This window comes from Amblyomma maculatum, chromosome 1 (genome assembly GCF_055883805.1).
Source record: "Amblyomma maculatum isolate TAMU_Amacu chromosome 1, ASM5588380v1, whole genome shotgun sequence".
Taxonomy (NCBI): domain Eukaryota; kingdom Metazoa; phylum Arthropoda; class Arachnida; order Ixodida; family Ixodidae; genus Amblyomma; species Amblyomma maculatum.
In genome coordinates, this window is record NC_139344.1 from 27023303 (window position 1) to 27167481 (window position 144179).

The window sequence follows — 144179 nt, forward strand, 5'->3', positions numbered from 1 at the left end:
CAAGGGTTTTTATAATATGCCTTATGGCAAGCTTGCGTAACAAAAAAAAAAATGAAATGCTGGTTGTGTTCGACAAGGGGCGTGCCATATACTGTCACGACAGGTGATGACGTCGCCAGGCGATTTATGCATAGACGAAGCTGACCCCACCGAGCGTCCGATCCAGGCGTCCGTGCGGCTCCTTCCATTTGGCGCTTGCTCGAACGCCGCACCACACAGCAAACATAAGCAGACCCAGATGTTTATGAGGCGTTAGCACAGCAGGCATCAGCAGCGTTTGAAATTGATGTGCAGGATAGGAAAGGCGCGGTATCTGACACAATTATCCGCGGACACGCGTACCACGGCGTGAAGGAAGAGAGGAAGGCGGAAGTGAAAGAACAGAGGGAGATGGAGGTGCCGTAGTGGAGGGCTACGATCCACCGCGCTATAGTGGCTTTCGCCTCATCGCACTTTAGTGGTCCAGAGTGCCCTCTAGATTTTTTCTTTCCTTTTATTTTGATAAGGAGTGAGGGGGATACGATGCGTAATTTAGCGCAGCTGCTTTTGACCTCGTTCGCTTTACGCCGAGACAGATTTACGAAGCGCTACTAGATATCCCCGATTAAGCACCATTAAAGGGAAGGTGCACCGATTGTAGATTTCGATGAGTTTCGAGCGGTTGAATGATTATAACATGCACTTAAAGCATGCGGAATATCTTGGAGCTAGCATTTGAAACAATGGCGCAATTAGCCATTAAAATCGCCACGGCTATCAGGCTTCACCGCACTGCACAGCGACGCGTGATGACGTCATTGACGGTACCGGTACGTTTTCTGCATAGACACACTTGGTTTGAAGAAATGAAAAGAAGGCTGCCGAAAACAAAGCCCTAGAAATGTTGATTAGCACCGTCAGAAAATGTGCAGCAGTACGTGGGCGAAGGCAACGAACATCAGAAATAGTACCGTCCGTGACGTCATCACTAAATTTCTCCGCAGAACTTTAGTGCTGTGAGGAGAAGCTCGAGATGTAATCATCAATTACGCCCCCAGTTTGAATGCTAGCGTAAGAACAGTTTGCGTGCATTGCCTACAGCCTATGTATATTTGAATCCTTGAATATCGCGAAATTCTCGAAAAGTGATGCAGTCCAATCTGTGCTACGCCTAGATTAACCCGCTGCAGGAATGCCTGCACGGTGTTCAAGACTATGAACCCATGGATACTGTATACGAGGAACAGCACAGAGAATATGGTATTAATTAACCACAGTGCCCAAATGAGCCGATGATAATGTTTATTACTACCCTACTATGGGAACTGTCATAACTAAACAAAAAAAATCGTTTACCTTTGAGGTCCGACTGTGCACACCGGAGTATACGCAGGCGCACGCACACTAATGCGCACTTGCTTGAAACATTTAAACGCCATTCACTGCTTCACGCAGAACAGTTTCGAGTGGAGCCTTCATTTCTCACGTGCGAAGCACTGCAGGCAGACAATCGAGAACTGTGCGAAATAAAGATCCAATTCTGTGAAGGACCTCAGAGGTTGGAAAACGAGGAGCGCTGCGGGTGTGGCGGCGCCGTTGACCGCAATTGTGGCTCAGAGTAGACACGCTCAGCGATCGAAAGAAGCGGGCGTGCGTGCTCTTGTACAGCCTTTGTCAAAAGTTTAGAGCCCAGAGGGTTTGCTCTTAAGACATATATTATGAGTTCTTTAACAATCGTGGAAGTCCTAGCCACTGGAGAGGGTAGGACGAAAATTCTTCTTGCCTTCAGCGAGCTTACAAACCTGGGAATGCATTACGAGACACATATAGTACGGCCCAGAAATACACCCCCGGGATCTAAACTTTTGACAAAAGGGTGTACGTGCAGGAATCCACTGTAGATGCCGTACGAACGAACGAACTGCGTAAACTCCTTGCCCGTTCGCTTGTTACTCAAGCCATCGCTCTTCGAGACTCACAGGGGTCTTGGCATATCATCTTTTGAACCCTTGAAGGGACAGTGAAAACAAAAGTCAGCTGTCCTATATATCAATTGATTTCTGAACCATAATAAGATAAGGGCGACATTTCACCCAACGTAGAAACTTCACGAGTTGAAAAATGCTATGAGACACAGAAAAAACAACAACAAAAAAGAATACAGGTCATCCTTATAAACTGCTGCGATGTCAGGGAAGTTTTCGCGCATCTCTGAAGCAGAAAACACCGTTGCCAACTTCCGTCGATGGTCCCAGGGTTCCAGTCTCTCCAACTTCATCATAAATGGGCCGAAATGGGATCGAATTGAGGAAAAAAACAAAACATCACGATTTTAACTCCAAATTTTCAGCAATAAAAGAGTCCTTTGCAGCCAAACGAACTCCGACAGACCCGCGAAACTATCTAACTTTTATGGAAACAAAAAATGTCAACGCATGGGTTCTGGTTGTTCCTTTGAGAGACATGGAAGATCGAGTAGCGTCATAAGCAAATGGAGAAGTATACGCTCCGTACAACGATCTTCATTTTGGCCTAAGACGCAAGATGCGAGTGTACGAATCGACCTTTGACGTAGACCTCCTACAAGAGCATGCTGGACATTTTTTTTTTTTTTTTTGGTATAGCAACCATTGAACAAATTTAGCCGGATTCATTATTACTTTGACTTAGTGTGTTTACTGTGGTTCTCGCAAAAAAAAAAAAAAAAGCTGCAAAATCATCTGGTTCATTGTGGGAGTATCCATTTCAGATTGAAAATGAACTTTGTTGAACGGCCTCTTAAATTATTCGGAATATGAGGCGGTGTCAATTCGAGGAAGGCGCTAAGTGAGCCATTGGTGGGCTTAAAAAAAAACTAGTAAGAAGGCGATCACCCTTTCAGGGGACATCCCCTAGTTGCTCCGCCGGGGGCTTTCTATGGAAAGGCAGTGCGCCCGAAGCTTGCAGCGTTCATCGTCGAGTTCATTCCACTTCGTCGATGTGTTCAAGAGTAATGGCGGCTACCGCGTGATGACACTTGCGATGAGTACGCGGCACCTATTGCGATTTCTTACCGTTCCTTTGCGTCACGAGATAAAGCGCTCATTCCAGAAAGCGAATTTCTCCAGAGCGCGACCTGAGGTCGCTGATATAGGCATCGGCACTCCTTGACGTCGCCATTCGACCCTCGAGCGATAAGTGAGTGCACTATACCAGAGCGGAGTGGTCTGAAGTGACACGTCCTTATCAGTCACACTGACGGCAATCTTGCGCGAGCACAGCTGTACACTACCGTCTGTTCTGCCGACTTTCAGTGCTGCCCTGTCCTAGATATTTGAAGCTGGCGGCAACGGCCTGAGATGTCTGACAGGGGCGACAACCGTAGCTGATGAATGCGCGAAACAGTGGGGACCATTCGAAGAATGTTCGAATATCATCGCGGTTACCTCGCACCACTGGCACTGCGCTCGTTATAACGGTGTACCTGAGATCTGAAGCCAACAGCCTGCCTCGCATACACGTACAGTTGGAGACGAGAGGGCTCGGCGAGCGATTTCCCCGAATCAGCCTTCTAATTTATTTCGTGTGCCATGAGTAATCGTGTAAATGAATTCAAGTATCAAGGCCAAATAATAATAGATAATTGTCTAAGCAACCGTACTCATCTGAGCGGTGCTGGACCTCCAAAGTGACGTCAGGAAAGCAAGCATCTCTCCCGGTGTGAACAAAAGAAAATAATATTTTTTATTCGCTTGCAGAAATTCCTATCCACATTTTTGAGCAGCTGCTCGCACATGCTGTTTGCTTATCGCTTCGAAGCAACATTTTAACCAACTAACCAATGATGAGTGGTAAACGACTCACTGAACGGAGGCAGTGAGGCTTGCGCGGGAAAGACACCTTGAAAGTAAGCACGTGCCGTTGGGTGGAGCGTGTTCGCATGAAGGCGCGAGAGCAGTGCAGTAAACCGGAATTGACACATTGATGTTGCCCCAATCACACTGCCTATTCTGCGTAGCAAGAGCCGTGTGTGCGGTCTTGTACACATTGAGCGAAAAGTCGCAGAACCGACAAAAAGTTTTCTTCGAGTAGCTTCTATGTATATATATATTTTTCACTTCTTTATTATCAACTGTGGGAGTCAGCTAAGAAGTTACCCGCAAACAATGGTGCACATATTGCGTCTCGTTTGTTTGTTTGTTTATTTTCGGTGATGGCTGATGTACTGGAGTGACTTGCGTGATATCGACCGTGTTCATCATTTTTCTGTTGTTCTCGTCCTTTCGTGCTAAAAGAGATGAATGCAATATACTTTCCCCCTCTTTGCATCGGAGACAAAGAAGACGTTTCTACGCTCTTTTTCTTCAACGAAGGAGGGCAAGGCATTTTTACGTTCAAGGGAAATTGAGAGCTGCAGAATTTTCCATATCGATCCATCGGTGCAAACAAGGAAAAAGTGGCGGTCGCATTGACCCTCCATCCCATGCCTGCACCCTTTCAGGGAGCAAAGCTCGCTCTCACCGCAGCGACTGCAGCTACTGCAGATACCGCTACTTCGCCGTCCGCAGCTCCTTTTGAGTGGATGCAAAAAAATAAAAAAAAAAGTTTTGTGTAGGTAGAGGTGGCGGATGGAAGGAGGAGCATTTTGGCCAGGGATGCGCGCCGGTTCACTTGTCTAGTTCTCTCCATGCTCCACAGCATCCGTTATGGCTAGTAAGTTGTGCCGCAGAAAGAGCAATGCTCAGTGTGTGTACCCTGTTTGACAATAGCAGGGAATGGAGCCCGTGGAAAGCTGCTCTTTCAAGTGATTGCAAAATTTCTCGTACCTGAACACAGCCATATAACCACCGTCACAAGTGAGAACTGCGCAGCTGTTCCTTTTTCTTTTCATGAATATAACTGACCTTGCGAAAATACTAACTGAAATATTTCTCTCGTGCGAATTCCGCTCCATCTTGGGCGTACAAAACAGAAACAAGGTCATCAAGTATGGCGGGAGCGTTCCAGCGCATTTTAACTCAGCCCGCGTTCCTGCGTGACGCCCGGCTTTTTCTGGCCGAGTGATCGGCGACGAAATTCCCCAAACATGCCTTACCTAATTGCGTTTCGCGATCGGTCAGCGCTTGTACATCGATGGTTGCGTTCGGGCGAAGGGCGACAGCCCTCTTCGGGCCGTGACCACGTAATGCAAATGCTATGCTGCGGGTAATGAGGGTGTCAGTGATGCTGCGTTCAGCTTTTTATGCTTTTATTTCTGAGAACTGCCTTATGAACCACAGCCAGTGGGCTTGTTTTGTGTCCAGTTTTAGAAATGAGATCCTCACTTTATGCACTGCAAGGTGAAATTGACAGGGACCGAGAGCTGGGAAAGTTGTTATGTATTCATTTTAGAACCGCAGCACGATTGAGATATGTTTGTTTCCCTTCCTCGACTCGTGTGCCACTCGGAAAGTGATTCAGAGCAAACTGGATGAGGCACGCAGTTTCGCTTCGAACCAGCGGCGGACCAGTGTAAACATGAAGTTCGACTAAGGTCAGGCCCAGTATCCCGGAACACATTTGGATTATATGAGCCAACTGTAAGATATTGTAAGATATTTTTATGAGCATATCGATAGAAATAGTCTAAGCGTCTGACGCGTGTGGAAACGTTTCTTGTGAATCTTGTCCTGCGCTCACAACAAATCCATCAGACTGCCGTAGAAAACCAATGAGGCATGTTTTTGAAAGTTAATAGAAAAAAAAGAAATTAGGAGCCTGTCGAGAGAATATCTGCGAATATATTGACCGCTGTCGTTAAGTTAAATCAGTCGTGAAAAAATTGTGTTCAGAAACTTTTCTTTTCTTTTCAGAAAAATGTACAAAATTTCAGGGTATACGATACTTTAACGACCACAAAAAGCATGGTTATCAATATGTTATCGGCGCCGACCAGCGCTTGCTGAAAACAGGCTGATAGAAAAAGCAGCAACCCGAATAGGAGTGTTTCACGCCCGTCCTGTTGCTGCAAAAATTGCATTCTTATAGTTTAAGCTCGTCAGAACGAACTGCGAAAGATAGCACGCGTCATCGAACAGGCAGTATCACAGACTAGAAGGCGCGCTTTATCGCTTGGAATTCTAGCGCCTGCTGTGGCCTGCTCAGAGTTTGGCCTGGCGGCAACATATACGAGTGGTCCGAAGGTGACATGGGTGCCGGAGAAGATAAAAGAAGCGGCCACAGAAGAGGCAAGCTGCGCAATATATATGTTTGGTTCGCTCCGCTTTGTTGACCCAGCGAGTGAGTATAGTGCATAATGTTTGCCGATGGAAGAAGCGAACGTCGTGGGCTCTTCCGGAAGAACAGAAGCGAAAAGCAAGAAAAGTTAAGCTAACGAGCCGGGCAGAACAGAGGCCGAAAGAGCAACTTCCGCGACAATGCGCTCACTTGGTCGCGGGACAGAAACTGAAAATAAAACTCGCCGAAACACCGTCGTGCACGGACGACTACAGGAAGGAAACCAGAGGCCCCGCGCGTCATTTCGCAAGCAGATTTACAGCAGGCAGATAACAAAGACGCAGGGTGAGGCGCTCTGTAGCGGAGATTATCGATTTACAAATGGCGCATTGTAACCAGCGGGCATTGTCAGAAAAGCAGGGACCAAGACGAACAGAATGGATAACCTGAGCGGGGAGCATCCTTTTTCACGTTTCCCTTCTTTTCAGCTTTTGGAATTTATTTCTTCCGTTTTTAGTAAATTTCCCAAGCCTAGGTGTTTAGGCGAAGAACAGAGACAGAAACGCAAAAGCTTGAAGTAAAAAAAGCTCTAGAATATCTGGTTAAATTCTCATTACAGGAAGCAAAAAAGCGGCGGAATAACCGGAGCAAATTAGGCTCAAATTTTGACGGCTGCAATGATTCCAGCGTATGCTTGACCGGATTTCTCAAGGCCAGCTCAAACTTTTTCTTTTTTTTTTCTGCCGCTTCCAAGCTTGCGAGTGAAAACGGCAAGCAACGCTTCGGCGTACGTCAGTTTATTAAAACCAGGGCAACTATGCCACCCGCTCCGCGTGCTCCATTACGATGCTGAGATGAGACAGGCCGGGAGCGCAAGGCCCGAGGACGCGAGCCAAGACGGTGCGGGACGGCGGGGGAAATGTAGGCGCATCAAACGTAGACTTCAGTACACAGGGGCAGATTGAGCGGCCTTTTCCAGTCTTCCGATCTGAGTGCGTCCAAGCGCGACGGGAACATGCAAATCATGCTTGTATTCGTCGGTTCTAAAAAAACAAAAAAGCGACAAAAATGATTTTGTGAAACTATAGACCATTATCAGTTTTACCAGTATTTTCTGAGCCATTTTGAATAATATTAATAATAAATCTCCGCTTTACCAAGCTTGAGAAGAAACATAGCGTAATAAGTGCTTTCAAATAGGAATTCTGCAAGTATCTTTCCGTAGAGATAAAGCGCTGTTGGATGAAAAACATATATACTCTAATAGCCTGACATCAATAAATAGTAAATTAGATCGCTATGGATTCCGTGCTCAAGCAGCGTCGTAAGTAAAATATCTTGCCCATCGGTAGCAGGCAGTCAATAAGCTTTTACGAGAAATGAAACCAGCTCACCAGACAAACCAGACTATGTAATCTAATATGACAAGTTCTTTTTAATGCTTACATTAACGACATACAAATGACTGTTTCCGCTGTGAAATTTACAATATATGCGGACGATACCATCATTTTATTTCTGATGTAACATAATTGACCCCACCGAAAGAGAAAATCGCTCTTCAGTAGAATCCCTAATGAAAAAAAAAAAAACCTTATGAGTCACAATAACCTCGTACAAATTCTCATACTAAACTCATACTAAACTCGTACAAATCACGTATTATTTCATACAAATGTCATTCAACCTATGAGAACTATATGAGGCTGAATGAAATTTCTATGAGTTTAGTATGAGAAATATGTATGAGGTTATTGTGGCTCATACTGCTTTTTTTCACAAGGGATATGTATACACGAATGAACGCAAAAGCTGGTTTGGAAGTGAGCATCGCAAGGACAATTATTGTTGTCTTTAGAGCTACGACCAAGTCAGCAAACCTAACGATATATATATATATATATGAATATGACAACTCCATCCGTTTAGCAATTGCAACAATTAATAAATCACTAGACGTTTTGTTAATAAAAAAATGTTTTCGAATGACCATCTTATTCACTTGGTAATAAAAATACCTGAAATAATTGGTATCCTCATCGAATTCGTCAATTACTGCCTGCTAATGCGTTGCTCATGATGCATTGTATATTTTTTCACTCTCGCCTTCATTGTAGCTAAGTCCGCGCTGCAACGTCTCTAAAAAACCTACCAAGTCTCCATCGCTTACAGAAGAATTTTCTAAGGATAATTCTAAACGTGCCTAGAACATATCGCACCAAGAAACTCTTTTCCAGATACATTATTTTCCCCGTACCTAAAATATATGATTATTGCATATTCCGTACGATTAAATGTGAAATTAGTAACGCGACGTGCTTTCTCCAGGAATTATACCTAACATATGGAAAGCAAGCAAGTGTACGTCGTAAGACGTAGTGGCCCACGAGACATCAAAACATGTGGAACTAATAATGGCTATCAAATACTAAAAAGAATTAAGTTACCGCGGTTGATTAACAATGCTGAAGGACTTCTGAACAGCACAAACAAAAAATCAAAGGTGAAGAACTTCTGAACAGCACAGACAATCCGTGCTTGGGGCTGTGGACGTTTCCGTGTGTACTGAAATTCAATACAAAAAAGCGAAGATGCAAGATTTAAGCACTTTAGAGCTGCTTATAGTGACCACCTACATAGCTCTGTCACTATTCAATGCACGATATCGTCTGCAGGAACCCGAAAAGTACTCTGAATCCGTTCAGAGCTTAATTCAATATGGCCGCCGGCCCTGGAGTTGCATTGGTGGGGGGAGCTTGTGGGCGGCCCGAGAAAAATATAGACTAACGCTTGCTGCAAATGCTTTTGCGAACGCTTTCGTCTGCTTTTTAGCGCAGTGAGCTGTGCCCGCGGAAGGACTTCTCGAGCAGCATTGACAAGCAAGCCCTGCCAGACTGAGTTCTGTAAAACGCTTGGCATCTCACGCTCCGTTTGTGAAAAGCACAGATTGAATCGCGTCTCTGTTAACTATCTAGCATTACACGTGCGCCATCTGAAAAACTCGAGCGCGCGGCGCCAACGCGGAACGTCGTGGTGACTGATGGTTAGCATTGTCTGCTAAAAGCACACGTTCTTACAAGGCCACGTTACCATCGCTTTACTGCCTGTCAGAACAGAAGCTGAGGCCTCTCATAAAGTTGTCCAGGACTAGAAAATCGTATGTACCCAGTGATTCAGTTCCTCCATGACTGACATATGTTAGCGTTGTCTGACACTACGCGCAACACATCTTATCGTTCCGATGACGTACTGGATTCTTTCGGTCACAATTTGTTTGTTCGATATTCGGTCGGTGGTTCGGTAAGCAACCGTTGTGCGAACTGGCTTAATCAAGGTATTCTGTTCAGCGACTTGTCCGCCTACCATTTTCCAGCCACCAGGACACTTGACATAGCACGGCGTACGAAAAGTGCTCGCCGGCCTGGCCTGGGTATGCTCTTGGTTTTTACGGCAAACGGCAAGCAACACAGATACGCATGCAAGCATCACGGCAAGCAAAAACAGTCCACGTTCCTTGGCAAGGACGCCGCCCTTGAAGCCGTTGCTTTCACCGGGCGACAAACTATGCCACAATAATCTACTTTTACCCCCAGTGTCATTTCAAGCCTCGCTTTATCTAAATTCTCCTTACTTTCTAGCTCTCTTTGAAATTTTATTGCAGTAACCCGACAGAACTTGCGATGGAGTGCGACCGCATACGATTTATTCCCGGCTACCGGTATACGGATGGAAATGAGCTATGTGAAGAAGAAATGTGATCTGTTGCCGCACAACTGGGTGAATAAACACTTGATGTGAGGCTCAACGCAAAACAAAACAATTTTAGAGTAACAACTCTTACATTAGAAGCCTGCGCTTTCGTTATTTTAAAACAAAGAGACCAGAATTTGTCTGAGTCACCCGATATGAATTCAGCGGCATGTGCAAAGGAACTATCTTTAGTGTACCAAGAAATTGTGTGCCGGGTTCATTTTCTAAGTGCCCATTTTGCCTTCTGAGCAATATGGAGGGAGAATACGTGCTCGAACTAAATGCGTCGTTAAGATGCTTCGATGGCGGCAACCTCCAAGCACGACGTCGTGTTTCAAAAGTGACCCAGCTCCACCAGCTGGTCGTGACAATGGGCCAACGATTTAAATGAAAATACGGCCGCGCGAACGTTCGAAATTTTTGATCAGCGAATTGGATATCTTCCCATTCGATTCGTCGAAGTAATCAAAAAGTGCATGTTTCAAGCTGTCAGAAATGAATAGGCTTTCAAGTTTTAGGATACTTTTCGAGTGATTGACACGGAATTCGAATAAGGCGCACCGTAGTTTTCTTCGACGACAGGTCTAAAAACGGCCCGCTCCGACGCAGCAAAGCATGTTGGCTCGATCCTTTCTGCACGGAATGGAGTGTTCAGCACCGCGTCGCTGTCTGTTCCGAGTCGTAGCGTTCACAGCACTCGCATGAACCTCACCTTCAGGTTTGGCAAGGGTCTCAAGCCTCAGGCAAGTTCAGCAAACCTTGGTTCGATGGGGCCCGATCTCGGAGGCCATAGCTCATACGTAATGCAAGATTATTGTACTTTTTTTTCCTATGAGTGTACCATTATGGTCGGAGTTAGCATACTGACTTTGTGCAGCACACTGCGTAGAGAGAGTGCTGCGTCTTTTCACATGTGTACTCCAAAAGCTATAATGCTGTATCGCGGCGCCACAGCTAGCACTTCACTATTCTGTACATGACTATTCGTTTTGCATTCACACGCGAGAAGCAACTGCTCTGAAAATATTCGGTTCGGGCTCGATCCGACATTTAGCAAGTCCATTTGTATTCGTTTCGGTAGCAAAGTTACACTACATGTACTCGATTCGGCTTTAAAAAACTACTACTCGCGCGTGCCTAGATTAAATAAGTGTGCGAACGAGCACGGTGAACAACATAACGTTACAATTTTGAGCTCCCTTCAAAGATAAATTCACAGGCTCATCATCATCATCGACGCGATTATGAAGCGACCCAAAGACCCATCCCTCTTAACCATGAACCCTTCTCTCGGTTTTTGTGATAACAGTAGGAGTGAAGAATTCGTCATCGGCATCGTCTTCGTGTCAGCATCATTTAGTCAAAAGTTAATCTCGCCTTAATCAGGCACGCTTTGAGCCTTGTCAACCTGGACGAGGGCGCCACCAATGTCAACTATTGTCAGCTTTATGCTCGGCTTTCCGCTTGTCGTCGTCTATTCTTTTAGTGGGACTTATCCTGTATTATGTTTCAGACCTGGGAATAAGGAAGAGCATTAAGAAAAATAGGCCCGAAGGAGTGCGTGTGCACACTGAGTATAAGAAAGTGTAATGAAGCTTAATTAACTCACCTATTTTTGTAGTTACTTTATTCAGCGATGTTAGTCACGTGCAAGTTGCGAACGATTGTACGCCGATCTATGTGCAAACTCTTCATTCCAACTCCTCAGTCCTTCCTTCTTTCCTTTCGCATAACGGACATGTACTGGTAGGAAGAGTGTAGCCTCCTCCATGCAGTGTGTTTACATTATCTTTAACTATATTGATTTGAATGATGTTAACGAAGTGGCTTATAGATTGTGATGACCAGTTTTTTTTTTTCTTTTTCAATCGGACCAGCCGCTGCGACGCTGATCTATTTTCAATTATCGCCGTAAACCTGGTTGAATCACAAAGTTGGTAAATATATAATATGGAGAGCTACCTCCCCTTTGTCATTACAGCAAAATAGGAAGTTTATACTGTGTGGCATTTGTTTATTATCTTGCATAGGTTATCAATTAAATGCCGTTCCCTCTGTCATCTGTACACGTCTTATGGGATTGGGAAGGCATTACCTGCAGCGTACTACGAGAGAGGAGATGTCCTGGAACGTCGCAATATGTGCACCTGTCAGACATTTGCTTCTTTTTTCACCCTTCGCGTTAACGTTGAGCGCAGCCAAACACATGGCGGAAAACCTGCTCAGCTCTGACCGTTGTTGCAATGAGTGTCATGAGAAGTGATTAATCTCCATTAGCGACTTAGCCTAAACTATAACATTACCGCTGCCGCTTTATCCGTCCGCTAGTGCACCAGGTGTATTCTATGCTTTGTTTTGTATACGCCGTGAATTTTTTGTACGTTCCGTGCGCTCTTTGTGGGTTGAACATGCCTCTTCCTTTTTCGTGTCGGACATTTTGCTTTGTTCTGTGTGCTTTCTTCTCTATAGTTGTATCATTGCGTGGTTTTTCAATTCTCTCTTTTCTTTTCGACGTCGCATTTCTTCCCCTCCTTAGTCTGATGACGGACGACACCACAGTTTTTCTGTCTCTTCTCCATTTTCTGTTTCCCGATGTCTATTCTCATTTCATTGAAGTAATAAGCGAAAAGAAAAAAAAGTGTTAGAGACCTTGCCTTCGAGGTAATTCGAATCGACTCTTCCGCAGTGAGCCCATGTGCAGGAGGTTTGTTTCTCTAGAAAGGGTTTTTTTTTTTTTTCCTTTCCTTCTAGGAAGACGCTCTTGGAAGACCATGCTCCCCGTGCTTCTAGGAAAAAGCACGGGAAGCATGGTCGCACGTTGACCCCTAAGTGCTGCTTAAAAACTATACAGGAACAGAAGCCAGCCAGTAAAGATTAGATGATGGACACACGTGATCAGAAACGTGAAACACGAGGTACAATAAAGTACTCAGATTTCAAGCATACTCGGAGCACGCACGAAAGTCACCGAGACTGTAGAGACGTGCAAGGAAGGAAACAAACAAACAATAGAACCGTAATGAATGGAGCGCAGCTGCTGTGAGCCGGTAGGAACGCATGCGGGTGTGTCTTGGACGTGGCTTGTATTCAGAATGAAAATCCAGTTTTGCGATGACAAATATGAAAACAATATCCCACCATTGTAGAGGCCGGATACGTGCGTCAAAATCTCGCATGCAGTGTGCCCGTATTTCAAACCATTTTATGTCATCCTCGGTTACAAAAACAAAAAAATGCTCCATTTCCTGATTTAAAGTCGAATTCGGAATACGTGACAGGACCGCATTGCATCCCCACATCCACCATTGGACTCTAATGACATGATAGCAGGAAAATGCTATTTTTTTTTCAAGCACAATGTGGGAGCGCCTACCTAGAAATTCTGGACCAATTTTAGGAACGAGCTCTTTAATGTATTTTGTCAAATATTTTATAACTGCACCATAACAATTAACATGCCCGCAGATACTTTCTCGGTAGGCTTGCAGTTTTTTGCTATTTATTTTCAAAAGTAAATTTTCATTTCTTTTTTACGGCCTTTTTAATCACTCGTTGTGGGCGCAGAAGAAACTTCAGGAGCAAACTTTTGCAATGGATCGAAAGTTTAGACGATTTATAATCAGTATGAAGTACGTCACGATGCTCCCCAGTTGCCTCACAATTATTTACAAAAGCACAGCCCATTGGTTTCCTATGACAGTTTCAACTACTTGCTACGAGTGAAGAAAAAACTTTAAGATCAAGTTTTTGCGACGCATTGGAAGCTTACATCATTCCCATCAATGTGTGCATAACAATACCTTATATTATCCTACACTTGCCTCACCATTAAAAGCTGTCCGAGAAACGTAGGCTGTACCGAAAACAACACGACATCCCCTATTGCAAAAACCAGCATCTCCCAGCGTCTTCCAGTGCGAAACCAGTAAGATTTTCGCGCTGGTTTTGCACTGCATCTGCTGAGCACGCTGGAGATCTGCGATATTCACTGGAGCAGTAACGGGAAGACACTGGCTGCACTGGTACGATGGGAGAAAAACGCTGGGATTAGCTTTTTGATGCTGGGTGTGTCGCTGGCATCCGCGATGCACTAGGAGAAGCGCTGTATGTGCGCTGGGGCCGCACTGGTCCCGCGGCGTCGACCGGTTAGCATCCCTCAGGGGCAAACATGGCAACAGGCATATGGAAAACATGGTTCCAGTAAGCACTTTTTGCTGCTAAGTCGTTGCGTACCTGTAAGAAAACAAAGGCAGTATCTTTTTTGTAGAGTTTCCATGTTTCGATAGGTCGTTTCGAGCGTTTCGAGAGAGACCACGATCGCCGCTCCTCTGATATCTCAAGTCATGACACACTATTTCGTACAACTCAAACTGGAATTGAATAATGTGGGCTACCATGCATATCAAACTTTAAACCTGATCTTGAGGGCACTCTAACACAATGATCACTGTCAAAATGTTCAATGCAGGCTCAATCGCAGGCTCCAAACAGGAACTACGCATTAGCGAGCGTAGCTTGCACCGCGGCCCAGTATAAACAGCAGAAAGAAAAAATAAAACAAGGAAGAGAGTAGTTTAGCGAGCGATGGGCCTATGAGAGAAAACAAAACATACAGTGCTTGTAATGCATATTTTGCATGTTTCTCAAGCTTTTGAGCTTCTTCTTGCTCTGCGTATAAACCGCCGAGCCCTCGGTCATCGCTTCGCTTCCCGAAATGCTTACATACAAATAAGATTTAGTTACCAGCAAAATAGTGTCGTCGCTGCCGCGCTTTCCGGTATTGAAGCTTAGTCGCACTTTTTTTCCTTGAAGATTTATTATGCTACAGCTCCGTGTTCAGCGAAAATTACGCCCACAGCAGCAGAGCACCACCGAAGAGCCAGCGCTGGTAAATTTGCCAGCGATGCCAAACTCGACATGTTAAAATGATTCCAGTGCACAAAATAGCGCGCATAGACATCCAGAACATTAGTTGCAAGTCGTGAGAGCAGGCAGCAAGCTCCAATGGTCAAGAAGTTGTAATTGTTAGAGCGGCAGCAATGGCCTGTACACTTCAAAACTTGAAGTTCAACCTTACAAATGCGATCACGACATAACATACAAAAATGTTTCAATGGTTCAGTTCAAACGGGTTCAACAAATGTATATACAATCAGCCGCAAAGACGTTCTTTTTTAAACTTCACACATCAACCTTACCTGTCAAAACGTGGCTTCGTGCAAAACGGACTTTTGTGCCATGGTCAGTAGAATGTCGCCTGTGTCAGCAGCCACAAACTATAGATCATTGCTTTGTGTATTGCCGTGATGCAGTGTTTTTTTGGGACATTATTCAACGGACTCTCAAAAAGGACATTGATATTAAGCCCTATAGTATAAGATTTTTGCCTACAATGAAAACTTCTGAGGCGCCATGTGACCTTTTTGTGCTCGTGGGACTTTCTAACCTGTGGGAGAGCCGCATGACAGATCGCCACGCAGAGCCGCCACGTTCATCGAAGTCTCTGTTCAGAGAACAATGTGCTATGGTGAGGGGTGTATACGCTGCGCAGGATCGACCTCCTGCCTGGTTACCTTTACTTGATCCATGTATATGTCTCCCGGAATTTTGATGTGTGGTCAACGTGAGAGCTCGATGCTGGTGTAACTGCATTGACAGGTTGCGGAATGTGACCTGGTTAAATTGCTCGAAGTATTTTCATGCAATAAAGGAAAAGAAAACATATTTTCAGCCTGGCCGAGTGGTTAGCGTAGAAAGCTACAAAGTCAGAGCTACAGAGTTCGAAGCGTGCTAGTGCTGTAATTTTTTTCGCCTAGTTTTGATTTCTTTTTACTTTTTTGAGCTTTTTTAATGTGGATGAGGTGCTTCGTTACGTTTTAGCTTTTACTTTTTATCTGAGGCGTTTTTTTTTTCCCCCAGGCGACAAGTGCCACCAGTGCGGCGCGTGCCAATATGCCGCGTCCCAGTACGCCCAGTATCCAGCGTCACACTGGCACCATAATCACTGGGGCGGTGGGACCCAGCGGCACTGGTTTTTGCGATAGGGTTGGTAACGTTCACCATTGTTTATTCATATGCAGGTATGCCCGCTCTTCAGCGTCTGTCAAGGTACGCTGCTTGTATTGATCCTTATTTTTTGACAGCCTTGAATATCTGAATAATGCAGCACTTCGTCTTCCCCTGCATAGCTCATGATTGAAAGGGGGAACAGAGATTGAGGTTTTTGTGAAAGTACTCGTCTAAAACCATGAGAAAATTTATCATTGCTGACGATAAAAGTTTATGGTTTAGTTTATTGGTCAGATGGTTCTTTACTGTAAGTATATAGTAGGTATAGCAAATATATAGTAAGTATAGCATGCGGGCTGGCGACGCAACCGCTTATTGAATCATATCTGTTTGTAGACTGTCTAAAATGGCTACCGAGGCACAGTCAAACATAACGATTGCGGTCTTCCATTAGTGCCAAAGCACTATTTCATGGAGTAAAAGGGGGGTATGTGTGAAGCCTCGACCTTCGACTTTGAGGATGCCTCTGGCACGTGACAAGGTCAGACATTGATTGGTCGGCGGTTTCCTTTTCGGGCACAGAGCAGTGGACTTTGCCAGGGCTGCAAAAGAATGTGCGTTGCTGCCTTCTTCATCCAGTAACGGCAGTAGTATTCATTTTTCTTAAGGTCACTTGTCTTTGTGTTTTCTTGCGATAAACGTGTGTGTGTGTTTGTGTGTGTGTGTGTGTGTGAGAGAGAGAAAGAGAGAGAGATGCAGGTCAGCAGTGACGTTTGTGTCATGTGGTTTAATCGTAAAACTCGCGTGATGAGAAGGTGAATTCAGCCTGCTTTGAAAAAGGGTAGCAAGCCTTATCCTTCGCCGCAGTTGTCGGAAGCTGAAAGACGCCACGCGAAGCAGCATGAACAATATCGCCAGAGAGCGCAGCGACAACGTGATCTATCTCCACCATCTACTAAGATAAACTAAGCAAAACTAGGACTTTCTCATATTATGCTATAGGTTAGGCCAGGTCAAACCTCCGCAATTTTTTTTTGTCTTCCTTTACTCTGCATGTTGCATGCAGCCCAGCTTGAAAAACTCCTCCATCGCCACAGTAGCTAGGACGTTAAAACGGTGTGATCATGCAGTATGCATGATTGCGTTGACACCTTATATGCATTTGCAGACTTGGAGGTCTTTTTAGCGATCTGCTAAACGGTAAGCTATAATATTAGCCTTGTATAACGTGGTATATATGTTTCGCAACCTTTTCGGATATGAATTCCCTGCAAGAAATAAACCTTCGTGTAGTGTTGTTGCAGAACTAATCTTGCAAGGCTTTTGCTTCGTCCACTTGATGTTCGGTCTAAATTAATTCACCTATTCCGTTGTCATTTTCATCCTTCTGATCCTTCTGCATGGTCACACGTGCCACTGTTTATTATCTGGTCTGACTTCACTTTCGACTATTATTTGCGTGCACAGCGGGGATTACTGGCGCATCAGTTTATCCATTTTTCATGACGTGGAACGTGGAACTGAACGATCGTGATCCTACCTTTCTTTCTAGTCATGTTTACTTTGTGTAGATACCAGTGTTCTAGACTGCAGACACTTGCGTCCTTTTAGGTGTTTAGCAATTAAAGGTTAGCCGCAACGACTTTGTATTGCCTCTGAACCAGGAGACTTTTGTTTTCCTTTTTTCGTAGCATACTGTGGATCGTCTAGTAATTTGCATCTCGCAAATGGTGCGATCAATAGTCCACCAAACCTTCCAATTTTTTGCTGAACCTATCAGTGGGCAGTGCTGCTGCACCTGCACGGCGCTCGATATTCATACCGTGGGCTGAATGTAAATTTTTTGTGTCGACTCGCATCGCCGGTGATGTGCTGCGACAGACGTGACTCTTCTCGCCGCACAGTTGCTGCTTTCTCTTCGTCAAAGTCGTTGTCGGTCTAGCTAAAATTACTTTCTTTTTAAATTAATACACTAGCAAGTTCACATTATGTTTACTTTGACCTCATCGATTTGCAGTAAGAACGCAGGGTGAGCCTTGAGGCAGCGAACTCTGCTCGCTCTGTTGTTTGGTTCGAGCATTAGGAACGGAGGCAGAGTACAGTGCACGCAGTACCTTGGGATAATCGCTGCACTGTTACTCTGGCACTCAGGCGTAAAGCAAGTAATAGCTAACATTGCAATTCCTTTATTATAGCAGCTACAACGAAAAATATTGTATATGAGCCTAATCTGCAGGCTAGGAAACCTCATTTTACGCAATGAAAAATCGCTGATACACTACACTGCTCTTGCTATTTTCTAACGGCTCCGTGGCACCTTAAGAAGCCCGCGGGGTTCTCTCAATGAAAACAGAGCCAAACTGTGATCCCAAAGTTCACTTAGTGATTTCGGATTGTCCCTTTGCTTTCTATCGCAAAGCTAAGGGGCAACGTGCGAATAAAAGGGCCGTAAGCAACGGGCTCTGTTTTGTATACTGTAAACAACGCCTCTTACGACCTCATTTCAGTCCCCAATCCTCTCGAACGCAGTTACACCGTAGTTGCAACTCAAAACGGTTCCGAGCTCGAAATGCTGTCCCCTTTAATAATCGCAGAAGTAAGTGATTCGCTTGAAGTCACTTCGAACGCATCAGCTATATTCGCATGATAACGTTAAGGAGTTTAGGGACCCCGGGAAATCCGGGTTGCGCTTTCACACTGTGCTCTATCCAAAAACAAATGAAATAAGTAAATTAAGACTGGTTACTACATACCGGCCAATAGCGCTCACAAACGTGGATTAAAAAATGTTTATGAAGGTTCGAGGGCGAAGGTAGCTGTGATGTAAATTATGGGCCCAGGTCCGTTCAGGAGTCCAGGCCAGGTAACAGATCAGGTTCACGGACACACGCACGCTTTTCTTTCCTTGACCATAACGTATCACGGATCACCCACGCATACAGCCTAGCTTAATGTCTAATGGGACATGTCCAAAAAACGTCCTACTTCTGTTTAGTCCGCTCGTGGACGACGCCGGTGCAGGCGAGTACGACGGTGCTCGAAGTCCGGTTGAGGCGAGTCCTACGATGTTCGAAGTCCGGTTGAGGTGACCGGCGGCCGGGGTGTGACGCGGGCCCTGTTCACGCCCAGGCGTCCGAGTACCCGGTCGCGCGGCAGGCCACGCCCGACGTCCCAGTACTCGGAACCAGGTACTGCGGTGGGTCAGGCCGGGTACTGCAACAGCACCAGTGCAGTGGTATAAGTGCGGCGGGCAGGCACGATGGAGCAGTCGAGCTGCCTCCGGGAGTTGTCCGTAGGATGGCAAAGCGCTGTGCGCCACCAGATCCCGGACCACGTGCCCGGCAGGTGCTGGCGAGCCGGCCTTTTACGCCAGGCCCAGGACGATGAACTCAACCACCAGCCACGCTCAGGAACGTCTGTCCCGTTTTCCTGCCCCGAACAAACTCACGCTCACTGGCACGCCCCGCACGCGGCCGCACTTCACTTCTTCTCGAGCAACCCGCGCACTCGCCACGATCACCATCATCACAGTTGCAGACCGTGATTAGAGACATAGTTGGGCCTCATCAGACGTGTGGTATTAAAAGGCGCTCCATTTTCACGAACATCCATAAAGCTCGCAGTGTACTAGAATGCAGTGATGACAGTAAAGGCCAGGTGGCCTTTTTTTCAGATTGACTTAGTAAAGGCATTTTACTGTGCCGCTCACGAACTGTTGTTTGCCATTTTAGACCATGTGAATGTCGGTTCTGTTGTGTTGCAGACCGTGATTAGAGACATGGTTGGACCTCATCAGACGTGTGGGATTGAGAGGCGCTCCATTTTCACCAATATCCATAAAGCTCGCAGTGTACTAGAATACTGTGATCTCAGTAATGGCCGGGCGGCCTTTCTCCAGATTGACTTAGCAAAGGCATTTGGCTGTTCCGCTCACGAACTGTTGTTTGCCATTTTAGACCATGTGAATGTCGGTTCTGCTGTGTTGCAGACCGTGCGTGATTAGAGACATAGTTGGACTTGATCAGACGTGTGGGATTAAAAGGCGCTCCATTTTCACCAATATTCATAAATTTCGCAGCGTACTATAATACTGTGATCACAGTAATAGCCGGGCGGCCTTCCTTCAGATTGACTTAGCAAAGGCATTTGACTGTGTCGCTCAAGAACTGTTGTTTGCCATTTTAGACCATGTGAATGTCGGTTCTGTTGTGTTGCAGACTGTGATTAGAGACATAGTTGGACCTCATCAGACGTGTGAGATTAAAAGGCGCTCCATTTTCACCAATATCCATAAAGCTCGCAGTGTACTAGAATACTGTGATCACAGTAATGCCGGGCGGCCTTTCTCCAGATTGACTTAGCAAAGGCATTTGACTGTGCCGCTCATGAACTGTTGTTTGCCATTTTAGACCATGTGAATGTCGGTTCTGTTGTCCGTGAGGGCGTGGCTCTGGCGTATCGGAGCTGCACGACGAGATTGATTAACAAATGTTTAGGGGCCCAGGAATACACAGAACTGTACAAGAAGGACCCGGATGTGCAAACCCAACATAAGACTGTTGCAATTACTGATCTTGAGCTGGGCATCCTGAAGAGTGAAGTTGAATGGGCTCAGCCAGCCTTGCTAAGAATAAAGCTAGCGGAATTGATGGCATTCCAGCTGATTTGCTTCAAAACCTCAACCATGACGCTGTTAACATTCTGCATACATTATGCCAGACGATTTGGACAACCCTGCAGTGGCCACAGGTTTGGAGGAGGTCAGTTTACATCCCCATTCCAAAGAAAGGCAGTGCCAAATATTGTTCCAACTACCGCACGATCGCGCTCATTTCGCATGCTAGCAAGGTGGTGTTGAAAATCTTCCAAGGTAGGCTGCAGCAGTATGTGGATCGGCAGCTTCCGGACGTGCAAGCTGGGTTTCGCAAGGGCAGAGGAACTAGAGACCAAATTGCCAACCTTCGCTGGATCATAGAAAAAGCAAGAGAGTTCCAGAAACCCATCGTACTTCGGCTTTATTGATTATGCGAAAGCGTTTGACTGCGTAGATCACAGCAGATTGTGGCAAGCTCTCCAAGAGATGGGAGTTCCAATTCACCTCATCTGTCTCCTCAGGAACCTGTATGAAGGACAAGAGGCCACAGTCAGAACTGGGCATGGTCTTACTGATTGGTTTCCGATTGAGAAAAGAGTGAGGCAAGGCTGCATACTGTCGCCCTGCCTATTTAACCTATATGCAGAGTGCATCACGAGGCAGGCCGGTCTGGACGAGTCTTCAGCTGGAGTGAAGATTACTGGAAAACGTATCAACAACCTTAGATATGCGGATGGCAGAAAGTGAAGTGGAGAAAGTGAAGTTAATGGCAGAAAGTGAAGTGGAGCTCAAGAGAGTTCTGATGAGCGTACAAGTAGAGAGTGAGAAGTTTGGGCTTAAACTGAACATTAAAAAGACACAGATCATTGCGTCTTGCCCTACCAAGTCCTGGAGCATCAAGGGACAAGGAGTGGATGTTGTGACAGATTTTCTCTTCTTGGGCTCCAAGATTACCCTGGTAGGAGACTGCAGCCATAAAATTAGGAGACGCCTGCTTCTGGGAAAGAGAGAGATGGTTAGCCTTGACCGCCTAGTAAAGAGCAGAGACATTATTCTGTCAATCAAGATCCGTATAACTCGTGCTATGGTCTTTCCAGTTGTGATGTATGGATGCGAGAGTTGGACTGTGAAGAAGGCTGACCGCCGAAGAACTGACGCGTTTGAATTGTGGTGCTGGCGGAGACTCTTGAGAGTTCCTTGGACGGCCAGAAGATCAAATCAGTCGATATTGTCGACCATAAACCCTGACTGCTCATTGGAGGGTCAAATTCTAAAGTTAAAGCTCAGCTACTTTGGTCATCCGATCAGAAGAGAGGAGTCGCTGGAGAAAGATTTCATGTTGGGAAAGGTTGAGGGTCGCCGGAGAACGGGTAGGCAGCGAACGCGATGGTTAGATGGCATCCTCGAGGCGCTACAGATGAAGTTATGTATGTTAGGAAGATAGGGAGAGACCGGAAAGCGTGGCGTGACATTGTCCATAGGGTCACGAAGAGTTGGACACGACTGAACGACTGAACTGATTAGTGTACAGCGTTCCGTACGCCAGGGCTGTCCCCTCAGCCCTCTTTTATTTTGCATTTTGTTTGAAAATATTCAAGGACAATAGCATTCAGGGATTCAATGTACAAGCAGCCGAAGTAAAGCTGTTAGCGTATGCAGTCGACATCGCTGTTTTTATCTATGATGAGGGGAGCATATGCCAAGCTGTGAAGTGTGTGCGCGAATTCAGTCACGTCACCGGTAATGGAGTTAACTGGTCGAAATGCCTCGGGCTTTGGCATGGAAGGTGGCCATCTACGCCTGAACGGTTTTCCAGTGTGCCTTGGACGACGACGCTAGATAGGGACTTGGGGGTTCAGCTTATGGCTTACCGTGACAGTGAACAGTATTGGAGAGGGCAGGCTAAAGAGATTAAGGACTACGCTGAAAAGTGGAGAGGGACCGACCTATCTATTTTTGCAACGGCCAAAGGTTGCAACTTGTTCTTTATCAGTAAGCTCTGGTATGTTATGCAGGTGTTGCACTGTTCACAGTTAAATATTCAGAAGCTGCACAGGAATCTCGCCGTATTTGTCTGGGCGTCTGAATGGGAGTGCTACAGCCGGACTAACTTGTTCAGACAAGTAAAAAATGGTGGGCTAGGATCGGGCCACCTGAAGTTTGCGACAGCTGGTCAGTCGTTTTTGTTTTTTTTTTGTTTTTTTAGAGACACGACTGACCCTTTCTTACGCACCGTGTGTTAAGTCAGACGAGGCGGCTGCTACCGGGGTATATATATATATATATATATATATATATATATATATATATATATATATATATATATATATATATATATATATATATATATATATATATATATATATATATATATATATATATATATATATATACACAGTAAAATACCACTTGAACGAACGTCACTTAAACGAAGTATTCAGTTGTACGAACTTTATTAATTTCCCCCGCCGAAGCTCCACTGAACGCTATGCAAACGCCCTTCATTTTAACGAAATTCAATTGTTGCTCATTTCAGTTCTACGAACATTTTCTATAACGTCCTCCTGTGTTTCCCACGACATACTGAGTATTTCAATCAGAACAACGTGCACTTTTTACTGAATATTTTGAGAAACATATTTTATTAGCGCGTGACGAAAGCTGGCCGTCATTTAGCTCTAAGCTTAGCTGGCTATCTAAACAATCCTGTATCCAGCGGAATCACAGCTATCTTTGTATGCTTAATTGGATCCACAGTCATAGGCACCCATAGCCACAACTTCAGCCCTACAAAGCTTCTTAGCTCCAAGGAAGGCGTACGTATACATGCTCGTTAATTGTGATCTGCGGAAGGAATGATCTGGTTGGAGGAAATGAATGCCTCTGCTGCCCAGCAGACCGTTCCGCCTGATGAGGTTCACGGGAGCTTGCACACAGTGACTGAGGCCAAGACCACTGCAGTCCTAAGTTCAAAAGTGCTGGAAATTTTCAGTTCAGCGAACGTTCACTTTAACAAACATTTTCCTACGGTCCCTTGAAGTTCGTTCAAGTGAAGCTTCGCTGTATATATATATATATATATATATATATATATATATATATATATATATATATATATATATATATATATATATATATATATATATATATATATATTTCAACTGAAGATTTTTCCGCAGGGATTAAGGGCTTTTATAGAGAAGCCGTAGCAAGAGCTCGGTTCCTTTCAGCGCGGTTTTCAAGGGATTATTTTTCAACAGTAAAACGAAAGAAATTGTACCGTGCATTGTGTGACATTATGCTTCCTGTGCCTTTGTACAGGGCCTTGCACAGTGGAGGCTCTGGTGCAGATGTTTTAAAAAGGGTAAAAAGAATGCAGGTGACGCCAGGAGCAAAAACCTTCTTTCTTAAATTGCACACCGGAACCTTGCCGGTAAAACTAACTTTGGTTGAAAGGGGAATATTTATAAGCTGCGGATCACACTGTTTAATATGCAGGAAGCCAGAAACAAAAAACCATGTTTTTTTTACAATGTTGGGAAGGAGTATATTTTTGGGATGAATTGCAGAGAACGCTAATGAAAGATTTTCCGCTAGACCCGCATGGCATTCGATATACTTACGTGTAGAAAGTGAGGATGGGGGTACCATTTGATTTAATTATGCTCATGGGCCTTCACTGTATATGGCGCTCAAGAATGGCGGGTTACCATTGCGATAAAGATGCACGGCCTGCCAGAATTTATTTTCTGGAAAGCATGGGCAGGTTTTTGGCAAACCAGAAAGCTGCAGCAGAACCACCCAAGTGGCTCTCAAGGCTAGAGCCTTTGTTGTGTATGCGTGAATTTTAGTGTGTCATATGTAAATAGCGTATGTAAATAGCATTTCTGTGATGTTTGTTGATTTTTTTTTCTCGTGAAATGCAATGTGTCAAGACCAGGCAATAAAGGAAAGTAAAAAGCCTCAGTGGCACAGTGGATTAACACTACTTATCCGAGCACTGAGCGAATATAACTTATGTTCGAATCCTGTACGTGCAACTTATGTTTTAGTTTTTTTTTTTTATTGCAACATTAAAATCAAATCAGCTACCAATATCTTTCCTGGGGGGGAGGTGTTTCCTTTTAGGTTGCATCATGTGATGTTTTTAATTTTTAATAGACACAAAAGTGACAGCATGACAACGGTTACACTATTTAATTATTTTCACCGTAATCAGTTCCTGCCTTTAGGGAGTGTATGTTACCTGGATGGATGGATGGATGGATGGAATATAGGAGCGTCCCCTTTGAAACGGGGTGGTAGCAGTTGCTATCATGCTCATTTTTTCTCCCTATATCTTATTTATTATTTTAGATTGGTTAACTATACCATCATTTTGTTTCTCGAATTTTTCTTTCTAAATTAGTAACATTATGTCACTTCACTGCTTTTAAGCCACCAATCTTCTAATCGTTTTTTGCTAGCTTCCACCGCAGGTTCATTCATCCGGTCACTGGTATCTCTAAACCCCAGAGCTTCAGGAAGAGTACTGCGCCTGCATCGACTTCCGGATGGATACCATTACATTCGAGTATAATATGGTTAATTGTTTCTGTGGATTGACCACATACTGCACATGCGTTATCTACCTTGTTTAATTTCTTTTTGTAGCTGCATGTTCTAAGACATCCTGATCTAGCTTCAAAAAGTAGTGCAGTGGCTCTTGAGTTACCAAACAAAGCTTCCTTCCTGATCTGCCTTTTCCACTTTCAGTATAATTCCACAATCTGCTTCTTTTCCATTGAATTTCTCCAATTTTTACCTTCTGTGTTTTTCACCTTTAGAGACACCTGTCGGTAACAATCGCCGTTTAACCCGCTGAGAGGTAACCAGTGAGAAGAAAGAAGTTGCGGGATCCTACCGTTGAAGAGACGGAATTACGCTGCTGGAACATGCAGGCACGTTCGCACGGCTTGGTTAAAGCTGGACTTCACATATATTTCGAATGGCCTTTCATACAATGTGGTATCTTAAGAGTTTATGCTAAGGAATGAGTGTGAGATAATAAAGGGGAAAAGCAAAGAATTAAGGAGCAGAAAAGTGCATGTACTCGGAAGGATCCAGAAGGTAGGCCGCAGACAGGATCCATAAATGCTGTCGCGTCCGTTTATTTATTTTTTTTTACTTCCCTGAGTTTAACTAACAGTTGCGTCGTTTTTGCTCGGTTATTTGACCATAAACAATTATTAAGCATTTCCAAAATTGTAATTCGTCTCATTGTTTTTCGCCTTCGTGCACGGCCGCAAATAATCCCAATTACGCACATATTTGGTGCCATTCGCAAGTCTATAAGTCTATTTCCTTGATGGTGCTATAGTCCCGTTACCGAAAATAAGCATGTTTTAGCATCCCAAAAGGCAAAGCCGCATCTCTGACGTGGAGTGTAGATTGAAAACACGATTTTACGCGCAAATGACACGATGCGTTGTCTTCTGTTTTTGTTACTGCCAGTTGCAAACTTGCCCTCTGAATTTTGGTAAATCGAGTACATGCACCGACTCGCATAGAGGACGTCCACTTCAAGGCCAATTAACTTGCCCGCACGCATGCGATAAAGTTGTGCACGTTTTGAGGCATGAGCTACATTCAAGTGCTCCGCAGTGATGGACAAATAATGAATGAATTTAAGGGTCAGCGATATCAGGCTCCTCCGACCAAGCGATGATTGGTGGCCAAGGGTCTCAAGACGCCGGCGAACAATGGCTGCCACATCTATGTGCCCACTTCCTGTACACACAATGCTCCATTGAGTAAATTGTCTTCATCTCTCCGAGAATATAGTCACTCGCCACGGCTCGCGACAAGTAGGAATATGACAAACTGTATATGTTCCTGGTCGATGCTCTGTGCCGGTTCAGGCTGTCGCACACTCCCGAGCTCTGTGCACATCACCACCTCCAGTTCTACCACCTTATAGTTGCTTAAAACCAAAGGAGATGATATCGGCCGGCGTACAGAGACTCGCAAAGAAAAGCGCCTGCGTTTTTAAAAGCTATTGTAGCCTCGAAACAAGCACACTGTGGAGAGTCGAGCTTAGCTACTTCTATACAGCAGTGGCGACACGGTAAGCACCAATCGAAAATGGGGTTACCTTCCATTTGTAACAGTCACTTATCTTTATCTATTGTACGCATCCTCTCTTTAAAATAGTGTCTTTCGACCGACATGTAAATAATGCAACCTGCGCACTGTGATGTGCAACATGTGCACATCATGCACCGATTCCAAAAGCTATGGAAGAATCAGCCACGTATTTCAGATGTGGCTGATTCTTGGTGTTTGCGCTGCCGTTATCGCAGCCTCCATCACTAGACTGACTGCATGTCCTTAATAGGCTCACTTACAATCTGTCGGAAAATGTAATGAAATATTTTTGGGGCCAGATGCAGCGCCGAAAGGGCATTTAACGCTGAAAACGGAGCACGAATAACAAAAGGAATCATCGCCATTTGCTACATCCAGCAGAGTGAGAGAAGATGGGCTAAACGTTTATCCGGAACGAACTGCAACCTAGCTCGCACCATACTGCGTCAGTCCAGGTTCATGGCAGCGTGCAACTATAGTCTGATACTCAGGCCCCTCAAAAGTGGCCTTTCGGTCAACGGCGTCGACCTAGCGTCATGACGTCACGGCAAATCTAGTTAACCCGTGGTCAATCCCATTGAAACAGCTATTCCCCTTCGATGCCACAATAGCAGGTATTGCGACCTCATGTCAATCGGCCGACGCCATTGGCTGGAGGACCTCCATTGATGCGACTTTTCTGCTGCGTTGCGGAGCTGTATCCGAATACTGACAGTGTTTTGTACTCTAGGGCGTGGACAAGAAGATGTGGAAAAGACGCCGCCAGTGCTAACTTGTCTGAGAACCAACAGTCTGGGTTAGCCAAAGGTTTCTATGCATTTCTGACACTCGAACAGGAAGCGAGACTTTTCAGCAGCGGGAAGATGAATGACCGACTAACAGTCAGCTTTTCGTGGAGCATGTTGAGCAACGTGGTTTTTTTTTTTTTTTATGATGATTTCTTTCTGACAATCCCTTTTCGACACAACAATTAGCTAACCCGGATAAAAAGATATCAGCATGTTTTAAGAATTGTTTCCTAATATTTACATAATGTAGGGGCCCAGCTTGACCAGAGTCCAACTATTCTATCAAATGTCTGAAACAGGGACGATGCGAATTCGTACTGCATTACTAGTCCTTACGATTCACCTTAACAGACCCGCGCAAGCGGCTCAATGGCTATAGGGCACTCGACTGCTGTGCCCGAGGATGTGGGATCGAATCCCTGCCGCGGTGGCCGCTTTTTGTGCGATGACAGTGCACGTTAAAGAACTCCAGGGCCCGTATTCCGAGTTTGCGTCGTTACCGAAAGTGTCTCTATCTCCCTGACCTCGAATCATCTGACTGGTGAAAACGTCGTAACCGGAAGTGGTGGCATCAAAACAGACATCCGATGACTCGAGGTCAGGGAGATAGTGACGCTTTCGATAACGACGAAAACTCGAAATTCCAACCCAGGTGGTCGGTATTCACCGAGCGCTTCACGGCGGCATTCTTCACAACATGAGCAGCTTTTGGACGTTAAACCCTATAAACCAAATCAAATCCCTCTCCTGAATATCATTTTTTCTTTGAAATGGCCGTTCTCGAGCCATTCACACCGAAATTATTCGCCAGACATCGCGGTTCACTTATTTTCACTTCAGTAAATGTCTACAAATATTACGAAGTGCGAGCAGCATGCCGTTTGCGGCACTGACGCTAGAATTTTGGTGCTTGAGAGTGCCTTCAAAAACTGGTGCACGGACGCTCGTTCGAAGAGATGATCATATTTCCTTTTTTCTTTTGTTCGACGTGCGCACGCCACAGTAACTGCGCATATAAATGCATGAAAACTGAAAGTAACCTTATGTAATAAAAATCAAAAAGAAGCCCGCAGAGCTGTAAACGGTCATGAAGACGGCAGCAAGTGACAAGCTTCCACAAGTCCGCTTATACAAATACTCGCCACTTTGACATATCTGGGACGTCTGCGATCACAGGGAAGTTCTCTTGTAGAAATAAAAATAATGTTAACTTTTCTAAACAAAAATTGTAGACCCACCGTAAACAGCCAATGCAAAAGCCCCAAAAAGAGGACCAAAAACCGCTAAACTTCGTGCCTCCCGCAAAAAAAAAAAAAAAAAAAAAAAAAATTTGCCCGCTTAGCAGAGTAAAAACCCACCAAATTTAGTGGGAAACCGCCAACTTGTCAACACTGTGTAAAGTAGTCTAACGCTAGGACGTCTGAACAACCGCGGCAACGAAAAAAAAAAAAAAAAAGATACGAAAATGAAAGGCGCAGAAAACGGGACTATTTTTCAGCAAAAGTGTTACGTTTCTTTAGGTGTTCAAGCATGACACCGGAATTCTCGTCAGTACGTTGGTCTGATAACGGTTCTCCTGCATCGTTCTAGAATGAATTTCTTCGTCTTAGGCAGAATAAGTACACTACGCGCAATCAGGACAGTTTCTTCTGCAAGGACTCCGTCAAAAAGGTATAAAGGGGAGCATCATCATGAAAAAAACATCTTGCGGAATTTAAACTTCGCTGTAAAGGTCTGGTGATTTATGGCGGATAACCTGAACCTAGCCGCGGGCTCGCTGTCGCGTAGGGAGATCTAATGATGAGAAGTTATGCAGAAACGAAAGTTTTCGAAGTCCTGACTTCCCGTCGACAGGGGCAAAGCTATGCTAGGCACTCTTCACTTGATTGAATTGCTTCTATATCGAGGGCTTCCCGAATAATTTTAAATTTCATGACATATTTATATGTGAAACGGAGGTACTATTTTCGGCGGCACAAACCTCCAGTAAAATTCATTATTTCAAAGCTTTGATCATTATCTTTTTTTTTTTTTCGGTGGTTGGAGTACTACTGATCGAAAATAAATATTTCCATCGTACTCAAACGTCCTAGTCTCCTTAGTCGCTAAGTAGAAGTTAGTTGTATCCTTCAAACCTAGTACACACTTTTTTCCCCGTCCGGGGCTGTGGGACGGTAGACAGAACAAAAATTTTGTTTTTAACGAGTTGTCGTAGCACATGCTTTCAAGCACACATCCCTGTTCACAATTGGAATTTACACAAGCTCGCTTAGTTATTATGCTCCTTGGTTAGATAATAGGTATCATTTAGTTGTTATGCACGCCACTTCGGCCCGCATCGAAGTCCTTCATTCTGCGTCGGCGCGCGGCAACTCGATGAGCCCCAGACAGGGCGATGCGGCGCAGCACCATCCGGCGGGCATCCTCGGATCGAGCCGGCTACCGGCGCATGCCCGGACGGTAGCTGCCGGAGGAGGGAGTCCGCGTTGCTCCATTTTTCGCGAGAAAGAGGGAGAGGGGGCCGGCGTTGCCGCCGCCGGGAGCAGGTTGCGCCAGCGGCGGCCGCCAGGGCAGCAGCGGCGTTACGGCGCGAGTCCCACGTGACGAGCAGCCGCCCGCGAGCTCGAACGGCGGCAGGGTAGGAGTCGGCAGGCAGCGGACACCGTGAGCCAGTCGTCGTGAGAAGTCAAGCCCCGAAGGAACCCTGCCGCCCTCGCAATGGCTCCGCAGCTGCAACCCGCGGCCCTGGCCGCCGCCGCCTTCTTCCTGACGCTGGCTACGCTTCCTTCGAGTGAGTGGCGGACCTAAAGGTCGAACAGAGGTCGGCCTTGCACGCGCTGCGCTGCATCGCGCGCCCCGCTCGAAAAGCGGCCGTCCGGGCACACTGCCTCGCCGCCGGGTTCGAATCACCTGGAATAGACTCCGATCTGCTGCTCGCGGCCCGCTCTGACCAGCCCCGGAGGGCGCCCGGTGGCGAGCGCTGATTCACTACGGCTACTGCCCCGCGGGTATTGCCGGCGGCGAAATCCAGACTTCCTGGGCATGCGAAGCCGCATCAGGAAACCTCGTGGATGTAGCGACCCGGACGCACGCTCCTTCTCATCCATGCTGTTCTGACAGGCGCAAGCGTGTGCAAGCGACAGCTTGCTCCTACGGAGTTGTACCTTCCTTTCCTGACCGTGGCCGAGTGTGCTCTCGTCCTTTCCTCGTCCAGATCCATAGTTTCTCGCAATGAACGCGGCCGACGCTGCCTGCACGCCTGGTTGCGGTATTGAACGTAGTGCAGCGGCGCCGGCGCATTTACAGCGCGTAGCGATAACCACTCCTCGGTCGAAGTGCAGTACAGTAGGTAGCTACGTGAAACATTTGTATGTTTTACTTTGCTGCCTATTGCGATCCGTGCGTCGCTTGAGAATCTTGGGCTAACATGAGCGGATAGCTTTTCTAATCTACCATTTGACCATAACTGAAACGACAGCTCGGCCCCAGCTCTGCGAGTGGCTTGTGATATTGTTTTTAACGAGCCTGCGCAATCGAGCAGCGAATGCGGGTGTCTGCTACTTTAAGGTAAAGTACGCAGCTCGTGCTTACCGTGTCTGGCAAGTGCATTAACAAAGTTGCCAAGTCTGTTTTGAACTTTTATCCTTATGACGAGTTTTTCATTCATTCGTTACCGTATTTCTGGTGGACAGTCATGCTGGAGAAATAGGACGGGTCATTTTTATGCGCAAAAATATGACGTCTCGTCAGTCATGCATGCTTTCCACTTTTTCATGCAGGAATACGGCACCGTGCGTAATGGTTATGTTTAAAATTCACTGCGAACGGTGCCAAGGGGAAGTGCTTGTGTTGCAGCGTCAACGTTTCCTTCATCTGACCGCGATGAATCGCGCAAGAGTCTCTCGGGAAACTACAACACTAAAATTTTTTGAGGCAGATCACATTCAGCGCCTTCCATTGATTTTATTCTCTTAACGGTGATTAATGATCGAAAGAGCAATTTGAACGGTTCAGCCTGCATTGTCTTCCATGGTCGATGATCCGATAGCAGCGTCAAGTTTCGCAGCTTCTCCGAGGAATAGATTGCTATAAAGTTCTATTACTAAGTGATCACGGTGATGCGGGCAATGTGCTGTATTGGCTCGCTGCACGCATGGTGACCGACAGTCATTATTTATTGTATCTGTCATAAATTAAATTGATAGGATCACTCTTTTAAGTGAATGCAGCCACAGTAGTATATATTGAAAGCGCTATCGGTAAAATGGCGCTCTTGCTGCTCATTTCTTTCTGTCGTTTCCTGTGTGTGGGCCTTTTGCGCCGTTGAAATCTTGTAGCATTGCGGAAGCAACGCATATATTTTGTTAATGAATGCAAACTGAGTTTATGGACAGCGTTTAGAGGGCAGGACACAGAGCTAACCCTTCTTACTTTTATACTGCGGCTACAACGCCTTTGAATTCCTTTCAGTAGGTATTAACGATGCAGTCATCTAAAACTGCTTGCACGTGCTAGGTGTAATTCGTTAAAGCGATTATGTAAATGGCGTGATTGTACGTAATTTGGCAGCAAAAAATATACAGAAGGGTAAGTGCGCACACGTTCGGGCTACTGTGCTGTTAGATGGCGCTGAGGATGAGAGCATTGACTTGACGCCTGCACGCCACCAGCTTTGATCGCAATATACGTCATGAAAGCCCCATCCATCTAAGTCACTAGCTACGAGATGTCTTGAATGTTAACCTCGCAAGTTATGTGCGCAAGCCTTGGAGCTCTATTGGCCGGGTCATTCGTAAAAGATGCGAGGATGTATGCGTCTGGTCTTGTGGATTTGCCGGTACTGGCGCGTGTCGTCCTTCACTGCCATTGAATGGGGCCGCAGCCACATGTATTCAAAGGGCTACGTCGCGGCACGCATTCTCAAAGCCCTGGCCCCGCGGCCGTTTTGTCGAGTTTCGGCACCTCCTGGAACCCTTTGTGCTAGTCCGCGGTTCACCGTTGCTATCAGAAGAGAGGGTGTGGTCCCGTCTGCGCACACTTTTCCACGCGACCATATTGGGAACAGATGCGCATGCGCACATCCTGCCTAGGCGCTTCGTTGTCCATAGCCACTCGTGAAACACTTGACCCGTTTTCTCCATTTTTGTCTGGTCGCCGTGTTATCTGCCGGAGGGAAGTCGGCGGGCCATTCCAGACGCCAGCGGTAGCCAATCGCTTACACTGTGCTTTGTGCTAACGTTTGACACTGCTATCTGAGCGTATACCGGTGTCAGCTGCGTGATGGTGGCGAAGCTGCTGCGGCGGCGAGAGATATGCTGCCTGCTGTGCTTGCCGCGATGAAATACCAAGTCAACAGTATTGCTTGATTGATACGGTTCCCGACACGGTTCCCGGCTCAAGTTACCGACATTCTAGTAGAAATTAAGAAGAAATGGACATGGGCAGGACATGTAGTGCGAAGAGAGGATAACCGATGGTCGCTGAGGGTAACAAACTGGATTCCAAGGGAAGGAAAGCGTAGCAGGGGGCGGCAGAAAGTTAGGTGGGCGGATGAGATTAAGAAGTTCGCAGGGGTCAAGTGGATGCAGCTTGCACAGAACCGGGTTAAGTGGAGAAATATGGGAGAGGCCTTCGCCCTGCAGTGGGTATAACCAGGCTGATGATGATGATGATACGGTTAAAACTCCATCGAGCGCGTAGGCGTTCACCAAATGGCGTCACTAGGAGCTGTCACTTCAGTGCAGCCTGTGCGATGCGGCGTTATCGCGCTTTTCGACAAGCGAACTCCGTGGAAGTACCGTGCATAACTCCGGTTTGCTTTCTGGGCATGAAAGAACTTATTGTGCGCGCAAGCTGAAGTGAGGGAGAAGCGTAGGACAGCAACCTAACGAAGAAGCACATTCATGGAGTAGTGTTCACACATTCTTTTGAAAGAGGCTCTTCTTTGGAAGCGCGCTCTACTGCCGCTGCAAAGTACCATGAAAATTCCCGAAAGACAATGCACAAAGTCAGCCGTACCCCTTAGGTGTTGATTAGACGCCCGTTTTGGTAAGAAAATTTAAAGGGGGGGGGGGGTGCCTTTGGATTAATTTCCTTTTTACCCTCTGACAATCTAATGAACCCGTTAAGAAGCTAACAGCAGCTCACTAATTATTAAATCTGCACTTGTTGCATGCTACAGTGGACGGCATGGTTACCCATGCCTTCTTTCGTTGTTGTACAGCGAAACATTGGGCCCTCAACTGTGGGCGCGGGTTCGATGAAGGCGAACCGCAAAATGCAAGTCGCCGGTCTACTGGGCGATGTCAGTACACGGTGATGACACTCGAGGCATTAGAAATTAAACCGGAGTCCACCAGTACGTCGTTCCCCATAGCTCATGTTACGTTGGGACGTCGAAGTTCATATACGGTACCAAATACGATACTCATTCTTTCTGTGGCATGTTTGCTGGGCTCCTGTATATTGTTAATACCACTCTTACCCGCCAGCGTACGAGACGAGGGCTGTGAAGGTCGTGTGCAACGTCGTACCTGTGTTTGGCTCGTCTGACCCGGTTCTCCCGCCAGCAAAGGCGGCAGAGAGAGAGAGAGAGGAGTGCTACGCAAGGGCGACAGTTACGCGAAAGCGTTGCGCGCTCAGCAACGCGGCGGCAACGGCGGCTACTGCAGCGCACGCGCCTTGCTCGGGCGCACGACTCGGCGACCAGCGATCTGTGACGCAGGCTTTGGCGCGTTTCGCAAGAGCGTGCCTCGCACCGACTCGACCGCATGCGGCACCGATCCGAAAATGAGAAGGGAAATGGGTGGCGCGACCAGCACCAAGGTCCTGCGCCGTAGTCGTCGGTCGCCACTTCCTCCGTTATGTCGCCGTTGTTCGCTCGTGACGTCGTCGTTTGTGCCATCGTCACGTTCACTGCCTCGGCCAGCCGTTGAAGTGGTTACCGCGTCTTCTCCCGTGCGCTTCGGCTGTACCGCGCGTAGCTGCAGCGTCGTATTGTACTACATGGCAGCGAACTGCAGGAGATCAATGAGCGGGGTCAGCGACACGTGCCTGAAACGATCGCGTTTGAACTAAACGCGACCAGAGACGAAGGCAGCGATCGTTGGGCTTTCTCTCTCTCTCTCTCTCTCTCTCTCTCTCTCTCTCTCTCTCTCTCTCTCTCCTTTGAGCTGTTAGGCGCTTATCGATCACAGAAACTATCGGGAAGGGGCGTTGCTGTTCATTTGAGTTGGTGAAGCGCCGTTAGCCGTAACGGCATCGAGCGCTTATGTAGGGACTTCGCCGTCGTTGCGACACGTCGTGAAGAATTCGCTCACGGCAGCTTCCGTATATCGCAAATTGAATGGTCTGACGATGGCGGGGATTCGACGCCGGGTCACTCGGACCTTGCGAAAGCGTAGGATGCCGACAGCATCTCCTTCGCTATTGGTATAGTTAGGGCTTTTCCTTTTCGGGTAAAACCCGACTACTTCACTTTGATCCAAGCGCTCCCCCCTCCCTGCCAAAAGTGTTTCTTAAAGATATGATTAGACCCGTTCTTCAGGAGAAAGTACGCTTTCTAGTGAAAAAAAAAAAAAAAAAAAAAAAAAGCTGAAGACAGTGCAATGGAATTTGCAGCCGCGTTTATACTAGTCATCAACCCCTCAAAATTGGAAGGTTGAGCAGCCGCCCTCGTACATCAGTTGGCAAAGCATCGCACGCGACAAGCGGAAGTCGTAGTTTCGGGTCTCACCGGCAGCACGTGATTGTTATTTCTACAACTTTTTCGGATGGTTATATCAAATTCAAAAGAATCAACGCCGCAAATTAAAAAAAAAAAGAAATATGGGGGACACTTAAGATCCGCCTTTAAGGGAATGACGCGATAGCGTACGCTACCACCCGACCTATAAACCAAGACATGTGGACGTGCTTGCTTCTCATAGGAGAAACGTGAATGCAAGGGTCCTGGCAGGCTGATTTTGATGCCACCTTACCATATGAAACGAGATGCCCGAATCTGCGGCTCCTGCCAAACGTAGTGTCAGGCAACACTTGGTCTATTTAGTGCGCGGCCATTCACTTACTCGCGCCATGCTCGCGATTTTTCACAATGGCGGCGCCGGACGCCAACGCCAGATTTCGGTGAACGGGGCCCTTTAACGCTGTCGCGTTAACAAGATCAATATTTCTCTAACCTTTCCACTGATCACCTGCTTTCTTCATACGCTGACCTTAAAGGAGTATAGGCGCTTCATTTTTGAGTTCGTGTTTCATCTCCCGTAAGGATGCGTAAGACATTACTGTGCATGAATCGCCTCGTACATGAATCGCAGCGGCGAACGGGGGTAGCCGGAGCACGCGTAGCAATCAGATTAAACGTGCGGTCGCCGCCACTGAGGAAGAGGGGGGCTGAAAGGAGGCGGAGCTGGTTACGAGGCCGACGGCGCGAAACGCAGGTAACGGGCGCCAAAGTGCTGCGCTCTAAAATTACTTGCAGTCGTAAGCAAAAACTGCATGGTGATCCAAACAAGAATGCCTTAGCACCATTAACAAAAAGAAAAATGCCTACAAAATTTTGTGTTTATAGTCCTTTAAGCATCGTTTAACTCATGGTATTTATTAAGCTGCCTAATTTAAGTGTAAATTTGTAAAGAATTGCTTAGAAGCTGGAGGCCAGAACACTGGCAGTGGGCAAACGTTTTCGTCACGTATTTATCCTATTTATTTTATTTATCCTATCATATTTATCCTATCATATTTATCCTATTTCATTTATTTATTAATCCTATTTCAAGTTTTCTGTGCGTTTAACATCACCGCCGTGGTGGTGAGTCGGTACTGCCGTGTACAAATAATGGGAAGCAAAATATTGCGGGGCGAAATAATTGTAATAGATGTATGAAGTTCTCGTTTGATATAGTTTTTATTGCAGTCTATTGGTTTCAAGCTTTTACTGAATTAGTGTTACGAGATGACATTTTGTTCAGCACAAAAATGAACGCTTACATTAAATTTTCTCTCGCTGAAAAAGGCTGCACCGAACAATAAGATTTCTTGTTTTGAATCACCGGATCTGCACCCTAACATGTGTTGGGCTTAAGGAGCATACCTTAAGAAAGGGTGGGGAGGGGGGGGGGGCGGCTTTTTTCCTATTTCTGCAAAAGGTAAAACACTAAAGGGATGGGCCCTACATGCACGGCGCGAGCACCCCGTTTCAATATTTCCATGTTAACCGTTGAAAGTAAACACTAGACAATCCTCGAAGAAGGGACAAGCACACGGACAGGATTCATGGTTTGCCTAGTGTTCGCGCTCTCATCGTTCGCGACAGGAATATCATGCCCCAACTATTCCAAACCGAAATATGATTTAAATCCCGTTTTAGACTGAGTAGTGGTAGACGAGCGTAGTTGAAGCACTATTACTGGTATTCGTTTATTTATACCCGTGCCATCCTTTGTCCTCTCAAGCTTCAAGAAGGAAGCGGTAGGAAAGAGAGGGCGCTGCCCTCCCTTTATTGGCGCTCCCTTTTCCGGGTTGGCGACGCGCTCTGCCACACGGTTCTGTCGCAGTTTGGTGCCGGATGTACAAGAGCCGGTTTTTTTTTTCTTTTTTTTTTTTTCTCTCGGAACGGGACTTCAAGGCGAGGAAGCTACTTTAGAGCCAAACCAGGAACGGAAAGGGATGCTAGAAGCTGGCTACAAAATTTTCTCCCGAGTTGTTCCGGCGTTTGCTTTCGTTTCTTCTTAGTGATTGCCGAAGCTACTGCAGGCAATCCGAATCAAGAAAACGGAGAGAGAGATTAGCTGTCGCAGGCGCTCCTCTCTCAGCTAGCGTGTGCATCCGTTCGATGACGTGTGACCCATAGACTGACAACATGGAGGACAGGCGTAGACAAGCGAAGTCCGCTCCAAACGACGGCCAGCGGTGTCGGCGCGGCCGAATCGCGCCGCGGGGGGCATGAATGGAGGCACGGGTGGCCGTCTGGCCCGCCGGCAGAGTCGCCCTTGGCAAGCCGCTGGTGCCTGTTTGTGCCCTCCCTGTCCGAGCACACGCAGCGGCTGTTCGCTCTGGATGAGCTGCTGCTGCCTCACGAGCCGGAGAGAAGGCAAAAAAAAAAAATCAGCTGCGTTTGGCCGCTCACTGCAATAGCCGCTAGGAAACCGCAGCGCGGTTATTTGCGCTGTATATTGCAAGCACGTCTCCCAGTTCGCCCTTGAAATCTGTGTACAGGCGTCCGTTCGTGCCTTCCCTTTAGAGTCCATCCTTGGCGCGTGGCTTACAGCGCGGCGCAGACGCTAGAAATCGCAGCGACGACTTACGGCGGTGCTTCTCAGTCCCCCAGGGCACTGGCGGGTGACCGAATAATCGCAAGTTCCAACGATGACGTTAACGTTGAGGTGTTGCCTGTACCTCCTGTTCGTTCCAACTCTGCAAGATTGTGGCATGGGAACTTTTGGAGTGCGCTATGCCAAATGAGTTTTCAAGACAAATAATGATGATTGCATAGATTATGAGGCAAAATTCAATTCGGTTGTATGGCTTCAAAGCAAGTAAAGGATCTGCTTTACTATAGAAGCAGAACAAATGTGAGGGTGGCCATTCAGACATGATCGCCTTTAGTCCTCTGCGCACGGCATGTCGCCCGCTGCGCGTTTTAAAGTTTCCCGTCTGTGCAAGTACTTACAGGTGTGACTTTGAAGCTCGGCAGTACGCCTTCCAACTTTTCTCGGCTCTTCCTCTTCTGGATGCACTTTCACTGTTTTTATCAGATTGATTGAATGAATGTGAATGAATGTTTATTCCGCTTCTGTCGTACAAAAAGCGCGGGTGACGAAAAAAAAGCAGTTCGCAATGACCGCTTGACGGGCTTCGCCACCCGTAAGGTCGACGATGAACTGCAGCGGCAGTTTGTGCGATATAAAATGAACAACTCACGCGTTACAAAATGAGACAGTGCTTTGAAACAGAAAAAAAAAAAAAAAAAAAAAAACGTAGATGCTTCGCATTAGAGCTAAGGGATATGACAAAAAAGGCATTTCATTTATTAACGATCTCGAAGTCCTACAGTTCGTCATTTTTTTTTTTTGTCGTTCAAATTGCTTTCACTTGGTTCCGAAGGTAACGGTGATGTGGTGACAATGGGAATGACGAAATGTGCAACTAGCTCAACGTTGCTCAACACTGCTAATGGCCCTGCTGTGTGCGGAGGTCCCTTCACGAAACGTGTGTGTAGCCGGATAACTCAGTCCTCGGAATGCTTCTTGTGCAAAGAATATTCCTTTCTGGTCGGGCTACTCGCCAAGTTCTGTAGCCACTGCCAACGGCCGAGAAGGGCCCCAGTCTCTGGGCGGCATTCGTGGGAGGCAAACAATCACAAGCACTCTCGTCCACGAGATGCGATAAAGCTTGACGGCGGCAGGCATCAGAAAAACGGCACGATAAGGAACTGTAAACAGAGGCGCGACGAGCGGTTGCTGACACAATCGTGCGAGCTGGCGGGAATTCGAAAGTAGCATAAATGGCCCGCACACGTATAGTACGTGCACTCTTGCGTACGGACGCACGAAATTTGCTGTGGCCTTTCGCTCGTTAGTTTTGAAGAGGACTCGTTCCCCTTGCCCCATCTGCCGTGCGAAGTAAAGGTACTGCGGAAGCCCCCACTCGCCGGTGTTCCGGTTGGCTTGCTACGCGGAAATTGCACATGTGTGGAAAGCTGCTGTCGCCATAAATATCGCAGCTTTAAACAGGAACGTGTTTTTCTGGCAGATGTAGTGCGCACTACTAGTCTTCACCTCGCGCGTGTACAGTCGCTGTGTGCGCAGGTCTTGTGTAATTTGCGGGGATGGTTTCTTACTATTAACTGCACGGGTTAAATTCCCCCGCGAAAGCTCCCTTAAAGGGACAGAAAAGTTTTTCTTACCTCCATCACTATTTCTGCTTTTTTTTTTCTTCTTTTGGCCAGAGGAATTGTAGCGCATCAGTTTACAGCCTACTTTTATCCATAGAAGCTTCGGGCGTACAGTCTAACGCACTTATAAAGTAACGGCGTTGCAAGATAGAGGAACTATGAAGCCAGTCATCTCGGCAGTAATTGCTATTGCTATCAGAACGTCCGCCGTACGATGGATTTCATGATCAATAAAAGCTGACGTAGAGGGCAGTCGTTAAATCCTTGGCGGCTGTTTCTCTTGAGACAGCTTATGGTGAATAGTTGTCGTGACGCTTCGTGCACGGTGTCGCTCAGCAAACGTCGTCGTCTCGGGCGTGGAGATCATCGCCTCTTCGCTCCCAATCGCTTGGGCGATATCGGCCACTCGAGATAGCGCCCCACTTCTGCGTTGACGGTGGCGACCCGGCGGTAGGCGAACGTTTCTCCAACGCGCAGCAGCAAGTCGGTGGCGTTGTCTACGTCAGCTTGAAGAGGACGCACGCGCCAAAGCCGCCTGGAAAAACACTCGAGCCCAACCGGAATTCGCCGGCGGCTTGGCGCGTTTTTGGGTATGCTTTCGACAGGTAGCGAGAATTGGACTCGCCGAACACTCAAAACAGCTGAGTTGCGTTGTGCGCTGCGTGGAACAGCTGTTTTACTACAAAGGACACTTCGCTGCTGTTCCGCATATAAGTGAACGTACCCTTGTACAATGATCGCTACAAGCATGGTGTGAAGGGTAATCGGAACCGTTATTGCTAACTACCACGACTTGCAGCCTGGTATTCTTGCATCATCTCGTCGCCGCTGAAGCAGCTCCCTTGCTCTTGTTACGCCCATGTGTTCGGCTGCTTTACTTGTTCATCACTGTACTGTACATACGGAGCTGGGCGCACTTGTCCAGAGCTCTTGAGCTGTGCTGTGTGGAAGAAAGTGAAATTATAAAGCATATACTGACCGCCTCGGATGATATTGTTCCTTCTTGAGAATGACTGTATACGGGAGGCGCGGGCCCACGAACTTCTGTTTGGAACTGGCCTTGATAACTGAGAGATGTGCATGTGTTATCTTCCGTTATTATCTTCAAGCTTTGCGGACGCCTCAGCCTCTGATCAACGTATCCCAGTGTTGCGCATCGCCATAGACTGACATGCTGAAACGTGGAGCGACTTGACAATATATGCGATGTGGACACCGATCGGCGATGAAACATAAATGCGAGAAGCCTGCAGTGCGAGGGCTGTGAAAGTCGGGCGCGACGGTGAACACCTTCTCCTTAAGACAGCTGCCCCGTGGTGATGACCTCAATTTCTGACCACTGCATCGCAATGGTTCCATTCCAAACTCGCTCACTAAGGGCACGTTTTCACCAGTGCAAGGCGACACACTCGTGTTATTCTGGAGAGACCGCTGGCACACTTTAAACCAGCCTCTATTCAGTTGCATGGTCAGCTACTGTGCACCTGGCGTAGCTATTGTCTTTCATATTTCGAAACTTATTTTTTCGGGGTATAAGCCAGGCCAATAAAACAGCTTTGGTGTGCGTAAGTTAGAGTCAGACATGTCTGCGACGGCAAGAGGAATGCAGCAAATTCGTTTGCCAATTTTGCACAAACATTTTTTTTTTTTTTTTATGCTCCAGGAAGTGTCGTGTTTTTGAGTTTTCGATCAAAAAAAGTGTAGGCGGATGGTGCTTCTGGTAGTCTCAGCGGATCGCGAATTGCGCGAGTTTTTGACGACTGAGCACGATCTCAGTGTCATCAAGAAGAGAAATAAGATTAGAGCTTCTGTCGGTTGAATCCCGCATTTCTCTAAGCGAACGCAAATTCATACGAGGCGATAACGAGGCTATAGTGAACAAAAGTAAACGAGGCGAAGCCGGGAATAAGGTTGATTTTATCAGCTCTTTTTGTTTTTCGTGCTGTTGCTGTAACTTACTTGATACAACATAGTAACAAGTGGCCGCAAAATGATTCTTACGAACAAATTCTAGGCCACTGAAGAGAGCAAAAAAAAAAAAAGTGTAATTTGTCTATACATGTTTGTAACACTGTGATATTGATTTATGAAGCTCTTCTGTCTATGCCGCTTTGGGTTCCAAGCCCAGGCTCGGCGCACTTTGGCCATGTTCCTTCCATTTCTGTCCACCGGACTAGCTGGTTTCAGACACGCACACATAAAGCACGGATTATATTCGAACTGAGAGCCGCAGTGCTACCACACTAAAAGGTTTCAATGAAAAGATTCTGTATGTGCCTGCGCTCTGGGCACACGTACCTTGCGCAGTGTTATTCCTGTCAAAGGAGAGGAACCAGCGTGCGAGCTTTGCGGAGAAGTGATAAACATAAACCACATTCTCTGTTCATGCACAAAGCTAAACAAACTACGGAACAAGAAAAAAAAATTCTCAAATGATTATTCTGAATTCTTCCTTTTGCATCTTGGCCCTACAAAGATGAGTGCTCGTAGTCTTTTTGTAGTTTTACATTTTTGGAAGAAAGAAACTTTTGAGCTGTGACATTTTTTTTTTTTTTTTTCGATCTTAGGTCTTTCTCATAAAGCTGAAAAATCGGCGCTGGACGTATGTCAGCCTTAGTTGCTAATGCGTTACAAACGCAATGTACTTTCCGCGGTAATTTCGTACAGCAAAATAGCTTTCCGTTCCGTCTCCCGCGAGTCAGTGGACTCGTTGAAATTCGCACGAAATGGACCCAGAATCCGCTTTATTTACTTCAGTCAGGCGCGGCGTCACGTGCTCTTTGCGGGCGCCGGCGATTTTTGAGCAGGGAAGGCATGTCAAGCCGCTAGGCGCGTTTCATTAGATCCGGTCCCCGCCAGCGACCTACTTTTTCTTCCTCCCTTCGTAATAAAGAGCGGTGCGCTATCGGAGCTTGTCTTGTAGGGGGATGACGTCGCGGCGGGTTCTCATCATAAAACTACTTGTCTCTGCGCCGGCGGCCCTGCAGCGTAGGATCTCGCGGGGCGCCGATAACCGGTTCGCTCGGAAATTTCGAGCAAGCCGCGGAACGGCGCTTTCTCTGTCCGGGTAGCTGTGGGATCCTTTCCCTCTCGATGAGCTCTTTCTCTTTACGGGTTTTACGAGCGACGGAGCAACGCAGCCGTGCTTATGCATCGCCGCAGTCCTTCCCGAAAAGCTGCACTCTGGCACTTCGGTGAGGTTGCTTACCTGACGCCGCGTGGGCTCGGCGCATTACAATAAGTCCCTATTCTGAATAGGTATCCAGCTTATGAGGCTTTGGTCGTCTAACCGAACTGCGGAATTTAACTCTTCGGACAATGCACTGTGTGTCGTGTGCGCATGAATGAGTTGCAGCCTATACCTGCTGGCGGCTCCATTAAGAGCAGCATTTTGGTTGGCCATTGCATTGTGACAAAGGAGAAGTTAAGACACTGGCGACGTTTTCGAAACCGAATTAGCGCCGGTCGGTGCCGTGTAAAGGTCCACCAACCATGACTCATCTCGCTAGAGTCCCTACTTTCTGAGGGACGGAATCACGTTCTCCAAGCTAGTCTTCTCGTGTTCTTCCTCGCGCGCGGCTCATAACGTTCCACCTCATAAACTTGCAAATTCTTACTTTTAGGCTCATGGGCCTGTAGTAATTGAATTTGGCGAATTCGCGGGACGCTACCAGGTTCCTGGAAAGGCAACAAACGTTGAGGAACAGTGGTATTCTAACTTTTGTGCGCCTTGGGGAGTTTTCGCCGTCCAGCACTATTGCATGTCACTAGACCGACTCCAATAACAGGACTGAAAAAAAAAAAAAAAAAAAAAAAAGCGAGTGGGGAAGTTGATGGGGAAGTTGTTGAGGTAGCTGTCAGAATAGACGAGAAAGCTATACGAAGTCAAAACTGAAATGGAATTTCGTTTTTACAGTAGTTAATAGATGGAGTCATGGCCTGGCTAAAATCCACGTATGTAGCTTGGCAAAGGCCCAGGAACCATTTCAAATGGGAGCAAATGGAAACTTTTTCCTATACATGCAGCATAATATAGTACAACACAAACTGCATGGGTGCAAACAATAGGGCACACACATGTGTATGTAGTTAGAAAAGTGGGATAAACGATGCAGATAACCCTTATTGGAGGACGAAGAGGCTCCACTTAGTAGGCTCAGCATCATGTGTGCGGAAAAAAGTCTGGGGCATAGGCCACTTGAAAAATACAGACGCAATATTTGTGAAGGAGCTTGCTTTCGTTGCGGCTGAAAAAGTAAACCTTTTTGGTTTGATGATTATGGCACTATGCAATAAAAGTGACCGTGCAGCTCTATTGCGGAAACATGACGCTTCGTAGTAGTTGGAACCTGTTCACGTTCGGACGCCTGTGACAGTATCTGGTTCTGCTGCCCTTCGCTGTGTTTATTTCGGCAAAGAACGAGGATGTCAAAAATATTTTAGTACATCTCGTTCTGAGCAGAGCAACGTTGCAAGTCAGTGTTTTGGCCCACTTTGACGAGCAAAGGACAGTGTACAGTGCGGCAAAACGTCTTGAAACCAGCATGTCAAACAAACCAAATTGAACAGTGGTGCAAAAATTGGCTTATGACCCTGAACCCTAGCAAATGCAAGCTTCTTTCCATTACCCGTCGCAAAAAGAGTCATGCCTTCCATTACAAAATCGCTAACGAGTCCATAGAATCTGTATCATCTTTCAAGTACTTAGGCGTCACATTATCTAATGACCTAACATGGAATGCACATGTTGCTAACGTGATATCATCTGGCAACAAAACTCTGGGATTTCTTAAACGTCACCTTCGCCTCACCTCTCATCACGTGAAATTGCTCGCCTACAAGTCACTCATTAGACATAAACTTGAATATGCATCCGCCATATGGGACCCGCATCACATTAACCTCATAAACGATCTAGAAGCCGTTCAAAGCCGCGCTACAGGGTTCATTCATTCTTCTTACTCGTACGACGTCAGTGTTTCAGCCCTAAAAGCTAAATCAGCACTTTCGCCTCTTTCCGTTCGTCGTCGCATAGCCACGCTATCACTGTGCCACAAATTCTTTCACTCATCACTTAACCGTGCCCCCTACATCACGCCAGCATCTTATATTTCCCACCGCACTAGCCACACGCTTCAAGTGTTTCGCCCACGTGCCCGAACTGTTACTTTTTCAGCCTCCTTCTTCCCACGTGCAGCTAAAGATTGGAACGGGCTTCCCCAGCATATCGTCGACATCACCTGCCCTTCATCGTTTGCTAGCAATCTAAACATTTTTTGTATATGATCACATATATTGCATTGTCTTGTACCTTTTCTGCTCATCCCGCCCCTTATGTAATACCCCGCGAGGGGTCTTTAAGATAATGAAATGAAATATCGTCAAGCGTATTTAGGCACAGCGTGCATTATATATGTATGCAATCTGTCTTAGTTAGCAAATTACTTGCGTCGCTTGGTTTTTTCTGAATTCTGGAGGACGTCAGCATTTCTTGCGAACGGGTGGTTATGCGCTTCGGCTGACACCACGCTGTGTGCGCAAGCTAAAATTGAGCTCGAAGAGTTTTCGCTTGATGTGCCCGGGGTGTGCTGAAGCTGCACACGTTTTGGGCTTAACCATCGCTGGCTGATATATCGAGTATTATAGTTATCGCTAGCGCAGGTACGTCTCCTCAGCGCAGATGAGTGGTCGGATGGTTTGGTCGCGTTCCGGATATACCTATATCGTATATGGATGCATCCTCGTGACGCCAGTTTGTTGCCCGCAGTCACTGTCTTACCGAATCGACCAACTGGGCCGACAAGTTCCATTCTGGGATGCCTGCTTTTCGTCGAGTTGCGTTTAAGGCCAGAAAGTGCTTCAGCTGTCGCAATACAGGATACAGCAAATGCCAAGTGCCGAGCCCCCTTTGCGTGTCCGACTTCTCCTCGAGCAGCCTATTCTGCCGCAGCATCGGTCTCATCTTGATGCAGAAATAACTGATGTGGTTTCGATCCAGGAAAGGAAGCCGCCGTGTTGCGGTTTGAGCTTTTGTTGCTTACTGCGTATATACATATATATAGTTTTACCCAGATCGCTCGCGACATTTTTGTTTTTGTTTTTGAAGGCTTCTGTCGTTGATTTTGCCCGTTCAATCTGGTCTCTTGAACATATCCTCTAAGTGAAGGAGCAGAGGCAAAAAAATAAATAAATAAAAGGAATAATGAAGGATCTGTATCTTTCTTTCCCTTCAAATGCCCCGCCAGCTTTCGTGCTGCAGAGTAGGAAGTGCACTGTAAGCATCATTGCCTTCTCATACGTAAGAGCGTTTCTTGACTGTCTGGTGAGTTTCCACTTATGTGCGTGACGGTGATTGGACAATACTGCTGCTGCTCTGGCTGATCGTAGATTGCCCTCCCGTGCGAAGTGACGCTAGTATGGTCACGTGCTTATGATAAGGCAAGACGTCAGAAAGTCGAAGCGGCGAACATCATGACAGCACGTGTTCGGCAGCCCGTCCTACCACGTCACGCGCGTGGGATATTTATTGTCTGTGTGACCCGATGCTCGCGACGTATATTGGTGCACGCAGGATTTCGCCTGTGTTGCTCTTGCTGTATCTTGGAGCGTCAAAATCAGAAATGCGAACAAATAGTTGCCCTCCTGGGGTGCCGAACCGCAGTCGAATAAAGGCGTGAGCTGCCGCTTCATCCTCCATATTTCTTTTCTGTGAACGCTGCTTCTTAACTCAAAATTTCCGCGAGGAAAAAAAAAAAGCAGAGCTCTAGACGCTGATTGCTGTCAGCGCGGAAAATTCGGGCTGCGCTGTCTCGGAAACATATTTGTCCTTTCAGTGAAGTGTCTCGCACGTATGCAATCCCAAGGCGAGGCTTCGGTCACAATGCGTGCTGAATGTCGTCAGGTCTTTAGCTAAAATTTTGTGGTGCGGTGTTGGGCTACGCAGTTGAAACTTTGAATGATTGCCGGATGTGTGGCACATCGCGTCTTCCACCTGCTGACGTCTGACAGATAGAGAGCAAAAATGACAAAAAAAAAAAATCCAAGATCGTACTGAGAGTAAAGGAAGGCGGTTCCGAGATTTCAACTACTGCTTCGCAAAAGTCGCTATGCCCACTGCATGCAGCACGAGCGAAAGGCAACGGCGAAGCAATTTCGTTAACACAGGGGTAATGAAAAGTTTCAGAATTTCTGCTTCTCGTGTCATCATGTGGCGTTGTTAAAGACGCGGAGTGTGTACCTCGGGCCTTCACGCATAGGGGCGCTGAGCTTAATAAAACTTGTATAGGTCGCTCTGCATGCGGTGTAGTGCTAAGGTACCGCGATGCCAGCGCCACCGTCTAGTTCGGAGAAGCGTATCGTTAAGCCGGTAGGCGCCATTTTTAGGAGTCTGGGTCGCTTTGAGACATCGACGCAGAGCTCGTGAACTTCTGTTGGGACTTCGGCGCCAGCCAGCAGTTTTGTAAAATATGCCTCGCCCAAAAGTCAAAATTGCTGCCTTCCTAGCTTATACGGCAGCGGACCTACGTTTCACAGATATCCGGGAACGGCATAGGTTTCCCAGCCTCAAAAGCAACGATAGTTAATAAGGAGGAATATACTCGGTAACATCCGCCCAAGTTCATCCCGCACAGGAAGCCTATACAGCTTTTTCAGAAGTTTTGCAGTTGTGAACACTTCGCCCTGGTTAGAATCCGGGACAACCGCTTGTCCGGGGCCATCGCTGTACTAATTCAGTTCACGAGAAAAGCTAGTAGATGGCTCTGCAAGGTCCAAGTGATCAACACCGCTAAGTGGGAACGTTTTAGCCCAGTATGTTTTGGGCGAATGCCCTTAGATCAGGAAATTTGTAATGAGGGATAAATAACCCACTGGCATCCACCCAAACGTAGCCAGGTAGTTATTTCTCCTTTCTTACAAATTTACTACACCGTCTGGGATTAATTCCTGTGTACACATTGGACTAGGACTACAGTTATCCAGACACCCTGTGGAGTTGGCGAAAATTATTTGACTTTCGCTTGAGTTCATCTTGTCTAGCAAGCGAATGTGCGTTCGTGATTCTAGCTGCATGGTGTTAACGGTTGCCCGTCAGATCTGCATCGGTCACTAACCCTCTGTTCCACCCCGAGCCGGAGCCCTGTTTCTTTGTTGACATTTCGCGAGTGTACGAGCAAGGTGTACGTTGCGTTGGGCTCCCAAACGACCGTTCTGTAAAGATGGAGAAGCCGCAGGAAGCAACGTGCACTTGACCAAACAAGCATGCCGTGTGCGCCGCGGCTATTGCGGGAGCGCAGTGTCCGTAGTCTGTGTGTCCACATATGTAGGTGTAGATGACGGGCAGCAATGGGAATGTGTCTAACAGTGGCCCCCAAATTTTCCACGCTTGCAGCGACGACTGCCATCGAGTGCTACGTGTGCAATTCTGCCACTGAGGCTGAATGCGACGGCAACCCACTGCCGACCATGCTGAAGAATTGCAGTGACCAGAGCAAGGGCTCCAAGTACTCGGCCTGCAGGAAGATCGACGAGAATGTCGACTTCGAAGTTAATGGCTGTAAGTACAGCGTGCGCCAACGATGGTTCATGCGGCGCAGTCATTACCTGGGTTGAATTTTGATTGGAGGCAAGTTCTGCCGTAGTGCCCTGATATTTCAACAGAAAAAAAAAAGAAAAGAAAAGCGTACTTCAGGTGACGTTAACGATAGCTGATCATTTTAGGGTGAGACCCTTCAACTGAGAAGTTTCTTCCAAATTACCCGGAGGGGTTAGGTAAGGAAGTCAGTTTTTGATGCCTTTCTACGTTACCGTGTACCGCTACTGCTGACGCTGCAGCGCCAGTGAGCAGTCAGTTCGCGGAGAGAGAAAGGGGGGGTCAGGTAACGTGGTACCGGCAACCTAAAGCGTACTCTATATGTACTGAGCGTGAGTACAGAACAGGTGTCACGATAAGCACGCGACGTTCACCGTAATATGGTAACCACAGATGTTCCATGCTGGTTTACTTTTCATATCATATCAACAAAGCGAAATATATAATTTATTGGTAAACCGAGCAGAAATTCCCCTTTTTCTTCTCTGTCTAAGCTAGCAGGCGTCGCTTGCATCGCCACCTGTTGAAGTGCTAGCGCGACCGCACAAAACGCGAGGAGGCACCGCGATGTTAAATCTGCTCTATCGTAACGGTGCGACGCTCAGTCCGCGAACACGTCGAGAGTCGGCCTTATTCTTCAGTGCCGCCCCACCGGCTCGTGTGTTTTTCTAGGCAAAAGTGTCAAGGCCGCGCAGTGCGGGCACGTGCCTCTCTCGACAGCGCCTGTGCGGAAGGTGCAGGCCCGTGACGGGCGCTTCGCGACGACGCGTTTCCGCGCGCCGAGTGCAGTTTCGCACCGTGGCTCAGGCTGTGACGCCCCCGACGCTTTGTCGACCGATTTCATCGCGCGATGTCAGCCGAGTATATTATTATTTTTATTACTGTTATTTCTTGCTGAGCGCAATCTGCCTACGTTTGCCTCGTGAATAAAATGTCAAGAGAGCGCTTGTTTTTACGGTGATGGAAACGCTGCGCTTCTTCGTATGACATTGAGGCTGCGATTGAGTCGTAATTTTATTATTCATTCCCTGAATTGTGCGATCAATTCGATGTCGTATACTTCTAGGAATTAATAATTTCTTTCAGAACGTCTTCGTGTCAAAGGCGGTCCAGGGGGTGCTGGGTACAACTGCAATTACTTGACTCTCTCTCTCTCTCTTTTTTTTTTTTTTTTTTCTACCGAGCGTAAGTTGTTTTCGGTCTTTAGGAACTCTGTCGATAACGCGGCGGGCGTGTCGTATGCCGTGTTGCTGGTCGGTAACCGTACTTGACGTCGTCCGGAGAACGGTCGCTCACGTTTTCATCCCGCGCTTATGCGGCGTCTTCACATGTGTCAATAAAGGCGCTCGAAACGGAATATTAGCTAGGAAACTGCAGTCACGCGCGGCTGTTTTGTCGCGCCTTCCGAGTTGTGAAGCTCTTTTTGCTCTGTACATTTTCCCGACGTGTAGTCATGGTACGCTACAGAACGACGAACGCGGGCAGCACCTAGTTTCAATACACGCTGTAAACTTGAGCGCGCTGCAGAGCGTTCGGGTTGTCTTTCTCGCAGTCGGGTTTCGTTTACTTGTCACAAGCGCACTGAGTCTTTCAGAGTACTTTGTACACACGTGGGCCGAGGTAGAGGAAACGCCGACGTGTTGCTAGGCCCGCGTGTGCGACGGAACGATGATGCTCTTTTTCGAGCTTGCCGTCTGAACCTTCTCTTCCTCCATTGCAGTGCCTGCCGTGAAGCGCGTTGTGCGCCAGTGCGCCGTCGAGGGTGAACCCGACAGACCGTGCTACTACAAGGCCGGCTACGGGGGCCGCGTCAACGTGTGCCACTGCTTCGAGGACAAATGCAACAGCGCCAGCCTGCCAGCCGCGGCGGCGAGTCTGGCGACCGCCTGCGTGCTACTGGCACTGCGGGTAGCGTAGCGGCGCGGACCCAGCGCGCCCGTCCAGCGTGAGCCCCTCGCCGGGCTGTTGTGCTCGGGACAGTTGCCGCCAATAGCGCCGCCGCCGGACCATAGTCTTCGAAAAGCTCCCTTCTCTGCCCAACCTTGGTGACTCGGTTTCTCGTAGCAGCAGCAGCAGCAGCAACGCCGCCGCCGCTGACCACCTGTCGTTACCTCATGTCGGTCCCGTATGCTCAGAACCAGCTAGCGTCCCCGGTTTGCTATTGTCTTCAGAGGCAGCCGCTAAATGCGCTCTCTTCATTCATAAAAACTCACCTCTCGACACGTTTCCTTTAGCCAAAGCCTGTGCGTCCTGGCGGGTCGTGGCACCACGGCCTCTCTGCCGGCACGACCCGCGAAGCGCGTCTCCCAGTTCTTTAGCACCTGATCATTTAAACATTGAAAAGGAAATAAAAGAGGTAAAAAAAAGTGAGACGCTTTCTTTCCCGCGACCTTCGAACCGGGCCGTGACTCATGTCCACGCCGCTGCAGCGGCCGGCCCATGACTCCATGACGCGTCTTTCGGCCCTGCAATGTGTGCCCCAGTGCTGGCTGCTGCACGGACACTTTTCCACGTTTTGAAGTTCACTGAACGATACTCCTTACATCTGTGCTTACACGGGATGTGCGACTCGAGAACGCTAGAAGGTGCTTCTCGCCTGTTCTCGCTTTGTGGCTATCTTTAACTGACTAATTAACAAGCAAGTTTTTCTGGCTGTCTTCTAACAGTGCAATATTTTCAGCATGCATTAAACCGCGAAAGCGCTGCTCTACGACTTTTCCGTTTAATCTAACGACATATTAATTACCCAGATTACTTTTTTGTAGCCTTATTTCCATATTTAGCAGATAAAGCATGAACAGTAGGGGTGGTAGAGAACAACCTTTTCTTAATTCTTTGCATATATCGAGTTTCCCTACTTCTTATCCCTTCCCAATTAATTTCTACTTTATTATCCCGGTATATTTCCTGTAGGAAATGTGTCACCTCACGATCTATATCTTCATTTTTTAGTATTTTCCACAAGAGTTCCCTGTTTTAGTTGTTGTATTGCCCCGTTTATGTCTAGGAAGGCAAAATGCAAATGTTAGTTTTCCGCCATAGCTGTCGAGTGAAAAACTTTATTGAGTAGAGATTAGGGAGGGGGATGCGACTGCCGCTGCTATCGGCGCACGTGTCACGAGGGCCCGTTGGGCCTCTAGTCCAGAGCTGGATAGGGCAGCCTCGCACCCCTCAACTGTTGGCACTGCATTAGGGTCATCTGGAGGATTGTGTGGACAGGTTCACACCATGTAATGCAGGACTGCCTTCTCCCCGCAATATTTGCGTTTGGGGTCGCAGAACCCGCGGTGTATTGTGTTTAAACGGGCTGGTGTGTTATATGTACCTGTCGCCATCTAACTTCCTCCGCTTTGAAGAGCCCCTTGACTGGGGGTGGATATTTTCAGCTGGAGAGTCCGCGGTTCTGTAACCTCTCCGCTTACGTCGCCAGAGGGCCGGGATATGGGGGTGTGGAGAATGGAGGGGTCGAGTCCCAAAGGGGGGGGGGGGGGGGAGAGCTCGGGCAGCGGCAGGGACAGCTACACATACATGTCGATAAAATGGGGCACTGCCATGACTGCATAGATGCCAGATAGCTGTTGCTAGATGACGTTGCAATGCAGCTTTCCCGAGCTCCGCCACCACGACTGTACTACATCCCTTGACCCAGATATTTTGTCACTCTGCTGGCATCACCTGAGAGCCAGACGGGAGCGCCGCGGTGGTCCGTTGCCAATTTAGCTTCCACCGCGGGAACGCTGATAGCCTCCACATCGATACCCAATGTGCGCAGTCATTGCGCTTGCAGTCCGGCCTAAAAGCATTCATTGGCGGAGCGATCTACGCCGCGCGCGCTGGCGCTGTGTTACTCTTATAACGTTACTGTGAGGGTGAACTTTGAGGGCCTTATAACGCTCGCTACAGTTTGTCTTTTTCGCGGTAGGCTGTTTGGAGGACGGACTCCAGTTCTGCAAATACTACATACTTAAGAAAAGAAAATTAAAAAAATTTGATTAACGTATTTAGGTAATTCGGGAACTAATTGAAGCGTCTTACCTGGTGTCTTCCGTAGCCTCTAATGTAACCCAATGTCGAAAATTAATCTAAAGTCAGTTACCTTCCTTATTTTAGACCTTTTAGAAATGCCCTATACATAAATATGGTGCATTGCGCAACGCTGTGGAGAAAAGTGTAAAGCGGAAGCATGTTTCAAATGATTTTGTCCTTGTGTGTATACTGTCTGGTTCCATTGAGGATCCGATTATTAACGAGCGTTTTCGGTCGATTGCAGAAAACATTACAGAGGCACTAGCTTGGTGAAAACAGTGTGCATGGCTAGCCGTTTCAGAGATGTGAAACTTTTACATTATAAATTTTTTCCTCAAGCAAACAGTTAAAAATTAGCCAATTAGTATCTACTCATTAGCTTTCGCTAACGAAAAAAAATACTGCAAACTAGGCCAGGCGACGCTGAACAGTTCCTATTTGATTTCCCTAGGTTAGATCACTGTAGACCTCAGTTATATTTTGCTGGAACACCCTGTGTATAGCGGCGAAGGTAACTGCGTTCTCGGAATTCGAAATGCTGATATAGCTATTACTAACGGCAGGGTAAAAATCGTTAATAAAAAATAGTTAACCACCTTGTAGCTGTGCCGCAGAAGGCGCCTTCCTGCTTCAATAAGACTACCGTTAAAAATTAAAAATTCGTGGGGGGCTTACCTTAAATGTATATGAAGTGTGCGTCTATTTTATTTAGGATGTGTTTTCGCTCCCCATACTGGAGTAGCTGTAAATGTAGGAACGGTGCAGTAAGTTGTACAATAGACTATATATAAACATGATGGATGGTCCTTTGTAGACGTTCAAAATGATCTAGAATTTTGATCGTTCAACCATCGTGAAAAATAATTTCGTCTGACGAAGTTTTTTTTTTTTCTCCCTCGAAATATTACGGCTTTTTCTTTTCTTTTTGTTAATCGAATGGAATAAACTCAGTACGTGTAATTATCTCAATGTAGTACTGCATAAATTAATTGCTGTTCGCAAATCAAAACAGGAGGCGCGCATGAAAACCTTGCTATAGGTGAGGAACATTTGAAAACTGGATATTTAAATCGGTTGCTACCTCTTTGCTACCGGTTAGCTATCCGAAACAAAAAGTGCCATTTTTTTTTCCTTCAGGAACATACTTGTAGTGCTGACTCGTGATCGCTTTTGCAAAGCTACATACAGCTATTGGACATTTCCCGACAACTCTTCTGTGTCATGTGTTCTCGTGACGTCACGTTCCCCGCCGACTATTCAGTATCTGGCCATGCCACCTGCCAAGCACCACCTGCCAGAGCCGTGTTTGCGATTTTCCGCTCACGACGCCGACAGCGGCAAATTTTCAAAAGAACAAGACCTTTTAACGTTATTGTGTTAATGTTATATGATTCTTCCATATTAAATTCTTTTTGTTTTACAGCACAGCTGCTAATTAATGGCTGTGTTAGGGGTTAAAAGTTGTTGGCTTTTGTGTTGTAACAGATCACATGACTACCCCCTTCCTCACGCTACCTCTTCAGTAATCTTCGGCGAAGGTGCGTCGACCGCGCAGAAATGCTGCGCCAATCCAAGTGTGAAAGCTGGGGAAGCAAAAGCGCAACGCCGACGTCGACTACGTCCGGCTGCGAAAGCTGGTTTATTACTTCACTTTGCATGAAAATTCATGCGCGCGCGAATATTCCAAACTATCCGAGTGTCGACTAGGATACCCTTCTATTTGATTCTCTGAAAGAACCAAAAAGTGAGTACACGTTCAAAAAATGTTTGCAACGAGTCTGAATATCTGTGCACGGACCGTTATCGACAGCGCCTCGTCGTGGTGGCTCGGCGGTTATGGTGCTCGGTTGCCGAACTCAAGGACGTGGTTTCAATCCTGGCCACGGCAATCTCATTTCGACGGAAGCGAAAAGCAAGGCTTCCCTGTTCTATGCGATGCCAGTGCGCGCCGAAAATCCCAATGAGGTTGAAATTTCCGGAGCTCTCCACTACACCTTTCCTCATAGCCATTGTCGCTTTGGGTCGTTTAATCCCTACATACACTATACCGTACCATGCCACCATATCATACTGTACCGTACTATACCGTACCAGTTTTCGAATCGGGCATACCGTAGCTTTCTTCAACCGCTGTTCTGAAAACAGGACCCATCCGACGTCGTAAAGCACGTGGCCACGATTGGCGCGCTTAGTTCTGGGATGCATGCTCCTCCGGTGGGTTTGATTGGTGTCACTCTCCTATCGCCAACTACTTGCCCAAGTTGGCAGCTCCTGTCATATCATGTTGTGTTATGACGCCACGCAACCACTGGCCTACATTTTCCGGCGCTTCACGTGCCAACGTTTACCTTCCAGGGGCATTGCCCCGTTTCACGTGCATAATGTACTCCCCTCATTCTCTGTCTGCGTGACCTAATGTATCATTGCGTTGCTAGTGTAGGGTAGCGTTTATAGGGCTTCATCTATAGCGTACGCATTGCACTATGTTCTCCGCGGCATGCACCCTATAATGTTCACGCGTTAATACTAGTTGGGCGACGCGGCAGTATTGAGCTAGGTCCAGCAAATTGTGGCGCCATGCCGGATATGCGTGTCATGACTCGTAACTTTTGTCCCTGTAAAAGGTAATCTTCCGAGACGCATGAAATGGTGATCACAAGTTGATATACTGACTTTGTCCTGGGAACTTCGTAGTGGAGAGCAGTTTTGCGCCCTTGAACAGCTGCAGCGTTAACTCGATGCCGTTATATAGCTCTTGGCACAAATATTCGTCTCGTGCGAATAATCGCTCAAGTGGCGAGTAATGGTATATAAAGATGTCTTTTTCCTTTTAGATTTGTTGTTTAGTCAAACTATTCGATTCGATATACGATACCGAATCGAGCAGGAATAGTTCGGCTATTCATATTCGCGGACAAGTCCTACAAGTGGACTAGTTGGGCTTACCACGCGCACATTTGATGCGAACTGTCGCTTACACGGAGAGACTGCTTCATTTAGCCAGAACACCAGGAAACAGGACACGAAAGTTGGACTTGCTTCGAAGAAGCGTCTTATATGAAAAAGTTCCTTCTGCGGGCAGAGTCTGCAACAGCGACCAGCATACTCTAGTTCCTGCAGCTACAAGTGAAACTCAACAGTCGTGTGGGAAATCTATGAACAATACTCCGAGGGCTGAAATTTGAAGGTAGGCTTGAAAATCAATATGCAGAAGACTAAGGTAATGTTCAACAGACTCTGGAAGGAACGGCAGTTTACATTAGCTAGCGAAGCACTGGAAGTAGTAGGCGAATATGTCTGCTTAGGACAGGTAGTAAGCGCAGATCCGAACCATGAAAAGGAAATAACAAGAATAAGATTGGGATAAAGTGCATTTGGCAAGCACTCGCAGATTATGACTAGCAGCTTACCGGTATCGCTCAAGAGGAAAGCATACAACAGTTGCACCTTACCTGTATTCACCTATGGGGCTGAAACATGGAGGCTAACCAAGAGAGTTCTATTTAAGTCGAGGACAACCCAGAGGGCTATGGAACGAAAAATGGTAGGGGTAGCATTAAGAGATAGAAAGCGTGCAGTGTGGGTCAGAGAAATAACTCAAGTTACCGACATTCTAGTGGAAATTAAGAAGAAATGGTCATGGGCAGGACATGTAGTGCGAAGAGAGGATAACCGATGGTCGCTGAGGGTAACAAACTGGATTCCAAGTGAAGGAAAGCGTAGCAGGGGGGGGGGGGGGGGCGCAGAAAATTAGGTGGGCGGATGAGATTAAGAAGTTCGAAGGGGCCAAGTGGATGCAGCTAGCACAGAACCCGGTTAAGTGGAGAAATATGAGAGAGGCCTTCGCCCTGCAGTGGGTATAATCAGGCTGATGATGATGATGATGATAAAATTTATTTTGGCAGTATATTACCAAACATAATTCACTTGAAGCTTTGAAAAAAAAAAAACGTTGAAGGGGGCATTTAAAATCCGCCTTAAGGATATGACGCAATAGCGTTGACGGCTTCCGTCCGCTGCGCTCGCGTATCCTCGTTGGCGTGTCTGCACATTGCCACTCGCTTAAACACTAATATTTCAGTTTTTTTCCCTGTATATCTCATAAATACTCTTCAGCGTAGTCCTGAGCAATCAAATTAAGTGAAATACAAACCTGGCTTTTAAAATAAAGTACCTCATATAGGTAGTATGCACCTACGTCACAGCGGCGGCCATTTTGTGGCGCATATGAAGCACGGCGAAAGGCTGCAGGCCCATCTAATCGGCTTATCGTTACCTCTTGTTTGCATACTGCTGATGCTTTGCTCTGGACCATGAAATGGCGCTTGTGACATCTTTTGAATACCTGCCATTCGAACGGGCCTGCGTGGCCTATAGGAGTTGCACAACTGACTCGGAGTAAAAGGGAGGGGCATTTGATTACCCGCACTCTTCCAAAAAGAGAATCCCAAGTCATGTCTCGTGATCGCATCACGTCGCACAACCCTAAGACCAGTCAGTGCCCGGTCACTGTCGGCAGCCAGCTACCCCCTGTCAGAACCACGTCCGTGGTTTAGTACGAACGCACTATTTCGCACAGTTTAACCGGGTCTTCCTTCAGGATGTCGCCCCAGATACCGCCTTTCCTTTCCTGTAAGCCAACTAATGAAAACCTTAGTCGGCTATGCAAAAATGATAGATAGTGGTGGTGGTAATTAATAACAAATACTAATAAAATAATAATCCATGATAATGAGAAAATACCATCTTGCTGCGCGTCATGGTTGCATGCATAGGTGCACCGCGTAATTGCTATGGTATGTGAGACCATGCCAGGATGGCGAGTGAGTCGGGTCCTTCTTCCATCTCGGCCGAAGAAGCGTGCCATGTCCAGCGGGCTGAGTTGGAACGGCAGAGAAGATATCATAGACGTGAACAAGTTGCCTAATGTGTGTATATCCTAGAGCGTAACCAAATCTAAACTTGGAGCGAAAAAACAAACAAAGATACCGACCAACTGCTAAACAGAATTAAACCGAGCTTTCACACTTCTAACTCGGTTTAACTTTAGTTTGTACCCTGCTAATTTTTTCACTAACAACGCAGATGCCGGATTAGCTGGAGAACGGGACCATCGCACTAAGAGTGCTACTCGTGCACTCTTATCAGAAGTACATGAATAAAAGCAGCGGGATGAGAACAAAGACTGCATCGAGGCATGGTTTGCATGTCACAGTAACTTCAGTGCTGACCCATGAATTGGGCCTCGGCCTTCGATCCGGTGAGAAACGAGAACTGAACCGAAACAACAACAACAACAAAAAAGTTTGGCGCTTTGCTTTGGCCGTGCCGCAGCATTCATTCCTGTAAACCGGAAAGCAACGTTCTCTTTACCACACTAAAAATGTAATAGTGTCTTACCGAACAAGCTTTGGTGTAGGTCTCTGTAACGTGGCCAGAACCAACCAGAAGAGTACGTTTATTTATAAGTCATTTCTGCCATTTCTTAGCCGCTTTAAAGGAAGCCAAGCGCCAAGCACTTAAACAACGTTAGTGACTCGAACACTATCCTCTCCCACCAAGGGCCCTGGCATCTTCACGTTTTCGGCGTTGTCTAGATTTTAGTGCCAGCTACCGTTCAAGCTGTGCAGAAGTTTAGGGTAGTCATCAAATCACCAGTTCAGCATTCTTAAAGAGACGGTAAGTGGCACCTCTCTTGTGGCGCGTTATTAAAAAAAAAAATCGTGCGCGTTCTCGTATTTCAAAAGAACCACGTTGAAGGCGTAGCAGCAGTACTTACGTGTTTCAGTTTGTAGTGCTATACAAATATCAATGACACATGCTACGAGCCTTCTTGTGGCATCGCTTTCTCTGCAAAGGTTGTTGTCTGGGGCCCGCATTCCGAGGTTACGTCGATTTAAGAAGTGCCGTTTTCGCCATTTTCGCCCTCATCTGATTGGTGGAAACGCCGGAACCGAAAGTGGTGGCAATCGAACTGACATCCGGTTCCGGCGTTTCCAACAACCAACATGAGTCGAGGTCAGGGCGAAAACAACACTTCTGAAAACGACGCAAGCTCGGAATACGGACCCTGGACTCATCAGCGTGGTAGGTACGCCCTCGCTTTACGCTTTACGAGCTGTACACCTAATTTCCTCCGCGGAGGTCAAACTAGCTTCCGACAGGGCGGATTTAAAAAGATAGGGAGCTGGGGACAAGCGAGTGATTTGTCACGTACACATTTTCTTAATAATGAGAAAAGCCTACGTCGAAAATAAAATCTCCCCTCCGCATCCCTCTTCCCACAACTGCCTCGCCCCCTCTCAGGGTTGGCCAGACATCTTTATCTTTGCTGTATTTACTTCTGGGTGAACTGCATGGTGCTCGTTACCTACCTCCGACGACTTCTGCAATCAACGGCGCGTCGTTAGCATCTTGCAGCGCAGCGCACCAAAGGAATCGCTGGGGACAGCCACGACCCAAATGATACCCGTTCCGAGATAAGGGCATGAGGGCTGGGTTAAGGCGTTTCTCTATCTCCCGCGACTAAGTGGGCTTTGCAACGTCAGTCGTTGATAGAAAGTTCTTTTTGTCTTTGAGACTCCCTATCTCCCGTTGACAGTGCGATGTAGCTAGGGGTTGGAATTTTCGGTTTATACAGATAAAAGCTAACCAAAAGTCCGTCCGAATTGAGTTTTCGAAATTGGGCAAAAGGTTCGGTATTCTTGGCATACAAATAATAGCTAGATGGCTGTTGAGTACTTGTTACAGCTAACGTTGAAAATTTGCTAACTAAGGAAGCCGTGGGGGTGTAGTGCGACGGTAGTATTATTGGATAAGCAGTGCAGTTACGTGATTTGAGGTATTGCTCCTCTAGCGTATACAGGCCTCTCCAGACTGGGGCATAGCCTCCTCGCCACGCGTTAGCTAAGTGCTTACTAAAATCCCCAGCTCAAAGCAGTTAGCTGGTTAAGTAGGTTGATCAACTGCATCGGGGATACTTACAAGAAACAGGGCATGATCGTAAACGGAAACTATGTGGTGCGGCTCGTGCCCCGCCTTTTCACTCAATTCAACGGAGATAACATGTAAACCTACAGTTCTTAGAAGTAAACTTTCACTTCTGTTTTCGTCTGCCGGCTGTTTAATTCAGTTTTGGTTAATTTTTTAAGACGGCGGAAATCCCTTTAGCACAGCTCAAAATGCTATCGTTGACATGATAATCACTGATAAATGAAGCGTTTGCGCTGACAGAAAAAATAAAAAAAAAGAACGCCGAGGCTGACTGTGACTTTTGACCGCATAAGACTGTCGCAATAAATCGCCGGAAAAAGTCAGTAGTTCATCCGTCCAAAATAATTTTGCCGGAAAAAATCGAAACTTTCCTTCTGAAATAACTTCCGAAAAAAGGAAGCATAATTTCAAAAAATTAAAACCTGGAAGTGCACCCCCTAGATATAGCGTGCTTGAAGCTGCCAGTAAGTCTTGGTGCAGCGTGTGCTACGCACGCAATCGGCCTCCAGCAATGCGTCAATGTCCAGACCGCTGTTTATCATGTCGGAGGTACATTTGTCAGTGTGTTCTCCACTTTTGAGGTAATAGAAAGCTGGGAAATGGCAGCATTTAGTTTTCAGTCACGCAACAGAAGTCACGAAAGACGGCGAGAGTTAAAAAAAAATCGAAAAAAGCAGGAATTGGCCCTTCTAAAGATACACCGAACGCTGGCATTTCGTCAAGCTAGGCCAGTGTTTTTAGTGAACAGTTACACTTTTACCGCGAAAAGAATGCTTTAATAAGTATTACAGTGCAAAACAGCAAATTATGGTATATGGTGACGCTATTGTCGAAATATGAAATAGGCTGTTCCTGGTGCATTCGACTATGACCAGTTACTATTCAGCAGTGATGATAGAAAAATAAAAATTATATGGTTAAAGGTGGAACAGCAACGCTCTTTCCCTTAGACACACTATTTCGGAAATATCTCGCTGTACAACGTGTGCGCGTGAAACAAACATTTACTGGGTCTCGCGTCTCCATACAATACAAAAATGAACTGGATCATGTTATGTGCGTAATATCATCATTGTTAGCTGGATCATGGGAGCGCATGGCCTTGGCGAAGTATGAAAGGGGACATTATATTTGGGTGCTTAGCAGTAGCTATGGAGGAAGCATTAAGCATGTTCTATCAGCCTGTGATGATTTACACTGAGATACCATGCAGAACATGATGCGCCTTCCAGTGGCTTTCTTCATTAAAATAACAGCAGATACGAGCAAGAGCAGACTGGAATATCGGAGGCGTAAAAGCAGAACGAAAAAAATTGCACGAAAAGTCACAGAAATCAAAACAAAAAGCTTGTAACATAACATATTGCTTAGAATGGGAAAAAACAAAACAATATATGATTAAAAGTTAAATGAAAAAAAAAATGTATAAAATAACTAAAACAGCAATTTTATTCAATATCCGTCTGTAGCGTACACGCTTGTTTGTTTACGCTAGTCGTAATTAAGACATGGTATTTAGGCAATTGTAACGCGAGTTTGTTTTTGTTTTCGTTGCTCGTCCAGATAGCTCAACCACTAGGGGCGCGTGTTGCAAAGAGAAACCAACGTTTTGCCAACTACGGAGCCTTGAAACGAGGCGAGGTAAAAAAATAAACTGCCGCGAGAAAAGGCCGGAAGGTGGCAATCAAGGGGCTTTAACGGACGTCGGCACGGTGGCACAGCAGGCTTCACAGCTACAACGGCTTCGGACGCATCAGGCCTACGTGACGCTTCACTTTGTGTTAAATCACATCGTACATGGTTAAACTTACGATTTCGCGATATATTCGTGAGCTCTAGTTATAACTGAATAGTTCTTTTTTTTTTCTTTTTCTTCCAAGCAGAAGGTAACTTTTCTCTCTATATTCCTTGTCAGGTTATTTACGTATAAACACGATATATTCATGCACACTAAAATTAATTTTAAGATTATGACCCGATAATAATGTTCCGCCGCGGTGGTGCAGTAGTTAGCGCTCTCGTTTGCTGTGCCCAGGAATGTGGGATCGAATCCCGGCCGCGGCGGCCACGTTTCGATGGAGGCGAATAGCTAGACGCCTGTGATGTGCTGTGCAATGTCCGTGTGCGGTAGAGAACCCCACGTGGTAGAAATTTCAGGAGCCCTCCACTTCCGCGTCTCCTCAGTCGCTTAGCCTGCTTCGCTTTGGGACGTTAAATCCCATTAACCAAACCAAACCAAACCAATAATAATTATAATAATTTACACAAGCAATACATTCGTGGTCTTAGCAAATGGAGCACATAACAGAAATTTAGATAATTCAAGAGTCTTTATAATCTCAGGTACAATGTTTCTCCTGAATGCGGCGTATCTCATGACAGGGGCAATGGATCGTGCTTTTTCTGGATCCATGATAAAAATTGCAGCTGATATGTTCGTGTGAAGTTAAATATGAGCACCGCTTAGTTTGCTCTCTTCGAATAGCCAGTGCAATCAAGATGACATTACCACAACGGGGCTAAAAACTACGCAAGCCATCTCAGACCCAACCCTGAAACCTGTCCTGTTAGGTGAATAGATTAGGTGAATAGATTAGGTGAATAGCTCGAGACATAGCGGCATCCTCAAAGCTCAGACAAACTGTTGTGAAAATGGCCTAGTTCGTATAATTCCTAACGTGCTTCTTTTGAGTAGATTTGGGACAGTTTCTTCACTTCCTAGCTAAACTACGTGCCGCTAACCTTCGCCATTCTTCTTATGTTTTGCTATCATGTCTTTCCTGCGGCTTCACGTCTTTTGGGGGTACACGCTAAGCGATTTTTCGTCCTTTCGGTAGCAACAATGACTCTTAGCCCTCGTTAAGGGCGTTTGACCGGTGATATGACGAAATGCGGTACGAGGCAGCCCTGTGATGGTTTCAAGGACTAAATGACATAGCTAAATAGTTAGCTGCCGGTAGCACGGAGAGAAGAGAGCGACGAAAAAGAAATAACCAGTTAGGGTTGTTTACGAACAAAATATTACCGTCGCTCTTCACGCCGATGGCAAGACTCCTCTTCAAGGAAAGCTTAGTAGCACTGGAGCTATCGTCAACGCGGCGAAGTCGGTTGAATCGTGTATGGGGGTGAGTTCCGGCCGAAGGATGGACACAATCTCACCTCGTTGCTGTAAATATTGGCTCTATACTGCTTGGCGTACAAGCGGTGCTGTGGAGTGGTAGGCGGCCAGTCGTCGTCGCTGCGCCGCTGCGCAGCAGACGGGAGTGAATGAGGAATCCTATCGCCGTGTCCGGCGGAAAGACGATACCGTATACGCCATCGGCAGCGGCGGCGAGAAAAGAAAACCGCGCAAACGCTACAGACGCGACGTCGGTAGGGATGAAGCTTCAGAACACTGCCACGACCTTAGGCAGCGCTGGCTTCGATGTACGGTGCGTCAATACTCACTCGGCTCGATCACATTCTTTGCTCGAAGAATGCTGTTATACGCATGTCGTCCGTTGTCTTTATGCCGATCAAAGCCTTATGCATATGAGAGTAAAACAGCTGCACATTACACAAATAATACGTGCTGTAAGTCGCGACGGGCTGCACGCTTACTTATTCCGTGCTGAACAAGCATCACAAAATCAAGTTTTCAGTGTTCTTTGAAAAAAAAAAAAAAAAAAAAACGACGACCAACAGTGCACAAGACGTTTTGTAAATGCGTTATGCTCCAAGCGGACACAAACAGCGAGACAAATTGCTATTGTTAACCAAGTATTTAACTAAAACTTGCTAACTTTTTTAACTGCAGTTAGCGTGCTCGTTTGTATTGCAAATTTAGAGTGACATTAGTAACGCCACTATGTGTCCTGAGATATGCGCGCATAAAATTCCACCCAATGCGCCTAATTCCGCATCCCAGACCGCGGCATCTGGCATGAAGCTCCTCTGATTCGACGCCTAACAAATATGTGCATATGCAGGCGAAAGTGGCAATTTTTCGTTCTTGGCCAGCGAAACCGTGGGATCACTCACTGCGCGACAGTGCAGGCGGCGTGGGGAGAGCGCTGTTTCTTTAGGCGATTACAGTGGCCGATAAGACATGGTGCCACCTTAGACTTCGCATGCGGTCAAGTGCGGCGATACCACACTGCTAGCGGAGAACGAAAAATTATCAGCGCCGTCTGTAAGTCTACATTCTTGCCAGAAGCACCGCTAAACGCAACAGCTTCGTCAACTTGACAGCAGCTGAGTACTGAGTGCTGCGGTCTCGCGTGCGTAATTAGTCTGACTGGACTGCAGTGTCTGACGTGCATATCTCGCTAAAATTTTACAAAATTGAGAAACGTTCGAATGCCACTGCTTCTTAAGTTTTCAGTTAAGCATGTAGGCTAACTACAGTAAATAAAAGAGTTAACGAAAGCGGGCGGTGGCATTTTGAGCTATACATTCATACATCCGTGAAGTGTAGCAGGTGTTACTTCTATGTTATGAGGCCTGCCTACTCACAGTAGTTGCACTGGGAATGAACCCTTGGACGTGGCAGCGATGTTTTCTTAATGAATTGCAACATGCCGTGGCCTTATAAGAACTTTCAATTCAGCGCTTACAGCGAGAGTTTCCCTTTGGCTTCTGAAAAATGTATCTTGCGGACCTGGAGATCACTGTTGTGTCAATATGTCCTCCACGCCGGAGCTGAGCCTATAGGTGCCCAGGTGGCGCTGCAAATGTTCTACAGCTCTTTATATTCCATCCATCCATGCAAAGAGCCTAAAAACAGCCGCTTTGGTCGCATCAAACGCGTGACCACATTTTGAACGATTAGGCGCGCGTGAACGGCTTATAACATTCCTTGCCTAGCTGCACTTGGCCTACCCGAATTAAGTGGCCGCATGCCACGCGTGACCTCAGCAGAGCGTGGACACTCATGCTCACGAGCGCAGGTAGGTGGCGTGAAAAAGCGGTATGGGGAGGGCCGGATTATCCAGGTCAAAAGGTTCAAATGAACCCGGCCTTCCGAGAGCTGAAAAAAAAAAAGGCAGATTTCGAGGTTTGGTCAGAAAGATAGTCAAACTATCTTTCTTATTTCCCAAAATTAACATTAGCGCTTATGTATTGCAATGCCTAAGGCTTAAAAACCTGTTAGTTGCATTGTACGGTTAATCCCAATGCCAGCCTCATATTTGTAAAGTCAAAATACAAAACTTTTGTAGTCGCTAAAATAGAGAAAAACAAATCCAAAATTATCTTAGCTGGTTCTAACTGGTTTTAGCTGGTTCCAGGTGGTACTCAAGTGGCATTAACTGATTCCAGGTGTCTACCCGTTGAAAACAAGTGGATCCCAGTTGGTGGCCAAGTGGAATCAACGTGTTCTAGCCAGCTTTCAGTTGGGAGAGAGCTTGTACCGGCCGATAAAAACATCTGAACTCTGTCATTACTGCTGTTGCGATCAATTCGGTTATTAATCTCAGCGTAAGTAGTGAAGACCGGGACAAAAACAATGAATGATTAGTTAGATATCATGACTGCTCATAGCTTGCAGCCGCTTCAGTATTTGTCGCTACTGTGAGAGGAGGCGCGAGATTCTCAGGCGGGTTAACGTTGAAGGTCTGATCAAGAAACTTGCCCAGTTAAAGGCTCTAAAACGCTTATAGAAACGTGAATACCTTTATTCACTTGTCTTAAAAGTGCAATGGGAAATGCAGACGTGTTATATGATTATATGCGACTGCGCTAAAGTCTGCTTCAAAGCGGAAGTGCTGAAAGCCACTTTACAGGGCTGTTTTCACTGACTGCCTCATCATTTTCATCGGTACTGTTTTTATTTGCTTCATACGGTTTAATGTCCCAAAGCGACTGAGGCTATGAGAGACACCGCAGCGGAGGACTCCGGAAATTTCGACCACCTGGAGTTTTCTAACGTGCACTGACATCGCACAACACACGGCGCCTTGCGTTTCGCCTGCACCGAAAAGCGGCTGCCGCGGCCGGAATTCGAACCTTCATCCTTAGGCACAACAGTCGAGTGCCCTAACCACTGCAACACCGCGACGGGGAATCGGTACTGTCATCACTATCGCTACTATCATTATTGTCATCTTCATCTAAATGCGCAGTCATTGTCATCACTACTATCCCCATTACCACTATAACTAACTGTAGCGTCATTTTTGTCGCTACTATCATCCTTACAACAGACAAGGAGAATTACGATCTCTTTCTCAGGCGCCCGGCTTGGAGTACTGGTTTGCGTGCTAGGCTGGGGATCGGAGGGATAGTGGTTCCTGTGGAGAAGACAGATTTTAAAGGAAAGTGCATGTATATATATAGGCGAACAAGGGTCTCCATGGGGAGCAGCCAAAAAAGGAATCATTAACGCTTTCCTAAAACACACCTAAATGTGGAGCTCAAGTGTCCACCCAATTTTCACGGCCCACCCTAATTGCTCGGACCGGCGTCCACAGCGGTGGCAGCTTCTCGATGGAACCAGCTGCATACCTATCTCGTAAAATGTAAATTTATTGTGTAAAATGAAAGCAGAAAAGGTGTGCGATACACACGAAAGTTCTTCCTTCTGTTTTAAAAGTGGAAGTTATGTACAAAATTTAAATATACTGTTTTATAAATGTGGACAATCAGTATATATGTAAATATATATTACTGGTTATTTGAGCGTGTTAAAGCTTCGTGCTCGTTCAGTAGCGATATCATTTTCTTCAGACGCATACATTTCAAAAAGCTTTAGCACCCCGCATTGTGACAGCGTTAGGAATAACATTATCTCAGTTCAGTTCAGTCGTTCAGTCGTGTCCGACTCTTCGTGACACTATTGACCATGTCACGCCACGCTTTCCGGTCTCTCACTATCTTCCTAACATCACATAACTTCATCTGCAGTGCCTCGAGGATGCCATCTAACCATCGCGTTCGCTGCCTACCCCTTCTCCGGCAACCCTCAACCTTTCCCAACATCAAATCTTTCTCCAGCGACTCCTCTCTTCTCATCAGATGACCAAAGTAGCTGAGCTTTAACTTTAGAATTTGACCCTCCAATGAGCAGTCAGGGTTTATGGTCGACAATATTGACTGATTTGATCTTCTGGCAGTCCAAGGAACTCTCAAGAGTCTTCGCCAGCACCACAATTCAAACGCGTCAATTCTTCGGCGGTCAGCCTTTTTCAAAGTCCAACTCTCGCATCCATACATCACAACTGGAAAGGCCATAGCACGAGTTATACGGATCTTGGTTGGCAGACTAATGTCTCTGCTCTTTACTAGGCGGTCAAAGCTAACCATTGCTCTCTTTCCCAGAAGCAGGCGTCTCCTAATTTCATGGCTGCTGTCTCCTTCCGAGGTAATCTTGGAGCCTAAGAAGAGAAAATCTGTCACAGCTTCCACTTCTTGTCCCTTGATGCTCCAGGACTTGATAGGGCAAGACGCCATGATCTTTGTCTTTTTAATGTTCAGTTTAAGCCCAAACTTCTCACTCTCTTCTTGTACGCGCATCAGAAGTCTCTTGAGTTCCGATTCACTTTCTGCAATTAAAGTGGTATCATCCGCATATCTAAGGTTGTTGATACGTTTTCCAGCAATCTTCACTCCAGCTGAAGACTCGTCCAGACCGGCCTTCCTCATGATGCACTCTGCATATAGGTTAAATAGGCAGGGCGACAGTATGCAGCCTTGCCTCACTCCTTTCTCAATCGGAAACCAATCAGTAAGACAATGCCCAGTTCTGACTGTGGCCTCTTGCCCTTCATACAGGTTCCTGAGGAGACAGATGAGGTGAGACTCCCATCTCTTGGAGAGCTGGCCACAAACTGCTGTGATCTACGCAGTCAATCTTTCGCATAATCAATAAAGCAGAAGTAGATTGGTTTCTGGAACTCTCTTGCTTTTTCCATGATCCAGCGAAGGTTGGCAACTTGGTCTCTAGTTCCTCTGCCCTTGCGAAACCCAGCTTGCACGTCCGGAAGCTCCCGATCCACATACTGCTGCAGCCTACCTTGGAGGATTTTCAACATCACCTTACTAGCATGCGAAATAAGCGCGATCGTGCGGTAGTTGGAACAATCCTTGGCACTGCCTTTCTTTGGAATGGGGATGTAAACTGACCTCCTCCAATCCTGTGGCCACTGCAGGGTTGTCCAAATCTTCACTGTACGTTATTTAGCATATAGAACATGTCGCAGTTTCTGCAGAAACACTGCCTCAGGCGAGCTTCAATTCGCCTTGCTGGATGAATTCACAAAACTATTAGGGTGGTAGCGTATTTACGGTAAGATTATGCGAACAGCATATGAACAACACCCATCTCTACTTCGTCTGTGCTCACACGCAGCCAATTGTCCTGCGCTACTGAATTAACCAAGAAAATAACCACTCATGAAACTTATTTTTTAATGAATTTGCGTTCTGAGTTTTGAGAAAGGATGTTATGTGCCCTGTGATTCCCTGGAATAGTTCAGTCTAGATGGCAGTTTGTCCGTTTATTCTGCAGAAAAGTATATATTCGTAAACAGTCTGCAGATTATTCGCTGGAAATTCTAAAACGCGTCAAATTTCAAAACTCAACATAGGTCGGAGTAGGGTAGTGGGGAGCAATAGGGGCCCTTTTAATTTATTTTTGAACCCGGCTTCCATAACTGTTAATCCGCCCCTGACAACGGGTGCACCAAAACAGCTCCTTCCTCATCTCGCTATAGGCTTTCTGTTACAGCGCTGCATTCGATCGAAGCTGCAACTGCAGGTTACTTACTGCGCCGGACCGGATTTTACGAAACAGCTTCTCATCAGTCTTGCCTTCAATGCGCCTACCTCGCGTTGCGAGATGCGTTACGAGAAGGCATTCTCCTGCTTCACGTGCGTACGTGCCGACTGTACCTACAAGCCAACGTTGTTGCTCAACATGAAGAATGCACTATCTTCTGCAGCGCTGAGTGATCCATGGAATGCTGCTTCTTTTCTTGTGTGTGTGTGTCTGTCCTTACCACAACTAACGTCGCAAAGCGTCATGGAACCTGCCGAGATTTACTGTAGGCGACAGACACCCACGGCATCATCACCGGAGCCTTTTCATCATACGCAGCCTCATGTTGCCATCCGCTTGTTGACTCTTAGATATGCAAAGACACCACATACTCCATTGTCTTGAATCTGTGTTGCTTTTAATTTTCTTCTGTTTGTTTTTTATATGCATTTTACGTAAGGGTATGTATCGCCTCTGTGTGTGTGAGGGGTCTTAAATGGTTTTGAAATCTGCTAACCTTCTGCCGTTTTGAAGTAGACTTATTGCTGATACCGCTTGTTTTTTTGTTTTTTTTTTCGATTATGTGTAAAACATTGGCGCAGTCGCCAAATGAAAGAGCGTAGAGGAAGAAATCAGCGGAGAGTTAAATCTCGCTCATGCTCGCCTATGTATTAGCTGGTGTGACGCCATCCCCAGGAGCCATAAATATTCCGAGACACCAGAGAGAACTTTCAGCCTGTTTTGTTTCTCGTCTTGGGTGCGTTGTGTGCGTACAAAGCATGACAACTGAATTTTCTGCTCCCAATCCAACATGAAGTATACTGCTCTGTATTCGGCTGCACGAGCAAATAGGACTGCTATGGCGTTGACTTTTACCGTTTCCCGCAAAATCAAAAGCTCGCAGCGCACCGCGGGTTTCATGCTGAGGAAATAAATACGTTCAAACTGACTAAAGGAAGTGTATTCTGCTCAAAACGCTTTCGTGACAGAAACTATATGCACAGCTTGTTCTTAATCTTAGCTTAAGCGGTTTCCTTGACTCACACGAGAAGCTCTCTATGCTTCCTCAACTCAAAAAAGCGGTGAATGAAGTCATCTAACTCACGAAAAGCGCTTTGCCGCTCTTTGGATAAGGAGGGACTCAAAGTAGCCGCTTGTACGCGTCTGGTGAGGAGTCTTTTGACGTAATTTTTGACTTATATTGGTATAAATAAGAAAAGAAAAGCAGGTATACATCTATGACTTCAATATGGGTATGAATCTATGCCTGCAGTGTATTTTTCCGGAGGTACCACTCTCACGTGCGCTCGTTATGTGCCTTATGCGTATTATTTCAATTTTCTGGACTGTTTGACAGGAAAACATTGTTGCTTGGGCGATGTGCAATTTTTTAGAGTGGCGCGGGTTTGAAGCGCTCCACTCGCTTTACCGTAGTGAACTGGGCGTCGCTCAAGCCGCTTGAGATACCTTATACTGCGCGAGTGCAGTGCAATTGTTTCTGCAGCGAAGCACGCTTTCAGGTGAAAGAGCGATGTCAGGAAGCATAAAGGTATCCTTCCTCCCACATAAACAAGAAATGACACTCAAAAAGAGGTCTCACTAAGCACTCCTTAATAAATTATGTTTAAAAATTACACAAAGGAACGCGGACCGCTCTTAGAGCATCCTCAAGGCGTAGTTTTTCTTTTTTTTTTTTTTTCTATTTTCTCGCGCAGAGAAAGCATGTTATCATTCCTGACAGGCACGTATAGGAAAAAAAAAAAAAAAAAGAAGGAGGTGTGAGGTAAGGGGCTTCTAATTCTATTGCTTTGCAAAAGTTCGTGCCTCATCCCATTTTTGTGTGGACGCTTGCAAGGAGTGTTGACTGCGATCAGTTCATGGAGTGCGATCCTGTGAATGGGACAGGCAGACAGCTTTGGCTCGTATGTAGCTCTACTTGGGCTGCCCTCTTTTCTCGCGAACGAGCACGCGCTGCAAGCTTCTCTGCTAAACATCACGCGGCTCGTCAGCCATGCGCGCTGATGAGACTGCAGAGTTCTGTCGTAGGTCGTCGTACCGGCTTTTGCGACATCCTTCCCAGCAGGGCACGCACCTGGCGCGCACTGCTGAAGCCATATTAGAAGCTAAGACTGGTGTATCTCACCTCAACACAGGCGCGACCAAGCTTAGAGTGCACGAACGAGCGAAGTTTTTTTCGAACAGTCAAAGCAAACAAGCATCGAAGCTGCTCATATGCAGCATCGATGATTTTTCACCCCGTCGTTGCCTCGTCACGGATCACAATTGCACAATTCGCAAGAAAACATTCGATAGCGGTCTGTCTGGTTAGGTAATAAAATTGAGAGAGAAGTGAACTCTAGTAAAGTCCCTTCGACAAAACACGGCATTGCCTATACCTAGTTTATAGCTTTATAAAAGTACGACTTCGGGCGAGTTGCAGCATGCAGTGGCTTTTAAACGCAAGTGTAGTCGACCGTCGGGTCGCTGAATTTAAAAACCGTTAATTTAGGAAGAGTTTCCCGTGTCGACTGAATATGCCACTTTGGTCTCCAGCCCAATAGTTTTCCGTCGTTATCTCACGCGCATCGTACAGCGCTCGAACACCGCACTTTGGTTGCTGTTAATTTGGGCGAAGTCAGCTTTGTGCTGCTTCCTCCCTACAATAAAACTATTCCTTGCCTCAATGACGCCGGGCACTGAAAGCGCTGGATTTTGTCGACGATTTTTCGGGCGGGGCAGGAGGCGTCCGATGGTTGTAGTCGGCTTAATTTTCTGTGACTGGTCGCATTAGTTCCTTTTCGCGAACACAGGACAAGGTGTAGCTCTTAGGGGCATCTGTTTAATGACTACTGGGATGCCGTTTTTAAAACTGTCGCACTACGTACCAGGGGAAGTCTTCAAAGCCTGCAGGCGTTGGTTGCTGATAGCTGACCGCAATGAAAATGCGGCATCGTTTGCGGAAGTGTCGTGCTGTGTGATATCAGCGCACGTTAAAGATCCTCAGGTGGTCGAAATTACTCCGTAGCCCTCCACTACGGCTCCCCTTTCTCTCTACTTTCACTCCCACCTTCTTCCCGTCCCTTACGGCGCGGTTCAGGTGTCCACAGCGCAAGTGTGACAGATACTGCGTCTTTCACTTCCTGTGAACCAATTATTATTATTATTATTATTATTATTATTATTATTATTATTATTATTATTATTATTATTATTATTATTATTATTATTATTATTATTATTATTATTATTATTATTATTATTATTATTATTATTCACATGGGAGGGTGATATTATCACAATCAGCCTGCCAATACCCTTGCATTCACATTATCTCTAGGCCACGTAGGCACATTCATACGGCTCGGTTAAAACGGGACTTTATATGTTGGCTGGTTTGCGTGAGTCATCGCGAAGGTGGGAGTGAAAACAGAGAGAAAGAGGTGCCGTAGTGGAGGACTTCGCCCACCGCGCGATAGAGGCTTTCGCCTCATCGCACTTTAGTGATGGGAAGTGCCCCTAGAATTCTTTTTGGGATCTTGAGCTAAGAGGAGAGGGGGTCGAAGGCGGTGTATTCCAGTTCGCATTGTGTCAAAAAGGTTAATGTACCCCCGTGGACAAAAGTGGTATATTCCACGCGCTGCGAGAAAACTGCCCGCCAGATTTTTCCGACAGAGAAGCAGTTATTTCTGAGATACGCATAACGTACCCTCCTAGATATACTGTCCATCTAGTCCAAGCAATTTTGTGTGGCACATTTTTTTTATACGGAAAAAATGCAATCGTCGCGATTCGCGTGGAGTATACCACTTTTGTCCGCGACTGCATATAGTAAAATATGATTCAAACATGCAAACAAGCTGTCTTTGAAGTGCTTTCTATGCTTGTTCAGTTGTTGTTTTTTTCTCAAAACTAACAGGGCCTATGTCTTCAACACATGTTTTATACTTGGTACGTGCTACAGTGTCCCTAGTTACCTTTTTTTTTTTTTTTCGCCCGGAGTCTATGGTCTGAAGAAATCGAATCTCAAGCAGATCTGTATTATATTCCGCATGTTTGGCTGTATGCTTTCCTTCTTTGAATATATTGCACTGGCCAGAAAGCTTTTTATTCGTCAAGCAAATGCTTAGCAATCCTCGCTGCAAAAGGTATTGTTTGATAATTTTTCTATCAGCGCGCCGTCATCATAGTTGCTTCAAAAACCAAATTATCCACTTCATTGTTCCTAGCAGTTGGATTCATTGCTGCACGACCACAATATTTTAAGTTTTCTAGCGTTAAACCCGTTTAATGGTATTAAATAATGAAGTGGAATTAAATAACTTAGCACTCTGCCGTAAAACATCTCGCGGATCACTTTTTCATAGACTGTGTCTTCACCCTTCCCTTCATGATGAATTCGGACAGTAACACAGTTGTGACTACCCGTATTAAGAAAAGCAGGCTAACTTGCAGCCATCTTATTATGCACGTTATTTCATGGCACTCACAGTGTTTGAATACGACGCCTAATGCCCAGCCGTGGTGGTGCAGTGGTTAGGGTGCTCGACTACTGTGCCCAAGGATGCGGGATAGAATCTCGGCCGTGGACAGCACTTTTCGATGGATGCGAAAAGCAAGGTGCCCGTGTGCTGTGCGATGTCAGTGCACGTTAAAGAGCCCCAGATGGTCGAAATTTCCGGAGCCCTCCACTACTCGGTGTCTCTTATAGCCTAAAAGCAGTAACCGCATTAGGCGACAGCCCCTAGCTATCCGTCGCGCGACGCCACTGCCACCGCCTGTCGCTGTCGCTGGTGCTGGTGCTGTTGTGCCCGGCCAAAGCCGCCCAGAAATTCAGGTGGACGCCAAACTTCTCCGGCAAACGCCTCCTTCACAAAATTCGAATACTGCTTTGCAAGACACCGGTGTACTGCAGGCGAGCCGTCCCACGGGGAGAGAAGCGACGTGTTTGAACATGAGCTGAGAATCCTGACAGCTCGACGCCGTGGCCCTGGCGGTGGAACCCTTCTCGCCCCGCGGCATATTTGAAGCAAGAGCGCAGCAAGCTCTCCCATTGGCCCTGCTAAAGTGCTGCCGTCGGATTCGACCATTTGAGCGTCAACGGTGTTTCGGTTTACGGAGACTCAAGTGCTTCCGCTAGAGACTCCGAGAGCGAGTTCGTCACTAGCGTCCATCGGGAGCAGTTCGCCCCCTTAGAGAGCGGACGCGGCGGAATCTCCCCGGCCGTCGCTGCGCGAGGACAGTCGCGTATGACTATAGCTTTCGGCCCGAGAGCCGATCTCGTTGTGTAAATGCCTGTAAATAGTGCATAAAGCTTTTTCTTCATCTCCTCAGCGCCGACTCGGATTCATCACTACCGCCCAGAGAGCTGACAGCCCTCGTTCGCGAAACGGGTGACGAGTGCTACGCAATCAACCCCCTGGCACAACCCTGTTGACGGTGGGCTACTGTGTGATAACACCACCGGCACAACAGTGCATACCGCACGGAGCGACGGGGCTCAGCGACAGAGAGGCGCGTTTTCAGAGTTGCTCTGTTACCGCCGCCTCGTCATTCGGTCACGGGGAGTGCAATCGCGCTGTATCTCATTTCTAACGCTAAACAGCATGAAGTACTATAAAACACTGAAGAAATGTTTTGTAACGCATCGCATTCACAACGCAGCGGTGCGCTACTACACTGCGATGCCGACTTGCCTTGCAAGCAGTGACTTTCTCCTTCTCCTTTCGAAAAATTAACAATATCTAGCCACGCTAGCCTTTTTTTTTTTCTTTTACTACCTTTCCAAGTATTTACTGAATCGTCTCGATGCACTCGTATATATACAGATCAGACGAAGTGAGCTCGTGCAGGCACCATGTTCTTCGCCCAAACCGGACTAGAAAAACAAAATTCACACGCAAAAAAAAAAAAAAAAACCAGAACGGAAGTTGAGCACCCTAAAGGCTTCTGCGATTGGCAGCCTTGCGAGCTGCTTCCGGGCGACGGGCGAAATTTTCTAAAAACCCATAAACTGAGCGACAGCGACGAGCGGCAATGCTTTGGCGGCTCTCAGCCCGTCGCGCGGCGGGTCGACGCGAATTCTTGCTTCCATGCTGTTAGCGCTTAATAGCTTTCGGACGTTGAAACCAATAAAATAAACAAAGGATAATAAATACCGCCTTATCATCAAACCTTGTCGCAGAATGGGACCCAAAGCAGTCGTGAGAAACGATTGGCTCACATGTTGCCATAATATTCTGATTTTAGAGCTATAGCTTTACCCGGGGAAAAAGTCGAGCACCTCCTGCCCGGTCCATAACATTGACCTTCAGCTTACCCCCCAAAAGGCAACAGTGCACCACTGCCAACCCTAAGCAACTAAATAACAGTAACATTAGCGACAACCATTCGCAAAAGGTGCAACCGAGCGTTGCTTCTCCATTCATGCACGAGGAAACGGGGCCGTCAGACCGTGCTGCTTAGATGCTGCACATCGGCAATATCACAAATGAAGAACAGAATCGGATCATATGGCTCGTCGGGAAGGCGAATTGGCCCAGAAGCGACGGCGAAAACAAGCGAAACACGATGCAGACCGGCAGAACGGAATGCTAGGCTCTCAACGAACCAGGATTGAGAGTGTGAATGGAAGTGCGCTATAAGCCAATCACCGAGCTATCGTTCTTAAAACTCGGTTCAATACAGTTCAACCGCTGCCAATTTTAAGGCGAGAGCCTTTCTAGACTCATGGAACGAAATCCTGTGCGCAAGAGTTGTGCGTGAGATCTGTGCGTCGGATCTGTGCGCTGATGTGTCACTTGTCAGTCGTCCTGATGACGTCATCAAAGAATAAAAGAATTAGCCGTTGCTTATGTGGTTAAACCTGGAGTAACGCGAGAGCTATCTGCATGGCTACGCTTAGGTTCGGCTTGAAAGCAAAGCCATGGCTTTTGCACATAGTCGTTTACTCTATGGTTTCAGCTTTATTTACGCCATGAGGGCACTTTTGACCACTACAGTGCGATGAGGCGAAAGCGTCTGTTGCGTGGTGGTCTTAAGCTCTCCACAATGACACCTCTTTCTGTTTTCACTCCGACCTTCCTCCTTTTCCTTAAGACTCGGTTAAGGTGTCCGCGTGTTGTGACAGATACTGGGCCTTTTCTTTCCTCTAAATAATAATTGGTTCACAGAAAGGGAAAGGCGCAGTATCTGTCACATTTGCTCTGTGGACACCTGAACCACGCCGTAAGGGAAGGGGTCAAGGTGGGAGTGAAAGTGGAAAGAGAGAAAGGGGAGCCGTAGTGGAGGGCTACGGAGTAATTTCGACCACCTGGGATCTTTAACGTGCGCTGACATCGCACAGCACACGGACGCCACTTCGTTTCGCCTCCATCGAAACGCAGCCGCCGTGGTCGGGTTCGAACCCGCGAACTCCGGACAGTAGTCGGGCGTCTAACCACTGCACCACCCCGGCGGGGCATTCCAATTTGAAACGTCGCTGATGCCTGCTGCATTGAATCTGCTTCTATATGCTGTGTGGTGCCGCGTTCGAGGAAGCGCCAAATGAATGGCGCCGCACAGATCGCCTGGATCGAACGCCCGGCGGGGTTAACTTGCCTGGTGACGTCATCACTAGTGACATAATGACCGGATGTGACGTTGTTATGACGTCACTCCTGGTTATTAGACATTGATGTGATGTCATGATGATGTCACAGTCGATGACGTCGCCATGTGCTGACATCATAGTCAGTCATTCTCATTACTCATGAGTATTTAGTCATGCATGACTAATTAGTACTAGTTATAGTGACTAGTTAGTCCCAATATAATCCAAACCAGTCGAATATAATCTAGTTCAATCCAATCATGTCCAATGCTGAGTACACTCTAGTCCGAAATACGCCACTCACTAGCCTATCATCATCACTAGTACCATCCTCAAGCTAGAGGAGAATTAAGATGCGCTACTCACGATGGACTACGAACCATATGACATGTTTTTTTTTATTGGACTTCACAGCTTGTGGAAGACACGCATGTTGGATCGCAGCACTGAACCTGTTGTTCCATCTAGAATCCATTTTAGCATAATGGTGGTGCAACTCAAGGACATGTATGAAGAAAATGACTTTCAACCTGACCGGTTTCCGCTTGTGACACGGTGTTTATCTTTGCCTACCTTTTAGTTGTGTTTTCTGTTGTGCAGCTCAGCCGTTGCTGAGCTGCACAACCGCGTGTAATAAATACCATATTTAAAACAAAACCCAGGACGTGGCGCAGTTGGTAAAGCGCTCGGCTGGGTATCCAAGGGATCGATTTTCGGTGGAGCCGTTTGTTTTTCTTTTTTCATGAGGAGACCGACCCAGCGGTGTCACTTAGTACTGCGGCGCCGCCAGCTGTGGCGGTTGCTAGGTAACGGCTCAACGTCAGTGCAACGATGGCCAAGATGCGACCACGACTAAAGTGCGATCACGGCGAAGCGGCTGGCGTAGTGTAGCTCTCCACGCCATAATTCTCCTTGTCTTCCGTGAAGATAATGGTAGCGATGACAATGACGCTGCAGTTAGTGATAATGACAATGATGACAGTAGCAATGATAATGACAACGTATTTAGTTTATAATCACAATGAGAGCGAACGTGGTGCACCGTGTGCAGCAGCAACGCTCCGGCCTTCGCATTTGTGCCGTGTAGATTCCACAGTACTCTCGGAATTTTTTTGTCCAGGTATCGTAGGTAGGCTTGCATGCTTTAGAGCCTTTGTATTGTTTTTTTTTTCATTTTTATCATATTCGTGTAATATTTCCTTCCAACGTTTCTTTTATTTTGCGTACTGTTTCAGACTTGTAATTTTGTTCATTAAATCCTTTTTAGCCGACTAGTATCGTTACCATTTGATAACGGCTAAAGGCACCGATGTTGTAGTGTTATACAAAAAGGGAGAAGCTGGATATCATTCATGAGTGGTCAATGTATATAGGAATGAGTAAAGGGCATTAGGCCCTAAGAAGGCAAGATACGTAAAAAAAAAAAATGTATTACATTTGGAATTATCTCTGCGGTTCGTTTTTTATAACTGCGATCGGTCATCGTAAAGCGATGTCCGCGTGTATCCCCTCTTTTCACGTGATGTCCTCGTAATGAGGGCCTTTGAGAATATTTTGAATAAGTAAAGAAATAAAATCGGGGGTACGGGAACACCTAACCATCTTCTTTAAGGGCACGACGCGACAGCGTTAACGGCTCCAGTGCCAATCCACGGCTTCCCTTGGGGATCCTGGTTAGCGCGCACGCATTTGGCTTAATGACTAATCATTTAATTTATGCTTCTATTCTCTCACATATACTAGTTAGCATACAGTCGTAAGATACCACCACATTGAGTGAAATTCCACCCGATATCCATATAAGGCCCCGCTTTAACCAAGTCGTATACGAACGTGACGGCGTGGCCTACAGGGGCAGTGTGTCGACGCGGCATACGAGGGCCCTGGATGGCTGTCACCTTCTGAAAGGGAAGGCCGAGCTGGCAGCTCCTTTCAAGTTGGCCATGTCATGTGGTCGCGTCATGTCTCACGACCCAATACGATCAATCAACGCCCGACCATGCTGGGAAACTCCGCTTCAAAAAGTGACTAGTTTTTGTATGCAATTTTCGGGTGGCTATAAATTGTCATGCCGTCTCAGTTCAGTCGTTCAGTCGTGTCCGACTCTTCGTGACCCTATGGACAATGTCACGCCACTCTTTCCGGTCTCTCACTATCTTCCTAACATCACATAACTTCATCTGCAGTGCCTCGAGGATGCCTTCTAACCATCGCGTTCGCTGCCTACCCCTTCTCCGGCGACCCTCAACCTTTCCCAACATCAAATCTTTCTCCAGCGACTCCTCTCTTCTCATCAGATGACCAAAGTAGCTGAGCTTTAACTTTAGAATTTGACCCTCCAATGAGCAGTCAGGGTTTATGGTCGACAATATTGACTGATTTGATCTTCTGGCAGTCCAAGGAACTCTCAAGAGTCTTCGCCAGCACCACAATTCAAACGCGTCAATTCTTCGGCGGTGAGCCTTTTTCACAGTCCAACTCTCGCATCCATACATCACAACTGGAAAGACCATAGCACGAGTTATACGGATCTTGGTTGGCAGACTAATGTCTCTGCTCTTTACTAGGCGGTCAAGGCTAACCATTGCTCTCTTTCCCAGAAGCAGGCGTCTCCTAATTTCATGGCTGCAGTCTCGAGGTAATCTTGGAGCCAAAGAACAGAAAATCTGTCACAGCTTCCACTTCTTGTCCATTGATGCTCCAGGACTTGATAGGGCAAGACGCCATGATTTTTGTCTTTTTAATGTTCAGTTTAAGCCCAAACTTCTCACTCTCTTCTTGTACGCGCATCAGAAGTCTCTTGAGTTCCACTTCACTTTCTGCCATTAAAGTGGTATCATCCGCATATCTGAGGTTGTTGATACGTTTTCCAGCAATCTTCACTCCAGCTGAAGACTCGTCCAGACCGGCCTTCCTCATGATGCACTGTGCATATAGGTTAAATAGGTAGGGCGACAGTATGCAGCCTTGCCTCACTCCTTTCTCGATCGGAAACCAATCAATAAGACCATGCCCAGTTCTGACTGTGGCCTCTTGCCCTTCATACAGGTTCCTGAGGAGACAGATGAGGTGAATTGGAACTCCCATTTCTTGGAGAGCTTGCCACAATCTGCTGTGATCTACGTAGTCAAACGCTTTTGCATAATCAATAAAGCAGAAGTAGATGGGTTTCTGGAACTCTTGCTTTATCCATGATCCAGCGAAGGTTAGCAATTTGGTCTCTAGTTCCTCTGCCCTTGCGAAATCCAGCTTGCACGTCCGGAAGCTCCCGATCCACATACTGCTGCAGCCTACCTTGGAGGATTTTCAACATCACCTTGCTAGCATGCGAAATGAGTGCGATCGTGCGGTAGTTGAAACAATCTTTGGCACTGCCTTTCTTTGGAATGGGGATGTAAACTGACCTCCTCCAATCCTGTGGCCACTGCAGGGTTGTCCAAATCTTCCGACATAATGTATGCAGAATGTTAACAGCGTCATGGTTGAGGTTTTGAAGCAACTCCGCTGGAATGCCATCAATTCCGCTAGCTTTGTTCTTAGCAAGGCTGGCTAAGGCCCATTCAACTTCACTCTTCAGGATGCTCGGCTCGAGATCAGTAATCACAACCGTGTTATGTTGAGTTTGCACATTCGGGTCCTTCTTGTACAGTTCTTCTGTGTGTTCCTGCCACCTCTTCTTTATCTCTGAGGCTTCAGTGAGGTCCTTGCCTCGTTTGTCCTTTATCACGCCCAGCTTAGCAGAGAAGCTTCCTTTGATATCTTTGATTGCCTTATACAGAACTCTTGTGTTCCTTAATTGGCTGTTGTCCTCAACTGCTTGGCACTGTATGTTCAAGAAGACATTCTTATCTCTCCTTGCTATTTTCTGAAAATCCGCATTGAGAACCTTGTATTTATCTCTTTCCCCCATAACTTTTGCCATCCTCCTTTTCTCAGCTATTTTCAAAGCCTCTTCAGATAACCAGTTTGCTTTCTTGCATTTCTTTTGCTTTGGAACTACCGTAGTAGCAACTTCTTGTATTATATCACGAACATCAGTCCACATCTCTTCGGGCTCTCTGTCTTCTAGATCTAATTCTTGAAATCGATTCCTCACTTCCACAGCATATTCTAATGGAAGTTGATCCAGATCATACCTGAAAGGCCTTCTAGTGTTCTGCGTTTTCCTCAATCGAAGCTTAATTTTGGCTACAAGAAGCTGGTGATCGGTGCCACAATAGGCCCCAGGTCTTGTTTTTACTGCTTGTATAGCGCTTCTCCATCTCTGCCGGCAAAGAATATAATCGATCTGATTCCTGTACAGACCGTCCGGTGAAGTCCATGTGTACAGGCGCCTCTTGCGCTGTTGAAAATGAGTATTCGCTTTGGTCAGGTTGTTTTCTTGACAAAACTCTACTAGCCTCTGCCCAGCTTCATTTGGCTCGCCAAGACCAAACTTGCCTATAATTCCGGATATTTCTTCACTCCCGACCTTAGCATTCCAGTCTCCTATGAGAAAAACGACGTCTGATGATGGGGTGCGGTCTAAAAGGCATTGTAGGTCCGCATAAAATCTCTCAACGTCAGCTTCTTCAGCAGTAGTGGTCGGTGCATAGACTTGGATAACTGCTATGTTGAAAGGGTGACCTTGGATCCGAAGTGAAATCATTCGGTTGTTTTTGGGGTTGTACCCTAGCACTGCTTTGCCCATTCTTCTGTTTACTATGAGAGCGACCCCATTCCTTCTCTTGTATTCGTGCCCACAATAAAAGACATAATGGTCACCGGAGTTAAATTCTCCCATTCCGGTCCACTTGAGCTCGCTGATACCCAAGATATCAATGTTCAATCTGTCCATTTCTCGCTTGACGACATCCAGTTTACCTTGCGTCATAGACCTTACATTCCATGTTGCTATGTGATATATCTCCTTGCAACATCGGACTTTCCGGTCGCTTCCCGACACATCCACAACTGAGCGTCCTTTTGGCTTTAGCCCAGCCGCTTCATTCGTCCTGGAGCTACTAGGAATCGCCCTTTGTTCACCCCCAGTAACATGTGGGACGCCTTCCAACCTGGGGGGCTCATCTTCCGGCGCCATATCATTAATGGTATTAGAAGTGGCCAATAAAAGCTTTCTGCTACTGCCGTCATTGCCTTTTGGAAATCACTTTTTCTTCCTTCTTTTCCATCTCAATTAACTGTACGGCTGTTATCTCAATTTTTCTTTTTGTACTTTAAGTGTTCAATAGCTTTGTTTTCCGTGTTGGTTGTGCATTTAGCAACAATATGAAATCTTCCAATTTAGACGCAGTTATCTTTATTGGCCGCGGGCACCACCACTATTCGTATGCACCCTAATTTTGCCTTATCAAAACCGCCGTTTTTTGATACATTGGCCCTAAGGGAAGTTTCGCAACTGGTAATATTGAAGAGCTCTTATGCCAGCTGCCAACTATACCACCTGCCAGAGCCATGGCCATAGTTTGTCGCTTACAACGCCGACGCCTTATTTTCTGTAGGACGGGGCCTCTAACGCTATCGTTCTAACTAACTAACTAACTAACTAACTAACTAACTAACTAACTAACTAACTAACTAACTAACTAACTAACTAACTAACTAACTAACTAACTAACTAACTAACTAACTAACTAACTAACTAACTAACTAACTAACTAACTAACTAACTAACTAACTAACTAACTAACTAACTAACTAACTAACTAACTAACTAACTAACTAACTAACTAACTAACTAACTAACTAACTAACTAACTAACTAACTAACTAACTAACTAACTAACTAACTAACTAACTAACTAACTAACTAACTAACTAACTAACTAACTAACTAACTAACTAACTAACTAACTAACTAACTAACTAACTAACTAACTAACTAACTAACTAACTAACTAACAAGAGGTTTAATGTATTTATAACCAGGAACCGCCAGAGAAGACATCTGCTCATAGCAATTCGGATGATACCTAATGTGTGATTAAGTTACAAAAATCTACGTTCAATTTTTAGAAATTCGCTTCTATCCGAAGGTAATTGTGTGCGTGCGTGTTTAATTTCTCGAAAATATGAGTAACGTTGACAGGATGTGAAATCCTGCCGCAGGGAAGAATCAGCATTTAGAACAACCAGGAATTACCTGATTGTCCTAATTAGTGCCAAATGACAGAGAACAGCAAAAATTCAGAATATCCGCCTTTAAGCTAAACAACATTAAATGCAGAGAGAAGCTTTTCAAGAAGCGACGTGCATGGCGTATGACGTATGTGTGCATAAAGTATGATAACGTCACCATCAAATTTGTTTGCGATGCTTCTTCCAGAGAAAACCAAAGGGAAAGGTCAAGCATTCCCCTTGTTGAAGTGGTGCGGAGAAGTAGGCAGCGTGCATTTTGGGAGGAACCACCCCAAGTGCAAGGCCTCAATCAGCTTGCTGCAGATTCACTGTTTAGTTTGTTCAGCATGCATGTATACATGCGTTAAAATAGAACTGCATCTATCGTCTCTATACTCGAATAGGCGAGCTTTCCGCAATCTTTTCCTGGCCACAGACGCGTGCGCGTGTCGCTCGGCGAAGGCTAAGTACTCCCCCTGGCGAAGCTGTAGGTGGGCGTGCAAAATTCGCGGCAAGAAAACGTGAGCAGAGCGAAGGACCAGGACGGCCATTATATGAGATTAACCAGGCGCAACTCGGAGTCTGAAATCTCACGGACCAATGGCAAGCTTTCTAAAAACGGCCTGTCAGATGAAGTTCACATCTGGGCCAAATTGAGTTTCATGTAAAAAGTCGCCGACGCAAGTCGCTTTCATGCTGGTAGAAATTCGACATGCACGGTAGCGATTTGAACAGACAGATCTGTGGTGCAGGCAGCTAAGAGTTATTTGAATCGTTTTGCATAACCGGGGATGTGGAAAACGCATTTTCCCCGCAACGTTGTTTATTATATAGGACCAACGAGAGTTGTCGGCACTCCACTTGATGTGCCCTATATATTTGGTACATTTCTTTATGTGATTGTGCTCGACAAAAATATTAAACATCAGCACCATTCCTGACGTGTAAAGAAAGAGGGAGTTAAGCATTATGGTTTACAGGTACCAAACTCTAGCAGGGTTTCGAATAATCATGGCCAAAAACGGAGTGTCACTAGTCATCAGACGATTGTGCGAATTACCTGATATCAAGCAAGAAAGCGGTTCGCTGCTGGTGAGCCGATATTTTAGGGCTCAGATGAAATAAAATAACACCACTTACTTGTAATCTCAAGTAAGGATGAAGAGTATGATGTATTCATTGGCGGTCACGTTGAGGTTGTCTACAGCATTAGATACATGCCTGCACCTGCAGTAACTAGAGTCCAAAATTGAGCGCGGACATGACTCCAAGTTCTTTACATTTTGCCGTTTTTTAAACGCGGCTTTGATGCGAAATGACAGCGCATTCTTTGCTCTTCTGTTTATTTCGGTAGGCAGGTCCTATCCTCATGAGTTTCGAACAGCGAATGGCTCATCCAGTTTAGAAAGTTTATCGCCTGATACAATGCAGGGAAAACATCGCCGGGTGCATAGCGACAAATTCGTAGGCGACCCTTTCTGTGGACGGTCACACTGGTGCAATGGGTTTCTTGAACTTCGGAAAAGTACTGAATATTTCATGGTTTCCCAACAGAAACTTCTTCACCGAGATAAAACCCCCCCATTGCTCTATCTAAATTCGCCTTGCCTACATATTGCTACATATTACATTGTGGTCATCATATGCATGCTATAATATATGTATTTAAGAGACGATTATTAAGCTATTATTAATTATTTAGCTCTCTAATATCTTTTGGCTTTAGGGCACAATATTGCCGCATAGAAGACGACGCCAAAGATGGTGACTGGGACCACAAGCGCGAGCCTGGAAGAGAAGGAAGTTTGAGCGCAAGACTCGTCCTGGTCGACTATTTAACCCGTCCTATCTTTGGGCCCTCCTTGACGCTCTATCGAGACGTGACAATATCATATGGCAAAATCAGAAGAATTAAACAACGAAGTGAATCAATATTTTAAAATTCGGCAATCAATATTGCACTTGAGATATCGAACATGGACTTATGTGCGCGACATGAGTCGATACCGAAACCAATGCGCGAGATGCAAGATGTAGCCATGAACTTTACAGCCTCATTCTGCCAACGATACTGGTGTCCGAGGACGCCAATCAAAATGTGGGCCAGCATTACCACCTTCTACCTGCTCCGTTTCACTTCGCCAGTAAGATCTTCCACCCTCAGTTCCACCTACGAGCATGACATAGAAGCTGTAAGGCTGGCTTGCATTCCAGGAGCTGGTGAGCGTCTGTATCAAGAGGACCAACGAAATGAGACGGAGTAACGCCACATTCTACCTCGCCTGTGCAGCGTACTTATAGTACCGGAACGCCGAGGCGGACATCAGGACATGACCCAATTGCAAAATAACGGTCTCCGAAGTAGCCAGTCTTCTTGCTGTTAGAGGACTCAGCAGTGAACCGCGCTTGCGCGCATGGTGGAAGAAGACGGACATGTCAGCAGTGGACGAGATAATATGCATTCTGAATGGGATCGTACGCGCATTGATACTACTAACGAGAGACCGTCGCGTCATTGCTGCAGTCAGCACTGCACCATAGCTATAGAACAACCGCGCAAGTAATCGATCCTCATGCAGCCACCATCCCCTCGAGAAGGTTTGGGTCGCTTGCCTGCCGGCGGATTGCAAATGACCACATTTCGCTGGTGTAGAAACTCAAAGGTTTTCCACAAAGTGGCGCGTCAGCCCTCACTCATGCCAGGCTAATCAAAGAAGTCAGCAAATTTGGATCCAGCTCCTCAGAACATTCTTAACGAAGCGGTGGCCAGTCTTTGCATCTGCTCATCAGCGATCTCCTCTCGCTTCTCTACGGAGGTGCGCCAACTTCTTCTCAATACCCAGGCAGGGGACCTGCCGAATTTTCACATGGGCCCCTATACGCTGGCTTCAGCGACTCTTATCATAAAGCCTCCGAAATTCGATAATCCTTGGCCAACACTATATGTCCACTTTGATGTTCTTTGGATGGTCCGAACAGGTAGCATCGCCCTACCGTCGTTGCATATCATTATCGTCGCTCCTGACCATTAAACTTTCTTCTGCCGCCGTTCCCATTTAACACGTCGCCCTTCCCGCTAATGCGTCGTCGTTCGAAATGCTAATAAAAAGGCGACGCATCTCCTAAAGCAAGAATTTCGCCGCCGTCAAAGGGCCGACGCTCTAATTTCTTCTTCACTAATGCCACCCATGTCTCTGTGGACATCAGTGCTGTGGCGCTTACTAGAATCCAGCACTTGCATGGGAGGTCAGCTGTGCGTGCAGGTCGAGTTGTCATCAAAGGGCGTTCTCAACACAGTTTTGAATCTAATGCATCGTCATGCTGTGCGTCACAAAATCGCGCTCGGTTTCTGTTTTCCTGGCAGTCACATGACTCTCTTGTAAAGCGGTTTGATATCTTTACGCTACTCTTTTCAATTATATTTGTTGTCGATCTTCACTTCTTGCCTTTTTTTACCATCTGCGACGTGCTTTCTGTATAAGCTTGCCTGGTGTGGTTTCGGAAAGACAAAGTTTTGCTTCTTGTGGCGTCCCTAAGGACATTGCAGAGCACGAAATGACGCTCTGAGCCCTGGGTAAACGGCTCATCCAGACGCTTCTCGCTATGATCTTTTAACGCTTGCCATTTTGCTGAAATACCCTCTTTTTCATGTAAATAAGTTTTATCAAAGTGCCATTAAACCTGCTTGTATATATTTTACCAACTTCGAAGATTCGATCCTTCATCAACCCGGAGTCTCTGCACGCTACCAAGTGCATGTGTAGCCCCTGGCGGTGCAGGGCAATACGATGGCAGTAGGAGAGCATTCTGCTCTTCGGTACACTGAATCTGGTTGGTTTATGGGGTTTAACATCCCAAAGTGACTCAGAACATGAGAGCCGCCGTAGTGGAAGGCTCCGGAAATTTCAACCACCTGGGGTTCTTTAACGTGCAGTGACATTAAACAGCGCACGGGCGCCTAGCTTTTCGCCTCCACCGAAAAGCGGTCGCCGCGGCTGGGATTCGATCCCGCGTCCTTGGGCGCAGTATCCTAGCACTACCATGACGCGGCGGCACACTGGAACTATGAGCTGGCGCCGAAACAATGTGGCAAGCTCTCGTTAAGATAAATTTTCGCATAAGATCAACGGTGTGAGAACATTTGGTTGGTGTCGCATAGGACTCAATTTTAGAGAAATACGTCTAAGCGAGACTATTTCGTACCCCCTTTTTCGCAATTTTCGCAACGACCATGATCCACGGCGGCTCCTCGCAACGGCATTCACGGAGTAGCCACGCGCCACCGTCGAGGAAATAGCAAATAGTAATGAATTGTTCCGGCGTGCAAAAACACATCCCGATAAGTCAGTTTCCGCGCATGTTCTCGCGAACGTGCGGGGAGCTATCTTACGGAGATGTGAATTCTTGTGGGGAAGCTTGTTGGTGCGACTGCCTGTAGGCATCGCTAAGGTCTTGAATCGGGGCATCCCGTGTGCCCGTCGCGTGCCCCGCGTTGCATTCGGTGCGTTATAGTCGGTACAGGTCAAGAAAAAAGCGGCATCCAGCTATCACAGGACGCCCCTCCAACCAATAGCTGCCGAGCTATACCATGACGTCACGGCCCACCGCCTTGCACCTATGAGTAGCGCTTGGAACGTAGTTTCTTCGAGTGAGTCCGTGCTGGCAAATGGTTCCTAAATGCTTTGTTAAGTTCTAGCAAAAATAATACCTTTACTTGATTCGATCGATAGTCGTTTGCTTATCAGAGTACAAGAGGTAAAACGACGAATTCCGATGGTTAATTTCAGCACTGTCGAGCTTTCACAAAACCGCTTCGTTGCTCTGCTCTTCACTGATCAGCGGTGTCACCTCTTAGACCCCCATGGCATTCGCCATGGAACCCTACGAGGTGACACCGCTGGCGACACCGACGAACGGACGCGACAACCAGAGGCGGCTGCCAATTTGGTAAAAGTCCGCGTGACCGTGGGCGCGGAAGAACACATTTTTCTGCCTGCTTTGTTTTTCTTTTCCCCTGTGTGCCGCGACGTCACACATTTGGAGCGATGGCACTGGCTGAAAGGGGGGGGGGGGGTCCTTAGAGGGCTGTTCGCCGCTTTTTACTTTACCTGTAACCGACTATAGAATGTATGTGGGCGCGGAGTCTACGATGCTCGGCGCGTAAAATTTTGCACAGCTAGGAGTCGAATTTTGCACTGACGCAACGCAGTTACACCACAACGCCCCTCCCTCAAAGAATAAAAATTCTAGAGGGCACTTTGGACCCCTAAAGTACGATGAGGTGAAATCTGTTATAGCGCGGTGGATCGTTGCTCTCCACTACCGCACCTATATCTCCCTCTCTTCTTTCGCTCCCACCTTCCTCCTTCCTTTACGACGTGGTACATGTGTCCGCGGATAAGCGTGACAGATACTGCGCCTTTTCTCTCCTGTAAATCAATTTGAAATGCCGCTGATGTCTGCTGTACTAACGTCTCCAAGACATCTTGGTCTGCTTCTGTTTGCTGTGTGGTGCGGTGTTCGAGGAAGCGCCAAATGAAAGACGCCTGGATCGGACGCCTGGATCGGATGCCCACCGGGGTCAGCTCCGTCTATGCATGAACTCAGTAAAACACGTTGTTGGGCTAGTTGGTGCATTGCATGAAGTAAGACTAACCGGCCTCTTTCTTTCTGTGTCGACTTTTCCTGTGTGCGTCTTCTTGGCCGGTTAGTCTTACGTCTATGCATGAATCGCCTGGTGAGATCATGACCAGTCGTGACGGTATATGGCGCGCCCCTTGTCGAACACAACCAGCATTCCATTGAACGCGTCAACGTTCACCGGCGTTCTATAATTCGTTTACAGGAAATCGAAGTCGCAGTATCTGGTACTTGCGGAATCCCGCCATCCTAACGGTAGACCAGGGGAATTATGATGAACGCTTCACGATCTGGGGCAGTTGGAAAGCGCTCGGCTGGGGATCCAAGGGATGGAGGTTTGATTCCCGGTGGAGACAAGGTTTATCTCCCTCGAAAGTAAGACACCTCTGTCGACAGCCTCTGCTGACAGCTCCTGCTGACAACGATGGGGCATTAAAAGATCTAGCCTTCAAAAGAACCCAACATGCCGTCTGTGGCAGCTTCGATGCGAAGTAAGCTTGGCATAGCAACGCCCAGCGAGCGGCACGTCGTTATAAGAAGCGTGTCAGTAGCACACCTGGAACGTGCTCTTGCTTCTAGATTATGTGGGAGACGTCGATCGCCAATTTTATAGATATCAAATTATCAATACGCAAAACTATTTCGCGATTCCTTTCGAGTTCGTTATATCAAGGCTTACTGTATTCTCTTATTTCATGGCCGTGTAGGACCGCTTCACCGCCGAATTTGAATTCTTCAGTGACCTCACCTAGCACAACACATATCCCCCGTTCACGTCTCCTCCCATGATCCTGTGCTCCGGGAGAAATATCGTTTACTTGAATTAGAGCGAAATATCGAAGTTCACACGCCATTTATAAAATCAGTCGCTCGACCCTACGTGGTGGCTCAGCGCGCGGCTATGGCGTTCTACTAGATACTGAGAACGGGACTTCGTGGCGTCATTTTGATGCAGGAGAAATGCCAGAAATGCTCGTATGCAGATATTTCGGTGCGTGTTAATGAACAAAAGGTAGTCGCAACTAATGTGGAATCCTTCAGTACGACGTTAACACGGCCCGCACGGGGGGCTTTGACTTGGAAAAAATTAATTCATTGAAATTGCTCCGCTATTCGCGCATTCTCGCACGATTTGAGGGCTGCATATGATGCTGGTAGAGCGAGTGTCTCGAGCCTTCACGCTTTCTCTAGCGCACGGGCCGACAGAGCGCCAGCTATTGCATGGCTTTGCTGCAATAAGGAAAGCGAATTCGTTTCAAAAGCTTCGTTTAAGGAAAAAAAGAAACGTTTTCTACTCTTGTTTTCTATGTCTGACACAGTATTCGAAAGACAAGACGCAGTATCGGCGCCAGCTGGCGCAACCAAGATGCAAAGCAGGTGCTGCTGAGAGCCTGGTCTGCGTAATAAATCGATCTGAGAGGCAAGATCACTGGAATTTGCGAGCGCTGTGCGAAGATAGTGTGCATTATTCAGGAAATACTCTACAGTATTAAGATAATCGTTTATATATTTTCTCGCTGCCTCTTCGAAACAGGCATTTCTAATAAGTGAACAGTTACTCGTCAGCATCGTCCCTAGCGCACCCGTATACGATTACAAGGAATATATACAGCTTTCGCAGTTCAAAAGGAAACCCTTGTCCAGGGTTCGAACTCGGGACCATCGCCTATACGAGGCAGTCGCTCAACTCACTGAAATATCTAGAAGGGCTGGCAGGTGGCTTGGTGAGGCCGAATCGATCAACAACCCGAAACGGGAAGGGTGTTACTGCAACTTTCTATAGGGAAATTCCTTCAAAGCGCGGTAAATTGCTAATAAGGTAGCAATTATTGGCATCCACCAAATTTACTTCTCCTTGCAGGACTACCCTAAAATGCATTGAAATGGCGCCGATGTTTTTTCGTAACGTAGGCCTGGCACTCCAAATAATGGTGAAATACGAGACAGTATAAAAATGTCCTCCGCGTGCCGTGACTTTCCTGTAAAGTTCCGGGTTGCGATCAAAAGTGAGACCTTCTTCGCCATGCTGCAGTGGATGCACGGGTTGCATGCGTGTACAACGAACTCTATGTATCTTTCTTTCGACCTTTTTTCGGTTCCTCTTTCCTTTTCATTTCAAACAGAAACGGACACTTTGATATTAGTTATGAGACACCACATCAGGAATGTGTGAAACACCATCAAGCGTTTGGTCATGCAATGAATCACCCATGCCGCAGAGGCGGCCTCCACCGCCGTGGTGCCATCACAGCTACGCATTGCCTAGTCCTGTTCCCTTTTGCTTTCCCTACACAATTAAACTACTTTACTGTCTTTTTCTCAAAGAACTGCGCGTCATTTTTTATGTTCATCGCTACCTTTTCACCTGTGCACACAGCGCGGCTGGTATGCGTTCGGGAAACTGACTTCTAGCAGCTCACGACCCTAGTGGTGAAGAGGGCTGCAGATATCGTCGGCATGGAGAGAGAAAAAAGAAATCGTGTTATAAAACATTTCTTTTTCCACGCAGAAACAGACGGTTGCATAAAAAAAAAAAAAACAATTTATTCCAACGTACAATCACGCGCGGTAAACACGTATACAAGACTATGGCCCCTTTGAGAGGCGTATATAAGAATAGCTATGATCTGATAGAGCCATGCGACGCTCGGCACACGGCCGGTGCGCACGGGCTTTGCGACTAGAAGCACGAGGAGTAGAAGGTGGGCGCCCTACTACGGTCGGCTGCCTGCCATGGTTCGGCGCAACCAGCGGGCAGCGTTCGCCACTTTGGCATAGATGCCGAAGCGGCCCTGGCGCGCGCAGCCTTCACCGAAGCTGGTGACACCGTAGATTGTCCAGCGCCCGCGGCCGTCCCTGGCCAGCAGCGGACCGCCGCTGTCGCCGGCGCAGGAGTCCACTCGGCCGCGACGGAAGCCGGCGCAAAGCATGTTATCGCTGATGAGGTAGTCGGCGTAGACGGCTCGGCATTCTGAGGGCGGCACGAGAGGCACCTGCGCCTGGTGCAGCAGGTCCGAGCCGTTGGCGTGCCGCTTGCTGAGTTTGCCCCAGCCGAGGATGGTGGCCAGTGAGCCTGGGGGCGGGGTGTCGCCCTGCTCAGGTAAGCATGCCGGTATCACGTAAGGCCCCAGCGGCAGCGCGCTACGCAGCCGAAGCAGCGCCAAGTCCATGTCGACGGTCTCGGGGTCGTAGTCGGGGTGAGCGATGGCCTCGGCCACGCGCACCGTCACCTCGGAGCCCTCGGGACGACCCAAGCTGTGTTCGCCGGCCAGCACCAGGAGTCGTCTTCGTAGGCAGTGGGCCGCTGTCAGAACCCAGCCTGGGGCGACCAGGGTGCCACCACAGAAGGGCTCGCGTCGCCGGTTGAGTAGCGCCACCTGCGACGGCAGAGGTAAGATTCAATTTCAGCATTGAAGCTAAGTGCTTTCGAACATTCATTGCGATAGGCTTCATTAAGACGGCAAAGACACGGAAGCAAACATGCACCAATGATGAAGTGCAAGAGTAAAAAAGGCGGTCGGAATTCATCCAGAGAGCTAAACATTAGCGTGTCCTTCTGATTGTGCAGCTTTTACACAACAGTTTACATACACTTTATAAAGATAAAAGAAAAATCTGCCAGTTGCTAATCTACAAAAAGCAATTCTCCCTCAGGTAGTACAACGAGCATATAGCAATGCAAATGAAGACGCAGCTCAGCTCGGAAAAATGCCTTGCTCTGCTAGAAGAAGCCGGTACGGCAAAAACATAAAACGCGTCCGCGATCTTAAGAACTGATATGAAACGTGCCAGCGGTGCATGATTGCTAAAGACAAGCCAAGAAGACGGGAAGAGTAACTTCCTATTTCTCTGGAGACTCGCTCACGCGATCGGCCGTCCCGCCCTTGCACGAAGAGCCTCACGTTGAACGCGGGCACGCCTGTGTCGCTGTGCTAGATGGTTTAAGACACGGTTGACAGGACGACAAGCGGCCGCTTATTGAACACGGAAGAGCCCACTTTCAGCGACGGCGATGTCAGCTCTATTCGAACTGCACGCAAAGTTCTCAACGAATATGCACAGGTCCCCGAAAAGATTTTTGGAACACCGTATTCACGAAAATGCTGAATTCTATACCCTGTCTGGAGGCGCGGCAGTAGTCCTTGACGGGTGCATTGTGCAGGTCGCGTGAGGAAGAGCAAAACACACCCTTCAGTGCGCAGCAGCATGTTTAGACTACCCAACAAATAAGTTTTTTGCAATTTCCACGTTCCGATAGTTTTTGTGGGCATCTGCATATTTCCGCTTGCGTGCAGCTCAGAGGGAAGTGGCATCGCAAGGCCACATTCTTAGAGTCTGCCTTTACTTTTGTTTGCTGATAACATTCTTTTCTCTTCGGTCTGACCGGGCTTTGCAAGATCCTGCTTGGCTATTTATTGATAAATCAGGAGCGCTTTTGTTAACCATATGTTTCTCTCCCATTTTTTTTTTTTTGCTTTCCTGTATCAGGTACTGTAATGCGATCGTCGCACCCGTTCGAGAATTGCTGCTGTTCCAGTCTTTCCCACGGCTGCGGGAATGATGAGCTCGAATGGCACGCAAGAAATGTTTAGTATAATAGTTTACCCTGGGCTATAGGTGGCTCAGAGTAGATAATACTGAATGCACTTGTACTTAAAAGACATATTTAGAGCGCATATACGCAGTTGAGGATTCGACGGAAATCCGTCCGGGGAGGTAAATTTAGTACATTGAAGAAAACAGTACTCGCCGAGGTCACAGAGAACCTCTCTGACCTGGGCGAATGCCGTTTTCTCCAGTATGTTACTGCGTATGTGTTGTGGATAGTACCGCATGTTTTTTTTTCTTTATTTCATTACTATGCAGCTGTGCACACAATAAATGCATGCCTTGGAATTATGGACAAGCGCGATTTTTCTACAGGAAGCTGTATGAGGTTCGTAGGTTCTCGCTATTGAAATTTTCTTTTTATCATCGGAAAAGTTTCCATAGCTTTTTATAGCAGTCTTAAACACCCGACGCGATCTAAGGAAGAGCTTTACACCCAAGGATGCGGGATGGAATCTCGGCTGCTGCGGTTTGAGGCGAAAAGCAAGGCGCCCGCGTATTGGGCCGATGTAACTGCACGTTTAAGAACTCGCGGTGTTCGACATTTCCGGAGCCCACCATTACGGTGTCCTCAATAGACTAAGTCGCTTTGGGACGTTAAAAATGTAACCGAATTCAAGAATTGTACAAAGACATTTTGCTAGGGTTTGAAACAATTCCATTCTAGCACCTTACAATACTCCACATTTGCTTTAAAATTAAAATTGATGTCAGGAAAGCTGGATTTGGTAATCTGGTCATGCCACAGAAAGCTGAATGGTCCAGTGTGTGACCAACTTATTTTCAGTTGTGTATTTTGCCGCTTGACGTCACTGATGTTTGCGACAACTAAACCACTCGTAAGTCGTCACCAGTTTCACGTTACCGTATTGTCGGAAACTCTAGGTGAACTAAATACCTTTTATTAGAAGACCGCTTCTCTGACATTCGAAAAAAAAAAAATCATCACAGAAGCTTGACTACATACTGGTTTAGCAGAGCGTAGGCAAGTAATGAAGCGTACAAGGACTGCGCGAGTAGCCTGTCAAGATCTGACTTGAAGGAAAAAGCATTTAGCCCAATATGCATTCGTCACCTGACTATGCCTACGCCGACACTGTAAGCTGATCTGGAGCATGCATGCTAATTTGACCGTAAAGCATTGTTCATTAGATGCATTCTGTTACTACGAGCCTCTAACGTGATTAATGCAGGAAGAAAATTAGGCCCATAGCTGACATCTGTGGCATAGTTGCACGCACAACCCGAAGCTGTTTTCTCGGGCTATAACTAAATTGCAGTCTTTGCTGCAACGGTACCTCACGTGCAAGGAATATTCGTCACCTAGCTTATCTGTCCACTGGTGAAAACTAAGAGCGAGATCGACAGCCAGGTCCACGCTTCTTAATGCGCATGCCCGGACAGACGTCAATTTAACTGGCTGGGCTCAATGCAACGCGCGACGCCTGTTCGGCGAACATAGGCGGACAATATTGGCGAGTCCCTTCGTACACTTCTTAACCCTGGTGGCTTCGTCGAAATTCTTGGCGGGCTAGCACACCTGACGAAGGTAAAAAAAAAAAGAGAATACGACTGACCGCGATTGACATAATTGTTTTATGAAACAAGAGACATTTGTTTTTTACCATTGCAGTTGATAATGCTCCCACAAAATCCATCTCATTTTTTAGAAAGGACTACATCCCCTATTTAAATAGTAGATCACTTGAGCTCAATATTGAGATGGATTAAAAATGCGCTTGTTTACGCAGACGCAGCAATTCATCTCGCTTTAGCATAGCGCTCGATTTAAGTCGCGGTGGTGCGCATTCCACCCCTGCATTCGCTGGAGGCGAAGCGCACAACTTCTCCGCCCACTCATCAAGTGGGCGCCGTGAGACAGACAGAGCAACAAAGAAAGAAAAACTCGTAGCGCGTGGGCATCGAGGCAACCTAGAAACGCACTGCCACGCCCGAGAATGCTGCCACTTTTGCCGGCAGCGAGCTGAAAAAAAGAGGCTGGCGGCCGAGCACGCACCACTTCGCCGTGGGCGCCTCTTGTTTTGCAAGTTCGATGGGCACTGATCCTCAGCGCCCCTGCCTCGAAGAGCCCAACCCTGGCTCCCTCTCTATCCCTGGCTCCTTGACGGAGGCAGCAGGGAGGCGTCGCATGTTGGAGGGAGGAAAGTAGGGGAGAGTGCTCACCTGCCAAGGCCACCGCCCCCTCGCGGCGGGCTGTCCTCCGATGATGCGCAATGCCGGCCTCTGCGGGCTACGAGGCACTCCGCAGCTGGGGGAGCCCAGGTGGAAGCCGCCGTCAGAGTCGGCGTCCTCCTCGCTGCTGCCGCCTCCTGTGGAGACCCGAAATGGGGAGATGAGGACATTGCACCCGGCGCCCGCGCCACTGGCTCAGGCACGCGTGGGCAGCGCCTCAAGAGGCCCGCGTTATTGCCAGCGTATATTGTCCCTTTTCTCTCTTTCGACGCACATTTTTGACCAGAAAGCACTCTTTTTTTTTCCGCGTGCAGTAATCATTCAGAACTGATGTAAGTCACATATCGAATGGACATCCCAAGTAATGCGTGCAGTGCGTTGGCGAAGGCCCAGAAAGAGAGAAAGTTAAAGAGAATAAATTACAAACAGTGGTCGGTTAGACGGAAAGAAAAATGAATGGCATCGGTGGCTTAAATGAACAGCCACTGCTCACTTATGCGCCCCACATTTGCTAAGGTTGTAGCACGCTCGATGTATTGCAGTACTGAGTGGTTTCGGTCGCCAGACTGATCGGCGGCACGTTTAACCTTTGCTGGGGAGCCCAAAAGTAAGAAACCAGTTTCTTCCCTGTCAGCGCCGATAACGGCTGTGCGCAGTTTTAGTGCGCATTTTCCGCGTCAGCAAGCAAGCTTTTTTTCCTTCTAATCCAAGACGATATGCCCAATTTTCCGTAATCACATCGAACGACACGTGGTGTAGCGTAATGAGCGCCACTGTCTCCATAGGGGCTGCAATAAATCGTACGGAGGTATCCACTCTCATTTCTGCCTGCCGATTTGTTTTGCGCATAACAAAATCAACGCTGAAACAAAATTTTGTTTCTCCTCTGCACCCCCAAATTTCTCGCGAAACTTCACGTAGCATTTCAGCAAAAAAGAAAAAAAAAGCCTTGATCGTTTCTTTAATATTCAATTGCTGTCCTCTCAGATCTTACAATTACACCGGCGCAAAAAAGCAGCGTTGTTTTTCCCAGCTATAAACGCCCTGTTCTTAATCGGTAGATCGAACAATTTTCTCCTACTTTTTCATACCTGGTCGGTGAAACAGGTAATGAAAACATCTGAAATGAGAAAAAAAAAAAAACAAGTTCTTGCGCCGCGCTGCCGTCAGTTCGCCTGCCTTTCCCGTCGCTACGTAGTGCAATGTCTCCACCTATAGTCGTGTAGAATTTGCGAGTATTTACTCGCTTTAGCATTGCAAAAAGCGCCACAAGTATATTAACGAGGTTTCGAGCAGCGCCCTTGGCAAAGCCGCCTAGTGTATATATATTAGCAACATCCGTACATCGATGTTACGAGAAAAGTAGAGCGAGTTGGCGTGCGATACGCACGACTCTGCGTTTCAGCATCACTCGCGCGAACTCAAATGATTTCAAGTAAAGAACGAGAGAGAAAAAAAAAAAGGTTTTATGAATACGTCACAAAATATGGCGGGGATCCGTAGCTTCTCCTAAGAAGCCCCGCCACAGTGCCGTCGTACGCGCCGATATAAACATTTTTTTTTTTTTTGCAAGAGCGATACAAATGATCGAGTAATATAAATTGCCCCATGCTTACGTAGGCTAAGAAATAAAAGGCTGTTTATTTCTAATTCGTTTGCAACAAATCATTGATTTGTTAAAAGAAAAGGCGGTGTACAATATCGAATGATAGGAAAAACGTAGACTGGCCTTGTAGTAATAGTTTAAAGAAAATATGAAGCCGTGTGAAACTTCGGACTGGAACCAGATCACTATTTCCTTCAAGACTGCTAACTACTTCCATTGCTTTGGGAGGAAATACAGTATTTTAACAATTTCGTTTTTTTTTCTTCCAGGTTTTCTTTCTAAGAGCTAATTACAATATTTCAAAAGTCCGTTCGGAATGTAGAGCTAACGCCAGTGCTTAAAGACGGACTCCATCAAGCACAAGCATCTAGTGATTCAAGCGCAAGTGGAAAAGGAAATAAAAAGGGAGAGAGAAAGCGGCTTGTGCCCACTGCTTGGCACATAGTTTTATACAAAGGGCAGAATTTATTTTACTCCTTTTTGGGTTTTAGAAAATATCTAAGCGGCCTCTTATCAAAATTAACTGAGAAATTGCTGGAACAACAGAGAAGGAATGTTCTGACAGCTACTCACAAGAATAAAAGATGGCAGCCTTCTTTGTATGCATGCAGTCCTTATACATTCGAAAGCGGAGGGGTCTCAGACCCCTCTTAAATAGTGGTGGTGGTGGTGGGGGGGGGGGGGGATGGGGGGTCTCTGACCCCCCTGACTTTAGGCCCTGGCTAACGCACGTGCTGAAATATAATATATACAGCGCGCTCTTGTTCTGCAAAAAAACAGTACCTGCACTTTTCGGCACCTGCGCCGTATTTGGAGAGCTAGCGTTTCCACAGGTCCAAAACTGTTACATAGCAGCCCATGAGGCAACAGCCACGTTGAGCCAATATTTATGGTTATAACCTTTCCTGACATCGGTTTTCATGGCCTCTCACGCTGCGTTTCATAATTATTTCCCCATCCGCGTTGCGCCACTTTTGGATCTCTTCTTAAACCGCCGCAGTTCAAAGGTAAACTTTAAACACGCCTTATCTCCAGCTAGCACGCCCCGATGTTGGAGTCGGGATGTCAGAGGCCCGATTGCCAACTCCATCATTAGTACGTGCCTTTTTTTTCCTTTCCTTTGTTGCTCGGCCGCAGGAATAACTGCGTCACTATGGGTTTAAATCTTGCCGGCTGCAAATATGTTCGTATCGCGGAATAAAAGAAAGAAAAAAAAAACTCTATAATTAAAGTGTCAAGTTGCTTCCTTTTTGCACTAGCGTCGCTCTCCACAGCGCGTTCGGCATAGCTCGGGAATGAGGCGACGTAGTGCTGTTTATGTGTTCGTCAAAAAAACAAAAGTATCGCAGCGATTTACGCAATCAACAGGACCTCCGTCGCCGAGTGCTAAAAAGGTAAGCTTTGAGGTTTGGATCCTGTCTCTGCGCGGGCGACGACCGAGTACATACGCGCAGCGCAGGCGGCACGCCCGCCTGCGAGGTGTACCGCGCCGTAGCGCTCACTGACCTGAGGCGAAGCGTGCCTCGCAGGGGCTGCCGCGCACGTAGCAGAGCGCATCTTCGTGGAGGACGGCTTTGCCACAGACGAGGGGCATCTTGCAAAGCCGCTGGCGGTGGGTGCGGCAATCGCTGCTGCAGGGTGACCAGCCAGACCAGTCGGAGTAGACGAGGCTCTGCAGGTGGTGCAGTACGCGGAAGTTGCGCTCCGAGCCCGCCGGCCTGGCGGCTCTAGCCCTGAGTCGGGGCTGCGGACACCGGCGGCCGGGACAGGCGCGCACCTCGAGCCACAGCGGACCATCGCAGTCGGGGGAGCCCCGCGGACACAGCTGACGGCGGCTTTGCTGGCAGCGGCGGCACGACGACCAGGGGCCCCAGAGTGCCGTCGCCGTCGGGAGGAGCAGGAGCGCAGCCAGCGCGGCCGCTCGGATGGCGCTCAGAAGCATGTCTGGCGCACGTGGTGGCGTCCTTGGCCCCGTGCCAGGTGAGCGCTCAGGTGGGGGCTGCAGGTGTGCCGCAGCTGCGGGCCCGCGGGCCCTGCGCCGGCCGCCGCGGCGCGCGACCCCAAGAACAAAGGCGGGGTCCCCCTCGCACCGCCGCCCCCACCACCACCAGCGGGGACGGCTGCGTTGCCCAACCCGATGCACGTGGCGCCACCGCTAATCTCGCCGGACAGGAGAGGAGGAGGCCACCGCGCTGAATCCAGCTTCGCCCCGCGAGATTCTGCGCGGAGAAGACAACAGCCCCACGTGCCGCATTAGATCCGTTACTGGAAGCACTTTTCGTTGGTGGACTTTTCCAGAGTGATTTGTTAAAGCTAGGCCTAAGGAGCTCAGCTGCGCATTGTTCCCTTCTCCAGTAGGGTTGACTAACATGACCACTCACGCTGCAATTTCTCGTAATATCCGCATGGATGGCTTGCTAGGAGACCATTATTACCTCCACCTTACTGGACCAAGACCATGCTGCAAGTTTGTACGGTCAATCCAATTTGCTTTTCGCCAACTCTTCTAATGTGCACAGTAGAAGCTGTGCTTAAACCGCCGTCACGGTGCACTTGACATCGCGTGCAAAGCAAAGCACCTAACGTCGACAAAAAAAAAAAAAAAAAGAAACAGAAACAAAGAGAGGAACCTTTATCGTCTCACGCGAACACGCGTTATCCCCAGGCTTCTAGAGCGGCGTTCCTCCTAAGAGTGTTGTTTGCAATTAAATTCCTTGATCCTAGTTTTTCCTATTTTTCTTGCGGAAGCGTGCGCTGACGCGTGTTCCTATCTATTGAAATAACGGTCAGCGCGTTGTACGCACCCTGAGGGATCCGCATGACAGCCTAATACAGTCTGATACATTCGGGCTTCACTATATCGAAATATAACGTGAGCGTTGCGTTATAGGAGTACGTTTCCTTGCGGTGCCTTTCCCTTCCCTGGTCGACCACAGACTTCAAACTGCGCCACACGACTCGCGGCGTTGGAAGATGCGCAGTGCAAGATCTCTTCTACTGCCAAAAAAGGCGTAGCTACTTCAAAAAAAAAAAAAAAAAGGGGGGGGGGGGGCGGCAATGTTGCGTGGCTTCAGATGTGAGCTCGAAGCTGAAACAGAGTCGCAGCGCTCGCAGAAATCAAATTCTGGAATGACAGTAATTTTGTACTGAAACTGTCGAATTGGACTTCGCGAGTCAAGGTTATTTCGAAATTGGGTCATGCTTTACTCTCTCTCTCTCTTTCTCTTTTTTTTTTCTTTCACGGAGTTCAAGCACCTGCTTCGGCACCTTTGATTATACCCCTGCGACACGTAGGTCACTTGTGGGAAATGGAGGCTTCAGCATGTAGACGCCATGTTGATGATAAAAATAAAACGATGGTAATGTTTGTGAAGGAAAAAAAAGGAAATATTTCCTCATAAGGCTCATTGCGCGTGTTTCAAGATACATATGTGTCCATGTTGCTGTCGGCCTCTTGAAAAATGGCACGTACCCACCGTGGAGGATTGACCAAGGTGTGGTGTCCACAAACTCAATTACAAGCACAAACTTGTCGCAAAGCGAGATTGTAAAGAATTATAAGAATGCAGCTATTAGAATTGTGAACATAAAAAACAACAATCATAATAATTTTGTTGAAAAAAAAAACAAAAAAAAAAACCTTACAGGATTTCAAAAAGGGTTAACAGGTTAACCTATCAGTTGCTATGATATTGTCGTGTATGATTCCACAAATTGTGCCCAACGCGACTTATTTGGCACTTGCACCGAACGACAGTAAAACGGGCAGGGACAAGGGCAGTCCTAACCTCCCTCTCCCTCTCCCTCTATATTTTAGTATCCCTCTCCCTCTATATTTTAGTATATATGCTGAAACCATTTGAACCTGGAAATCGCCAATATACTAAAATTAGGGACTGGATATACTACAGACGCAATAAGGGCCGATCTCGCTAAGTAATCAGCCACCTCATTCGAACGAACAGCTGAATGGCCAGGGACCCAGACAAAACGGACTTCTTTTAAATTGCGTGGAACAAAAAAAAACAAAAAAAAACAACAACGAATAAATCGACAATATATATATATATATATATATATATATATATATATATATATATATATATATATTTTTTTTTCACATTTCAAGTGAGATTTACACAGATAAACAATCATCAAGAATGATTCCTTGTGATACATGGCATGGAATTTTTGTGCAAAGCCAATCCAATAGCTAAAAATTCCGCAAAGAATATATAATCTGGGATACGGACAGAATAACTCCACGTCAAATCCTGTGAAAATATGCGAACTGCAGCTTTTTCTTGGCTGACTGAGGCATCTGTAGAGATAACAGTGTAATAGGGGTATTTTTCTAGATGATCAGAAAGAAGACCGTTTAAAATGACAAGGGAAAATGTCGTGCTAATGAAAGTTCACTGCGGCCTGCACCCATTGCAAAGAATTTAAGTCAACACTGATTGGTGCTAAAAGTGTTTGTGTTGCAGTAACTTGAGGCTGTCTATAGCGTGGCCAATAATCAGATAAGAATAAGGTCGGTTGGGATACAAAAAATGGGAGGAATGACTTCAGAGGCCGGGTCTAACAACCTGATGAAAGTTTGTACCATGAGTTGTTGGAACCGGGAGGTCAAGTCGGGAATACAGGCTTCAAGATAAAGCAGAGCGTTTGAAACGAATTTAGGAAGACCAAGACAGAGACGTAGAGCACGTCTCTCCAATAACAGTAGAGGATGAAGTTTGTAATTTGCGCTGCCAGAGAACAGAATGCAACCAAATTCAAGTATTGGTCTGACATAAGCTTTGTAGAGAAACAATAAAGTATCGCGACGCATTCCAAACTTTTTATTGCTAATTCGTATAAGCCGCCCAAGAACACGTTCTCCTTTAACCACATCGTTTTTTATATGGAGTCTCCAGTCTAATGTTTGATCATACGTCACACCTAAATATTTAACCGAATCTAGCTCTGGAATCTGGTTGGAACGATGAGCTTAATAAATATGTAGAGGTGTATCCGGAGGAAATACAAGCACACCACATTTATTGACATTTAGGGATAAATTATTACGGTCCAACCAGACTTCAATCTCATCCAAATATCCTTGCAGAGTGCGGTATAAGCAATGAATATCCGGAGCCGATGCGAAAAAGGTGCGCATTCTACATCGACTCCTTTAAATAATTACTTCTTCCTCCAGTTGCCGAACTCAGATAGGGCAGCGGAAAAGAAACGAGCGCAATGCGAGCAGGGAGCCATATGCAGCGCGTTAAAAAGCTCATTCACTTTCAAATGATCGTCGCTTTCGAAGCGAAGTAATAAAAATCAAATCAGGCTGCATTTCAGTCGATGGCTGAAAGCAGGGAATCCTTGTTGGGACACGTGCCTCAGTGGATCAGACTAAAGCTGCACCATTTCGGTCGCGCGGTTAGTCTAAGAAAGAACGGGTTATGATTCAAGTTGTGTAAGGAGGAAGTTTTACAGATGGCAGAAAGTCACTTCAATGCGACAGAAAAGCTTTCGGTGGCAGTCACGAAGTGAAATCTCGTTTAGGCGTAATCCAGTTTATCCGCTCTGATCTGCGATGCGGGTAATTGGAGGAGATTTTTCGGGGCGGACGCTTTAGGTCAGGAAAGACTGTTCTAAAGCACATTACCGTCCTCCACCCTGTTTCTAACTCGCGCGGCATTGTACGCAAGGAACTGGTTTAGGTACGAAGAATGCGCGCATGTTTTTAAGCTGCGCGCTGTTCTATGTGCATCGTCTTCCTTCCACCTGCAGAAAGGAGACACGCGGAAAAAAAAAAAAAAAGAAGAAGAGGGGGCGGAGAAGTTTTCAAGGGGGACGAAAGACCCGGTGGCGGAAGACTACCTTTCTTCTAATCTTGTGTTATTGCTGTGTCAACAGGAGAAAGGCAGGGCCTCCCCGACGCAGCTACAAAGCTGTCGTGCACCTGTGGCAATACGCGCTCGCGAGGAAGGCACTGCCCGAGCGTCTCTGGCACCCTAAAGAAAACACACAATGACTAGTCGCCGAAGCTGCCGGGCAGCCCGCTGGCGAGGGAATGACGCGCGCTGCTTTCGGCGCGCCTGCCTGCCTCGGCGGGCTCATTGCCTGGGCTTTTTAGGCGAGAAAAGAAAGAAGCACCTCAGCTGCGTGTCCGCTTTAAGCGGCAGGAGAACCGAGGGCAGGTGGGCGCTGGGAGACGCGCTGGAAGCATTACCATTACAGTCGCACTCGATATTGAAATCAATCTTCAGGCAACTCACCCGCCGTGGAACTGCCGTTGTGCACAACGAGTGCGGAGCAAGCTTCAGGACCACAACCGTTGAACCGGTAGTCTAGACCGACAATTACAGCGAAGGCGACTGAGTCACTAAGTCGCGTAGAAGAGCGCTGCTAATAACGGCTGCTGTATGTAGTTCACCGATCGCGCTCAGACTTGACTGCTGGTAACTGTGCGCTCGGTCTCTGCGGCGAGCGCGTGCATGACGATGCGGGCCAGTTGTGCAGCTCTCTCATCCTTCGTAATTCCTATCAACTTTCGCCCTGAAGAAGGGGAGGAGGCCGCTTATCCGCGCGAAACGCGAGCCGAGCTTATCATCATGCGCGCGCGCGCGCGCTGCTTTCTCCACTTGTCGGAAACAAACGAGGTCCGGCCCGGAGACGGTTTAACCACGCAAGAGGCGGGCGCTCTCGCGAGTGCGCTGACCCCGCTGTGCGGCGGAGCAGGAAATCGCGTCCGGAGAGCCGCGACTGCCGGAGGACCCTGGCTGTTGCTGACCCTGTGCCGTAGCGTCATATCGCACTAGAAGGGAAATCGTCCACAGATGGGTTGCGTCAACTTAAAACCTCTCCCATTGACGCCCAGTCAGCCCTGTATTTGCAGCGGTCACACTATCACAGCGAATCGGCCTATCTCTTTCCCCTGACTGACTTTCGCCACCCTCGGCAGAGATTCCGTTGCCCCAGAATCCAATTCGTTGCTCAAGGGGAATGCCGTTTATTTCTTTTTTCTTTTTCACCCAATTACACTCGTCAAACTCCTGGCTTTGAGTACCTTTAGGTAACCGTCATCAACTCGAATTTGTTCTCTAATGTACGCTTTTCTTGTTCAATTTCTCAACGTTTCACCAACGCCCTTCTTTCCTACAGCTATCTGCGCTGACGTCAACTTAATTTCAAGCTTCTTCGCTTTAGTTTTAAGCTTCATTGAGTCAGTACTGGCAGGGTGAAAGTGTAGAAACATCTACAGGCACTACACTGCCATAGTCGCCGACAGGCGGAGGGAAAAGGTACCATTTTTAGGGGCTGTTGGGGAAGCACTTAAGAGAGTAATCTATCCAGCGAAGTGGTGACCTCTGGCCCGGACTACTGCAAATAAATAACCATCAAAATAAGAATATGGTGGAGTGCATTCTGCAAGCACTTTCAATTTACAGATAGCATCCGAGGGATATCGATCAAAAGGGAAGTTTACATATAACACTTTCACCCTGCCAGTACTGACCCAATGAAGCTTGAAACTGAAACGAAGAAGCTTGAAATTAAGTTGACGCCAGCGCAGATAGCTGTAGGAAAGAAAGGGGTTGGTGAAACGCTGAGAGCTTGAAATAGAAAAGCGTACGAATTTCTAAGCGTTTCTTCTATGACCTCCGCTGTCCCCCGGTGCCTGCATTTTTGCTGTTGCTTCAATGGAGTAGGACGCTGCTTTTATAAATCCATAAATGCTTTGTATGTATAGGGGCTAAAGCTGTGCACGGGCACGGGACGGCCCGAAAGCCCGCCCGGTACGCTAGTTGGGCTAGGGCCAGTCCTGAGCCGGGACATATTTATTACGGACGCGGGCCATGCCGGGCCACGCAAACTCGACTATAGGCAACTTCTGCGGAAGCATGAATATCGTAATGGTGCGCTAGGCTTCTCGAGTGCAGAGCAGGAACTGTTTTCCTGCGTCCGCACGCGAGAGCGTCCGAGCTCTCCCTCGATGTCGCGAGCATCGTTTCCCCCATGCGCCTTAGCCGTGAACGGAAGAGATACGAGCTCACCGAGTACTTGGACGCGGAATCAAACCCTTGATCAGAGTTGGAGCTATGCAGTTTTGGAGAAGAAACTGCGCACGGAAAACTTGGCATTATGGCTAAGGATTAGTCATTCCAGCCAACAATTACAAAGCCAAAAGAAACTTGGCTTTGTCTACGTACTACGTGGTCTACGTACTAATTGATGCGCTAGATATGATGAAAATTTCTGTAAAGTGGGTTCAAATTGTCTCAGTTTTGACCGGAAGCATGAACGTGAGGTGACTTCTCAGGCAGCTTTTAGGATTTTTGAAGCCGGCGAAGCGAGTATTCTGTGCAGGTTTCTTGCAAAATTGAATAAATTAATAAAAAATAATAAATAAATAAAAACACGGATCTGTTTGTTTGATCTGGAGGCCAAATAACAGTCGATGGGGGGGGGGGGGGGGGGGGGTAACGTGTGTTCACCCCTGTAAAAAAAAAAAAAAAAAAGAGGATTTGAAGATAAAGGTCGCCCCAACGCGGTGGTATCCGTGTTTTGGCATAGAAGCGGAGATATGTCGTCGGATTATTTAAAAGGTTGGGGCCATGGTGACAGAAGTCTATTATGCTTCCCTGTCCCACAGAGCCAGGCAGTAGCTGCTGAATACACGTAGAAGAAAGCTGTCAAAGGGAATGGTGTGTTTGCATGCCAATGACCGCACGAAGCCGCCAAAACTGTCCAGAGCCAGGCAAATGTCAAGTCCTAAAAGGTGAAAAGACCACTTTGCTCTCTCTGTTTAGTCCCCAAGAACGGCCATTTGTTTCGCGGTATCAGAATACGCTTTAAAATCAAACACATTCTAGCTGCACGAAGGTGGCATATCCGCTGCAAAAGAGGCGGTTTCGAGCACAACCGCATGCACTCCATTCTCCTGAACAACATAGAGGAATGCAGAGCAAATACCGAAAATTGTATTTCCCTTTGCGGAGAGTATGTTGGTTACCTGGCAAGTTTCATTCCTGTATCGTTAGTTGTTCTCAGTAATGCTCAACTCGTATCAGCACTTTGTCGTATTCCCCCCATCCCTGTTTAATAAAATAAATTTAAGTTTTCTCTCCGGCACCATTTCTGCCATTATTGCCATGATCCTTCCGTCTACTTACTGCACAAACCAAGTTCTTTAGTTATGTTGCTCGTTTTCTTAAGGGCACTGCCCTTCCGTCAATACGTGTTGCCGGCTAATCTAAGCGAGGAAACTGATATGCAAAAAAAAAAAAAAAAAAAAACCAACCAAGCAAACAAACAAGCAAATAATCTGGCACCTTCTCGCTGGTTTCAACAGCAGATGTTGTCTGAAAATGGCTTCGCATTGAATTCTGACGCAAGTTTCTGTGGTATACGCACTCCTTTAGCTCCCGACTGTACATCTGGTCTGGTGCACGCGAAATAACGACGCATTGATGAGCGCTGTGTACACATCTCTCCACTAAGATTGTATACGAATATATTGTTACGAAGGGGGTACGACGTCGGAGCGCTGAACAACAAGACGATAGGGTAGGGAACTCAGCTGGTCAACGGCAGCGCGTCCGGCACGAGAGTCTTTTTCCAACGTCTTTCGCCTTCACTTGTCTTCTAAACTTCATCTTCTTCTGTACTGTTACAATATCAATATGCTTCCCGAAGCCAGCGCTTTCCCATCGCAACGTTCGACGTCATTCAGAAGAAAGCTCTGTGAAGGAAAAGAGGGCTCGAATGAGTGCATGGCTTCCATAATGCGTGGAACGACATCTATAATTTTAAAACAGCTTTTGCCGTAGAAGAAAAAAAAAATCTTAGACAGGAAATTGTTTGTTGTCCTTGAGTTCTTGAAGACTGCACTTGTCATATAGCTAGCCACGTATTGAAACACTTGTCTTTAGTCATTCGTTAAGTTTCAGTTTTCCTCGAATTCAACATTTGCGCAATTTCAGAAAATGTTCCCCAATAATTTCCACGGAGATCTGCCCGGTTCCCCTTGATACGTTATGCTTGCCACAAGCTATTCCTAGTGCAGTACGCTGAATGATACCTGTTTTGCAATAAATGCGACGTCAACTGCTGCATACAGAAAAACGTTCATGAAAAAAAAAAAAAAAAATTATGTAGACAATGCGCACCACTGCACCACCCTCCTACTCCTCCGCATTCTTCCTTTTCTTTCATTCCCATCCGGCCTTTCCCCTCCGCATTGCCCCGAACAATGGCAAATCCCAACGCGATTTGAATGCTTGGTTGCCCGTGCTGACAAACGGACGCGTGCTCGACTCAGGCCGGTTCCCCGAGGTTCCACCCATTTTTCTTTGCTGCTTGTCGAACAAATGCTCGTCTAATGAATGCTTCACGATAAATATACACCATTTAGCATTCACTGTGCGAGACTGAAATTCCCGCAGGAATGTGCCGATTCGTGGTTTACGACTGCGCCCCAGTGAGCTTGATTACATAGCTTGTGTATACAAATGGCTGTAAGCGCTCGTTTGCAGGCATAAAGCGCAAGCTGTTATCAAAAATGTTCTGTTTCGCACCAGTTGTAGCTTATTTGTTTGCACACTGCAACAGCAAGGATCACCGAAGATCAATCTCCTGCGTGCAGGGAATATTGGCGGGTGGCTGACTCCGCGTAGGAGCAGCGCATCCCGGTCGTGCTTGCACGGTTTTTCTGATATGAACAATACCTGTCTAGTTTCATGCACACTCCGAAATTACAGGCGCAAACCCTGTGAACTCGTATGGACTATATACCCGTTGCGGAACGAGCCGACGGGCCGGCGTCGACTGAAATTTGTGGCAAAGGCATAGCCGCTTGTTCCTTTGTTCTAATACAGTTAAGGCACAGATAAGCGCCGCTATTTAGGCCATTGCCTCCTCGGGCGTGACGTCTTCATTCGACTTTCGATCAGCCTAAAACAGATCGAGCGACCGTCCGCTGATCGCTTTCTTCAGCGTCGCGAACCTGAAAACCTAGCACTACGATAATAGGCTATCGTTGATCGTGCTGGCATCGTCGCCGGTATAAGGAGACTGATCGGTGCGTCGATTAGCATCCACTGCCCTGCCCGCCGAGTGTGACTGGGCCTTAGCTATGCCGACGAAAACATCATTACTTTTATCGTTTTTGCTCAGTAGCGTGCTCATCAAGCACTCCTGCATGAAAGGTGACCACTACTTCAATCATTCTCGGAAGGAAATAAGGCTTGTCCTTTGACATTGCAGTCTGCATGCAGACGATGCTTCGCCGTCGATGCTCTGGTTACGTCATACGAGCATTTCAATAAGAAGGTGTGACTCTCCGATCCCGATTTTTATTCCGTTTTCCAAAATATGCAGGGCGCATCAGGCACTGAAACATTAATACGCCTAAAGACCCTGTTATGGCTCTTTTAAATCTTAATTGGCCCTATAGTTTTTCTTCACTGCAGTTAGCAGGCATATTTTTACTGAAAACTTGGAGGCAGTGTCATTTGAAGCACGAGAATAATATCTTTTGGATTATTTATTCCACCAGTCTGCTTTGACCTCCTTTGTACCACTTCAAAAAAAGAAAAAAAAAAGGAAAAACATCCCTTAGAGGTCACTGCGGAAACTGGATTGGGAGAATGTGAAAGCATTTGCGTTGGAGAGACGTTGGTGGCTCCTATAGTCGACGACTTCTACATCTATTTACCCACATTGCAGGACTCAGCACGTTTTGTCTCATGACTCATTAATTATATGACTCGACATTTTCATGTCACAAGACTAATGACTCCTGACTCGTTGATGACGCTGCACTTTATGACATTACTTACAACTCTCGTCCGGTCATTTACTGATAACGTTTCCTGGTGATGACTTCACTAGGAAACCAACTATACCGGCGACATATTTTGCAGGCAATTCCGGCGCCAAAACAGTCTACTAATGCTTTCCCATTAATAAAGAAATCTAAGTGGCTTCACGTTAGGGGACCTGTCTCAGACGCCGGAGACCGGCAAACGCCTTGTGGCGGTGGAATCATCTTGAGGCCGAGGGCCGCACATTCGGCAAAGAGCGAGTGCTCGCCGTCTAAGGTGGCGCGAAAGGAGCGACAATGTTCAGAGTTCTCCTCACAGTAGTGAAGCAATGCGGAGAAACTGGACAATAACGTCATTATTGGTGACGTTTCAAATTTCAGCCGTTTCGCCTAATTTTCTTTTTTGCAAGTCACCCGATGCCGCCAAACAACACCTCGTGGCTTTTTCCTTCGTTGGCGTTGGTTTTCCTTCTCAGTGTAAATGCTTTTATTCGTTGGGAATGCATTACCTCCGCAGATGACGTCATCATCGGTGAGCCTACTCTGCACCGTGTGCTGCGGAGATGGTCAAATATGAGAGATAGGGCTGCGGAGAAGCCTGAACGCCGAAACAGTTTTATTCAGTGATTGCGATGCCAATTTAAATGGAAGCGCGAAATGATTTGGCATGATTTATCATCATGCCTTAACAGACTGCCCTCATTTATTTCAGTTGAAGTCTAAAATCGCTTCTGCTGCCCTTAAACAAGCGATCGTCGTGTGAATGTGTGAGGGGTGCTACGAACTGGATGATGGTGTAGCGGCATGTGTAATCGAATCCGTGGCCTTATTTTGTGCAGAGTGCCCATTAAGCTACAATATCCCTAGTCGACTTCGTTATCCACTGCTGTGATTAGCAGTTAACTAACATACCATTTTATGGTAGGTCCAATTGTCGTAAAAGTAGGTAGCATGAACGAGGATGCCGAGGGCATTCTTGTCATTCCATACCAAACGCACGAGAGTTCGCATTCGGCTCTTCGCCATTTGTTCTAGCAAATGCTTCGCTGTATGTTGAACTGGCCAAAGAAATTTCCCGTAGTGTTTTTGAAAGAAAAGAAAAATCATTTTCTGTCCATGTGACTCCCCTTTCAAATCACAGACAAACAAATAACGGTCTCTGTAAAAACATTGTACTTTAACTCTAGTCAGGAAGGTATATACTGCCAGGGGAATGTCTTTACATTTTATTTTTTGTAGGAGCTTAAAAGGTGTCATTTCTACATTTTTTAAAAGAAAGCGTGCGCGACATTTATGAGCAATATAAAACGCTTTATCTGCCGTGGGGGACATTTAATACTACGCAAAAATGTTTGACTTGGAATAGAAGAGAAATTTATAAAAGAAAAACAAAAAACTTCAGACGTTGCAGTAACATGCTATTTTAAGCGCATTCGGCCTATAACGCCATGCTAAGGCTGTTTAAGTGTGAATGGCGAAATGTTGATTATTACATAGCTGAACTAACTATAATTACGCTCAAAAATTTGTATTCCAGTTTTGGGGGGTTTCAGCGACAAAACGCTTCTTTTTTTTTCTTGTTTTTTTTTTTTTTTTTTTTTTTAAGTTGGACGCCATCGCCGCCGGTGATTGTTGCTCCGTAATGCCACTGCACTGCACATCATTATGGTGGTGGTCAAAATCCAAATATGTCGTATACAGAGGAATAAGATATCTTTACTATACTAAATAAAATGCATGCCTACTAGTTGTATGCCTAGAACAGGGTCCTATTTGTAGTAGGCATGGTCTTGACACTTTCCACCAGTCATTGCTGGCCGGCGGCTGCGACGTGAGAAAGGCGTTCCGCCCGGGAGGTAAGGGTGGGATGAGGGATCGATGACAGGGTGGGAATGGCTTGGCGGTATCATATAGGTTAATATGATAGCAGATAAACGAAAGTACACTAGCCCTTTTTTATAACCTACTGTCTAAAATAAACTGGCAAAGCGTTCTTGACAGCCCTGATGCTGATGAAGCCTACAGCATTTTCATAGATACATTCACAAGCCTGTACAATGATTGCTTCCCCTGCAAAACGAGGAAGCGACCACGCAAGGCACCTAAACTGTAGGTTACATCAGATTGCATTGAAGCTACAAAGCTTAAGACCGTTCTTTACGAAAAAGTTTTGAAATCCAAAGACATAAATCACCTCTATGCATTTACAAAGCACAGAAACAAAACGAACACCCTGCTACAATAAAGTAAAAAAGTGTACTTCGAAAACCTTTTTATGCGTGATAATGTGCACAATCAAGCCCCAGAGATCATTTGGAAAAAATTGAATACACTCCTCAATAAACTTTGTAACTCAAATAACAGCCCCACTGAGATAGCGATAAATGGCAAAACTATTTCAGGGCAAGATTTATCCACAACCTTTGATGATTATTTCACCACAGTCGAAAATAGCTATCACGACAGAAACTACATAAATTTTATGGGCCCACGTGTTAAAGAAAGAGCATTCTTGTTTCCTGCAATTTTAGAAGAAATTACCTCAACACTTCTGTCTTTAAGCAATAGCATGTAGTGATATTGATGGTTTGCAAAATTGTCCAGTCCAAAATGTTCTGCGATCGTGGCTCCAGTATTAGAACACATCATTAACTTAATCTTTTCATCTAACGAATTTCCACATCGTCTTCAAGAGGACAAAGTTTCTGTCCTGTATAAAGGAGGTGGAAAAGATAACATGTCTAACTATAGCCCTATTTCTATATTACCTTTATTTTCCAAAGCTATTGAAAAACTATTACATAAAAGAATAAACTCATTCCTGACTAAGCGTAACATCATGACTCCTTTTCAGTTTGGTTTCACCAAGAAACATTCAACAGAAAGGGCACTACAAACCCAAAAAGAAATTATTTTAGATGCCTTTGAACATGATCTTTACGCACTCGAAATTTTTATCGACTACTCTAACACATTTGATAGAATAAATCACGCAACACTACTAAAAACGTTAGAACACTATGGTTTCCGAGGCAATTCACTGGCTCTTATACAATCATACTTGCATCATCGCAAACAAAGGGTTCATATAAACAACTTTCAGTCCAATTTTAAAGCATTGCTGAATGGCGTTTCACATGATCATTCTTGGAACACTGCTTTTTAACATATACGCTAAGGATCTGGTGAACATTTTTATCATTTATGTCGATGGCACTAGCCTATTTTTCTCAAATGAAAATCTAACCCACCTGGTACAAGATGCCAATGAAGTGCTCGAGGTACTAAAGGCTTGGGCATAGCTAATTGTTTAACTATTAATGCTTCGAAAACTAAATCGGTACTTTTATTTCAACCATCATTTTTCATCTTTATTCTTCACCCATTGAGATGGTACCAGTATTTAAAAGTTTGGGTGTTGTGTTCCATGAAAATATGCTATGGAATTCACACACTGACCTAGTTCACACTAAACTTTCTCGAACAGTTGGTATTTTAACGCGATTTCGATTTCTTTTACCCCAACACATTAAATTAGTCCTGTATAATTCACTTTTTGTATCCACATTAACCTATAGCTATTTGGTGTGGGGAACGACCAATTGGCACTAATTTATCTAAAATATACCGGCTTCAAAAGAAAGCCGTAAGAATTGTAGCTATGATTCCCACACAAAACCTGTTTTTGATTACCTTAACCTTCAGCCATTACCTGACTTCTATAAATCACTTTTGTTGAAGCGCTATTATACATGTCGCAAAAATGATGACCCCTTCCTGGAAACACTGCCCCCCCCCCCCCCCCCCCCCCCCAGCGCTAACTACACATACAAAAACATATAACACGTGAAGCGAACACCTTTGGAGATTCCTCACACTCGCACTAATTATGGAAAACAAATGTTAGCATATTTACTTCCACAAATACTTAACTCCGCCGCAGACTCACAATAGCTGACACAAGTATTTCAATGTATTTCGTACTCATATGTCTTCATTACACTAATAAACTTTGTTTATAGATGCTTTCCATTTATTTTTTATTGCTCATTCCTGCTACCCTGTGGACGGGGTGCTAGCCGTTGTCAAGCCATTCGCTTTTTACCAGCACCCCGCAGCATCAGATGTATTGTTCCTTTTTTTTATGCTGGAATAAAATGAATTGAATTGAATTGAATATCATGCTCAACAAGGTCGTCGCAGTGCGAACATCTGGGCGGACCATGAGTAAGCGAGATATAGGAGTAAAACGAAGGGTAGGGAACGTGTCAGTCTGAACCTGGCACTCATTGCCGAGAGAGAGTGGTATGGGGCGGAAGGTTTTGTCGAGCAAGACGCAGCTCATCAAGATCACAGAAGAAAAAAATATTGTGTGTTTGTGGGGGAGCTAGGCGGTATCGGTAGAGTCGTCTCCGGAGGTCCGCCTGGTGAGTTATAAGGGTAGCGCATGAGCACGCTCATTACCGTGGCTGCCTGTGCACCGAGGTACACACTAGCTTGTAGCTGCAGCTGTGTTTCGGATAGGAACAGTTCAAGAAGGTGGGCTGTAGTAAGGCCAGAAGAAAGCGTTGACTGGCTGCCTAGGGGAGTCAGTGAGGATACGAACTTGTTGCGAGTTGTGTGTATGGCTCGTGAAATTGTCTGTTAATCAAGGAGAGACGGCTCTGCGAGACCACACTCGAGATGTACGGGATGAAAGTTTATTTATTTAAATATACTGGACATAGGTACAGAAAATCATCCAAAGCGATACATACGCACTGTGTATTTGTTATTCAAGCGCTAAGAAAGGAGTAATGATTGGTATGGTGGAACATGTATCAAAAAGAAAAAAGAAAAAGAAAAGATATATAGTGACGGCAACCACTGACAACTATCAAAAGTAACAAACAATAGAGACAAAAAAAAAAAAACAACAAGAGACAGATAAGTGAATCAGATGTGAATCAGGATATCTTTGCAACAAAATGCTACAGAACACTACATGGCTTTGTTTGATAAAATGGTGATGAAACTTTCGAGCGATGTACAGTTGACAGTGTCACCAGGCAATCTGTTCCAGTCACGGACTGCTAGTGGGAAAAACGAGTACCTGAATATGTCGTTGTGAAATCTGTATTCAGTTAAGTGTTTACTGTGTTTTGTTATTGTACTGCGTGCAAATGACGGTACTAAGTACTTACTGGTGTCCATTTTCATGCTGCCATTAAGGAGAAGAAGAAAATAAAAATTAAGACAGAGTAGTCTGGTGCGATTTTGAATAGTCGGAAGATCAGCTTGTTGTAATAACACTGTTGGGGAGTCATGACGGCGGTATACTTGTTAAAAATAAATCTAGCTGCTTTTCTTTGTACACTTTCCGATTTTTCTATGTACTGTTTACGGCTGGGGAACCAAAATACTATTCCACATTCGAGTATAGTGCGAACAAGTTACGTGTATGCTAGACGTTTGGTGTCAACTGATGCAGACCTAAGCGAGCGCTTGAGTGAGTACAGAGCTGCCAGAGCTTTGTTAGTAATATATGTTACCTGTTTGCTCCATTTTACATCTGATGTAATTATTATGCCTAAATACTTATACTCTTCCAACATTTTTAACATTTGTCCATGTGGAAAATATGAAAAGTTCATTGGGGTTTTTGTATTCCTTACAGTCATGCTAACCGTTTTTTTCTGTCTTAATCGCCATCTGTTATGTTTGACATCACTGTGTTATATTTTCAAGCGCGTTGTTTACGGTTGTTTGGTCTTCCTGGCAGGTTATTTTCTTGTATATAATGCAGTCATCTGAAAACATTCTTATTGTTACATCAGGGTTATTAGGCAAATCGTTAATAAAAAGAAGAAATAGTACACAAGCCAAAACTGCGCATTGTGGGACGCCAGGCAACACATAGCCGTAATCCGAAGAGCGACCTTCGTAATGTACATATTGATGTCGACGTACTAGTAGCTTTTCAACCAGTTGGTAATGTTGTTTTCGCCGAGGTAATAGATAAGTTTCTGAAAGAGCTTAGGATGGGAAGTTCGATCAAACGCTTTGGACAGGTCCAGGAATATCATGTCGCTTTGACCCCGTTTATCTATTGTATTAGCTAAGTCGTGAATTGTTTCAATCAGCTGAGTAGTCGTAGACAATCCTTTTCTAAATCCATGCTGATTGGCAACAATTAAGTTATATTTTTCTAAAACATAATATAAGGTGTTTGAGAATTATATGTTCAAGGAGTTTTCACGCCGTACAGGTAAGCGAGATTGGTCGGTAATTTGATGTGTTGGTAGGGTCACCCGATTTATGTATAGGAATAACCTTAGCAATTTTCCATTTCTCTGGAATTTCGCCTGTTTGGAGCAATTTTTCAAAAATAGTCAGTAGAAACTTGGACATCCACTCCGCATAACACCTCAAGAACGCATTTGGTATGTTGCCAGGACCAGAAGGTTTCTTTTGCTCTATTTCAAGCAAGAAGGAGAGGATACCCGATTCAGTTATGATTAAAAATCATCCAGACTTGCTGTGTTACGTGGAAGCGAGTCGAGGGCGGGTTTTTTGCCGTCATCATGTGTGAATACCGAGATAAAGCACTTATTGAAATTTGTAGCCTTTGCCATGGCTTCAGTCGATGATGGATTGCTGGTTTTACGCGGCTTGGAATTAAAATATCGCCAAAATTTGGAGGGAGATGTTTTGATAAAATTACTTAAAGTGACATTCATGTATTCATTCTTTGCCTTTTTTAGAGCCGTCTTTAGTGCATGGGAGTGTGCGCGAATCGCGCAGTGTAGCAGGGTAGCGATAATTTATTTCTCAGTTTTCTAAGTCTTGCATTCTATTTGTATTATTTTTCTAGTTATCCAAGGGTTTATCTTTCGTAAGTCTCCGGGTTCCGTCCACGAAATGATTACAAGAAAGCAGGAGACCAAGCGCCTGGATCAAGAAGAGGAAGGGATTATTTGATATGTTCATTGCGGTGCCGCCGTGCCCATGTTCACGCTGACCACAGTGCCGACCCCCCTCAAATCTCGCGGGTCGCCCACTGAGTGGCGTCCGTGAACAGTACCTGAAAATCACTGCAACAAGTGTTGACATGAGATAGCTCGTCCGATGATTACGTCGTGCTCGGTGTTTCGTCATAATGGCACTATCGCGATTCGTGTCCGAGTGTGCCGAGAGCGTGCGACTGGAGGAACTTCGCTTGTGCGGCAATATTCGTAGCCGAGTTGCTGAAGGAGGGAACTGCCCAGCGGTGTGGAACATAGGCGTTGCAACTGCAAGACGTGATTGACCGCAGTACATTCTCCCAACATGTTCGTTACCTCGAGTGCCTCAAGCCGGGTAGCGGCTGTGCGAAGAGGGTACCCAGCGATGTGTGCTCTGCGGACAAGTGTGCTCACGAGTGGGAATTATGAGAGAATGAAGTTGTGATATAGGAGAGGTTAGCGGAAATGTCAGTGTAGAAACACAGCGGATCATATGGATGATCTGATGACACTGGATAGTAAGTTTGTGCACTGTCTGGATGCCTTTAGCATTATTGTGTGGTGTATTGCCGAATACACGCGACCCTGGAGTCTGGCGACAGCTCGAAGCGCGCGGCGTCAGCGAACATTCGGGTCGTGCGTGAAACTGCTTCGTCCCATGTGCGAGCCGATACTTCGCTTGGTTCACGAATGGCGGATTTATGAGCCCCGCCCGGGGGGTGCAGTGGTAAGACGCCCGACTACTGTGCCGGAGTGCCCGGGTTCGAACCCGACCACGGCGACTGCGTTTCGATGGAGGCGAAACGAAGTGGCGTCCGTGTGCTGTGCGATATCAGCGCACGTTAAAGATCCCAGGTCTTGTGCAATGTCTTTCTCCCGATCCCTTTCTTCCGCTACAGAACCGCATTGCTTCTCTCCGAATAAAGGTGGACCTAATGTATGCATTGCCTTATGACTGTCAGCTATGTTTAGGTGCGTCATTAGAAAAAAAAAACTAATTACGGAAGTAATAGTTAAGCGAGTAGCAAAGAACGTTTCCGCTTTGCAATGCGGCACGCACTAGAAAATTCCTTCCATCGCACGGCGCTGCCACAATAGATGGCGGGAGCCACCGTACAAACCAAAGCCTTAAACATCCATCCATCGTCTTCAAATGAGTGTGTGTCATGAGAAATATGTCATTGTGAGGCTAAAGAGGATGATAAGGAGATGCGAACAGGGCCAATAACGTTATCTCGTTGAACTCCTCAAGGCGAAGCTTAAGCGTCGTCCAATTTTTTAGTTCACTTCATCTCAGAATTCGGCTGTGTTCTCATGGTTTTTCCAGATGTCGAGAGTGGGCTTCTTTCATTGCAGTTGAATAAGAGCGACTTTTTCTGAAAACAGGCTCCTGCAGCCACTCTTATAAACTTCTGTACATACTTGACAGCTTCCAGCCCGTTAGACAGCTTGCCTGTAATCAGCAGACTCGATGATTTCTATAACAAATGCCACATAAATTTATTCAAGGTGTACTGGAAGTGTTCGAATATTCGCCACCTTAAAATCTCAGTGACGGGATGCGCTGAGAGCGACGTTCTTTTGCAGAAATGAATAAAATTTCAGAAAACCTCCACTATTCTAAACAAAAATTATGGGACCCCGAAAACCGCCACTAAAATAGCAAAGGACCTAAAGACCGCTAAAAATCCCACCTCTCCGATACAATAGCTTTTTTTTTCTTCTGCTAGACACAGCAAAAACTCGGTAAATTTAGCTGGAAAACCACTAACTTGGCGACACTGTGCGGTCACTGCCTCCTACGTACTGGCGAGCGCGTGTCATGTGTGCAGCTATGTGACGGGGGACGGTGATGGCATTCTACTTGAGAAACTTTTTTTTCTCGCCTAAACTAAGGAAACATAACAATAAAATGCTGACCATAATTAAGATACTATCATTTATCTACTGAACTACATTTCGTATTTTTACTTGTACCACATCATTCAATAAATTTAGGCTGAATGTGCGGCAGATCGCCTTTTTTATTATCTTATTCTTTATTGTTCGAGTCCAAGCACTGTTACCAAGTAGTACATGTCGGAGATGTCCGAGAAAGTGCTTTATATTCTTCACAAATATGAGGTACGTTTTCTGCCGAAAGAATAAAAATGGTGCTTTTTCGGGTGAAATAAAAAACTGAAATGTATATATAAATATTGAGCAGTTCGACGCTGCCGACCATAGATTATCATCATCAACAGCAGCCGGATTATACTCACTGCAGGACGATCCCTTTTTCCTCCAAATAACGCGGTCCTGTGCCAGCTGCATTCATTTGGCCCCTGCGAACTTAACTTCATCCGCCCACCTAATTTTCTTTCGCCGATTGCTACTGTTTCCACAAAGCCTAACTTAGATATCGAGCGTTAGTTGACGTCGGTTATGAAGAAGAAGCAAGCACCTTCGTTATAACCGAGGTCACATGTTCGCTATATTGATTCACATGGTGTGCACGGATCTTCGTTATGACTAACCAAGGTTACATTTTCGTTATATCCGAAATTGCGTGGTATTCACGCACATTCGTTATGTAGATGTTTGTGCAAAGATGCAACTATCCTTGAACCAAGGATCTAGAGCGTTAGCTAAGGGCACTGCACCACTAATGGTACGGCCTGTCGGTTTGTATGTTAGCGTAAACTAATTTAAGATGCGGTCACGATAATCACGTCATCATATCGCCTAATTCTGTGCCCTGCCAAAACGTAGCAATACTGAGGCAAATTGCTTTCGACAGCGCGATAAATAGCTCTAATATTTATGAAAAAAAAATTGAAATAGGTGAGCGCCAAGTCTGTTGCGTTTGGCGTCGAATCATATGATCCAGTATCAAAACCTAATGCACTTCACAATAACGGAAGAGAAGATGTCAAACGCACAAGAGAAGAATGACTCGAAAACTATATATTTCCACCAAGCAGGGAGAAGACGACTGCCGTGCGATATAGGCGAATGGATTTCTGTGGGTGCAATGCAGTCAGCACCTCCTTGTAAGTAAGAACACGTTTTGCACGACACTGCTTATGAATAGACACCTTGCAATTGGTCTTCCACGCAACCCAGTCTGTTTATGCAAAATGGGTCAAATGCTGTGGTTGCGAAATCGCAGCATACTAATTCCTGAAACATCAGGGAGCTGGCAAATTTCCGACTTTTGTTTTTTAATGTGGGTCGTTACCTGGCATAATGGGGCTGTTCTGAGTTTTTTTTTTTTTTCTTGAAAACCCCCGCAGTATGGCTCTTTATATAATGTGCCTTTTATATAACACTGACTCTACATCTAGGACTCATCAGCGCTCCTTATATAATAACATATGAATACAGTTCCATTCATTGTCTGATTGCTCCTCAGACAGCATAGCTAGACAACTTTCACTAGTCAATGTTTTTGCATGTGGAACAGCGCAGTTAGGCTCAAAGTGACGGCCTCTCCTGAATATGTTCCTACCACTATTATTACTATTACTACTACCCTTAGCATACTGTGTCCCCTGTGTCATGTTTTCATGGCACCTTTCGTCTTTGCTGCGCAGCTTGGAACTGAGGGTCGAGCGTTAGATGAAATATTCAGTTGTAAACGGGTGGCCAGTTGTTGCACTACTGTTGAATGCCCAGCTCATATTTTTGTGATGAACCCATCTTTCCGGCATGCTCACGCCGTATTCTCTCGCTGAATGGGTGTATATGAGGTAAAGTATTCTCGCGCGTGTGAAGGCGATATGCGCCTTTAAAAGGGCTGCTGATAGCCTTTACTAAACCTGCCCGCCGCTTGTTGTAGCTGACCCTCGTCCCGAGTTCTCAGTTGTTGCTGCGCTGCCCTCTTTTGGATACGATGGGGGATTAATCCAAGGTACATGGCAGACTCAGACAGAAGAAACACAGTAACGTAAACAAGCTAGGCAATCTTTGGACAACTTTGTAGTAATGGCAAGTAGGCTAGAAAACAAGAGCTAACACAAGAATTTCCCTGACACGATGATGTAGCCATGAGGAGAATCGCACATTGATTTACGGACATGTTCGCTGGCACTTGCCCCAGCAGAGGGGAAGCCCTGAATAGAGGAAGCCGTAATCGAATGAGAGAGATCTCCGAATTAGTCTGCAGAGAAGCAACCCATCGGCATCAAAAGGAGAAAGTAATCAGGTGATTCCATTCCGCCACGTGACTTACCTGTTGTTATACCTGCCGGTGCATGCGCCAGTCCTTTTCTTCGATCTTCTGCACTCTTACATCACACTGGCTATGCAGGGAATTTCTTGAGTGTTTAGAAACTTGTATTTCAAAGCATAGGAGAAATACATCTGCGTAGTCTGCGTAGGTGGGCTTTATAGCAAGGCGCACAGGATGCACGTGGTGAAGCTTGAAAATTCGACAAATAATTAACTAAAATACCCAGTCACTTTTCATTTCTTTAATAATAAAATTAAACAATTTAAGGCAGCCAACATCAAATGTGACCTCCGTTTTTAATATATATATATTTTTTTTTTCAATCGGCTTTGTGTTTCAAAATGTCAATTGTCAGTAATGCGCATAAGAAAGCTCGTAGAGTTGGCTTTCGCGCGTTGAATAATTATATCATGATATCGTTGTAGGTGATAATCTTGCTAGAATTATGTTAGCTTTTTGCTTATCGTCAATTACACAAATGGCGACTGCATAAACGACATTTTGTGAATGTACAATGCGCAAAGTACACTCAAGGAGCTTTCAATGGCGTATTTTCAGCATTCGCTATTTCGACCCACACTGCTAATAAAAGAAGCATAAAACGGGGATCACACGTGACGCTGACGACCTTCACTTTCACTGCAGTATTACCTTTCAAAATCAAAAGTAGAAGAATGGAGAGGCTGAATAGCAACGCTATTCACCGCAACATTGCGCGCTTGCATCGCCGCGCCTCAGCGGGGGAGACGAGGACGTAGGATTAAGGTGAGCGATTCCGCGACGGAGCGTGATATGCAGCTCGCCCTAAAACGAGATTTAATTGGTGACAATTGTGTGCTCATTTCAGCCAACTACATAAAGCTGGTCCACAGAAGGGCAAAACGTTTCGACGGAGGCGAAAATCAAGGTGCCCGTGTGCTTTGCGATGTCAGTGCACGTGAAGAACCCCAGGTGGTATAGATTTCCGCAGCCTTCCTTTACGACGTATCTCATAGCCCGAGTAAATTCGGAACGTTAAACCCCATAAATCAAACCAACTCAGAAGAGCGAAAGCAATCTCAACACCGCTTTCCCACGATATTTTTTTTTAAATAACAGTTTGTGAATGGTTTAAAAAGTCATTCTGTATACAAGCCAGCTAAGAACGTTGTTATTTCACCTGGTGACGCTGCCTCACATGATAATTGTCTGTGGTGTGGTCTCGGGCCAGAAACTCGTGACAGTGAAGACGGGCACAAAACTGAAGAACATCGAACGTATCACAGCAGTAGCAGCAGTACTATGAGCCAGGTGCCTGCATTATGTTACCAGAATTCGATGACGATAAAAATAGGTGGCGAGATTCCCTCGGTAAAGTATAGTTGGAGGGAAATGGCACCACGGAAGGCGCTAAGAAATCGCAGAGTTTCAAGTTCAACCCCTGCTGTCAGGCTGAATAGGGCTCAGTTCATCCATTTTTATAGACTGCACAACAAACAGCGTGGAACTGCAACTTCTCCTCAGTGCGGACAGAATGGTCAGGGGGTCGTATCCTTTGTGACATAAAGTCGGGAAACGTACGAAGGCAACTGCTGACGAGAAAAGATTCACGTTAAAAGACCTAGAGTCTCTCACATTAGGTACAACGCGGGACCTGACTCAAGATGCATAATCGGAGACACTTATGAGGCAAAAGCTTATAAAAGAGCTCATGGAAGACAATTGAGCTTAAGGAATAATTTTTTACCGCGTAAAAATAATGCCGGTACTGTGGGAACTGGTCGTCGAACCAAAACGTGCCGCTTAAACAAGCGTCCATGTGTCCAATCTATGTAGGAACATGCTCGATGAGAGACGTCATTCATCGAACAGTGACAGTAAAGGCGGAAATTGTAGAGGAACAACAAGACAGTGAGAACAGTGCGTCACAGATTTGGCAATTGAGTACAACGCGATCGCTTGTATACTTTCTATTCAGAACAACTCCTCGTTGAATGGCGTCGACTCAATTCATAAGAGGTACTGGCAGTGACGGTTGCCACATAAAATGTGCAGTAAACTGTCCTGCTTTCTCTGAGAGAACTACCAGCACTTAGACTACTGAATATGGAAGTTCGTATCAAGCTTTGGCCGTCAAATACGGCTTGAAGATGTTGGCGTGGAAGAGCCTTTGATTGGCGGCATTTATATACAAAAACTGTGCAGCTGAGGAAGCACACTACCGCACGTAAGATCATATACGCAAACGAAGGAAGCGAGGCTCCGCCAGCTGCCTCGCCATCTGCCTCGGCACTGCTTGCACCAATTACCGAGATTTTCGCCTAAGGCACCGCACTTACCAAAGGCCAGCCAGCGCGGATACATCTCGGAAGCGGAGCCACTCCCAAGTTTTGAAAAGCAATCTCTGGTTTGGTGCAGGCTTTCTATCACATTTAGTTATTTTGTTTTATGTCCTGAGAATTTCGCAAACAAGAGCAAAAAGGTGTTTCCATTTTCTCTTCGAGGAAACGTCTCACTGCAGGCGGACGACTGATAGCAGCTGAAATAATATCTCCAGTAACTTTTTCTTAGTGAGTTATACCCTTAGTTCTGGTCTTGTTGAAGGATGGTAATAAATCTGGACTAATTCGGGAACTTACCATCTTGTGCCCACGGAATCGCACCTTCCCGATGGACTTCTCTCCTTGCACAATGCCTGGGATAGAACACATTAAATCTGTCATTCTTGGTCGGCACTTTCAATCCCCACTTTTGGCTCTTCCATTTGTTGTAGAAGGTGTCCACGCTTCGTATATTATTGCGTTTTGTTTACTCTCCTAATAAATTCCTTGTACAGCTGCAGCCGAAAAGCAGGTCGCATTTGCTATCGCCGCAGCCGTACCAATGATGTTTGAGAAAAACGTCTCGGAAAGTCGTTCAGGGCATTTCATATAAAAAAATATGCCGCAACCGTTATTTGTGTAGAGTTCATGGGGCTGTGATACCATTTTGCTTCCCATTTAGCCTCCATCTGCGAGTTAAGATGGATGCTAGTTTGCAATAGGGATTTGATCTGATGATAAATGAACCTCCAGTTGTATGCAGTTTATGGTAAGCGTAGGCGTTCAACGAGGAATAAGACAGATACTGCGCTTTTCTTTCCCTCAAAACCAACTTGAAACGTTGAACATTTTGGCAAACTTTGTGTGAATCTCGCGAGCCGAAAACTGGAGGAATCAAAAGGCAGTGTTAAAGGCACCATCGCGTGTATTCTTGACGCGAAGCTTGGGCGTTCTCCCAATTGTTTTCTAGAGCTTATGCCACAGCCCTCCACTGCCTGGTCTTCAGCCTGCTCTTGCCTTTCTGGGCACTGAAGTCGCCCATCAGTGCAGTTGTGTCTTTATTTTAGTCAGTGCTGATTCTACGGCTTGAGATTGTTTGGCCGTGATGAGTACGGGCAGCCGCGTAGGCCTGTATACAACCTTCAATTTTAACGCTTATTAACCTTAATCAAGGTACCTGCCACATTCTCGTTAATACTAAACATTGTTCTGCTTCCTGCTATATGTGTTGACCAGGGATCCTACAGCTAATTCCCGTCTCTCTGCTAGCCCCCGATAGCAGAATATATGGCCGGCCTTTAGTAAACTGTATGCTTTATTTGTCCTAGCCTCACTAAGTCCTATGATATCCCGTTTAATGCCCGCTAGTTCGTTAAAAAGCAAGGTTAAATTAGCCTGGCCTCACTATATAAGGTTTTAGCGTTTAACGTTGTCAGCATCACTTTAGATTGGCAGCCTGCACGGAGACAAATATTTTTAGCACACTCCGCTGCGTCACAGGTCTGACCACCGTTATGTTGGGTTGCCTTGCAGGCGCTGTAGCCCGAGGGCTAGTAGTTAATTGGTATGTTCATATAGGAGGTGGTGGCCAATTACTACATTATGGTGTTCAAATCCCGTTCCGGTTAGGGAATGCGTTTCCGGCGGTGGTCACCGGGATGAGGCCGCACCCGGACCTGATTTGTGCAATTCCAGCGTTGTGTTAACATATCCAGCCCTGAATATTTTGTCGTGCCATGGCCGGTCTCCCGCCGATAAAGGTAGGGAGGGGCGCATGCTCCTTATGCGGTCGTTCGTTTTGTGTCCGCGTTGGGATGTATACTAACACAGCGCAAAACAGTGAGACGAGCCCATTGAGAGTATACGGAAAGAGGCAGTGAACAGCGTCTCAGTGAAACCTGGAGCACAACCACCCTACAATCCTCCGCCGTCCTTCGGGCATTCATCGGTCATCAGAAATGAAATCTCGAGAAATTTCTTCTGGTCGTGGATAAAGAATAATGAATATACAGCGTAATTTTTAGCGTTTATAGATTTCTAAGGCGTTAGAGTCCGTCGAGAGAAAAAAAGCGATGGAGGCGAATGTCACAGTGTGACATACGCGGCCATACCACCTATCACGGTGGTAGACGCTAGGTTCAACTGCCATCTACCATGGTTGGCAGGTGGCCTAGTGAACAATCTCTCCTCCAGATTAGAAGAGGAGAGAAATCCCGGAAAGTGGCTTCCATGGTGAGTAGTACCGCCCCAATTTCCCCCAAAGAAGGGAAAATCCTTGTAAAATTGATAATGACTGATACCTAAGTAAGGACGGCTCAGTAAAAGTAAGCTGACTGACAAATAAAAATACTTATAATGACTCGCAACAGTGAAAGTGAATAGGAATGGTCCAGCTAGCAAATGAAGAACAAAATTTAGCAAATAACTTTTAATGATGCTGGTATAAAGTTTAGGAAAATCCCTGAAGTGAAGAAGAATTATTGATAAAGGAGTGATCACTCTCCATAGCCACTTCCCTTCCCCTTTCCTAACTACCTATTCAGGCGTGAGGGCTCTTGGCTGATGAAGCTTTTTTATCCCGCCACCTCTCCTAGACAGCATCACCTCCCCTCACTGGGCCACACGAGCGGAAGTCCTACTTAACTCGCTAGCGCTCATCGCTCTGTGGTGACGAAGACAAATCTTCTTGTCGAAACTTGGCTAGCGTACCTAGGCGTTCCCTCAACCTTCGTTCATTTCTTTTTGAGTTTTGTAGGAATCTCATTCTCCCTGCTATATCTCTATCTTGGTGCGGTATTTTATGATATGCATATTATATAGGGCTTAATTTCCCAACCGATATAGGCTATGAGAGACCTCGCGGTACATACCTCCAGATTAGGTTTGACCGCCCGAGGTTCTTTAAAGGGCAGCTGCACCACCTTTCGAAAATTCTGCGATATTCAAGGATTCAAATCTCCATAAGCTGTCGGTAATGCTTGCAAAGTGTTTTTGCGCTATATTTAAAACTGAAGACGTAAGCGACGATTAAAATTCTAGCTTCTCCTCACAGCACGGATGGACTGCGTAGAAGCTCGGTGATGACGTTCACGGACGGTAATATTTTTTCTTTTCGTTACCTTTGCCCACATTCTGTGGTGCCTTTTCATCATCATCATCATCATCATCATCATCATCATCATCATCATCATCATCATCATCATCATCATCATCATCCTGACTATACCCACTGCAGGGCGCAGGCCTCTCCCATATTTCTCCACTTAGCCCGGTTCTGTGCTAGCTGCATCCACTTGACCCCTGCGAACTTCTTAATCTCATCCGCGCACCTAACTTTCTGCCGCCCCCTGCTGCGCTTTCCTTCCCTTGGAATCCAGTTTGTTACCCTAAGCGACCATCGGTTATCCTCTCTTCGCAACACATGTCCTGCCCATGCCCATTTCTTCTTCTTAATTTCCACTAGAATGTCGGTAACTTGAGTTATTTCTTTGACCCACTCTGCACGCTTCCCATCTCTTAATGTTACCCCTAGCATTTTTCGTTCCATAGCCCTCTGGGTTGTCTTCAACTTAAGTAGTCCTCTGATGCCACCAAACAATGTTTATAGGTCTTCACTTTTGGTAGCCTTGTTTTTACTTCTTAAAACGAAGCCGTTCTATGCGTGAAACACACCGGTACTGTCAATGACGTCATCATGTGCCCCCCACCCGTCCTTGTGCGGTGCGGAGAAGCCTGATAGCCGAAGCGGTTTTAATCGCTATTTGCGCCATTGTTTGAAATGCTAGCGCGAAAATATTTCGCACGCTTAACCTGGAAGCTGTAATAATTCAATTCCTCGATACTCATCAAAATCTACAATCGATGCGGTTTTCCTTTAACGTGCACTGACATCGCACAACACACGGTCGCCTTGCGTTTCGCCTCCATCGAAAAGCGGCTGCTGTGGCTGGGAGAGTCCTCGGTTTCAGCTCTTCATCCTACCCTGAATTGCTCTTTTTAAACCGCAGCTGAACGCGTGGCGGTCGAGCCGCGTTATCGTTGGTGCCGCTGAAGGTGTAACCAAGAAAGGGAGAGCCACGAGCCCAAGTCAATTTCTCAGAAGAAGAGAACGAAGAGCCACGAGCTCTGCGCCGCTCGCTCGTGGCTCTTCGTTCTCTTCTTCTGAGAAATTTCCTTTGGCTCGTCTCTCAAATTCCTTGCCTCAATATATCGCAAAAAATTTAAACAGCAGCGCTAAAATTTCGCGTTATGGAGAACCGTAGTCGCGCTTGGAATTTTTTGCACAGTAATAAAGCCAAGACGCGCCATCATTATGTTATTCTACTAATGATAACTAATGACACAACACGCATTCAAAAAACTTAATTCGCTTATATCTTTCATTTTTTCAGTTACACCTGAACTGCTAGATTGGCAATAAAGCAATAGCCTTGAGCTGTCGTCTTTCGTCGCAATATTTAGAGCGTAGCTTTATTGCACGAACTTTGCCGCCATCCCGTCGTGGACCGCGAACTAATTCATGAACTGTTCGATTTTTTTCTATCGCGCTTATCACATTCACTGTGATATCTGATCTCAGTTTATGCGCATGCGCAAGGCAAGGGCTATATAAGTCGGGGCATTCGAGAATAAAACTTCAATTCCGTTCCATGGCTGCCAGCATTCGTGTCGTTTTTCGGCAACGAGAGAACATTCACGTATTCAGTCTCGATCGTTTTAACATAAGACGTTTTGGGACCACCTTCCTGCCGAAATTACGTCGATGGACAACGAACTTTTTCGTAAATATTTAGCTAATACTAAGTCGAATAAAATTTTCATCGTGCAGTGTTTCTCAAATGGAGGTCCGCGGACGTCATGGGTTCCTTGAAGCAATTTTCAGAGTCCGCGAAGCCCACGCTCACGAAAAAAAAAAAAAAAAGTAGCACGATAGCTGTGGCCGGGATAGACACTTTTTCAGTGTTAGAATCATGGAGGTTCAAAGCCCACTTTACTTTCTCAAAGCGAAAGAAGCACGAGGGGAGTGCAGAAATGGAGAGCACTCGAACGCGCGCGCGCGAGAGAGATTTTTTACGGAGTTTCTTAAGCCGGCATCGGTTAAATTGGAGCTCTGTCTGCGCTGTAGCACGGGGCTGCAATGCAAAGCGTCTCGCTTGTCCGACGAGCGAGCAGTGCGGTTTCGGGAGGAGTCGAATCCTTTCTGGCGGCGTGCATACCAGCGCCAATGCGTCGCCTCTTCCCTACGTCATCTGCAGGCCGTGGCGCGATAGCGTATCAAGTGCGCATACTTCAAAGGCCAGTTCAACCTTGACTCAGTCCCAGTTCTGCCACCTGCGACCTGCTCCCAGAACAGCGGCAGCAGTCTGCCCAACATGCCGTGAAACACTATACCAGTGGCTGTTTGTATAATTTTTTTTATTCAGGGTGCTTTTTAGAGGGGATCAAAAATACACAGCATCAGCAAGAGTATTATCAAGCTTGTCAGGGTCTGTTTGTTCATATAGAAGCTAAACGTAATAGTTCCCTCAATGATATCGTATAGAAACGCTGCATCACAACTATGATACTTCTGACGAACTGAAAAGTGAAACAACAGTGTACTATACTGATGGGCGACTTATTGCCCAGGGCAAGAAGCAAGCTGGAGGCTAGGTGGCGCACGCTCTGGAAACAGCCGGGGGAGTTATGAGTACATTTCGCAGAACGTAATAATGTACGAATCATGAATAACTTCTTCCACATAAGGGGAAAAAAAAAAAAACGGTAGTGGACATGCGCAAAAACTCTAATGCTAAATATAAAATTGATTTCATGTTGTGTTTAAAACTTTGCGCTGTGCAGTATGTGAATGTTATCCGAAAGGAGCGATTCAGTGACCCCAGGACGCTAAGGTACCGAATCGGTGTTGATTTGAAGAGGCAGCGAAGGAAAGTAACAAGAAAATGCCGATCGAGGAATTAGCGTTAAGAGGAACAGTAGCGCAATTCAGCATCTCACTGCATAACAGATACTTTTTTTAATGAGATGAAGGCGACCTTAGCGCAGAAGCAATGGACGATAATTTCAGAGAGGTCATTACTGAGTGTGCTCTCTTACATATCGCTTCTTGGAGGAACTGTTCCGCCGCGCTGGCTCAGCAGTTACGGCACTCGACTGCTGGACCCAAGGACGCGGGATCAAACCACGGCCGCGGCGGTCACTTTTTGGTTGAGGCGTAAGGCAAGACGCCCGTGTAATGTGCGATGCCAGGGTGCGCTAAAGAACCCCAGTGGATTGACATTTATCAGGGGCACGTCACTACAGTGGCCCTCACAACTTGAGTCCATTGGTACATTCTACCCTATAAATCAGACCAAACAATCATCGGTCGAATTACCAAGATTATACTGCAACATCGTTAAATTTCCCGTTTTGCGGAAAATGCGGCGCAGGCGGTGTCATCGTTGTTGAGCGAAAGCGAAATATTGCGTTGGAACAATAAAATTTAGAAACCTGTAGAAATGATCGGATTGACAACGTATTTCTTGGTAAGCTTGCTGTAACAAAAAAAGAAGCGAAAAACATCATCATCATCATCCACTGCAGAGCTCTCCCATTATCCTCCAATAAACCAGGTCCTGCGCTAGCTGCATCCACTTCACCCCTGCGAACTTCTTATCCTGATCTGCCCACCTAACTTTCTGCCGCCCCCTGCTACGCTTTCCTTCCCTTGGAATCCAATTTGTTACCCAGAGTGACCATCGGTTATCCTCTCTTCGCACTACTTGTCCTGCCCATGCCCATTTCTTCTTGATTTCCACTAAAATGTAAGTAACTTGAGTTATTTCTCTTGCTCACTGCACGCCTTCTATCTCTTAACGTTACCCCTACCATTTTTCGTTCCATAGCCCTCTGCGTTGTCCTCAACTTAATTAGAACTCTCTTCGTTAGCCTCCACGTTTCAGCCCTATAGGTGAGTACAAGTAAGATGCAACTGTTGTATACTTTCCTCTTGAGCGATACCGGCAAGCTGCTAGTCATAATCTGCGAGTGCTTGTCAAATGCGCCTCATCCCTATCTTATTCTCCTTTGTATTCCCCTTTCATGCTCCGGATCTGCGGTTACAACCTGTCGTAAGTAGATATATTCGCCTACTACTTCCAAATGGCGTCCGGGTACTGTGCGATGTCAGTGCACGTTAAAGAACCCCCGGTGGTCGCATTTTCCGGAGTCCTTCACTACGGTGTCTCTCATAGCCTGAGTCGTTTTGGGGCGTTCAACCTCACAAACCAAACCAAACCAAACCAATCGTCTACTACTTCTAGTGCTTCACTGCCTAACGTAAACTGCTGTTCTTTTCCGTGGCTGTTGAACATTACGTAAGTCGTCTGCGTATTGATTTTCAATCCTATTTTTCTGCTTTTCTTGTCTAAGTCATCAATCATTCTTTGCAGTTCATCCCCTGAGTTACTTAGCAAGGCAGTGTCATCAGCGAATTGCAGATTACTGAGATATTCATCTACCCTTACCCCCAACGGCTCCCATTCCAAGTTTCTGAATACTTCCTCTAAGCAAGCTCCGAATAGTACTGGGGAGATCGTATCTCCTTGCCTAAAAGCTTTCTTTAGATGAATTTTTTTTACTCTCTTTATGCAGAACTAAGGTTGCTGTGCAACCACTATGTATATATATATATATATATATATATATATATATATATATATATATATATATATATATATATATATATATATATATATATATATATATATATATATATGAATGAAAGAAGCCAACAGTCGGCGAGGCCAAGGAAAGCGTTGGGAATGGCACTTTTATGACTTTTTTTTTTTAATGTTTGCTTAGATAATCACAGAAATTAGTAATGTAGTCTGTTTAGGGGAAAGATAATTAAACACAAAGTAGAAGAAAAAAAGTAGAAGAAAAAACAACGTGCCGATGGTGGGATCCGAACCCACGACCTCCGAATATCGCGTCCGGTGCTCTTCCAACTGAGCTACATCGGCCGCTGTCCCCCCTGCTACTTGCTTGGGTATTTATGTTGTCTGTATACGAACCTTGAGAGTGTTCACCAGCGCTACCCTCAGCCATAGCGGCGGACGTAGAACGTCCTTTGTTACCGCCAGCGTCACGTAGAACGTGATCAAGAGCGAGGGCGAAAGCTGTGCTAGAACCCTCTTACGCTACCTATGGCTTCAAGACTGCCAGAACCGAGACCCCCTTAAACTACAAGCAGATCAATTAAGGGGAAATGAGGGTGCTCGTTATAATACATGAATGAAAGAAGCCAACAGTCGGCGAGGCCAAGGAAAGCGTTGGGAATGGCACTTTTATGCCTTTTTTTTTTTTAAATGTGACGCTGGCGGTAACAAAGGACGTTCTACGTCCGCCGCTATGGTTGAGGGTAGCGCTGGTGAACACTCCCAACGTTCGTATACAGACAACATAAATACCCAAGCAAGTAGCAGGGGGGACAGCGGCCAATGTAGCTCAGTTGGAAGAGCACCGGACGCGATATTCGGAGGTCGTGGGTTCGGATCCCACCATCGGCACGTTGTTTTTTCTTCTACTTTGTGTTTAATTATTTTTCCCCTAAACAGACTACATTACTAATTTCTGTGATTATCTAAGCAAACATTAAAAAAAAAGACATAAAAGTGCCATTCCCAACGCTTTCCTTGGCCTCGCCGACTGTTGGCTTCTTTCATTCATGTATTATAACGAGCACCCTCATTTCCCCTTAATTGATCTGCTTGTAGTTTAAGGGGGTCTCGGTTCTGGCAGTCTTGAAGCCATAGGTAGCGTAAGAGAGTTCTAGCACAGCTTCCGCCCTCGCTCTTGATCACGTTCTACGTGACGCTGGCGGTAACAAAGGACGTTCTACGTCCGCCGCTATGGCTGAGGGTAGCGCTGGTGAACACTCTCAAGGTTCGTAACAGACAACATAAATACCCAAGCAAGTAGCAGGGGGGACAGCGGCCGATGTAGCTCAGTTGGAAGAGCACCGGACGCGATATTCGGAGGTCGTGGGTTCGGATCCCACCATCGGCACGTTGTTTTTTCTTCTACTTTGTGTTTAATTATCTTTCCCCTAAACAGAATACATCACTAATTTCTGTGATTATCTAAGCAAACATTAAAAAAAAAAGACATAAAAGTGCCATTCCCAACGCTTTCCTTGGCCTCGCCGACTGTTGGCTTCTTTCATTCATGTATTATAACGAGCACCCTCATTTCCCCTTAATTGATCTGCTTGTAGTTTAAGGGGGTTTCGGTTCTGGCAGTCTTGAAGCCATAGGTAGCGTAAGAGAGTTCTAGCACAGCTTCCGCCCTCGCTCTTGATCACGTTCTACGTGACGCTGGCGGTAACAAAGGACGTTCTACGTCCGCCGCTATGGCTGAGGGTAGCGCTGGTGAACACTCTCAAGGTTCGTATACAGACAACATAAATACCCAAGCAAGTAGCAGGGGGGACAGCGGCCGATGTAGCTCAGTTGGAAGAGCACCGGACGCGATATTCGGAGGTCGTGGGTTCGGATCCCACCATCGGCACGTTGTTTTTTCTTCTACTTTGTGTTTAATTATCTTTCCCCTAAACAGACTACATTACTAATTTCTGTGATTATCTAAGCAAACATTAAAAAAAAAAGACATAAAAGTGCCATTCCCAACGCTTTCCTTGGCTTCGCCGACTGTTGGCTTCTTTAATTCATGTATTATAACGAGCACCCTCATTTCCCCTTAATTGATATATATATATATATATATATATATATATATATATATATATATATATATATATATATATATATATATTCCAGTACTTTCACGTACGGCTCGTCTACACCCTAATTTCACAATGCTTGCATGACCGCTGATGTTTCTACTGAGTCAGATGCTTTTTCGTAATAATGAATGCTATGTATAAGGGCTGCTTATATTCGAGCATTTTTCAGTCACCTGGTTGGTGGTATGGACATGATCAATAGTAGAGTACCCTTTCAGAACACTTGCTTGATATTTTGCTTAATTGCAGTCTAAGGCTGTCCTGATTCTATAAGCGATTGCCTTAGTAAATACCTTATGCGTAACAGACAGCACGCTGATTGATTTGTAATATTTCAGGTCCTTAGCATCCCCTTTCTCTTTCTTATGAATTAACGTTATGTTTGTGTTCTTCCATAGTTTCTGTACCGTCGATGACACCAGGCACTGCGTATATCGGGTGCCCAGTTTTCCTAGCACAATATCCCCCCCCCCCCCCCCCCTTCGTCCTTCAACAAATCTGCAGTGACCTTATCCTCTCCAGCTGCTTTCCCCCTGTCACAGTTTCTAGCGCTTTCTTAATCTCGTCCTTCGTCACTGACGGAACGTCTGACTGCGTTTACCTACTGCCAATCTCATTATTGTCCTGACTACTTTGGCTACTGTAGAGATCAGTGTAGAACTCCTCGGCTACTTTGACAGCGCGAAACAAATTGAGTTAATTTATGTGGGGTAAGAATAGAACACAAGCCTTTCTGGTTTCATGGCGGTTGAGTTTCTCATAGGCCACGAATGCTCTTTTTTATTTATTGCACGGGAAACCTACCCAGCAATAGAAACTAAAACAGCTCATGCCTCAAATCACCGGGGTGCGTAATGCAAGCCCGCTATGACCCAGTAATTCTCCAGCTTAACAAATGTGAAAATTCAAGAAGGCACACAAAAGCATCGCGATGCGGTAGCCAACTAGGCGGCTTTTCCATTGCAGCGTATACACTCCCTGCGCCAAAGCGCACTGTTTTCGAAACAAGGCCTTCGATGACGCAGTGGTCCAGCAAGAGGTCCATTCCTTAGGCCATGAATGCTCGTTGACAGAAGCTGAATGAGGGTGAATGTTTGACTGCTGTTGTTGAAACGCAAAGCATCGAGCGCTCATAACCTTCGGTGAAGCCTAGAGCTTTGTCACAAGCCCTAAAATATTGTTACGAGATGAAGACTGTGTGATTCTCACTGTGTTTCATACAGCCCGCCTCCAGCTCAGTTCATCAAAATACCAGTTTACTATCCGCCAACTAACCTTTCTTGGACACAATGTTGATGCCTCTGGAGTGCGACCTGATCCAGCTAAAATTCCAGCCGCCAAAAACTTTCCACGCCTCCAGTCTTCGAAGCACGTGCACAGGTTTTTGGCCTCTGCTCTTATTTTCGCCGCTTTATGAAAGATTGTGCCCATATTGCTCGCCCTCTCCGGGACCTTTTTAAGACCGACACCGCTTTAACGTGGGGTCCTGCCTAGCAAGTTGCGTTTTCAATGCTTTTGAGCTTACTGACACCTCCCCCCGTCTTGGCTTATTTCGATCCCTTAGCTTCCACTGAAGTTCGAGCCGACGCCCGCGGATATGGGATCGGTGCAGTGCTAGCCCAACACCTGAGCGCCAGTGTCTCGCCCTTATATGGGCTGTCGCTAGATGCCGACCTTGCTTATTCGGCCGTTCATTATCAGCTGTAACAGACCGCCACGCGCTTTGTTGGTTGTTATCCTTGAGAGATCCCTCCGGCTGTCTTGGTCGTTGTGCATTTCACTTTCAATTACGTGGTGTACAAATCGGGGCGCCTTCATCAAGATGCCGACTGTTTGTCTTGCTATCCTGTAGAGCTCCCTGATCTCGACGGCACAGAGACCATCCCCTGCAATTTGCCCTCTCCAATCACGTCAACACAGGAGCCGAACAGCGCAATGACCCATCTTTAAGACCCATCATTAAAGGCCTGACATCTGGAATAGCGGATTCTTCTCTGCAGCGTTTTGTTGTACAGGATGGTGTCCTCTACCGCCGTAACATTCATAATGACGGCCCTCCCCTTCTGCTGGTGATTCCCAAACAGCTCTGCTGCTCTGTTATTGAAGAACTCCAGTGCCTGCCCCAGCTGGCCGCCGAGGTGTGTCTCGCATTTAGGACCGGGTGTGGCGTCTGTTTTTATTTTTTTTTTTTTGGCTTGGACTATACCGCAACATCCGTTTCTACATCGCAGCTTGCGACACCTGTTAGCGCAGAAAGAAACCATCGAGGTCATCAGCTAGTTTTCTTCAACCTATTAATGAGCCCCCGGAGCCGTTTTATTGTATTGGGCTCGACCTTCTTGGCCCGTTCCCGACGTCACGGTCAGGCCACAAATGGACTGCAGTGGCAATCGATTATGCGACGTGCTACGCCATCACACAAGCTTTGCCCGCGATCTGCGCTACTGATGTCGCTGAGTTTCTCCTACATAATGTAATTCTTCATCACGACGCTCCCCGCCAACTAATCACAGGCCATGGTGGCTACTTTTTGTCCCGAGTTATTGAAGACACCCTGCGTTCATGTTTTACAAAGCAAAAGCTAGCAACCGCGTACCATCCCCAAACCAACGGCCTTACCGAGCGCTTCAACCGGGTAACAAACGGACATGTTATCTATGTGTGTATCATACTGGGACCGATCGCATTGCCATGTGTGACCTTCGCCTACAATTCTTCGAAGCACGACACGACGGGTTATTCATCCTTCTTCCTGCTCTTTGGCAGGGACTCCGCCTTACCTTTGTACACGTTGGTCCCGCCTGCTGGCTGCCCCATAACTACATACGCACGTGATCCACTGTTCAAGCCACTGAAGCGTGCTACGTAGCCCGTCGATGGCTCCTCGCCTCTCAGACTTTCCATAAGTCTACCTACGATAAAAGCCATCGCCATGTATCCCATGATCCTGGATCGCTGGTTCTTCTATGGTTCTTGCACGCCGCGTTGGCCCCTCGGAGAAACTTTTGCCCCCTACAGTGGGCCTTATCGTGTGGTGCGCTAAGTCACCGATGTGACATAAACTTGCCTCTCTTGTGTCCGCGTCCTCCTCATCTCGCCCCTCTACTGATATTGTCCATGTTTCCCCCTTAAGTCATACAAACGCATGACTTTTTTGCCATTTTAACGCCGGGGGTCGTGTTACGAGATGCTGACGAAGTGTTTTCCTTTCTTGCCTCGGCGGAAGAGACAAAGCAGGTGACGACGAAGTGGGACTGTTTTCCGTGGTGCTGCTTGCTGCTATGTCAGTTGCGGCTGTGTTGTAAATATCCTTTAAATACATTGAGTCCTCACTTAAGAATATTTACAGAAACGCCTCTCAACAAGCTCCGCACGCGTCGTTAAGTTCGCGTACCATTGCGCTCGCTTGGAGCACAGCGTTTCGTTAAATCTTGTACCTCACACCCACCATCTCAATCTTTACTTTGTACTCGATACCTATAAAATGACTAAAATTGCGGTGGATGATTATCAGTTTCTAAGAATGCCAAGGCGAAACCCTAGTTTGAATTTCTGTCGATCAGCTGCTGAAGTTTGTGTTGCATATTCCTCTGATCAATTTTCTGCCGCTCTGCTGTCGAACTTTATGGTAGATGTATGCTACGGTATTTCATGTACTCATATCCATGACAGACGGCAAGGTTCATTTCCCCCTAGGAAGTGAAGCCGTACCCGAGCGACGCACAGACAACGTATCCCCGTTCTGATCAGGAGATTCCGGACGTAGAGAGTATACCACTCAGGTTTCACTTTTCTCAAGTTTGCCTCGAACCAAATGCGCTCTCACACACTGCACCAAGGGCGTTGTCCACTCGCTGTCGGTCAAAACTATGCCGAACAATTTGTTGTTACAACAGAATTTCTGTGCGGTTTTTGATGGTGAACCTGCTGTGAAGAAAGAAATAACTGTAGTATCGCCAGAATTTTCTGCTGCTACAGCAGAATAGTAATGCAGAACGGCAGGCTACCGAGAATTACGCAGAAAAAGACTACGGAACTACAGAAACTACTAGAAACCATCAGAAAAGTGAGACGTTAGGGCAGAACTATAGAAAATGTTATCGTATTTTTGACTCTGCTCTGTCGTTTTATTCGACTCCGCTGTATTTCCAGTACTTTATTGGCTCTGCACTGTGTCGCACATGCGTTAACTGTACAGCGGAGCAGCGCCTGTCACCACCATCCCCCTGGAAGGCAGGTGCCTTTCGAAGCGCGTTACACACGTTCGCCATCGTCCGCAGCCTCCTGTTCGCCCGCGTCGGTGCTATCACCTCGCAAGGCGTCTCTCTTAGGCACCTCCGCATTCCCGGGACTCCTGCTTCGCATAAGGACCGCATGTTGCTCTCGCCGGGCCGCAGCCGCAGCTGAACCCATACCATCTTGCTCCCGATGGCGGTTACGGCGAGAGGCATTTCGCGCTGCTCAAGCCTCCACCGCCATGACGTACTTTGTGGGCTTTCCCTGCCCGCGACTAGCGGCTGGTGAATTGTCATCCGCAGCGATGTGGAATGATGCTCTGGGCCTATGCGGCAACGTATACAAGTAACTCATGTCATGTCAACGAATTTAGCAAAACATTAAAGGCGCAGAGCTACCTCGCTTCCTAGTGGAAGCGGCATACGCTCCCATTTTCTTTGCCTCGTGACGGGACCTTAAAACATAGAGATTCAATACTTTCTCCTTAAAAATCAAGCTCCACAAAAATATGCAGCACACCACAAGGATTACGAAGAAACCAGCGCATTTCATTACTTATACCGAAACGCAATAGGCAGCGAATGTCAGAAGATTCACAACGAGGTGCCGATATTATCCCTTTCATAGCGAAATCTAACACAGGAATAACAAGAAAATCTTTAATGTGAAATGAGCTCAAACAGTGTGCTCTCGGCTGTACTGCCTGCCGAGCTGGGACCGAGTGAATACAATTTCCCGCGGCTTTTCTTTCTTTTTTTTTAGTCTGAACATTTACCCAGAGGAAAATGATTCCTAGAAATTCCTCGAAGTTTGTGCCGCAGTTCATTGTTAATGCGAGAGTTGTTTATATAACGGTGAAAATGCCGTGGGAAAACGAATTCATGATGCGACGAATGCTGACACACGGCAAGCTGACAGCGCAGCCGACTGATTACAAAATGTCTGCTAACAAACGGCAGCTATGGGGCGGGGGAGGGGGTGGGGTATTGTTCTTGAAAAAAAAAAAAAAAAATGTCTTGAAACAAGTACTGAAAATAATGGATATTTGTTTGGCTGTGAAATGATGAAATAAAGACGACGGTCGTGGCAAAAACGTTCGTCATTGGCTGTTGCTGATGTCTGTGCTTTCCGGAGTAGTTGATCCTGATCACCGATACTTGAGCTCGACAGAGCCGTCTTTGCCAGCCTACAGTGGCTGGAAATCGGTGGCACCTCGACGTCGTGATCGTAGTATTGGTCTTATGTCATTTTCATACGAGGGGCTGCAAGGCAGTGGTTTCGAGCGCATCGACGTCCGTGTTACTTTGGTGCAAAAAAAAAAAGAAGAAAAAAAAGCGTCTTGCGGGCTCCGATTCGTTGGGAACTTTCTTCGTAGATTCTTTGAGAACTGCGAGAGAAAAGAAAGATTTTAATGCAAAGGACTCTAGTGTCCCTGCCTTCGAGAAAACAAGCAAACAAACAAACACGTATGCATGTGCAGAGGTTTTATGGAGTGTGTACGTGGCCGCAAAGCTTCGTTCGCATAGTGTATGCATTATTACGTAAACAAGCATTTGAGAGCAGAAATTATTATAAAAGGCGCCATGGAATCTTCAGGTTGCACAAAATAAAAAAAAAAAAGACTTCCTCACACAACAGCAGAACCTAACAAAGCAACTTTGATCAACCACTTCTTAACAAGGAGTTCACGATACCGTCACTTGACTCTGGGACCTCCTTCTGTATACATATTCTGTAAAGTATGCTAACTGCGAAAGAAAATTGAACTGAATAGTACTGAAACGCACGAATTAGATTTTTTTGTTCCCAATTACCAGGCTTCGTCGTTTGCACAGATGCTGCAATAGAACAGGATCTAAAAAATTGCGCTTTGAGAACAGCACGGGGCTAAAATTTTAGATGTTTAGTGCAGGGCATGATGAAAACAATGGAGGGCCCCCTCCTCACCTCAAAACTTAGAGAGGCTGATAACGCCGAGTTCTTTCCATCAGCAAGCACTTCGTGGCGGCCAGATGACGAGAGGAGCGAGCGAATTGACGTTTTGAACATTGCAGAAGTTGGACAGTTCGATATGGTCTAACGTTCCGGTCAGTGTCAGTGGCGCATTTTCTGTCTACGGGTGGCAGTATTCCAGCGATTGCATAATTATCGCGGCACTAGGTAGTCGGACAACTGAAGAAGAAAGTGGCAGATATTCCCCTCAAAGGAGATGCCCAAAGGCAAACGCACCTCGCGATGGTCGGTCGACACCATTGGCTGAAGGTCCTCCATTGTGGGGCACCTGCCATTTTTTTTTCTCGTGCTGCATCCGGCTATAGCATTTTTGACGCTATTGGCGTCTCAAGGTTGAAGGTGCAAGATTTACGTTTCACTCAAATATACATGGCTGAGGAGAAGTGGGAAAAAGCCGCAGTTGCGGCTTGACGCAACTTCCAACCATTATGTTGCTTCGGTAGCGGCTGTGTGAAAATAAATGCTTGTAACCTATAAAAAAAAGTAAACATTTCGCAACAAATACGATGGTCCGCACTCTTGGCGACTTAGAACACGAAGACTTGAGGGTCACTCAGAAACGAATTGATGCCACCACGAATGATAAGAAAGTATCTGATAATGAATAAACAAAAAAATATTTCACACAATACACTGTACAGAAACGCAAAAACAACAAACTAAAGAGCAGATTTTGGATGTATTTGATCTTTACATATCAGATGGAGCCATTTGTGAAGCCATATTTAACCAGTAGAGCATTTAGAACATACTGGAGGACGTAATTGGTTCTCGGATGCAGTACCTGCCAGTATTCATGGTGTCTTGTCATCCGAAGCATTGTGTCAACGTGTAGGTGAGTCTATGATTTTTAAATATGTAAAACCCAAAACTAGAGCAGACCGCTTATTGACATAATCTTGTGCACAGGAAAATAATATTTGTGTAGAATATCAGTAATCCACATTAGCTATAGCTCTGAGGGCCTGTTTTTGCAAAGTCTAAAGTTTCTGGAGATTAGTGTATGCAGTGTTTTTCCACACCAAATGGCTACATCTAACCCCCCCCCCCCCCCCCCCCCCCTTGTCATTTTAGAAGAGCAATAATAAAAGATACGTTGCAGGAAGCATTCAGTGGAATCTCCCGATTATTCCAACAGCTTGAGCTAATTTATTTCTTAATACGTCATATGCCTATCCCAACGCAGATGCTCATTGAAAAGACCTCCGAACGTCCTAACTGCACTGACTATTCCTATTCGAATAACACATATGAGCGAGCTCGATCAGTCGGAAACCTGCAGGCTTTTTGACGTGAAAAACACAGCCTTAGTCTTCTACGTGCTGACTGGTAATACATTTCTGCGAGACCTGGAATACAGTTTCTTCAGTGGTGAACACAATAAGGTTACGAGCTTTCGAAGCGAAATATCTTCATCATCCTTCCAAACAGCCGCCTTTATTCGATCGTCCCCATCCGCGTTTCCCATCTGCCCTAGGTGACGAGGTTTTTTCATTCTCTTTAGTCGGTGGGATTATTTTGGCTGTTCTGCAAACTCGTGCAGAATTTTTCTAGCTAATTATCCTTAAAAAGGTGCATTGCCGTATTTCAGTTAAACCACACACCACGCAGCTATATTAGTGAAGAGCGTGCCATATATTTAGCCAAGCACACGCAAAAAAAAAAAAAAACTTTTAGCCAAAATTCAAAACTAGAAGCTAAAACGTCTGACTGCAAATAAAGGTATCTAAACGCACTTCTACGGGAAACTCGGAACACGAGCGGAGTTCTCAATAAGTATGCCACAAGAGAATGCGACCTAATAAACGCCGTGAAAAAAACAAAAAACAAAAAAAAAAACCAGTGCCCACGGAAATCTCCCAATTTCCTGCGATCGACGTTATGAATTCTCTTTACGTTGCGTGCGGCGTCGCATCTGCCATAAAATCTCGGGCGCTCCAGCACCAATTGCGCAAGTGCAGTGCATAATCGCTGGAAATGTACCGCTGATGCTTCTTTAATAAAAATGGAGGCATGAAATGGGGGCAAAAAATCGGCAGGAGCACGAAGGCGTACGAAAGCGAAAAAATTAATAGTTTCGCGGGAGAAATTTCTTCGTGTGCTGTTTTCTACATGCAGTAAAATTCTTCCTGGTGCTGTTGCATTCGGTGTGTGCGTGACGTGAGTGCGACCGCGCAACCATTCCCGGGTACACTTAAGACTCTTATTGGCTGATCGCTGGCGCGACGAATGATGCGGCAAGTGGTGTGATAGGGCCCCTGCTCCTACGAATCTCCACTCCTCAGTTCCAGTGCTCCTCCACTCGGCGCATGCTGTCCGCTAACTCACTTTCTCTTTCGATGCCCTCTCCAGCTCTATGTCTCCGTGCTCCTCTATGCCCCACGCTTCCGAATGCCACCTCCGGCTGTTTGCAGTCGCTTCTCTCTGCATTTCGGACAGCCCCGGAGATGGCAAGAAGCGGAGAGGGACGTTTGTACCATGATGCCGACTACAACTACGGCTTTTGTCGTCATGAGACAGACTCAAAAAATAAACATTAAGGCCACATAATTCCCTTCCACGCATCGAAGTATGAAGCCGATGAGCTAAACAAGAAACGTTGGCAGCTTTTAAATCTAAGCTGGAGTCCAAGTAAGGTCCGGTGGTGTGACCTTCAAGCTGGAAACGTTGGCGCGAGTTGAACGATAACTGTGTTTGGTTTCAAAGCGGAAAGAACATGATTGTTTTGCAACAATTACCGGCGTCAGAGCGTATGTGAAAAAGGCGATTACCGATCTTGCTCTGCTCTGAAATGCACGCAAGGGATTTCTTTTATTAATACGATGTCATCACTGCGTGGCGGAGACCGTTGCCAACCACAGGGCTGCGCAAGCCAAGAATCCATTATAGTCAGGTGTACCATTCGAGCAGGCGCGTACGCCAAGCATGGTTCACCAAGTGGCGTTCTAGTTGTATTCTGTAGAGTGGGCAGCCGCAGTTATGTAGTGGTGCTTAACGCTGGTTCTAATCAATTCAGGTTCTTCAGCTTGCACACTTTATGATGGCCCTAAAGTAGAGCTGTGCACGGGTTCGAGCCGGCCCGAAAGTCCGTACCCGGCCCGGACCGCGGGCCGTGCCCGGGTCGCTCGGCAGCCCTTTCGCTCGGGCTCGGGCCGGGCCCGGGCCAAGTTATACTTCTCTCGGGTGGGCCGAACACCCTGAACACATGCAACATTTGTGAAAGCGTGATTACGGCCATACTGCGAGTTAGACTTGGTTGTGGTTGTTGCAGTGTGTACGTGGCCCACAGCTCGACGGCCTGCAAGCATAACTGCGCGATAAGTGTGTTTAGAATGCGCAGCATCTTGCCGTGTCCTCCCCACACGGCAGCTTCCGAATGCTTTCCCGGCCTTTCATTTCCGCCTCTTCGCCGCGAGCGGATCTTTGGTAGCCGTCAGTGGGCGAGCACGCAGAGAGGCCGGTTGTGCATCTCCGCTTTGGTAACACTGGCGCTGATGTTTAAGTATCCATTTCAAGATTCGAGCCACGCTGTCGCATATCACACATTTCCATTGTGACTTACTCCTGCCTCGATATGGCCTTGTCTGAAGCGGGATATAGCTCAAAGCATTTGCGGTGCGTTAGTTTCCTTTTGTTGCAAACATTTCACGTGAAAGGCACACGGTGAGCCAGGCGAGCTCACCGAGTACTTGGTCACAAAGTCAACCCCTAGTTAGCGCACCTTTGGAGAACCAAACAAGCTGCTTACCAAAAACTTGGTTTCCTATCAAATAACGTATTAATCACCCCAGCCAGAAGTTGTAGCACCGAACGAAAGTTCAGCGCTGTCGGCTTCATTATCCAAGAGCGCCATAGCTGCCTCTATTCTATGAATAAGTCATTGTTGTTGCACAATACGTTAATTCTACGTAAGTACTGTGTCCTTATATATTCAGAAAATTTGGCGTTTCAAAACTGAGAACTCAGTATTTTAATATCTTGATAAACTTGTCGCCTCGAAATTATTTTCTCTTTTATCGCTTCAACTGCAATTACAGCTTGGCGGGCCGGGTCGGGCTCAGGCCTTAAATCTAAGCGCCGGGCCGGGCTCAGTCCCTATACGAGTCGGACCGGGCCGGGTTCGGGCCTGTAGAGTAGGGCCCGGGCCGGACTCGGGCTCAAAATTTCGGCCCGTGCACACCTCTACCCTGAACCCTGCCTCATCGCTGTACTATATTAACGTCGGTTTTGTTTGTGGGGTTTAACATCCAAAGTGGCTCAGGATGAAGGGCTACCGAAATTGCACTGACATTGCACAGCACACGGCGCCTTGCTTTTTGCCTGCATCGAAAAGCAGCACAGAAACCCCGCTGTTTCACTTGCTCCTGACCGGAGAGGCTACAGTGCTGTCCTGAGGAAACCGCGATAGCTCTGCTGGCGCGGACCAGGGACAACGAGACCACCGTCGGTAAGCCAGGCCAGACAACTCGTGTAAGTTCTCAGACTGTTCGCGATGACTAGGCTTAATTTAGTCAGAGGACGCCATGAAAAATCAGCCCTTTGATATTGCTACCTCTCAGGCGTATGACTTACCTCAGCCTCCGAACTGAGTTAGAGGAGAGTGAACTCTCGCCTGTCCACGGCATCCAGAAGGTCCCACACGTACGGGATCTCCGCAAACATTTGGTTAGAGCCGTGCCTTGCTCGATGAGGAGCAGCAGCAGCCCCACTTCTATCCGGGTTGGCATGTTCAAAGTAGCAAGAATCCTTAAATGGACACCGGCCGTCCTTGAAGTACCGGCACGGCTTATCGCCCAAGGAGGTTTTGTAACTGGCGATTAACTGGTCCTTCTTGTCTCCCTCATTCACCCAGTGACTGCTTGGGATTACAATTGTGGAGGGCTTGCGACACACTGGGCAGGCCCGGCTGTTGTTCTTGCTAAACCCTCTACAACTTCGCCACCTGCGAATGCAGCTTACGCAGAACACATGGCTACAATTCTCCAGCAGGCCAAACCGTCGCTTTGAAGGCGGCTCCTTCTCAATGACGGTCTCCAAGCATATCGCGCAGCTCTCTGCCATGTTCTCCACGGAAGGTGGCTTGGGTTCTTGGCGGTGTCGTTGAGAGCACTGCTCCTTGTACCAGAGGCGCTGCTGTTCTTTGTTTGGGTGGAGACACTGCTCCTGGCATAAGGGACGCTGCTCATACTGATCGTACCCGGAACCCGCACACTCGCTGTTTTTTTTCACCTCGACTGACGGCAGGGTCAGCGAGGCTCGTTTGCTCATAGGTGCCTCGTCACACACTTCGGCTCTCCCCGAGGATGTAGTGGCTGTCCAGCCGCGGGGATAAAACTCTGGGGCATCCGCCCAAGTCAGAGTTCGTTGCCTTACGGCATCGCCGCTCCAGGAAGGCGCGGAGTTGTCCGTGCTGCGGAAAGTAGAGCACCCGGCGAAAAGTGCGTGAGCGGATAGCGCCAGTTCAAATCCCATTGCAGCGCCAGTGCTGTCGTCGGAGCCGCTTGGTTCGACCGAACCCTCAACATTATACGACCGGGCGTTACGATCCGCATTCATGCTGTCTGGTCTCGACTGCACTGCATGGCTGTGACAGCAGCTATTCCCGTAAATGCACTCCCCGCCCAGAGAAAACTGACACAAATTACTGTCCTCGATTATTTTCGGGTGAAGCTGCGCAAAATGGCCCCAGTGTGCTTACCTGGTGACGTCGCTTGCTCGTTGATGGTCCTGATCCGAACCGCCCTCCGCCATTTTGCGTTTTAGATATATTTGCGTGGGGCACTCGAGCTTCTGCGCGAGACGCAAATGCCGGTTGCAAGTTGCGCATTTGAAACTACACAGACGAAAGTTTTTTTTATTTTACTGAAACGTGTTCATATTAATTCGCTTGCCGATGTTAGCGAACTTGGCTTCTTCTTAGCGCCACGATAGCTAAACCAGCTTCAGAGGAATAGTGTCGACCTGGCTCGAGTGTGTGTGGTGAAAGAAGATGACGGTGAAGAGGGCGGCACGCACAACGGTGCGCAGAACAACAGAGGAGAGAAGAAGACGACGGTAGTGAAGTTGTGAGTTAACAGAGTTCTGTATCCCAGATTATATTCCTATATTCTTTGCGGAATTTCTAACGTTTTGATTGGGTCTGCACAAAATTTCATGCCATATATATCACATGTTATCATCCTTGCTGGTTGTTTGTTAGTGCTAATCTCGCTTCAGAATTCAAAAAATATTTTCTGAGTCGATTCTTGCAATATTTTTTGTTCCGTGTACTTTGAGAGCACAACATTTTCTCTGCGTCTCTGGCGACGGAAATGTTAATTAAAATGAGGTAGTTGATTTCTTAACGAGATCAGCTTTAGTGCGTCTGATATATCCCGTCCCTAATTTTAGTATATTTCTGATATCCGGGTTCAGCGGTTACAGCTTATATTAGCCAGGCTGCGCGATCGCTTATGGGATCACCTATGATATAATTGGAATGTCCATGATACATATAAAACCAGGTAGGGTTAGGTATCAATGATGAGGCTGCGGTGCAGAATTCCGAGCTTGAATATAGACCTATCCAGATGTGGGTGGACAGAGACAAAGCTACCTTCATCATGTAGGGGAGCAGAATCCACAAAGCATTTTCTCCTCTCTTGTTGGTGGTTCAGACTTTAGACAAAGACATACTTGGAGGTCCCTCTCTCTACGTTGGGACTCCCCTTGTCACTACCACTTTTACTATAGTTCGGTGGGGCTGCCAAAGTATTTGCGCTGGACAGCATTTGTGGAGATATCCATGACTACAATAGCAACTAGTACTTTCACGTGTTTAATCCTTTTCGAAATTTCCGCAGGTCTTTTTCCTTCAAAATTACTATGATTATTGCAATATTCTAACCATAACTTTTATACCTGCATTGATATACTTCTTTAAATTCTCACAATTGGGCCCATCTTCTCGCCGTAGTCGCCTGTAAAAATTATCTTGTCCCAGTCTTCTTCCCCTAATCACCTGCAGAAATTATCTTGTTTCCGACTAGACATTGGCCAAACCCCCATTGTGGGTACGTACCACGTTCCAAAAGGCCAGCACGGACGCTTTTAAGTAAGACATTATCGAGCTATTGTACGAGACGGATGCACCGAGCCTCCTTAGAACGCACCGATTGATTGATTGATTGATTGATTGATTGATTGATTGATTGATTGATTGATTGATTGATTGAGTGATTGATTGAAACACGTTTGCTGCTGGCATCTGTGCGGGCATCTGCCCCCACCACAATCACGGCGGCCGAGGAGGGTGCTGGCTCGATTTTCTGTGACATCTGCCGTAAAGCTTGGCTCTGGGGCCTAGGCCAGCAAACTGCAAGCTTTTCCCATAGCATAATGGCGGCCGCGTTGTCAAG

At 46.4% G+C, this 144179-nt stretch overlaps 3 protein-coding genes and 1 long non-coding RNA gene across 5 annotated transcripts; 1 reads left to right on the forward strand and 3 right to left on the reverse strand.

The window, feature by feature from the left end:
- Window positions 1-7739: 7739 nt before the first annotated feature.
- Window positions 7740-62300, reverse strand: LOC146201992 (uncharacterized). Of its 2 annotated transcripts, none has more exons than XR_014703604.1 (3): window positions 61972-62300; window positions 18919-19146; window positions 7740-14157 (listed from the first exon to the last, which is right to left on the reverse strand). It is a non-coding gene; the product is annotated as an uncharacterized LOC146201992 (long non-coding RNA). The 2 variants fall into 2 exon arrangements; XR_014703605.1 differs by lacking the exon at window positions 18919-19146 and adding an exon at window positions 52629-52695.
- LOC146201993 (uncharacterized) lies at window positions 30026-50145 on the forward strand. Its single transcript, XM_084587887.1, has 3 exons — window positions 30026-30232; window positions 47727-47891; window positions 49648-50145. Exons 1-3 carry the CDS (start codon window positions 30160-30162, stop codon window positions 49842-49844), a joined length of 435 nt encoding a protein of 144 aa, XP_084444013.1. The 5' UTR covers window positions 30026-30159; the 3' UTR covers window positions 49845-50145.
- Window positions 62301-89578: 27278 nt separating the features above from the next.
- LOC146201994 (anionic trypsin-2-like) lies at window positions 89579-97649 on the reverse strand. The gene is made up of 3 exons (XM_084583839.1): window positions 96939-97649; window positions 93818-93963; window positions 89579-90402 (listed from the first exon to the last, which is right to left on the reverse strand). The coding sequence occupies exons 1-3, from the start codon at window positions 97372-97374 to the stop codon at window positions 89740-89742; spliced, it is 1245 nt and encodes a 414-aa protein (XP_084439965.1). The 5' UTR covers window positions 97375-97649; the 3' UTR covers window positions 89579-89739.
- Window positions 97650-141372: 43723 nt separating this feature from the next.
- LOC146201995 (putative E3 ubiquitin-protein ligase makorin-1) lies at window positions 141373-142050 on the reverse strand. Its single transcript, XM_084599931.1, has one exon. The coding sequence runs from the start codon at window positions 142048-142050 to the stop codon at window positions 141373-141375; it is 678 nt and encodes a 225-aa protein (XP_084456057.1).
- Window positions 142051-144179: the final 2129 nt, after the last annotated feature.

Bases quoted from the DNA above. Each gene is read 5' to 3' on its own strand.
- LOC146201993 (XM_084587887.1), top strand. From the start codon at position 30,160: ATGGCTCCGCAGCTGCAACCCGCGGCCCTGGCCGCCGCCGCCTTCTTC. The intron at 30,233-47,726 runs GTGAGTGGCGGA...CCACGCTTGCAG, and splicing joins GCTGGCTACGCTTCCTTCGA to CGACGACTGCCATCGAGTGC. The intron at 47,892-49,647 runs GTAAGTACAGCG...CCTCCATTGCAG, and splicing joins CGACTTCGAAGTTAATGGCT to TGCCTGCCGTGAAGCGCGTT.
- LOC146201994 (XM_084583839.1), bottom strand. From the start codon at position 97,374: ATGCTTCTGAGCGCCATCCGAGCGGCCGCGCTGGCTGCGCTCCTGCTC. The intron at 93,964-96,938 runs GTCAGTGAGCGC...GGGTCTCCACAG, and splicing joins CGAGGCACGCTTCGCCTCAG to GAGGCGGCAGCAGCGAGGAG. The intron at 90,403-93,817 runs GTGAGCACTCTC...CTGCCGTCGCAG, and splicing joins GGGGGCGGTGGCCTTGGCAG to GTGGCGCTACTCAACCGGCG.
- LOC146201995 (XM_084599931.1), bottom strand. From the start codon at position 142,050: ATGAGCAAACGAGCCTCGCTGACCCTGCCGTCAGTCGAGGTGAAAAAA.